The sequence below is a fragment of the Lates calcarifer genome, linkage group LG14 (genome assembly GCF_001640805.2).
Source record: "Lates calcarifer isolate ASB-BC8 linkage group LG14, TLL_Latcal_v3, whole genome shotgun sequence".
In the NCBI taxonomy this organism is placed as follows: Eukaryota; Metazoa; Chordata; class Actinopteri; family Centropomidae; genus Lates; species Lates calcarifer.
Genome location: NC_066846.1, coordinates 10,524,651 through 10,666,694, shown reverse-complemented (window position 1 = coordinate 10,666,694; position 142,044 = coordinate 10,524,651). Strand labels below are relative to the sequence as shown.

General features: G+C 39.4%; 11 protein-coding genes and 2 long non-coding RNA genes across 27 annotated transcripts; 5 read left to right on the top strand and 8 right to left on the bottom strand.

Moving 5' to 3' along the window:
- Positions 1 to 97: 97 nt before the first annotated feature.
- LOC108890845 (GTPase IMAP family member 7-like) lies at positions 98 to 2,736 on the bottom strand. Its single transcript, XM_018687865.1, has 2 exons — positions 2,650 to 2,736; positions 98 to 2,100 (listed from the first exon to the last, which is right to left on the bottom strand). Exons 1-2 carry the CDS (start codon positions 2,675 to 2,677, stop codon positions 866 to 868), a joined length of 1,263 nt encoding a protein of 420 aa, XP_018543381.1. The 5' UTR covers positions 2,678 to 2,736; the 3' UTR covers positions 98 to 865.
- A 1,034-nt stretch (positions 2,737 to 3,770) lies between these two features.
- LOC127143249 (GTPase IMAP family member 7-like) lies at positions 3,771 to 5,947 on the bottom strand. Its single transcript, XM_051075541.1, has 3 exons — positions 5,789 to 5,947; positions 5,373 to 5,459; positions 3,771 to 4,913 (listed from the first exon to the last, which is right to left on the bottom strand). Exons 1-3 carry the CDS (start codon positions 5,793 to 5,795, stop codon positions 3,823 to 3,825), a joined length of 1,185 nt encoding a protein of 394 aa, XP_050931498.1. The 5' UTR covers positions 5,796 to 5,947; the 3' UTR covers positions 3,771 to 3,822.
- Positions 5,948 to 6,826: 879 nt separating this feature from the next.
- Positions 6,827 to 10,750, bottom strand: myadma (myeloid associated differentiation marker a). 4 transcript variants are annotated; one of them, XM_018687869.2, is made up of 2 exons: positions 10,613 to 10,750; positions 6,827 to 8,489 (listed from the first exon to the last, which is right to left on the bottom strand). In XM_018687869.2, exon 2 carries the CDS (start codon positions 8,349 to 8,351, stop codon positions 7,500 to 7,502), a length of 852 nt encoding a protein of 283 aa, XP_018543385.1. In that variant the 5' UTR covers positions 8,352 to 8,489; positions 10,613 to 10,750; the 3' UTR covers positions 6,827 to 7,499. The 4 variants fall into 4 exon arrangements, with proteins under 4 accessions (XP_018543385.1, XP_018543384.1, XP_018543386.1 ...); XM_018687868.2 differs by having other exon boundaries at positions 10,583 to 10,744; XM_018687870.2 differs by lacking the exon at positions 10,613 to 10,750 and adding an exon at positions 10,388 to 10,528.
- Positions 10,751 to 11,022: 272 nt separating this feature from the next.
- arhgef11 (Rho guanine nucleotide exchange factor (GEF) 11) lies at positions 11,023 to 30,886 on the top strand. 7 transcript variants are annotated; one of them, XM_018687858.2, is made up of 42 exons: positions 11,025 to 13,012; positions 14,676 to 14,690; positions 14,944 to 15,035; positions 15,134 to 15,238; positions 15,399 to 15,448; positions 15,548 to 15,605; positions 15,731 to 15,930; positions 16,129 to 16,200; positions 16,355 to 16,462; positions 16,818 to 16,866; positions 17,038 to 17,075; positions 17,200 to 17,292; positions 17,935 to 18,003; positions 18,159 to 18,263; positions 18,470 to 18,568; positions 18,783 to 18,825; positions 18,972 to 19,068; positions 19,221 to 19,343; positions 19,979 to 20,002; positions 20,195 to 20,321; positions 20,641 to 20,734; positions 21,099 to 21,128; positions 21,302 to 21,434; positions 21,548 to 21,754; positions 21,975 to 22,022; positions 22,385 to 22,533; positions 22,688 to 22,828; positions 23,358 to 23,434; positions 23,577 to 23,702; positions 24,040 to 24,157; positions 24,236 to 24,384; positions 24,492 to 24,567; positions 24,655 to 24,837; positions 24,928 to 25,009; positions 25,101 to 25,181; positions 25,298 to 25,347; positions 25,446 to 25,598; positions 25,723 to 25,956; positions 26,339 to 26,416; positions 26,576 to 26,883; positions 27,543 to 27,675; positions 27,762 to 30,886. In XM_018687858.2, the coding sequence occupies exons 1-42, from the start codon at positions 12,978 to 12,980 to the stop codon at positions 27,809 to 27,811; spliced, it is 4,302 nt and encodes a 1,433-aa protein (XP_018543374.1). In that variant the 5' UTR covers positions 11,025 to 12,977; the 3' UTR covers positions 27,812 to 30,886. The 7 variants fall into 7 exon arrangements, with proteins under 7 accessions (XP_018543380.1, XP_018543377.1, XP_018543376.1 ...); XM_018687864.2 differs by lacking the exon at positions 17,200 to 17,292 and having other exon boundaries at positions 11,023 to 13,012; XM_018687861.2 differs by lacking the exon at positions 21,975 to 22,022 and having other exon boundaries at positions 11,023 to 13,012.
- Positions 30,887 to 31,869: 983 nt separating this feature from the next.
- Positions 31,870 to 42,378, top strand: LOC108890847 (vang-like protein 2). The gene is given in 9 exon segments (XM_018687867.2): positions 31,870 to 32,464; positions 35,780 to 36,030; positions 37,101 to 37,224; positions 37,325 to 37,462; positions 37,464 to 37,933; positions 38,620 to 38,756; positions 39,032 to 39,167; positions 39,418 to 39,664; positions 40,087 to 42,378. Coding segments are annotated over 8 exon segments (1,581 nt in total). The 5' UTR covers positions 31,870 to 32,464; positions 35,780 to 35,959; the 3' UTR covers positions 40,345 to 42,378.
- A 516-nt stretch (positions 42,379 to 42,894) lies between these two features.
- si:cabz01074946.1 (CD48 antigen) lies at positions 42,895 to 46,691 on the top strand. Of its 6 annotated transcripts, none has more exons than XM_018687875.2 (8): positions 42,895 to 43,045; positions 43,989 to 44,198; positions 44,287 to 44,397; positions 44,728 to 45,000; positions 45,859 to 45,966; positions 46,198 to 46,230; positions 46,314 to 46,352; positions 46,472 to 46,691. In XM_018687875.2, exons 1-7 carry the CDS (start codon positions 43,009 to 43,011, stop codon positions 46,343 to 46,345), a joined length of 804 nt encoding a protein of 267 aa, XP_018543391.1. In that variant the 5' UTR covers positions 42,895 to 43,008; the 3' UTR covers positions 46,346 to 46,352; positions 46,472 to 46,691. The 6 variants fall into 6 exon arrangements, with proteins under 6 accessions (XP_018543391.1, XP_050931457.1, XP_018543389.1 ...); XM_018687873.2 differs by having other exon boundaries at positions 42,896 to 43,045; positions 45,856 to 45,966; XM_018687874.2 differs by having other exon boundaries at positions 42,896 to 43,045; positions 45,856 to 45,966; positions 46,440 to 46,691.
- A 9,466-nt stretch (positions 46,692 to 56,157) lies between these two features.
- LOC108890826 (signaling lymphocytic activation molecule) lies at positions 56,158 to 59,162 on the bottom strand (the record flags this gene model as incomplete). The annotated part of the gene is made up of 7 exons (XM_018687840.2): positions 56,158 to 57,557; positions 57,755 to 57,816; positions 57,914 to 57,929; positions 58,054 to 58,158; positions 58,362 to 58,420; positions 58,536 to 58,749; positions 58,979 to 59,162. Coding segments are annotated over 7 exons (738 nt in total), but the record flags the coding sequence as incomplete, so codon positions are not given.
- Positions 59,163 to 59,168: 6 nt separating this feature from the next.
- On the bottom strand, positions 59,169 to 60,433 carry LOC127143238 (uncharacterized). The gene is made up of 3 exons (XR_007814523.1): positions 60,242 to 60,433; positions 59,653 to 59,771; positions 59,169 to 59,287 (listed from the first exon to the last, which is right to left on the bottom strand). It is a non-coding gene; the product is annotated as an uncharacterized LOC127143238 (long non-coding RNA).
- Positions 60,434 to 65,771: 5,338 nt separating this feature from the next.
- On the bottom strand, positions 65,772 to 71,421 carry LOC108890824 (obscurin). The gene is made up of 13 exons (XM_051075751.1): positions 71,335 to 71,421; positions 70,522 to 70,554; positions 70,073 to 70,354; positions 69,661 to 69,939; positions 69,163 to 69,465; positions 68,591 to 68,857; positions 67,496 to 67,744; positions 67,127 to 67,240; positions 67,014 to 67,029; positions 66,777 to 66,874; positions 66,640 to 66,690; positions 66,354 to 66,416; positions 65,772 to 66,012 (listed from the first exon to the last, which is right to left on the bottom strand). Exons 1-13 carry the CDS (start codon positions 71,369 to 71,371, stop codon positions 66,005 to 66,007), a joined length of 1,800 nt encoding a protein of 599 aa, XP_050931708.1. The 5' UTR covers positions 71,372 to 71,421; the 3' UTR covers positions 65,772 to 66,004.
- Positions 71,422 to 74,825: 3,404 nt separating this feature from the next.
- LOC108890823 (obscurin) lies at positions 74,826 to 94,411 on the top strand. Its single transcript, XM_051075750.1, has 16 exons — positions 74,826 to 74,851; positions 74,950 to 75,071; positions 75,831 to 76,094; positions 76,765 to 76,966; positions 78,963 to 79,027; positions 79,412 to 79,687; positions 79,839 to 80,117; positions 80,313 to 80,615; positions 80,921 to 81,187; positions 81,942 to 82,190; positions 82,391 to 82,504; positions 82,602 to 82,617; positions 82,759 to 82,856; positions 82,943 to 82,993; positions 93,123 to 93,185; positions 93,774 to 94,411. The coding sequence occupies exons 1-16, from the start codon at positions 74,826 to 74,828 to the stop codon at positions 93,779 to 93,781; spliced, it is 2,403 nt and encodes an 800-aa protein (XP_050931707.1). The 3' UTR covers positions 93,782 to 94,411.
- A 1,917-nt stretch (positions 94,412 to 96,328) lies between these two features.
- On the top strand, positions 96,329 to 118,302 carry LOC108890821 (obscurin). The gene is made up of 21 exons (XM_051075749.1): positions 96,329 to 96,530; positions 96,794 to 96,826; positions 97,739 to 98,005; positions 98,373 to 98,636; positions 98,894 to 99,142; positions 99,568 to 99,834; positions 100,340 to 100,682; positions 101,434 to 101,723; positions 101,895 to 102,170; positions 102,322 to 102,600; positions 102,796 to 103,098; positions 113,634 to 113,900; positions 114,203 to 114,505; positions 114,768 to 115,034; positions 115,448 to 115,699; positions 116,004 to 116,117; positions 116,215 to 116,230; positions 116,371 to 116,462; positions 116,650 to 116,700; positions 116,900 to 116,965; positions 117,659 to 118,302. Exons 1-21 carry the CDS (start codon positions 96,494 to 96,496, stop codon positions 117,664 to 117,666), a joined length of 4,044 nt encoding a protein of 1,347 aa, XP_050931706.1. The 5' UTR covers positions 96,329 to 96,493; the 3' UTR covers positions 117,667 to 118,302.
- A 592-nt stretch (positions 118,303 to 118,894) lies between these two features.
- On the bottom strand, positions 118,895 to 119,383 carry LOC108890852 (uncharacterized). Its single transcript, XR_007814521.1, has 3 exons — positions 119,221 to 119,383; positions 119,001 to 119,051; positions 118,895 to 118,907 (listed from the first exon to the last, which is right to left on the bottom strand). It is a non-coding gene; the product is annotated as an uncharacterized LOC108890852 (long non-coding RNA).
- A 1,904-nt stretch (positions 119,384 to 121,287) lies between these two features.
- On the bottom strand, positions 121,288 to 133,177 carry LOC108890818 (uncharacterized). The gene is made up of 26 exons (XM_051075748.1): positions 133,040 to 133,177; positions 132,646 to 132,681; positions 131,950 to 132,226; positions 131,571 to 131,846; positions 130,825 to 131,109; positions 130,448 to 130,723; positions 130,067 to 130,387; positions 129,656 to 129,919; positions 129,324 to 129,566; positions 128,984 to 129,085; positions 128,843 to 128,858; positions 128,658 to 128,749; positions 128,462 to 128,521; positions 128,313 to 128,363; positions 128,148 to 128,210; positions 127,017 to 127,112; positions 125,255 to 125,347; positions 124,509 to 124,544; positions 124,083 to 124,349; positions 123,504 to 123,773; positions 123,147 to 123,416; positions 122,784 to 123,056; positions 122,425 to 122,697; positions 121,954 to 122,235; positions 121,550 to 121,828; positions 121,288 to 121,427 (listed from the first exon to the last, which is right to left on the bottom strand). Exons 3-26 carry the CDS (start codon positions 131,969 to 131,971, stop codon positions 121,339 to 121,341), a joined length of 4,299 nt encoding a protein of 1,432 aa, XP_050931705.1. The 5' UTR covers positions 131,972 to 132,226; positions 132,646 to 132,681; positions 133,040 to 133,177; the 3' UTR covers positions 121,288 to 121,338.
- Between the last annotated feature and the right edge of the window lie 8,867 nt (positions 133,178 to 142,044).

Below are 142,044 nucleotides of genomic sequence, written 5' to 3'. Positions count from 1 at the left end.
AGTGTCCATGGTTACTCCTCCTGTTATGAAAGTGGCTACAGCAGACATACCAAAGTGTTCATGATACTGATGAATGATTTTATCGCTGACCGGCAGTTGAGCTTTTTTTATTAGCTTCCATGTTCTGTACAATAGTTAATTCAATAAGCAAACGTACCAGAGGTCATGTTAGTGCTATAGGATGATTATTATATATGTCTTATACAGTTCGAACATGGCACATGACCTATATATATAAAACAATGACTTCTTGTAGTATATATACTATATTTTAATTCTTGTTTTTTTACACATACATATTTATGAATAAACATGATCACTCCAATGACTTCAGATATTTACAGCAAGTTTTCCAGTTTACTGTGAGATAATGTTTTCATGATAAATTCGCTCCTCATTCCTCAAGACTCTCAGTTCACTGTAGCTTGTGATTTTGTTTTAACTGTGGATGGAACAGTCCACCTGCAGCATAATATACTTCATCAGTGACAAACATGGCATCATCTGCTTCCCCTGGTTCCCCACGCTCCTTCAGCTGTATCCTCTATAGCCTCCATACGCTGCTCCTGATGCACCAACTCCCACTATAAGGCCACCTAATCATTTTCCTGCTCCTGTACCTGCTGCTTGTCCTCAAAAGGCTCCTGCTTATGTTATTTCTTTTATCTGTTTTTTTTTATCTCTTCTTTTGACATACTGAATGATGTTTTTCTAATAGAGAATAGGGAAACAATATTATGGTAATGAAGATGATTGTAGTAGAAAAGCCTATTATTGTATTTTTATATATTCAGTACAAATACAATACACAGATCTTTGCATGCAGTCTACTGTGAGATAGTTCATCATAGTTTGTGATTCTGTTTTACCGTGACAGTCTGTTCACAGCACCATTGATGTTATCAAAGACAGATATGGTTTCTTCTTTGACAGCCCCTGCTGCCCTCTTTGCTGCTTCCCATGCTGTGTCTGCTCCCTCAGCTGCATTGTATCCTTTACAGCCACCTATCACCGCTCCTCCTGCAGCAGCAACCACTGTAACTTTGCCTAATAATGTTACAGTTATCCCCGCTGCTCCAACTGTTCCACCTGTTGTTGTATTTTCTTCTCCTCCTGTTGATGTTCCTGTTGTTGTATTTTCTCCTCCTGTTGATGTTCCTGTTGTTGTATTTTCTGCTCCTGTTGATGTTCCTACTCGTATTCCTGCTGCTCGTGCTGCTGCCACTCCAACTGTTTTCAGTGCATCTCGTGCAAGTTGAAAGTCTGAAGATACCTTTAGAATTAAATAAACCACTCTAACTATAACTCCTACACCACACAAAGCTCCTAACAATGCACCTGTTGCAATACCTGCAGCTTTAATCAAAAGTTTCTCAAATACATTGACTCTAGCCTGCTGTGTGATCTCTTCCTCTGACATGTTCCCTGATGACGTTCTAATGCACCTCTCCTCTACAGTTATTTCTTCCTGCACTCTTTGGAGCATTTCATTGGTGTAGCAACTTCTTTTGTTTGGCAGCACTGGCTTATCTATTGTTTTAAGTAGCTCCTCCACCTGGAACTGGTTGTTCCTGTATTCATCCTTTGGGCTTTCATTCCAATATTTATTATCAATGACGTGGCATCGGCCACCGCACTTCTTCACAAGATCCCTCATAAATTTATTCTGGTCAACAGACTCTTTGATTGTCTGTCCTTGGTGGAGCTGGTCACCGTGAGTGAAGACGACTGTTGCATACTCAAAAGCTTCTTCAGAGAAGTATTGGCGTATTTTCTCGATGACGTCCTTCTCCTGCTGTGTGAATTTCTCCAGTTTAAATACGATGAGAAAAGCATGAGGCCCGGGAGCGCACTCTATGATACACTTCACTATCTCAGCTTTCAGCTCCTCCTCTGGTCTGTCTGTGTCAAAGAAACCTGGAGTGTCGATCAAAGTGATGTTTCTTCCATTGACACATTTAGTTTGTGCTTGACATTCTCTCGTTTCAGAGTTGAGAGAATGGTTGATCGTGAACAGCTCCTCTCCAAATATAGTGTTGGCCAGGCTGCTTTTCCCAGCTCCAGTTTTCCCCAAGATGACAATTCTCTTTGTGTTTGACACTAAAAGAAAATAATGGCTATCAATAATACTGTACATGTGTGTTTTGGTTTTTTACCATATATAAGAAGTTACACATAAGTCTTTCTCATTCTAGCAAAGCCAGATAAAAGTATCAAAGCATCTGTTTGAAAGGCACCAGAATACAGGAAATGATCTATTCTGTTAGAAATGCTCTTTTTTTTACGCCCATGCCCATGCACATATTAAAAGTCCACACCAAAGGCAGAGAGAGGAAAGAGGATCAGATGAGAAGAGAAAACAACGTTAGCCACGGCAGCCTCACTCTAATGCACAGCTGCAGGGAAAGGGAAAGAAGACTGGAGAGGAAATGTGACTAAAACTGCACCGAAAAAAGTTGTGGAGAAGTTGGTGAACGTGACAGAGCGAGAAAACGCCCCTGTGGTCTGAGAGAGCAGGAGGGAGAGAGAGCTCTATGTAAAGTGAAGTTAACTCCAAACCTCTACATGGAACAAACACAAACTACATTTTGTATTGTTTAAAATAGGACTGCAAGAAGAATATAACTGGAAGAAGTAACTTAAACTTACCCTCCATGTCGTCAAGAGTAAAGCTCATTTGGTTCTACCAGAGGTCGTCCTGTCTGTTTATTCCTCTCTTTATGACTCACACTTTTTCTGCTTTCACTTTTACAATTTGAACTGTGGGGTTTTGTGGCCAAACCAGAAATAACACAAGACTGCCATCAGCTGTTGGAGCATTACACTGCATTGTGCTCAAAAGCCGACTCAGATAGCATGTAACATTTTTCATGTTTTAATTTCTATATTGTTCATATTTGCTTTGGTGAGATGTTAATCTGCAGTATATATATATATATATATATATATATATATATATATATATATATATATATATATATATATATATTGGCTTGAGAGGAATGAGACAGTAAGTAGTACTGTAAGATTCTTAAATAACAAGACCCTTTATTGTTGAAGAATTCACACTCAATACAAAAAAAAAAACATAACCTGAGGTGCAATAAGAATTATGCAATAAGAACAGAATGGATAATATGGATAATGTGTTTGTGTGTTTGTATTTGTGTTTGTTTTTGTTTTTATTTATTTTATTTACTGTTTCTATTTGATTTATTTAGATTCTACTTTAGGAATGATGCATTGACTGGATGGCACTTTTAATTTCATTGTACATGTGACAATGACAATAAAGATATTATTCTTATTATAATTTTACAATAAAAAGATTACCATTGTTTTGTTAGAAAAAATAAATGACAGATTGTTTAGATAAGAATAAGAGCCTAATGCTTTACTAGAACATAAACCTTGTATTATTAGCAAAAAGCTGAAGAATAGTTACATTCAAAAATCTTTTTACATAAAAATCTCTAGGGAATAATGCTTTATATTTAAAAAGGAACATTCTGGAAACAGGAAAGCTAAGGGAATCTTTTCTGTGGTTATCAGTACCACATATACAGAAAAATCAGTGACCCTTGATGGAATGCTAATGGAAATCAAATGTGTGCTAGAGCTGCTTTTGTGCAGGAACACTGCAGTAGGACACGCAGCAACTAATGTCTGCACCCCCCCCCCCCCCGGAAAAACCTGTATATTTCCTGTAAAGTTGGCAGCCTCTGCTGTAATCTTTTTTGCAGTGTGATTTAAACTGATTTTGCCTTAAATGAGAGATGTGTGTTTCTTTGATGTACCAATAGCACAAATCCCAAATGCTGTCTATTTGTTTTTCAGACAAAGCTGTTCCTCCACACTTAGCTGTTGCTTTTTGTTATTAACCAAGCTTTTAGCAGTGTCCCAGACAGCCTTAACTGTGTTCTCTGCTGCCTCTCTTGCTGAGCCTGCTTGATCAGCTTCATCACCTCCTATACAGCCTCCTACTACTGCTCCTCCTACTGCAGTAAATACTGCACCTATACCTAACCCAATTCCAGCTGTTACAGCTCCTCCTGCTGTCACTGCTGTCTCCACTGCTGCTGCTGCTGCCACTCCTGTCACGGCTGCGACAACACATGAAATCATCACTGGCACACCAAGCAAAGCTCCCAACAGTGCTCCTGTGGTAATACCAGCTGCTTTCTTAAGACGATCTGAGACATTTCTCTTCGCCTTCTGTCTGATCTCTTCCCCCGACATGTTCGCTGATGATAGTCTGATGTTCTTCTCCTCTTGTTGTATTTTTCTCTCCACTGCTTGCAGCATCTCATTAGTGTAGCAGCCTCCTTTGTTTTGCTCAGTTATCTTGTCTATGGTGTTGAGCAGCTCTGCCACCTGGAACTTGTTGCTCCTGTATTCATCCTGCTGGTTCTTCCAGTATTTATTGTCAATGACATGATACCGGTTCCCACACTTCTCCAAGAGATCACAGAGACCTTTATTCTCTCGGAAAAATTCCTCAATCTTCATTCCTTCAGGGAGCTGGTCACCATGAGTGAAGACAACTGCAGCGTATTTCAAAGCTTCCTCAGAAAAATCCTGCTTTATTCTGGCAATAACTTGGTTCTCATGCTCCGTGAATTTTTCCAGTTTGAGCACAATTAGAAAAGCATGAGGCCCAGGAGCACACTCTGTGATACACCTCACTATCTCAGACCTCATCTCCTCCCTAGGCCTTCCTGTGTCAAAAAAACCAGGCGTGTCGATCAAAGTGATGCTTCTTCCATTAACAGATCTGCTTATCCTCTGACATTGTGTTGTTTCAGAGTTTGCAGTATGGTTTATCTTGAACACATCTCTTCCAGACATGGTGTTGCACAGACTGCTTTTCCCAGCTCCAGTTTTTCCCAGTACAGCAATCCTCATGTCTGACACTAAAAGAAAAGCAAATTTACCTTTTCAATCAGTGATATTGGACATGCTTGCTTTTGTGTATTGCTGCTTAGATTACACTGCTATACTTGACTTTTTATTTAGTGCCCTGTGAGGCAAAGCACCCAGTTCACTTGAAACTCTGACACTAAGAGGAGCCAAGGATATAAAATCAAATATTTCCTGTAAATGTAGATTTTGAAAATTTTGATCTATTATGGGTGGAGAATTTTGTCGATAGCTGTCTATAGTCTTGACAATAACACATGTATGTTAATGTATGTCAACAGAAAAAATAATGTGAGTGACTGTCTGGGTAACAGGTTATATATTTTTGTAATGCTTTTTGTCATGTATATAATATATATTTCCTTTCATGTAGCCTAACCTATATATATATATATATATATATAGAGAGAGGGATTTAATTATGCTTAATGTGTGGGGGTCCACTAACTCACTGCTGCTCTGTGGTTTGTCATCTCTTCCAGGTTGTAGGACCACTTCACCTGCCTTATCCTTTAGTTGTGAGAATCGTACTGTTAATCCTGTGAGGTGCAGAGAGAGAAACACACACACTTTGAATTCAAAACACCACCAGAGGGCGACATAGAATCAATCTTGGATGCCTCTGCAGCTGTTGTCAGCTCAGGCAACTGTATATTGATATATTCCTACTATTTTCACATTACCTAAAATTGTTCACTCTATGGATTGCATACGTTTTACTGATAGTAGATTGTAATATTTAATTTGACTGTTTCAATTTTGTATTTACAAGTATATTTTGTTGTTTTTAGTAATTAATCTTTTAAGTATAGCTCATAACATCAACATGGATCGGCACCGAATAACTTAATAATTTATCTTAACTCACCTTCCATGATGTTACAGAAGAGATCAGATGGTTGAAACTGCTGTTGAAATTGCTCTGCCTCTGATTTTGTCTTTGTGTCTTTCAAATCATTGCAGCACTGTACTACAATGCATAACTAGTGACAATTTTTTACTCCAGAGAAACATTTTCATATCTTGTTTGTCTTGATCTTCAAGCTTCTGTGAGGGCTGCACCCTGATAGTGTCAAACTGCTGTCGGAAGTAAAGTTTAAACACTGTATAACACATTCAAGTCTTGCCACAGATTCAATAATTTAATTTTTTTATTATGTATTTCTATTTGACCTAAAAATATAAAAGTAAGCTTGCAATTAGTTTTGTCTTTCCCTCTGAATAGTGCATGTCATCTTGACTTAAAACTTAAAATAGATGGATGTGTAGAGTTTTGTTATCAGCATGTATGACACTGTAGCTCTTTGCATGTTATATTTTCATCACTGATATTTTTCGTTGTCCTCCTGCTCCATTTCTTCCATAACAAATAAATTAATAAAAGTTAACAGTTTGCCATAGAGCGTTATAAAAGTGCTATTTTAAACTAGACTCTGAATAAGTTTGAGTCATTGGAATGTCAAACAGGTTTTCTGTGTTGTCATTTCCAGCAAATGTGTGTGTGTTTTTACTTTTGGTATTTGTTGTCTGTTCAAATGACAGTTACTCTTCATTCATTCAACAGTTTAGTGCCTATCTGCAAACCTTCACAATTAAAAGCTGAGGACTGCATCAGGTCTGCGTACCCCGTGAAATCTGAATCAGTGCAGCCTGCAGTGACCAGAGACAGTAATCAGCTGGTGGTCACACAAAAACAATCCTTTTTCCAAGGAACAAAATCTTAGTATTGCTTTATCTAAGTGACAAACTGCGTGGCAGTTTCAGTGTCCACGATACCAAATATGTAAATCACAAATGAAATGCCGTGCTCTCACAATGTTAGATATCCTACAATAAGGCAAATGTAATTTCATTTGATGATGATTTAGATTTAGATGATGAATTAGTGAACAAAGCAGAATGACAGTTGTTTTTAGGCCATTTAACACAACATATTTATTGGTTTAACTAAAAGCATAATTTGCTTAAAATACATTCTTTCAAATATTTCAATACTGATATTATTGTAGTATTTTTTCCCCAAAACTTTATTAACAAAAGATAAGATGGATGTTGAAAAAAATCTTTGTTAGGTTGTGTGTTGCTCACACGTCTTCCCCATCATAAACCAATGAATGCCTGTGTCTCAGATAAATATATTTATGTCCAATAAAAAATAGATAAAACATGTAATCATTGGGGTTTTCTTCCAGTGTGTTTGACATCATTGGACTTTTTTTATGGTGTCACACCATCATGTAACATCCAACATTTAGATCTTTCACCTTACACCTGTGTTACACACTTAACAGAAAGGTCACATTAGAGGTTAAATACTGTCATTGCAGGTGTCTGGAAATATACAAACGTGCTCTGCATACATACATACACACATACTGCAGGTGAGCTTTTTATTTATTGGGCTTTCCTTGTATCAACGAGACATTTCATTACAGCATTTTACTAAGCAGCAAAAGGTCAGAGTCATGTCTTTTTTTGTCAGGAATCCAACATCAGCTACATTTTTATGCAAAGCCACTGAAGACCCATTTTTTCTGCTCTTCATCAGTCATCGTCCCTGCTTCCTTCCTTTCTTCTTCTCAGACAGTGACAAACACTAGTCTGGCAGTGTAGGCCAGGTCAGCGAGGTAAAGCAGGAAGTTGAGGCCAGTGAGCACGGCTGCAGCAATGACTTTTGATGAGTTCTTGCCTATACCCCCGTACCGTTTGTCAAACTGGAACACGGGCCAGATGATGGTAGCGGTCAAGTACATAATAACCGCCAGGAGCCCATATGCTGACAGGAACTTTGAGAACGGGATGGGGAGACAGCCGGTGCACTCTCCCACACACAGCACCACCACAGCCATGGAGAGGATGAAGCAGATGCAGTACACGGCCATGCACCACCGGAGTGCAGGTTCGCTGTCATACGACACAGGGTTGCTGACCAGGATGAAGATTACACAGGCCACGAAGGTTTGGCACACCTTCAACAAGCCCGGAGCCGTAGCCATGTAACCCGTCACCTCTCCTGGCCTCGCTTTACTCAGGCTCACCTCCCCCATGTAGGCCACCGCTGCCAGGCAGGAGAAGACGGTGGAGACGATATAATGGTCACGAGTCTCACGGTGCCAGTTTTTGTCCTTAAGGAAAAAGAGCGGGAAGATGACGGAGGCAGAGAGGCATAGGAGGGCGGCATAGCAGGCGACAGTGATGGGGAAATTGTTCCAGGACACTGGCACTCGGGCCTGGAGGCCGAACTGCTCCACCAGCAGGACGAGCAGGGTGCAGGCGAAGCTGAACGCCCAGCAGAAGATACACCAGTCACCCATGCCTCCATTGGAGTCCACACCTACATGTGCTGCAACACTGAAAGCCACGCAGGTGAACAGCAGGGCAGCTAGACGCACCCACAGCAGCTGGGAAGTGTGAAACACGATCAGTGGCATGATGGGATATCAAAGTCAGTCAGGAGTTGAAAGTGGCCTCTGTAGTCCGGCAAGGGTCGAGAAGGAGTCTTTACTAACTGAATGTGAGATTGTGTGTTGGCTGCTTGTCACATACTCTGTTGATGTTTGTCATGAATTCTGCAAAAAGATGAAACAAGAGAGTAATCAGGAGAAACAGACGTAAAGATTGGTGAAATGAGAATGTGATTTTAGAATATTTCTATGCAAAATGCAAGTAAATTAGTACTGTACAGCATATCACTCTATCTTATGGAAGCTTATTGCTTACGCAGTAAGTCAGCCTATTCTCTTTCTTAGAAACAGTTGAAGCTCTAACTTAATCCTGCATCCTTTAAATATCTAGTTGTCCAGTGACCAGTCTGTCAAAAATTCCATATTTGTGTCAAATAATTTCCAAATCAGCAAGCTTTTTATAGGCTTTTTATGATGTCAAATGGTGGGGAACTTATAATTTTTAGTTTTCTATCCCTGTCTGACATGTCTAGGCTCAAACTAAAGTTGTGTAAAAACCAAAGAATGTGTGATGAATCTTGTTTGGCTGTTCAAGCTGTGACCTGTGCAGGGAAGGTGTACAGGAAGTTCCTGAAGTTTGCCTGTTAAAGCTTGAGAGAGCTGGAAAGTCCCTCGGTCTAAAAGGGAAGTAAGAGTACATTTATAACTTCAGACTGGACCAAAAAGTTTGCTTTTGGTGCCCTCTAGTGTCCAAACTGTAATGGTTTTTAGGTTCAAGTCAATACAACTCAATTTACAAAATAACAAATTGCTAATTTACCTCAGAGAGCGGTACAAAGTAGTGGAGGGTGGTCTTTCCAAGTACAGCATTTACCCAAAGGTAATAAAGGTAACTAGTGTAGAGTTAAACAGGCCTGAGGTCTGGTTTAAGCAGTGATTTTAAATTTGATAATAATCATGAGTCAGGTTTTATTGGAGACATTTATAAATAAAAAATAAGAGAGTGCAGCTCTATTCTTTTTCCTTATGAAGACCAGCCTATTTTCATAGAGCAATGAGTACATTATGTATTTCCTGTGCACCATGGTAGCATCAGGTTGTTTTAGGGTAGAGTGAGCAGCGTGTGCATAAAGGATATCTCCACCGTCAAACAGAAGTCAAGTCAAGTGAAGTGAGGAAATGCAGATTTTTGTCGCTGTGACCGCAAAGGCCCCTACCTGCAGAATTTATGCTTTTTAAAATGCATTTCAAGTGTTTGACAAATTAAACTGCAGCAAAGTGACTGCTACTCCACAGGTCCAGGGATGGTGGATCTTTCATGCAAGCACCACTCCCAGAGAAAAACACGTTCCCTCCCTCTACCAGTGCAAAATGAATTTGCTAATGTCATTAGCCACTAACTCCAACGCTACACTTCCTGTTCTATGTAATGAAACTCACACAGGAAGCAGCACTGAGAGGCTAATAGCACGTCTGCAGGAACCCATGCTGTCAACACTAAATAAATGAGCACTAAATCACTTTGTCATAGCCACATAATGGAAATCAAGCCTGAAGTTACAGCTCTGTCCAGCTGAGATCTCAGCTGATACGACAAAAAAAAAAAAACCTTCCAATATCTCTTATAGTTTCTGATGAAATCTATTAGATTTAACAGCTTGGTTCACACCTAGTCACACAGTTTAAATACTGCTGAGCAGCTGAATTTGAAACATAAACCTGCTGTTGCATATTGAGAAAGATGTGGTTGTGTGGTGTGTGTGGCCTCATACCCTCGTCGCTGACAGGAAACCAAGCTTTTTTTGGTTTGATAGTATGCATACCATGAATAGCTAAGTGTTGGTTTTTAAAACAAACAAACCTGAGAGCTACTGCACACCACTGCAAATAACTTGTTATGTTATAGATGGTCCTTTACATGGAGTGGTATGGAGTGAGGGTATAACAACAGAGAGAGCCTCTGAAAACCAACTACAGCCTTGAAATCTTTATATATTCTGTAGTTTCCTCTTACAACAGTATCAAAGCACACAACAGCATTACAATGAAACCAGAGGAGATACCTTTAAGACATTTTAAAACTGGCGTAATAAATGACTGATAAGGAGGTTTTCCGTCCCAAATAGCGGACATACCGCACCCAGCGCTGTGCCATTGTAATCAGCTCCTATTCCAAAAATAGACCATGATTAACATTAGCTGGTACCTTCTACATAAACTCTCTGAGAGAAAACCACTACTTTGAAGAATGGTCTTACCGATTTCTTGGCTCGAAGTTTTAGTAATACCTTTTAAAGTTCCTCTGCGACCGTGCGTACTTGGAGGCGCATCCCCTGTCGCATCCACCAATACCTCATAGCAGAATGTATCCCACGCCCCGCACAGGCCATATTTGGTAAAGTGTTGAAACCTCGGCAAGCCTCTGTAAGGTCATCGCGATTCCTCCTCTTGGTGTGATTCTTTTTGCGTCAATGCCCATGAGTCTGTGTCACATTCAAAATACTCTGGGGTATTGAACGCAAAATTGGAATGTAGTTTTTTGGATGCACCCACTTTCTCCACATCTGTTTGTACTTGGGTTTCAGTTACAAATGCAGTTTACAGGAGCTGAAAAAGCCAGCCTTTCCTTAAATACGCAAGGAGTTCACAGCAAATATCATCTGTGTAAAACTTATTAGTACTAGTATTAAGAAATAAGAATTATCTAACCAGCACTGATAATTCATTGTTACATCTTCATAATTGTTACAACAAAACCTGTAAAATTGATTTGATCAGGAAAAAAAACTGCAGTCTTTCTCCTTTAGAAACAATTTACAATGTTATCTTTTAATCGTGTTGTTACATTTGGTATATTATGTGTAGTATTCGGATAAAACCTTTTCCCATGCCTGTTTTCTGGAGCCTCCATGTGTTCATTGACTCGACGCTGCCTGCAGTACCACAGTCCTGCCAGACGAGGGCGCAGTTGCTCTATGTTGGTACGTATGATCTTTGAGGACATGGTGGTGGATCAGCAGCCAGTCAAGACAGCAGGAATAACAACATAGCAAAGATGACTATTAAGAGAACAGAGACTATAAAGACAATAAATATATGCAACGAAGATTTTGATTAAATTTGGAGTCTTCTGGCAGACCGCGAGGGTGAGAAGCAAAGCGGAATTGTATCTCTGTGACCTGTTTTGAAGAGAAGACCTGAGGTGGAGCTCAACTGGAATCGTTTTGCCTAGAAGCTAGCTGGCTAACATGCAACGTTAGTGTCTGAGTTTGCACGAAAACCGGGATACATCAAGCTGGAATTTGCATGGACTGCCATTATCTCAACCACTTTAACATTCATCTATTCGCACGCAGTTGGAGTCATACCGACCGTTCATCTTGCAGACCTAGCTGGGTAGCTGGCTAGCTCGGAAGGACCGACTCGTTGGCGCAGCTGGAAGCCGAATACACAGCGCGCTCGGTCGGCGTGAGCACCAACGCCATGCCGCGGGCTGAAATCGGCCTGTCCGTAGAGCTAACTTCAACAAGCTAACGCTGGCTGGACATAACAGGCCGCTTCAGATGGTCATTATCATTCCCTAGACAGCTAATTAGATAAGTCACCACTCAACACAGAGAAGCAGCCACATATTTCATTCTGTGCGGTGCTTTCATTTTTAAAAGCCCAACGGCAGAGCTAGCTAATGCCGGGTAACCTGCTAATTAGCTAGCTAATTCGTTGGGGAGCAATGCAAAGCCAACGATAGCTAGTCTGGGTTAATTGTTGTTTACAGTGTGCTAGCATGTAAATTTTTTGTTAGGTACAGTTAGCCTGGAAGCGTGTTGGAGTGGTGTGGAAATTCACTTTATTACTTATCAAAACGGAGGTACATTTATTTGTGTGTGAAGCAATTTGCAGTAGCTAGCTACATCAGTACAGTTAATATCACTATCAAAAACACGTTCAACATTCATGTTAGATTGTAACATAACCTATGCAAGCGTATGACTGAGAAACGAGCGACACTAAGGAAGCTTGTATGGGATTATGTAGGTTGGCAGAGCTGTTAAAGCCACACATGTAAACAACTGTGTCTAAGGTGTTACTTAGTATTGCATTGCAAATTGTCAGTATATCATTCAGTTGCTTGGTGTGCATCTTCATTGATTTAGCTTTACACAGACACTACAAGGCATGGCTGTTGTTGTCTTCCTGGAGCACAGCGAGACATATCAGCCATTCATTCATGATTGATGACCTCTGAGGAAGCAGGACTGTCCTTTATCCATTTTCCACTACAGCTCAACCACTAACAGTCCTTGTTATAGTATTTATTTTTGAACCACTAATGCAACCTGGCGAGGAAAGATATTGAAGAGATAGTTTTGAATGTTAGTTTTAGCAGCACTTTCTTTTATAATCCTACTGACACCTAACTGGAACCACCCGGGTGGATGGGAACATGAGGAGGGCTCTGTCTGATCTGAAGCAGCTTCCAAGTAGCTAGAAGGTCTGATCGAAGCACAACAGAGAGCCCCCCCCCCCATTGTGTGGACTGAGAACTGGAGAGGAAGGAGATGACCACGGTGATGGGGATGATGATTAAAGAGGCCCAGTGACAGTGTTGATCCCGCACCAGGAAGCAGAGGAGTGTGACACGAGGCTGCAGACATGAGTCTCCGCCAACCCACCTCTACACTGGACAGGTACGAGCTCACATCCACTACACCCACACAGTTTCTGTTTCTGTTTCTGTGGTACGCATCAACGCATTGCTCAAACATGTAGGACTCCCGGATCAGCCAATCGGTATGGCTTTATCTCACTTCCCAGTCTGGCTAGTGAAAAACTAGTCAGACAGGCTGTTTACTGGAAGGTGATAAAAGAGAGAGCAAAATGCTGTATATGCATGACTAAAACAGCAGCCTGAGATTTTTTACTCAAAGTTAACTTTAAGCAAAAGATCATGATAATGTTTTAGATAATTTATTGTGAATTTTAGTGTCTGTATGTTTGCTTCAGCGTCATGTTGTGACTCTTCACCTGCCGTGTCTAGCTTTGCCTCTGCTAAAACACTAGATGTACTGTAGTTCATCCTGTTTGTTCCAGCTGTCCATCACCACATTGACCACGTAGCCCTACACTGCGTCTCTGTGATCGTTTGTCTGATGCCTCTTTGTCTTCATATGTCTTTCCTGTTTCTCCTGCTGTCAATTTTTTTTTCTGTGTGTGTTCTTGTGCACGTGCCCCACTACTTCCCACTACTGTGTCTGTGTGTGTCATGTGACAGCAGGGCAGCCAATAAGAAAAACGCACACCTGTTCAGGTAGGACAGCTGTCCAGTAAGCGCTTATGTCAGGGTTTTGGGGTTAATGACGCCTACAGATTGTACAGCTGTGGCAGGAAATTTCTCAGTGGCTGCTCTTGAGATTTCTGTGCACTTTGACTTGATGTGCAAGCAGAGTTAGCAACAGGCACCCAATACTTGCATGAGGAAATAAATGAATTTATATGTATATAAAGCATTTCATATTTGCAAAATGTGTTGTAAATTACTGAGGTGCACAAATTAAAATCCATCCATACAAGTCATATCAGAGCACTGCATTTTATCATTCACATTATTTTTGATACCTGATCCACTTGATCAGGTTAGTATTGGCAGTGATACTAATGGGTTGGATTGGTGCGTTCCAATTGTGTCATATTATGTAAAGTGTCGAATCCGCCTACCTACACTAGCTCAGGTGTATTCTGGTGAGCACTCCTCAGCAAACGACACAGTTAAACTACATTTCTGACTCACTCAGAGTATATCTGTCCATTCAGATAGTTTCTATTTATGTTAGTTTCCCAGAATCTAAGATGAAGTCTTTAAATTGCTTGTTTTTCTGATCAATAAACTCTTAAGTGCTGAATATGAGAAGCAAATCCTCCACTCACTCATCACTCAATTATCACTAGTTTTCTTTTAATATACATTTCCATTATTTGACTAATCATTTTAGCACAAAATTGGCTGTACAATATCAATGTCTTGGGATCTTTGTAAATCCCAATAAATCAGTCTGAATGGGTTAATTACTCTGAGTCATTTAAAAGAAGTTTCCCTGTGTTTTTTTTTTCACTGAAATAATACTGAATCACTTCAGTGTTCAAACTGTGCCTTTCACCCTTAAATAAATATACTCTTAGAAGTCAGGCGGCTCTCAGTGTTTACAATCTGTAAGAGTATAAAGGGCTTGGGGATCATTTGAACTTCAATCTGTTTCCTTTGATTGAGCTTCAGTCTGAATTTCTACTCTCTCTTTTCTCTGTCCCTTCCTCTTTATCTGTTTTTCCTCCTTTTCTGTCATGCTTCGCTGTCAGCCCCTTTGCTGCTTGGTGAGTTTTCCTGTCGACTGCTTTCTTGTTGCTTCATGTTTATGATCTTCTCACTCTTTCTAACCCACCTCTGACCCTGTGACTCCATTGAATCTTCTCATCCTGAGCTCTTCTCTCCTCTGTCATTGCTCTGTGACTGTTCCATCAACTTTTATTCATCTCTCCTTCCAGTGAACCTTCCTCTCTTAATTTACTACCTTCAGATGTTTGGTATTGTTTCATACTAAGTGTTTCTCTCATCCCTCAAACCCAGGCTCAGCAGTTTGACCATTGGGGACTCGGAGCGCAAATCCTCTGCCACCCAGCAGAGGGAGCCAACGGCCGACGTCCCTGCTGAGAGCACTGGTAATTGCAACAGATCATTATATAGGATTGCATTACAATTTGTATCCTTTGATATCTCCCAGACGTCCTTTATGTTCTTCTGTCATCCTCTCCACCAGGTCCTGGTCTTGTGCAGAGATGTGTGGTCGTGCAGAAGGACCAGCTCGGTTTTGGCTTCACAGTGTGTGGAGAGAGAGTCAAGCTTGTGCAGAATGTCCGACCAGGTGAGGCACATGCACAGCTAATGTGTTGTGTCGTTATAAATTATTACCCCGTCGTTTTACACACAGACGCTCCAATACACTTCCATGGAAAATTGTTTTTCCTACTTTTTCATCTCTGAAGACTTTCTCTCTACACATGCTTCTGTTTTCTTTCTTACAGGTGGTGCAGCAGTCAAGGCCGGGGTCCAAGAAGGGGACCGAATCATAAAGGTTTTTACCACTTTGGTTGGAAAGACTGAATCTGAGAGTTGTTGGTTTCCTCCTGTTTGTTGCTTATCATCACCTTTTCCATCTGTCTCCCTCTCTCAGGTGAACGGCTCGCTGGTGTCCTCCATGTCCCATCAGGAGGTGGTAAAGCTCATCAAATGTGAGTTTTAAAGAAGTGTGACTGGTGTGTGTGTGTAACTGTCACTGAAATACCTCTTTATCTAACGTGCTGGGTATGTCTCTGTTCCCTCTTATCTGATTGTGTGCCTTTTTGTTTACTCATAGCTGGAACGTACGTAGCTCTGACGCTACAGGGACCTCCCCCATCAGCTGCCTCTTTGCCCTTAGAGCCCCTCCCCACTGACCTTGCACCCAATCAAAGAACGTCTCTGGGCGGGGAGGCTCCACCCCCTCCACCACCACCCCTGCCCTCTGGACTGAGCAGCAACCCTTCCCAAAGAATCACTGGACCCAAACCACTACAGGTGAATGAAATTATATTACAGCTGAAGATTATCCATTTCCTAGTCGCCAAGGGCGTGTGTCAGTAGTGAGCAAAGCAAATGGTAAGCTTTAAAACTGGAGATATTTAGGTGCTTATTTTAAATAACTAAAAAATATTGTCGATGATGATGGTGTACATCACCAAGATGATTTACAGTTCCTGTTGTTTATGTTTTTAGGACCCAGAGGTGCAAAAACATGCCACTCAGATACTCAGGAAAATGCTGGAACAGGAAGAAGCTGAACTGCAGGTAACACACTCAGACATAAACAAATGAGCTGTCGCAGTATTCTAATCATCTCTTTGGAAATGAAAACCTACTCGCTTGTTGTATCCTGCTTTATCCATAAGTACTTACAATGATGTTTTGTAGCTAAAATCTGCTGTTGATAACAAATTTACAGGACTTGATGGAGCAGCGGTTGAGGAACCCGTCGCCGTCACTGGAGGAGCGGATTGAAAGTGCCAAGAGGAGAGCTCACCAAGTCAGGGTCAAGATTCAGCAAGATCTGGTGAGGAGAGCTGGCTGTTTCATGCATTTACAGGTTCTCTGTACTCACTGAAAACCTCACTACGTGTATAGCCTTTTGTTTAATGGGCAGGGAAAATATTCAAATCACTGGTCAACTCATCAGACATGAGGGTCTGCTTGCATTAGACAAAACAACATAATGCTTTTTAATATATTTGCCTGTCATAACTGCAGCCACAGTTTTAGTTGTTGCTTTAGTTGAGTTTTGTCAAAGGGTTTTTAATTCAGAAATTTGTTCTGCTTCCCACAGTTGGCCCCAAAAAATAATGAACCTGTTTTAAATGAATCCATGCACATTACTGAAAATTAACTGATGCTTTATTCTGTTTCTCCAGGAGGGAACACGATCAGAATCTATCACGAGCTATGTCATAGCAGGAGAAGGTTTGTATCTTATTTTTTCCTATTTAATTCTCAGTACCTCAAAGGCATGGCTGGTTTAATTAGTCTACAGATTAGATTCTGTCATTTGAAAGCAACACTACAACATCACGCTTTTATAGTTTTTTTTTTACAGTTTTATAAGTGGTTTAAAACCTCCTTGTGCTCCGGCAGGTCGACTATCAGTGGACTCAGGCGAAGGAGACGTGGAGGTAGGCTGTAACTCTTGCCTTTTCATAAACCGGTGAGATTGTATGTGTGTGTTTGTGTATGTGACGGTCCCACTCATCCCGTCCCCCTCGTCCTCCCTCCCTCCTCCCTCGTCCTCCTTCCCAGGCCTTTGAGAGTCCCCACTCCTCCCCCTCACCCTCCTTCAGGACCCCCCTACACCGACGGCAGGGCTCCGACACACACACCCTCTCTGATTTGGTGAGATGGACACACGCACTTGCATTCACTTCAAGAGCAAATGTTTATGCTGACAGGAAGCAGACATACCGTGTAGAAATGCATACTGTTACTGCCCCCCTCTGTTAAAGCTGTTAAAGGACATAAAGAAAGCCTTAGTCAGACGGGTCATTCAGAGTTTGACAGTGACTTTTTGTTTCCCCAGTCAGGGCAGATTATCAGCCGAAACAACTTCCTGAAATAAAACAAGTCATGAATCATTGCATCCATTCACACTGGTATAAATGAATATTTGTACAGCACAAGCTTTAGAGGGAGGAAGAGAGAGCGAGACACACACACACACACACACACACACACACACACAGAATGAGATTATTGTATCTTGTGGATGTTACCAAATCAAACTTCCATCTGCTCCTCTCCATTTCTGTCATGCACCAGTGTGACCTGCATAGCTGTTAAAAGTGTATGAGACAAGCAGCGAGGGTGAAAAGATCATTTATCACCACAGCCTTGAGTGCACGTTTGGCATCGTGTAATATGCATGTACAGCATGCGAATGAAAATGGCTGATGTGCTTGGACCTGCTGTCAGCGTCCACCTGCGTGTGACCAAGTACTTTCTGTTTCTTAAAATCTGTGTGTGCGTCTGTGTTGAAAGGGCGGAAAGGCCCAGATCATCGGCCCTGAGGAAGAGGATGAAGAAGATGACGGCTATGCATTTAATGAGGTGAGAAGGACATTTGAGGCCTGTCCAGCAGACTCCAATCAAACTGCACTGATGTGATTTTCAGCTTGTTGTATCATGTTGTATGTCTTTTCTATATTTTGCTGTTTCCTCCATCTATACAATGTTTCCTCTTTTTTTCTCTGTTGTACTCTCAGATGGATGGTCCGTTCCAGGACATTGAGTTGTTGAAATCACGACCAGCACACATGACAGTGTTCATGAGATACGTCTTCACCCAGCTGCTGGACCCCAACCCTCTGGTTCAGTCTAGCTTATATTCCATGCTAGGTTAAACTGTTGTCTTGTCTATCCTCCACTATGTTATTCTCTTCTTTAGAACTGGTTCATGTTTATCATGCATTGTAAATACAGATGCTCAAAAATCTTAGTTATCTTTATTTTGTTGCAGTATCATTAAGGCTTTGGTTCGCTTGCTTGCATTAATAGTTATGTGTGTCTACTATAGCTGTTTTACCTGTCAGTGGAGGCCTACCTTGGTTCCAGTACTAAAGATGCCCGTGCACTTGCACCTCAGATCTGCTCCCATTTCCTGGACCCAGATGCTGTATGTACCAACATGACTTAATCATCTTATTTTACAGTTCTCTATCTCATCATTATCTTTGTTTTTTGATGCTGCAATTACTTTAATCCCTAAAAATTTGGTATCACAGAACATTTAAACTTGTCCTTAATGATGTTTTTTAGATACAGAAAATAATAACCTATCACCATATATCATAAATGGAAAAAAATTAAATGTGTTCTTTCTCTAACAGCCCCTGAAAATCAAAGTACGAGAGGAGTATCTCGCAGATATCGGTAAGAAGACTAATTGCTGGAATTTCGAGTTGTGACTTTGTTGTATGATGATTTATACTAAAATGTGGCTCAGTGATGTTACTGTTCATGTTGTGTTGGTTTGATGTATCCACTGACTTCATGTCCTCTGTCCATCGTCCCTTCAGAGAGTCGATTACACGCCCAGGAGGACATCAGAGGACCTCTCTCCGAGCTGCAGCAGCAGGTGCTGCCAGACATTCAGGACCAGATACAAGATTACAGGTACAGAACTTCAGATCCTTTTTCTTTGTAGCCGTGATAACACTGATCTGTAATCATTAACACTGGGAGTTATTCAGTCAAAATGTTATTGTAAAAATACAGTTTTCAGGGGCTGATGTTAACCTGCAAGCTTGTTTTTCTGTGTTTCATAGGAACAAGCAGATGATGGGTCTTGGCTCTCTGTTTGGGGAAGGAGACCTGCAGCACCTTGATGGAGACCCTGTGAAAGAGAGACAGGTGGTGGACAGACAAGTCACCGCCCTCTGGGAGATACTGTGAGTCTGATACTGCTGCTGAGTCATGTTTTTCCTGGTGCCAAAAACTGTAAAATTACAAGAAGTTAAGTTCATGGTGAAGGCAAGGGTTCATTTTCTGTTTATGTTGGATGTCAAAATACACAGAACTATTAACTGACATATTTTAGTCTGATGCCCAAAGACTGAACAAAACTGTGAATCCAAAGAATCCAATTCTGCCTGTCAACGTAATTATACATTGATTTACTTCAGCATGTAGCTCCAGTCATGCAGTGAATATTAACACAGAGGCACTGAGACTGTTGAACCAGGTTCGCCTAGCAACAGTTTCTCAGTCTCAGTTGTTAGGGGCCCAATAAAACTGTTACAAAGTGACAGACGGAGCTCATCCAAGCTATCATAACAAAGGTCATTACCAAAGCTGCAAACCCTGGAAACCACATGACATTTGCTCCTTTGACTTTAAACACACACAGACTGATTCCTGTCACATGATTGTAGCACCACACTTCAGTCTCTTACACCAGGATTTGCACCTGAGTGAACTGGCTTTAACTTAAAGGAGTCTCTTGGATATTTCTCTGAAAGCCTCATATTTGTTGTGGAAGGAGTTTAACAGCCTTTTTATGTCTCTCTTTCTGTCCCCGCTGCAGATCAAAGCACGAAGAGGACAGAAGGTAAAAGAGTAAAAGATCTGTCTTTTCTTTTGGAGTGAAATCTAACTTAACAGCAGCTTCGCAATTTGCTCACTTAATCTTCACATCTTCTCTTTGTTTGTTTCCTGCCTTTCCACCTCTGATTCTCACCCCACCACCATGTTTGTTCTGTCTCTTTTCCCCTGTCTCCACCCCTTTGTTCATCTCCTGCAGTTCTCCTCTGGCATCGGCGGTCCTGCTATACCTGCGCCATTCTGGTATCAAGCTAAGAGATTCCAAGGTCTTCCCTGGTCTGAGCACAGAGAAGGAGAAGTGGCTCGCCTTCTTGAAGACGAAAAAGGTAAGAGTGGCAACTTCCCACCGAGGGTCCAAAGAAACAAACTCTTAAGAAGCTGTGTTTTCCCATGGGAGCAAAGATCTGACAAGTGATTGTCTGAATAATGTTGCCAGCTGTTGTCAGTAAATGTTTGTGGCACTTTATGAATGTGTTTTCATCTGTAGATGCTCAAATCAAATTTTTCTTGATGCTGTGTAAATGTATGTCATGAGCGGCAGGTTTGCGTAAACAGAAATGCACAGGTATAGCCAATAAAAAGGAAATAAGTCAATGTCAGTGCTATTGAATATGTGATGTGACTTTATGGTTTGTCTCTCTGCAGCTGAGTGGTACCAAGAAAGAGAAAGATGGAGAGGATAAAAAGAGAAATCCCATCCTGAAGTACATCGGCAAACCCCGGACCACATCCCAGTCCAGTAAATATACACACACACACACACACTTGTGCATAAAACTGGAGAAAGAAATGAAAAAAGTATTGATTCTTCAAGTCATTGGTCTTGTGAGCACATTATTAGCATTTAAAATGCAAATGTGAGTCTATCTCTCAAAGGTCATTTTCAGCTGACAGTATTGGTCCACTGGCACAGCCTATTAGAGGCACGCTAACACATACGCACACAGCGCTCTCACTCGTTGTATTTGTCCAACAAGATTGATTTCTGTTTGTCCTTTGTTTGCCCTTTTATTGTTATGGCAGGTTTATTTATTGATTTATGGATTTCATTGTGTTGTTATTCTGATTTCATTGTTTCTTTTTGATTCATTTTGGTTTTGTAGCATTCCATGTCCCGTTGTCACCCAACGAAGGTACATGTCACTTTTGTTTTTTATTCTTTAAGTTGAATTTAGCTTTTCATTTAAGTTCATTCTTCATTGAATGTAGAAGTTTGAAGATTGCTTGTGTTTCACCTCATTTTTTATACCTGAGGCCTTTCTGCTGGAAGTGTGTGAGTGCGATTAAGTAATGTCTGTGTGTGCAGTCCGTCCTGGAAGTGTGAGGAACATCATTCAGCAGTTTGAGAATCACACAGAGACGACAGGAGAGGAGGGCGGGGACGGCGCTGACCCCCAGAGGCTCTCCTCCAGCAGCCTGGGAGAAGACAGCATGGACAGGTATGGAGCTCTGAAGTGCTCTTAAACTACATTATCACCTAGAGTATATACTGAAAATCAGCGTGTTTGATACATATTGATTCAGTGCGTTGTCTTTTTCCTCTCTTACACAGCCCCACAGTCTCAGTGCGTCTGGCACGCAGCGAGTCGTTGAAGGCTCAGGGAGAAGGGCGCCGGCGGGGTGTTGCGTCGGGAACAGAGTCTGTCCCCCGCTCTCGTAGCGATGTGGACATGGAGGACTGTGGGGAGGAGAGGGAGGGGCCGGGCCTCAGGCCGCTGCAGCACAGCGCATCGTCATCTGCGTCCAGCAGCTCTGCACGGTAAAGATTGACTGAAGCTGAAGTCACAAGTTTTTATTCACAGATGACAGTGAGATAGAGGCATTTTAACATCCTTAAGGTCAGTTAAGTGAACTTCTAGGAATCCTAACTACCCCCTTAGTGATAGACTTACACCCTAGACAACATAATCACCGTTTACCCCTGGAAGTGTAGCTTTTCACCTCATGCCATCTCTCTCTCCACTCTTTCTCGAACTCAGGTCTCTAGAGAACCCTACACCCCCATACACCCCTCGGTCTAGACGAAGGTGAGTTTTCATGTTGCCCCATAGATGATTGATGATCAGTGATTAAGCATTTGTCTGACAAGAAATAGATGGTTGACCTCTTTCTCACATGCAGCAGTTGAAATGCATCTTTCAGTTTCACATAGAAACAGAAAATAGGTATTTTGTTTTTTAATAGCTGTGTTAGTACAAAAAAACCACCACATTTAAAATCTGATCTGATTCAGGTAGCTGTATAATCGTGATTCATAATTGTTTGTTTTTCTGTTTGTCACTCCATCCATATGTGTGCATCTCTTTCCTTCCACTGTCCGTTCATCCCTTCATCTGCCCGTGTGCATTTGGGTGGACATTTGTGTTTATGCACGTGTGTGATTGTGTAGGAGCGTGGACTCGCCGCTGGCCCTGCTACCGGACGCGGCGGCGCTGGAAGAGGAGGTGTGTGACAGTCAGAACTGGCAGGACACGGTTCCGCCTCAGCTCCTCGCCACACTCAGCCCGAGGGAGGTGGACAGACAGGCCGTCATATACGGTACAAATCAAATTCAACACACCTATATAAGGAAGCATTTTAATATGATTGTTATTGTCATTTAAACTCACAGAAATAAAGTTTTGAGACCTTCTTGATACCGATCACCGATGTCTAGTGATGTTGAACACATTCTTCATATCGTCCTCTTCAGAGTTGTTCACCACGGAGGCGTCCCACCTACGGACCTTGCGGGTCCTGGATCAGGTCTTTTTCCAAAAGATGAGGTCTGTGCTGAACTCTGATGAGCTGGCCTGCATCTTCCCCAACCTGCCCCAGGTCTATGAACTCCATGGTCAGTCTGTGTATCTGTGAGGATGGATGTGTGTGTTTGGGGTTTTATACACAGGTCTCGAAAGTCCTAAAGTTACAGAAATACTCAGTAGTATAGTTGAGATCATTTCCAGGATATTTTCATAATGCTAGTTAAGACTCTCATGAGAATATAGCATTTTAATATGGAAAATGTTAAAACTTCTGTAAGAGTGTCACTGCTTTTTCTTCTTCCCAGGTTTCTGTTTGTACTGTAGAGTGAGGTGTACTTGCAGTCAGTGTGTATTCAGGGCTGTGTGTTGCTAAGTAAATAATAATAAGTGAAGCAAATACTAAGCAAAGGTCGTAACTGTTAAGTGTAATCTCAGCCTGCAGTCCCACTGTGTCAATATGTATTCTGGGCCTTAATTTTGAGTCCAAGGAGTCATATGGCGTCACATTATGATCCTACTGTGATCTTGTGTTTTGAGTTTGTACATAGTACATATTTACTGGGCATTGAGATGAAGGTTCTGCCACCTTAATGTTGCCTCTGCATCATGTCTTTGCAGCAAGTCTGTGTGAGGCGATGAAGAAGCGAAGAGAGACGCCCATCGTTCAGGACATCGGGGACGTTATGCTCGCCAGGGTGAGATTAAAAGTCAATGCCTATCAGTTCCATATGCCATCATTTTATCTAAATTTCTTCTTCTCTTGTTTTGTTGTAATGTGAAAAGTGGTTAAATGCAGTATACTATGCAGTGTGTTAACAGTGGTTTGTGTGTTTGTAGTTTGAAGGTGGAGCAGGGGACGAGTTTCAGGAGCAGGCGTCACAGCTGTGCAGTCAGCAGTCTCAGGCTTTGGAGCTCATCAAGAACAAACAACGTAAAGACCCTCGCTTCGCTCACATCATACAGGTACACACACACATACACAAACACCTACTGGCAAACACATTTAACTTTCATATAAGTCACGCTTGCATGCTCCTTTTATGTGGCTTTTATGGCATCGCGCAGTGAATTCATCACCTGGGAAATGACAGTCTCCTTGTTTTAAGCAGTAATTTCTGTGTTAAGTCATACTTGATTAGGAATATGGTTTTACCAAGATGAGAATTATAATGGTATTTATGGTAATTTATAGTATGGTTTGAATTTTATCTGCCTTTTTTGCCAACTGAGTTGCTATATATTTGTCTTTGCCCTGATGGTTGCACAGCCCTGTTCTTAAAATGTCATCCTTTTTATTCAGGAGTGTGAGGCGAGTCCTCACTGTCGGAGGCTGCAGCTTAAAGACCTGCTGGTGTCAGAAATGCAGAGACTCACCAAGTACCCTCTGCTGCTGGACAACATCATTAAACACACAGAGGGTGAGGATTATTCACGCAGTGCTGGATGGGGTTGGGTTTCGTGCAGTTTTTAAGACATATTCTTGTTTTTTCTCTTAGCTGGTTCGTCTGACCTCCCCTCACTCCAGCGCGCCCAGGCTTGTTGCCGAGGGATACTGCAGACTGTTAACGAGGTTGTCAGGGAAACGGAACACCGGCAACGTCTCAGCCAATACCAGCGCAGGCTGGATGCTGCCCCTCAATTCAAGGTGACAGAATAGTTTAGCTGGTTGACCTGTTCTTGTCTTTAGCTCTCCTTCTTGTTCACATTGTTCATATTTCTTTTTAAATCTTGATTTACTCTTCTGTCTTACAGAGTCTGGACCTCACTACAAAGAGGATGATTCATGAAGGTCCTCTCACCTGGAAAGTGAGCAAAGATAAGCAGATAGGTTGGTATCTTTGTCCGCCCGACACATTCAGTCTCCTCAGTTTGGTTTCACACCCTTTAAGCACACGTCTCTGTGTCCCTCCATCAGAGATCCAGGCACTGCTCCTGTCAGACTGCCTGGTCCTTCTTCAGAGGGGCCCAGACGACCGGCTGCAGCTACGATATCCATCCCGCTGGCTGGGTGGAGGCGGAGGAAGCGGCGGGGACAGCAAGACCTCCTTCAGCCCTCTGGTGAAGCTGGACTCACTGCTGGTCCGCTCAGTAGCTACAGGTACATCGCCAGCGTCTCTCATCATTTAAAACTGGTGGTTGTTTTGAATCAACCAAAATTTAATGGGATTTTTGTGTGGTTTCTCTCCAGACAACAAAGCCCTCTATGTCATCAGCACCACAGAGAGGCAGATCTACGAACTGGTGGCTGGGACATCATCAGAGAAAAACACGTAAGCTCTCTTCTAAAGCCAGTATTTACCTTAGAAATATACTTTTTGCTGGACACTTGCAAGATGTGTTGACCGGATTTTTGTTTCACAGCTGGAAGGATTTACTTGAAAAGACGGTCTCATCGGCTGATGGCTCATCACCCCTGATCAATCATGGATCCATTCCTATACCGTGAGTAGCTTTGATGGCCATGAATAAATGTGTGAAGGAATGAGTTAGGTGTCCTTGTTGAAATACTTAAATGAAATATTGTGCGAGCTGGATGAGACCGTTCTTATTTTCTTTAGTTCCTCCAGCATACGCAGTGCGTCCCCAGGCTCAACGGGCAGCAATGCAGGTAATAACAGCATTAGAATCATTTACCTCAAATATGTCTGTTAATGTTTGTGGAAAAAAGAGCTTAGTCACCCAATAATTTGTTTCATCTTCCTCCAGACAACTCAATGACAGAGCCGTCAGATTCCATGGAGACTCATTCCTCCAACAATGACATTGAGCTCTTGGACAACACTTCTATGGACCAATCAGGAGATTTCAAGTGTGGTGAAAGACAAGCAGCTGGTGTGGCAGAGGCTGCTTTACAAGACGGTGAGAAAAGAGCAGAAACCGCAGCAGAAACTGAAAGCAATTCAGTTTAAGTTAGAATATATTTCTTCATTTAGTGTGAGTTTGTAGTATTTTTATGATTTGTGTTGTTTTCATGTCTCCACAGTTGAAACACTGCGGCGGCTCATATCGCGAGACCTGGAAGAGGACAGATGGAGCCACGACTCTGACGACACGCCCACCAATGAGACGGCCAACGAGGAGAGCTCGTTAAGTGAAAGGCAGCGGCCGGAGTCTTTGGAGACTGTCCTCAACTTCAGCACCAACGACTGGGAGGCTGAGCCTGTGGAGGTTCTGCCCTCAGACACCGAACAGCCCAGCGTTCAGGTCATAAGGAAAGGTAGCGGATCAGAACAACTTAGAAAATATTTCATTCTTTCACAGGGTTTGTTGATTTCATTCAATTTTCTGATAATGTTTAAGATAAGTTGCATGTATTTGGTGTTGATTGAACTGAAGGTGAGTTCAGCTGCTTTCTGTCTGTTTGGATAAAACCTGGGTGTCTTTGACGTCTGCCTTCCTTTGCATGTTTCTCTCTACACTCGGTGATTCTTTTATTTTATTTCTTACACACTTTATCTTCTCTTTTTGTTTTGTCTGCTTGCCCTTCACAACAAACCGACTCTACACTGTATCACCTTCCTCCCTCACTCTGTCACACTCTTCTTTCATTTCACTTCCACACACTCTTTCTTGGTCACACGTCTATCCTCTCTGCATAGCTGTGGTTGCGGGTCCTTCTTCTTCTTCTGTCCCTGATGACATCACTGATGATGTCCACCAATCGTCCAAGCCGAGAGGTGAGGCCACTACGCAGGGTAATGGCGATCAATTTAGTCAAGATCTGTACATGTGTAACTTGTGTGTTTAGAAATGTCAAGATAATAGATACAGACTGTAATCTGTAATCGTAGACTTGGTGTTAATTTTACCCATTTATTATCACGTCTCTGTTTTAGGGAACACTTTCTACCTGGTGATGCCAACAGAGCAGGGAGAGAGCGTCACTGATGACTTCAACGACCCTCCTACTCCCACCGCCACCCACTTCCCTCAGCCTGTGGAGGAAGCGACGTCGCTGCAGACGCAGCCAAAGGAGGAAACACCAGCCTGCGGTCCAGAGCCAAACCAATCAGAGGCTATGCAACTGGAGCAGGAAGAAGAAACGGAGCGATCACAGGCTGGGCACCAGAGTCACATGATCAAAAACGTGGATGAGATTTTCCACACAATTGAGGGGTTGATGAGCAAGTTGCGCCAGCTGAAGGTAGGCTATTGGTGTCTGGAAACTCTTGACCCATTTTAAGAAACAGCTCAAACCGGTTGGAACTTTTTCTGCACAGTGACCACAAATTGTTTAGTCAGTTAAACTGGGCTTCGACCAGCTAATTCAGTTGTACCTGCTGTAATAACTCCGCTACCTCATGAGCGAATCCCCCTCAGATCAAACATGTTTTGTTATTCTTGAGATATTTCAGATTCTGTCACTGTGATCTAAGAGTTTAATCTGTTATGAAATGAAATATGCCCCTCTTTCCTTTGCTCTCTTCCTCCCTCTCTCTCTTTTTTTAAATTTCTGATAGGTGAGTGACTAATGTGGCTTATTTGTGTCTTTGGAGGATAGAGAGAGCTAGAAATAGAGGTATTTAATTTTTAAATGTTGCCAAAAGCAGAGATCAGCTTTCAGGGAAGAGGAGTTCACACTGCAGACTTGGAAATGACTGGTGATGAATGCAGCATACATGTACAGTGTTAGGACTATAATGCTTAGACACAGTGCCTATACTATGCTATGAGATTTCTCTGATGCTCTGGAAAGATGGCAAAACCCTGATGTGCATTGTCTGGTTGAAAAAAAATTGAGAAAGTGTGGAATAACACTTATACTCTAACATCAAACTTGTCTGCATTTTTACCTCTTTACAGGAAATAGAGAAGGCCCACCACAAGCTTTTGAAAACCCTCACAGAGCCCTCTGTCAATCAGGAGTCAGGGGACCAACAGTGTCGCTCGGCAACTGTCTCCAGGACACCGTCACTGGATCGCGGCTCAGGAGACGGTGAGTGGGCACCGAATTTGCATTTGCAATAAAGGCTGACGATGGCGTTTCACTGCTTTTGCATAATAAATAATGTCCTTTTTAAGGTAAGGAAGGAAGTCCAGCAGAACCCAAGATTCAGTCAACTGGATTCTGATGTGGCTCTAGAGTGGATGTCCTCACAGTCATTCACTCTTAATTGATGGCATACAGACACACCTGTTAAATGTACCCACTATCAGACTCGGGCACCCCAGCCCCTCCTCCCCTTGCCCCTCATCCCTGCATGCACCGACCAGTGGAACAGAACCTTAAGAAGGACCATAGCCGTTTTTGTTTTTCTGGAGAAGCTGGTCGGACTCACCAGGATTTCTGAGATCCACGCAAATGTCTGACTTCTTCCAGAGCATGAGGGAGTCCAGGGCAAGTGAGGAAAAAGAATGAAGGAACAAAAAGGCAGAAGACAAGTTGACGACTGAGGAGCGAAGGAAAAGTTTGAATAAGTGAAAGTGGAGAAATGACCAAGTTGGATATTTGTGAAAGAAAATGAGTTTTTAAGAGCTGGTTGAAGGAACGGAGCAGAAAAGTGTTGAAATGTTAATTTAAGGAAAAATCCGAGGGACCCGTCACCCCAGCACTTTACCCACAATGCATCCCTCTGTCATGTACACCCCCCCCCTACAGTGGACAGATCAGGGACTGGACACGCCTTGGGCTTCATTTAGGGGCCAACGCTTGAACCAAGATGGCCTCCAGGGGTCCCCCTCCCCACCTCCACTGGTTGCTTTACACTGAGCTCACCTGCCACTGTGGCCGAAGGACTGTGTCTATATAATTCAGGTTATTTGCACTGGGTAAGGAAACCAATATCACATACACACAAACACTGTTTACCCATTTTATTCATCTCAGACGTTCATATCCACTGTGGGAAAAACAATAAGCGTTATTCTCTTTGCAGCCATGTTGTCATATCCTTAAGCCTTCATTTAAGCTGCAAGATGGCTGTCCATCAGTGCAACATATTGATTCTTTACATGGTTTGTATTCGTTGTTCTTTTTTTTTTTAAGTTCTGAAAACACTACTGCGCTGTTTACTACTGAAATGCTGGCGGGTTTTATTTTCAGCGCTGCTTCAGACGCGTGCAGGGATCTCAGCGATTCAAACAACGAGCTCAGCGGATTCACACAGCTGTTCTGATCACGTAAAGTTGTTTAGGATTAAACGTTTGGGAGATTTAGAACGTTTTGGGGCTAGATCTAAGACAGGCAATGTTGACGACGAGTGTGAGGAAACGGGGCGAGTACAGATTCAAACTTAGAAACTTGAATTATCAGTGAAAAACCGTTACTCAATCAAATTGCTGCCAAATATTGCCGCTGACATTGCCTGTCTGCACTTTAAGATTTGACTGTGCATCCTTAAGCCCTCTCCAGTGTATTGTGTGTGTAAATATACCGCAGTTAATACTGTGAACCAGCATCTTCCCCCCTTCTCCCATCCCATGGTCATGCCATACAGTGTTTATATTCCTCCAGCCCATGTCCAAAGCCATGAAAGGACTCTTTACCAAGTAGTTTTCTAATGAGAGACCTCCCTCTGAAAAGAACAGCTTATATTTATTTGGTTATTAAAAAAATCTATTCAATGACATGCACAATTAAAGTTATTTGAAGAAATTGCCCAACATTTTGAGAAGTTTATTTGCTTTCCTGTCGGTATATGATGCCACTGTCAGCAGGTGGTTAGCGTAGCTTAGCATAAACACTGGGAGAAGGGAGAAACAGCTAGCCTGCCTCTAGAGCTCGCTAAGTTTCCCCCCTGCTTCTGATTTTTACGCTAAGCTAAGCTAAGCTAACCTGCTGCAGATACTAGCCTTTACGGCACAGACACGAGAGTGGTGTTGATCTTCTCATCTATCACTTGGCATGAAAGCAAATAAGTGTATTTCCCAAAATGTCAGAACTATTCCTTCATTCGTCTGAGTAGTTAATTGTCCTTGACGTTCAGAAACGTTGTTGGGGCAACCAGCAAAGACTGACGCTTCAGCCAAGTGCTTATCTCTTTTTTTTTTTTTTTTTTAAAGGCCATCTGTATGGATGGTTTGTTTTTAGCCTCTTTGTTTCTCTAATCGAGCTGGGAAGAACCACACGGGGCTGATTTTATTTGAGCTGGTTTCAAATACTAACCGAGGAGCGCTTTAGTGACTTAACCCAGCTTCTTTACCAGCTTCAGAGCTGACCGTACACTACCAAACTAAACCAAAACTAGAGCCACACTAACACATTTTACACACTACCAGCCACTGAGTCTACGGTTAAAATGATGTTTCACTGCCTGGTGGAAGGTTTTCACTCTTTAGCCAGCACAGCACACCCTGAAGGAAGAAGAGGTGTGAATTGTTTTTCACACATGTACAGATGTAGAAAAAGAAAGAAAAAAAAAGAATTGCAATTACTGATCGCCAGGACGGCTCATTTTCACGGCTGACCCTGTGCGAATTACGGAAGAATTTGTGCTAAAATGTAAAAATGTTCTACCAAAGTGAAATATCTCTTCAGAGGTGTTGAAGGGAAGTGTTTTTTTTCTTCTTCACATTTTGGCTGCTGTTTTTTTTTCTTTCTTTTTTTTTTTCAAGCATCTCAGACCAAGATTCTTTTTTGATATTAACGTTTTTCCATGTGAAGCTATGGACACACAGTCATCACATGCGATGCAAGTTTTTGACCATTGTTTCACACAAAAAATGAAGGGTGTCAGATCAGCACTTGGTCTGAGCTGGTTGAACCAAAATTAAAATCTCTTCTTTCCTTGCATCTCCTCTCCTCCCCAGCATTTTTCATCTCCAATTTCTACCTCTACACTTCAGTTTCTTTGTACCTTCAAATTAGTTTATTTTATACATTTATCTTGTACATTGACATCAGCGTTGTGGCCCTAACCGGCTGTAAAGAAGCTATAACCGATTCATTTTTTGAAAAAAAAAAAAAAAGTTGCACAAATGAAACTTCCCTGCACGGTGCAAACTACTGTATGCATACACACATCTTTAACTATCATCTCATTGTCTTTTTATTTTTTGTGTCTTTTTTAAAAAATCTTGCTCACTCATGTAATATAGAGAAATCAGACCCACTTGTTTTATATATGTTAATTTTTTTCTGTAAAGCCTTAGTCCTTGTATTTGATTTTATTTTTGTAGATATGATTAAAAAAAGGATGTATAAATTATTTTCTTCGCCCTTGTTTTTAAAATTGGTGAGATTGTTAGCTGCACAGAAGGAAAAAAGAGCTCATGTTTCAGATTCATGTGTTTTGTGAGATTAAAAAGAAACTGGATAAAGAAAAAGAAGTGTGGATTATGATTCCTTGATTTTTTGATTTTGATTTATTTATTTTGGGGGGGCTGCTTGTTCGTTTTTTTCAAACCGTATCATCTAAATTTCATACTACCACATTCTACCTCATCTTTTAATACTTTTGTATTTAGACTTTGAGACCAGAATATGAGGGAGGTCCACTGTAGAAGAGTCAACTACTCATTCATATAGTATAGTTGTCATTTGTGGTTGAAAGTGGGGGATAAAGCGATCAAGTAACATTCTCCATTTGCACCATTCAAGAGTGAGTATCAACTGCTTCTAACGGGCAAAGGAAATGGAAAATTAGGGATTAATCTAGTTTTATGCTCCATGAAGCCTAAATGTGTCAATTAGTCTTTAAGCACTTCAGGAAATGAGGCATTCTTGGTCTAAAAATAAAAGCAGAAAGTCCAAACCAATATTTTTGGATTAGAGATATGAGACTGATATTGAGTATTTATGTATTTTTTAATATACTAACTATATAAAATGCAGCTTTCTGATTTTGTAAGTGCATATGCAGATGCATAACATTTACTTGTCTAAAGCTACAGTAATAAAGGTTTGAACATAATGTGTTAATATTGTGCATTTCCATTGTATTTGTGTGTAAAATAGATTCCACCAGATTTTTCAAGTTTGTACCAAATATTGAAATTCACACTTTACAGATCTGCTTTAATATGGAAAATCAAACATGTGACATATACATGTCTTTATTTATCTCCACAGGTTTTTTGTACACCTGATTATTTGAAGCAAATCTTCACACAACGGAATTAATTCATTTGTAAAGCAAAGATGTTGTTTATGCTCCTTCTGTACATGAATTATTAACAGGTTTAACCACTTCATTTAATATTTAAAAGCAGTTCTTTAGCTGGTAAAAGGAAGCAATACAAAACTGAAGTGATACGTTTATTAAGGGGGAGCTGGTCTCAAAGTGCTGTATATGTTCACTTCACTGCAGATAATGACGTTTACGGAGGCAAGTTTATTCACTTGTAAAACACTGGTTTTATTTTGAAAATCATCACCGGAAGCACTGAGTATACTGCATCTAACTTGACCTCCCGCTGTTGCTGGACGTGTCCGCACAGCTCCCCCCTCCTCCTCCTCAGCTCAGCGGGGCTTCGCCGCCGCCACACAGCAGATGCGGAGCCGGGGATGAGGTGCGTGTCGCTGCCTTTTGTGCGGCTCCGGTTCTTCGATCCGAGCTGCTGAAAAGACCAACACAACAAAACAAAAACAAACCACGCTCACGAAGAAGACTCGAGTTACGCGTCGGTTGTAGAGGAGCGTCGCAAACTGCGGACGGACGAGAGTCGGGAGAAAGTGAATTTGAAGCATTTGGAGACACTTTTGTTGAAGACGCTCGGCTGTGAACCGCCGCCGCCGCTGAGCTCTTTGTGCTGCCGGTTGCAGCTTTTTCTCTTCGGGTAAAAAGGTAAGACATTCCTGCAGGCATGACGGCTAAAAGATGTTGTTAGTTCATCAGCATTTATATTAGAATACCAAGTAGCAGTGACTTAAATGTAGCCTGCAATATTAGCATTTGCTTCCAGTTTTTTTCCGAATACATTTTATGTCTTTTTTCGTCCACAGCCACTCGTGTGTGTGTGTGTGTGTGTGTGATGAGCTGGCAGATAACAGTACTGATCTCACGTCCACTCAAGCTGAATTTAACTACCAGTGTAAACGCGCACACCGATTTCACACACTAGTTTTACTTGGAGCTCGTTCGCCCATTCTTTGTCTTTATCCGTGCACTTTGCGCTTTTACGCACGCTGTGCCAAACTGGAACACTTTACAGACAGAGAGTGTTGGGTAGATTTTTTAAAAATCTTTTTTGTCCTTTCACTGTGGTCTCTCTCTCTCTCTCTCTCTCTCTCTCTTACACACACATGTGAGTCTGCAGTGTAGTCACCGGTCTGTTGCTCACAGCGGCAGCACTTCATCCCTGGGTGTGTTCTGCTTTGTCTCTCTCACACACACACTGACTGTGTGTGTCCACTCTGCTGTGGAACCAAAGCGTGCTCAGCCCACATCGCTTTTGTCACTGGCTGTCGCGACCTTTTAACTCGCACCTACTGTTTGTTTGTAACGTTAAAGGCCCAGAAGCCTGGGTCGTGGGTCGCTCGCGGGAGTCAGGCAGCAGCAGCAGCAGCCACGCCTCGCTGGTCCCACTGCCACCCTGAGGCCTGGAGCCACACAGGCAGCACCCACCTGAGGCTGCACGAGGGAGAACGGAGAAGTAAAGACAACACATTTCACTCAGAGACACAGTCTTTTAAAAATGAATGAGAGTGAATACTGGCTTCTCCCAGACACATCATGTGTAAAACACTATATTTTTTGCAGCGTGCTATCAGTTTTTGTCCTCTCCTGCTTCCACACTGCACATGGAAGTCTCACATCCCACATGAAGCTGAGCGTGGACTCCAGTGTAAATCAATCAGCTGTGGATTGATTACAGTGGGAGAGGCTCATGAGTGCGATCGATGACATTGACCGTCTCAGACAGTGTGACAGAGACACAGAGCTGGTCTGTCATATACTTTTAAACCAGCTGAAGCTCTGGCATTGTGCTCTCTGACACGTTTAGAGGCGTTATAAGTTAACATTCAACCACAGCTATACCATCTCCTATTAACTACAAACCAGTCACATGACTCCCAGTCTTTGGGAGAGTGTCCTCATGTGTCTGCAGGGAGAAAAGCCTCCTGTTCACTTTTGTTCTCTTCTTTTCCAAATGAGCATGAGTCAGAGGTTTCTCACTGGGAGCAGCAGCAGTTCATACTGAAGTCTGTTTTTTTGTTTTGATATGTACGATTATGGGATTCACATGCTAACGATCACAGGCTGTAATGGGCGGCCTTGCCCTTATGTCAAAAAAAAATAAAAAGAACACAAGATACTTTGTTTGACGTCTCAACAGCTTTAGTTTCAAAGTCTATAACAAAAGAGCATTTGACTGATCTAGAGTCAGTTTCCTGAGGTTGAAGGTAGTATGTTAATTCTTCTCAAGCTGCAGCAGAGACCTAAAGATAATGTTTCATGCCATTAGAGAATATGAGGTCTTAGGTCAGTGTGGTTTCCATTTTTAAACACAAAGAGAGTACTTTGCCGCACATGAAGCAGTAGCAGGGGCCCAGTGTAAAGTATATTCTCCTCTTTTAAGAAGGAATTTTTAAAAAGTGTTTTCTTGTCTTTTTGTGATCGAGCTTCCTTTTTCAGTCTGACTGAGATGTGGATTCTGCCTCGGCCTCTCTCCGGGACTTTGTTGTTCCTGTGTAGCTTTGTCTTTACGCTTGGGCTCAGTTTCTTCCCGGAAAACGAATCCTCTCCCAAGTGACAGGTTTCTCGTAGACCGCATCAGGTTTTCCTCCTGGATCTCTCTGCATATCGCTGCATTCATTCGAGTGTGTTTAGGATGATGTGCAGTGTTTGACTTCAGGCTGTCCCATGTGTCTCTGTTGCAAACTATAGTCAAGCCTCTGTGTGAAGTATCATAGGTATCTGGAACTGACATCCATCTTCAGATCTTTACATGTGCAGCCTCGTTGTCCTACTAATGTATACGCTTGAAAATGTCCCACTGGAAGAGTCCACGTGTGAATCACATGAAAGCCATTACTGAAATCTGAAGTTGTCTCATGTAGAAGACGGACACAGAGGGCCATGATACAAATAGAGAGCACGAGGGGTTTTGTTATTAGATTAGGAGTCCTACTGTCCTACAGCCAATTCGGAAAGTACCCACTCAGAAAAAAAGCACTGTGCTCTGTCTGGATGACAATTCAAACTTAAACTGTAGAACAAGAACACATCATGAGCCTGTAGACCAAAGCAGAAATAGTAGTTAAAATAATTCAGACTGTCAGTGATTTGTGTCTGTTTCTGTCCTCTGAGGTGTTTGGTTGAGGGATAAGGAGAAGGGGATAAGGGGAGGGGGGGGTGCCTGAGTTGATGTCCTGGTTGCCACGGAAACTACCCCCCCCTTCCTGTCTTTTCTCACCCGTAGCCTCCCATTCATCCCTATTGTAGTAGCTGAGCTCTGTTGCCCTTGGAGACCACAGGGGACAGTTGGGGAATGTGGCGTCTGGATGAGTATGTATCACACAAGGCCCGGAACAAAACACAGCTGAAACAGAGGTAAAGCAGCTAAAATCAAGCTGGAATAAAGAAAACAGAATGTGTTCTCTTTTTTTCTGTTTGGTTCTGTGTGTGTTCTCAAAGGTAAAAATAAAAGGAACGCAATTTTAGCTTCGCTTGAGTCATTCGTGGTTCTAAAAGTGGAGTGTTTTGGAGCTGCTCTGATGTTCTGCCTCCACTCCTGCGTGTCCTTCCACACTGGAGACTTGTAGCCCAGAATAGAAGGTAGCGTAATTGCCCTTTATTGGCTGAGAACGCGCTCAGGGCCAAATCACTTGAGTTTGCGCATAAAAACTCCCTCAAAGCGGAAGAATGGGCTCAGCTATGTCCTACGCGAATGGAGGCGCACACACAGACGCTTTCACACACCTCGCAGTGCCAGCTTTTTAACAATGCTGTCTCTCTTCTTGTTGCTGTTACTTGGTGCGGCTCCCTCTGAGACGCCTTTACTCCTGTCTGATATGACAAATTATCCTCGCTTCATTCCTCTATCTGGCTCCCTCCTGTTCACTCTCCTCCACCCTCTCCCTCCCACCCTGTCTTCGCCTCCTCCGAACTCACCATTCCTAACATTCGTCTCTTCCTCCCCCCTCCGCCTTTCCCCAGGCCTCCAAGATAGATTCCCTCAGGAGTAAAGTGGACCTGCTGCGCCTCCCCCTGGCCCTGTCTTCCAAGTCCATCAGCAACCGCAAGAGCCAGCTGGGCGTGGTCTGGGAGAAGGGCGGCTGCGGCGGCGGCTCAGGGGCAGGAGGGGTTCAGAAACCCCGCCCACCGCCAGCCTGCGACATGGACAACGACTCGATATACTCGGGCTACTCCTTCAAGTCGTCCCACTCACGAAGCTCCCGCAAACACAGGTACAGGACCACAGATCAAACTGACAAGTAGAGCGGCAACTCAAGGTTGTTGTCTTTATCAACTAATACCTATTAGAAATTGCCCAAGATGACGACATCATGTTGCTTGTTTTGTCCGAGCAACTGTCTAAAAACCAGAGATATTCCAGTTACCATCATAGGGGCCTAAGAAAACCAGCAAATGTTGATATTTGACAGGTTGGAACCAGGAAACTTTAGCACTTATGCCAAAAGAAATTAATTGTGAATTGTGAATCTAATTGTGACAGTGCATAAGTCTATTTCCAGTTTGTTGTAATTAATACTACCAGTATCAAGATGTAGATGATTTCTGAGGAAGAAAATGCACTCGACACCTTGGTTAGACCTCAAGGATAGATGCAGTCATTTTGGTAAGTAACACTGACTTTAAAACTGCAGCTGGTCTGATGATTGACTGATTGATTCAGTAATTTTAGCCACAAATTCTCCATTCTAGTTTCCTCGAAGGAGATGTTTTGCCAGATTTCTTTGTTTATACGTGACAGTTAAACTGAACATCTTGGTTGTTGAACAAGAACACGTTAAGATGACACCTTTGTCTGACAAATTATAATGGGAACATTTCACTATTATATATACATATATATATATATGTGTGCGTGTGTGTAGATTGAACATGCATACACCGTTCAGCCATATTATCATACTGGTTTTAATGCTGTGGTCGATCAGTGTGTGCTCAAAGACTCTTGTGAGCAGAATGTGGAGTTTATGACTGTTGCACCTCCCAGTGGTCGCATCAGAAAAAGCAATGATTTGAAAGATACCATGATCACATATAAAGTGACACATAGTTATACATAATAAATACTCATCAAAAACAATAAAGAAAAATTACATATAATAAAACAGACAATAAAGTAAGATTAAATCCTGTATTTTTTGTTCAGAATTCACCACAATAGCTGTCAAATAATTCATATCAGTGACTACAGTAACAGTACAGTAACCTGCCGGGACCTTAAGTATGACGTAATATTTGGATAATGCTGACTTGCACTCTTTTCCTTTTTCTGTTTTCTCTGTAGAGAGAGGAGGGACAGGCATCGCACAAAGAATCGTGACGGCAGCATCCGCGGAGACAAATCAGTGACCATCCAGGCTCCTGGAGAGCCGCTGCTGGATGCTGAGTCCACCAGAGGAGACGACAGGGTCAGAGTCTAATTTGAATCATTCTTCTGCGAGTGTGTTGAGTGTGGAGCTGCTGTCACCAACACTCGCGTCTCTGCTCTTCCCCCCCCCCTCTCCTCAGGATGACAACTGGGGCGAGACCACCACGGTGGTCACCGGCACCTCCGTGGACAGCATCTCCAACGAGGACCTGACGCGGATCACCAAGGACCTAGAGGACTCCTCGCCGCTGGAGTGTCGCCGTTACCTCGGCCTGGTGCTTGGCTGCCGTCCTGGGGCTCTTCGCTCTGGTCACTCCTCTGGCCTTCCTGGCCCTCCCACAGCTGCTGTGGCGGGACACACTGGACCCTTGCGGCACTCCATGCGAGGGCCTTTACATCTCTCTGGCTTTTAAGCTCCTGATCCTCCTCATCTCCACCTGGGCGCTGTTCCTCCGTCCGCCCAGAGCCACTCTGCCGCGCTTCTTCATCTTCCGCTGTCTGCTGCTGGCGCTGGTCTTCCTGTTCGTGGCGTCCTACTGGCTCTTCTATGGGGTGCGGGTGCTGGAGCCCAGAGAGACGGACTACAGGGGGATTGTGGGATACGCGGCGTCTCTGGTGGATGCGCTGCTGTTCATCCAGTACCTGGCCCTGGTGCTGCTGGAGGTCAGACACCTGCAGCCTGCTTTCTGTCTCAAGGTTGTGAGGACCACAGATGGAGCCAGCCACTTCTACAATGTGGGACATCTCAGGTTAGTATTTGTCTTTTTTTTTACTTTTTTTTTTTTTACATTTACTGATGCACTACCAGCTACGAAGTCATTTTGAAGCTGGTCGAAAGGTGTTCAAAGAGAAAGTGTAAAGGTTGTTTTCAAAACATAAATCAAAGCAAAAGTATGTGGCTAGAAAGTATAGATGCTGACTGAAAGTAGTCCAATGCAGCAACCACAGCTTTTCACCCTGCTGTGCAGCTGCAACCATATTTATGTGACACATGACCACGTAGCCATAGACAGCGTTTCATAGCATTAAAACAACAAATACAACTGAAACCTTTGGAAAGGTTTCTATCAGTTGGAGAGATATCAATACAAAGTAAGCACAAGTTGCCTGAAAAATGTTTCCTGTCAGAAGCAGGTCACCCTCTGCGTGGCTTTTGGAGATGGTGCCATATAGGTGCACGGCTGGCCTACTTCATCTCTGTGGCTTGTTTGCTCGGTGTTGAGCGTTGTATTCCCACAGTATGACAGACGTTTCCTCTCATGCGTGCAGCCCAGAGTGAGGGCCATTTTCTGTCTCTGATGGTTTACCACTTCCGTTGGACTGCCCATGAAGCTGTGAGATTGTCATGGGTGAGATTAACAATGTTGTGTTTTGCAGTATATACAAAATTAAGGCAAGAGCTTTGTCTTTCTTCCTCTGTCTCTGTGCAACACAGTATTCAGCGGGCGGCTGTGTGGGTGCTGGAGCAGTACTACAGCGACTTTCCGGTCTATAACCCCGCCCTGCTCAACCTGCCAAAGTCCATCCTCACCAAGAAGATGTCTGCCTTTAAGGTCTACAATCTAGGAGAAGGTAAAATGACTCATCTCACACCTTTTCTCTGCAGTCCCATCTGCATCAGAACACTTCCTGCCATGTGTTTATTTAAATACCAAATATACCAAGTGTGGGTGGGTCAACTTGGAAATGACACAAATGTAGCTATGGTAACTTGCAAGATGACTATCTTGAGGACATCACTGTGGTATCAGTGTAAAAGCCACCCTAAGAATGAGAGTGGACGTAATGAGAACAGTCCAGGTTGTCAATTTTATGGTTGTTTTTAACTTTAGTGTTTCTGTCCACAGAGAACAGCACCAATAACTCCACGGGGCAGTCCAGAGCCATGATCGCAGCCACGGCTCGGAGAAGAGACAACTCCCACAACGAGTACTACTATGAGGAGGCAGAGATGGAGCGGAGGGTCCGCAAACGCAAAGCCAGGTGAAGACATACCAATGCAAATACATACATGAATATATATTAAGATGGCAGACATAGAAACGCAACTAAAAGAATTCTTTAAAGCTGCAGTAATTAGGTTTTTGAGTAGGCAAAAAAAACTCTGCAGACCGTAGAGTCAGATGATAACTTTACGTGTGGTCATCTGACCCACTGTTAACATTAAAATATCGATTAGAGCAGCTTTAAATCTAATTTAGTGTCTCACTCACGCTGTAATTCCTCCTCCCAGGCTGCTGGTGTCAGTAGAAGAGGCTTTCACCCACATCAAACGTCAACAGGAAGAAGAGGCGGCCGCGTCCTCGCCCAAACACCCACGGGAGGTGATGGACCCCAGGGAGGCAGCTCAGGCCATCTTCGCTCCCATGGCGCGAGCCATGCAGAAGTACCTCCGTGCCACCAGGCAGCAGTCCTACCACAGCATGGAGAGCATCATCAACCACCTGCAGTTCTGCATCACGCACAACATGACCCCCAAGGTAAGGAGGATAGTTTCAGGCTATGTATTTTATTAGTAGATATGTTTTATTTTAGTTTTCAAACTTCTTGTGTGTTTTATTTCATTTATTCCTTTAAAGCAACAAAATGTAACTCTGCTGAGCAACAGCGCCCTCTGCAGCCACGAGTGGTCGTTAATTCTGTTGGGCTCTGAGTTGGAGTTATTCAGCATTTTCATGTACAGAAATCAAAGCCTATCATTGTTGATCAGAACTTAGACTGCATAGTCACACTCTCCAAACAGTGTGGGTTCTTCATGGCTTCCACAACCAGAAGTGCTCTTGCTGAGAGCACCAGCAGTTAATGACTTTTAAGTCTTTCAACCACATTAAACCTTTTCCAACAGTGTGTCCGTGTCATTCCGTACAAACTGCATATATTATGTGTGTTTCTGTCTTGAAAGGCTTTCCTCGAGCGCTACCTCAGCCCAGGTCCCACCCTCCAGTACCTGGACAACGGTAGGGGGCGCCAATGGACACTGGTGAGCGAGGAGCCAGTCACAGCCTCTCTGCGTGAAGGCCAGGTCTTCACTCTGAAACGCCTGGACTTCTCCCTGGTCGCCACAGTGACGCCCCTTCCCTTTCTACGTCTGGGCGAGGAGTTCATTGACCCCAAAAGCCACAAGTTTGTCATGAAGTTGCAGTCAGAAACGTCTGTGTAGGAGGCGGGAGATGAATAATGGATGAAACAAAGGAGGGGGATGATGATTCAAAGATACTAAACTTATTGCCTACAGGGTACCTTACCTAATACCTTTTGGTATTACATTTTGCATGATTTTTATTTGTGTTATGCCAAAATATACCAAGCAGATATGACTAAAACATAAGCTTACAGAAAAGAAGAGGCAAAGCAACAGAAATACCCCATCTGTTACCTGGTTCCTCTTTTGTTTCTAGTGAAGAACTAAAATTACAACCTCATCTCAAAGTGCTGACTGTTAACTTCTGATAATGCACTGCAGACTCCTTCCTCTTCCCATTACACTAGAGGGCTGTTTTTTTTGGAGTATTATACTATAAATGTAATAAAATACGTTCTTTTTATAAAAGTCCTTTGGCTAAAAAAGGAAAAAATGTAATTCTTGCAACACTTATTCAAGTGAGTATACCCATGTAGGATATCATCCAGCTGTGGTGAATATTCAAGTCTTCAGAATATAGAGGAACAGCGTACAGCTGCTGACCTTTTTCATGCAGACTCAAGAGGCTTGGTCATCTTGGTCAGACTATGTCAGAGCTGATCTTGCTTCTCATTTTTTGTCATACTTGAACTTCTCACTTGCTGTCGATTTGGCCTTTAAAGGCTATAAACAGGAGTCAGAAAAGTCAACTAAAAGGTTCCCCTGTCTTTCCTCAACTCGTTGGACGTTTACAGGATTTATTGAATCAAAGGGAGATGAAACCGCTTTTGAACTGCTTCCTCTATTTTTGGTTCTGTTGAAAATTTTACTGAACTTTCCGGTAAAGGTAGCAGATAGTGTCAAGTAGGAAACACTGGATGAACTTGTTGCACTGAGCATTTCTTTTATTTCCTGTTCCACCTACATAAATGTTTTTTTTATGTTTTATACTCATGCACTGGTGATAAATATAAGCACAATTTAGTATATACATAGTGAAGCAACAGCTTATGAGGTGTTCTTGATAAGCTCAGGCACAATATAGCCAAGTACCACCAGTGTGCATTTTTTGGCAGCTTGATCTTTATTACTGTCTGATATTTTGCAACGTTGGCTGTGTGTGTGTGTGTGTGTGTGTGTTTGGGGGGGTTGGGGGGATCATGAACTGGGATGAAGTGGGCAGCTGCCCCAGTAACTGAGAGTAATTGTACATTTGTTCACTACAACACTGCCAGACACAACTTTTTGGCCAGCTTTAGAAACGTGAATGTCCATGATTGAGTGACTCATTGAGTGACACCATTGGTCGGCTGGCTGTTGGACTTCCACGTGAACTGTTTCTATTATGTTACCAGGGAGTGTGACTCATTTTTGTTTGCCAGCTCTGAGCTCTGACCCGGAATCAGGTCTTCTGACCCAACTAACACTTACTCAGGTGACATCACTTGAGGCAATTTTCAGACTAACCCCAGGAGGTTAATTACATCTTTTTTCACATGCAGTAGTATTCCCTGGGACCTGATTTTTAAAATGTTAATTAGCTTGATTTATATGACATATGTAACTGACAAAACGCATAGATATTCAGTTATGAAGCCAGAACCAGTGACTTTTTCTGTAATGTTTTTTTTTTTTTCGTAAAAAATACTTCATCAGTTATCAAAATAGCTGCAGATTGATTTTCTGTTGATGAACTAACTGATTGATGAACTGATGTTTCCATCGGTACTTGTTGTTTCTGGGTGTCTGTAGAAGTAGTGAAAGCTGCTGTGTGTGGTCTGTGGTTGTCAACGGGGGCCCCCCCGCAGGTTAAGCTGGACATGGATTTGTGTGCACATTCACTGAAAAATATACTTCTTACACTACAAAGAGAGATTGTCGTTCCAACCACAAACTGTTTTCTAAGCTTGTGTTTTCCATGTTTTTAATCAATTCATTTGCTGTCACTTTATTGTTCTGAAACTAAGCTCCTAACACTTGTCTTTGAAGATTATTGTCTTTAAAAGCAAAATTATTTCCTGTTACACCGTGTTTTTTAAGACTCAGTTGTTATAAAAGGTTTTTGATAAATGATCCCATCCAAAGTTATGTGTGAGTCACAAGTTGTCACAAGTTTTTGTTTCTCATTTTTTGTTGTAAAGACGGGAAGTAAGAATTTAAGTGTGGGAGTAAGTCAAACTTATCGGCATGAAGTGCAAAACTTTCCTTTGTTTCATAAATATGTTGAATACAACACCCTGTGCCCACAGTGATTGGAATTCACCAAATCTGAGACAAAAATTCCCTAATACAAAGTGCGAATACCATAGAATGAAAAAGAACCTATGTGGTCTGTTTAGTCACATCTGAGAATTCACACTGACCCTCAGGGAATACATTTTAAAAAGTACCATTCAGATGTTTTCTCCGTTGGCCAGTAAATGTGCTAACCAACTTCATTTAGAATAGAAGTGTGTTCAAGAGTGATAGATATATAAATATACATATGTAATATGTACTGTTATTATAATGTATATTGAGTATAATAATTAAGATTATTAAAATTCATTCAGTAGCAGTCATATTTCCTGGAACTTTGATGTAATATATACTTGTTTGTGGCACAAACCTAGCCTCTCTGTAGCCACACTGGGCAAATGATTTACGTCATTGAAAAGGAAGTCTCTAAGTCCTTGTGCTCTTCCTCCGTGTGCCTTAGTTACGATGAGCCGTCTACTGGTCCTCATTTCTTGCTTCCAAGGTAGGTCCCTTTTTTAATTACTGAAAATATAATCCAGCAGCAACTGATGTTCCAAAACTTTCAAAAACTTACAATTCAGAACACAATAAGTAACTTCCTGAGACTAGGAACAGCCCATTCTATCTATCTTGATCTAACAAAAAGCTGGATGAACTTGTAAATATGATATTTCTATTCAGTCTTTGTCATTAGTCAGGTCTAGTCAGTTCTATCTTTGATGTTTGCTAAGTGTTTAATGTTGAAAGGAGAGAACTGTAGAATTTCTGTCATATAATTACAACATTGAAAACCAGGAAGTATGATCAATGTGATTAGACTTATGCCTTTCATTTTTCAACGCACGTTACATAATACAACTGTGATCTTGAAAATGAACTTGCAACATAGGCGTTTTGAGAGTTAACCCTGGTCTGCCATTCCACCTCTTCAGTTTATCTCACACTATTAGATTGGTACAGAATTTTCTAAAATATTCAATGTTGATTATCTCAACACCTACTTGATGTATTGACATGCTAAACATCCAAGGGATGACTAGCCTACTGCTGCTTTTTGTGATCCTCTGAGTTTTTCACATGAAGTTAACATTTTTGGTTTTACTGAATTATCTAAATAACAACCGTGTGGTTTGTGTGAAATTTGAATGGGCATTGATGGTCACTTGTACAAAGTTTGATCCCCTGACTTTTCATCTAGCACCATCTTTAGGGCATAATTTCTGTTAATCCAATACTGTTTATCCCGTAATTTGTACTTTGTGTTTAGTGCTTATCAGCAGATATTAGCATGCCAACATGCTAAACCTAAAAGGTGAGCATGGTAAACACACCTGCTAAACATCAACATGCTAGCATTGTCATTGTGAGCATTTTAGCATGCTGATGCTTAGCAAGTCTTGTTTGCTCCATCACATCATTTTCTTACTGATAAATTCTTTTCACAGTTGTACTAGCTGAACCCTATGCGGTCATCAGTGGATACCTTGGGGACAACGTTACCTTGCCCTCCAGAGCAGACCGATCGTGGCATCTTTCCAAAATTGAGTGGTCGGTATTCACCAACAACACTTGGATTGCCACCTATCGCAATGGGAAGACAAACATTGAGCGTATCAGTCAGTTTAAAGGGAGACTCAGTCTCAATATCACTTCAGGTAATCTATCATCTGACTGTCAGTCTAAAGGAGTCTTTATTTTATTTCTCTCTTGACAGCATCTGTTCAATGATTTCTTTATCATTAGGAGACTTGATGATCCATGGACTAACCAAAGAAGATTGCATGGAATACACTGTGGACCTCATCAATACAGAGAAAACCAGCACCGTAAACAAGCTCAGGCTCCAAGTCAAAGGTAAGTGTGTCATTCTTTGAAATTATCAAAAGAAAAGTCCTTTATGGTCCTCACTGAAATTTCTCAACAACACTTTGATTGACTGCAATTAATTTTGTACACAAATTCATTGTTCCAAGAGGATAAATCCTACTGACTTTGGTAACCCCTAATTTTTCTCCAGCACCACCATGGCATTCATATATGTGGTTTTGAGTAAAAAGGCTCAGCAACAGTTAAAAATACCTGCTGTGGAATTTGTTACAGATATTTCATGAGCGGTGTCTGGATTCAGAGGGTGGCCTGCACATATCCATGTCTAATTCATAATTACAATTTATTCCCGTACAGAACACCTTCAGAAACCGACCATAACAACACTCTTCAGCACGCCTGAAAAAGGAGGCTGTTGGATGGGGCTGCACTGCTCTTCTCCAGATAGAGGTGTTAACTTCTCCTGGCAGGTTATACCTGACACCAGGGCTGCCTTCAGTATGTGGGATCCTAGTGGAAACCATGGAGTTTTTCTAGCATTCCTCAACACCACCTCAAAGCTCAACTTCACCTGCACCTCCAGCAGAACTATGGAGAGCACCTCAAGTACTGTCACTCCACAGTGTAATGGTAGGGTCACAATTGACTTAAATGAGAAAACATATGTGACCATGATATATGATACAGTGATGATGTTTTGGGGGTAGGTCTAAAAGTTTCCAGAGATGCTATACTAAATTATAGGGTACAAAATATCTAAAAGACTTAAATCTGATGTGATGCAGCAGCAAACATGGTAACCTAGATCTGAATAGCATGTTACAAAAGGGTAGCAGTGTATGGTTTGGCTGAATTTAAAGCAGAGGAGAAGTTGGACCTTGTGTGAGTGCGGACGAACCATAATACAGAGTGCAAAACAGCAAGTAACCTAAAGACATTCAAAGAGGGTCAAACTGCACACGATGCAATGCAGCACAGTACTGTGTACTAATAAAGAATAAGGAAGAATGTCAAAGCAGCTTTCCATAAATGTATATAGAAATACATGCTGTTTATGCATGCAAAATTGGCCTGTACTAAACACTGCAAAACAACACAGTACGACCCTTTGCAGTACAGTATGACCAGATTAACCTGCCGGGTGATCATAGGGCAACAAAGAGCTGCGGAGCCTCTTTCTCATTTGGTTAATCATGCATGCAAGTGCAATATCAGCTGAACTGATGACGGTCTTAAAATATAATTGTGACAAAGACACTTCAAAGACGACTTTAAAATCAGATTATAAAGCTGCACCCAGCCTTTACTGAGCCTTTATTGTGTCAAAAAACAAAATGTTGGGACAGGGATTTGTGTTTCCCTCATCCTCTTCCTTCTCTCTGTCAGTTTTAGAGGAGATATAATTCAACAGGTGAATTTGTGTGGTTCTGAGAAACTAACTTCATATTTTTTACTCTCATCCATATTCTCTCTTTTGTTTATTAGCAGGTGACAAGCCAGAACCGCAGCTTGATTGCAGGGACAGATGTGGTCTCTGTTTTTTACTTGGAGGTGTCATAATGGGAACTTGCATAATAATAGTTTACATTTTCAGAGGTGAGAGGAAAACATCATTCAAAGAAACTCTGCTTTCATATAGACAGCAATAGCATTGTGTGTATTGCTTGAATATTGCGCAGTGCCTGTGCATACTGTGTAAACTGTCTGTATATTGTCTGCAGTGCTTCAGAGTCACTAACAGTTAACATACTTGGCTAATAAGTCTGATTCTGATCACATGCTTATCATAAATGTGTGTTGACAAAGTCTGGTTTGTTTAAATTACAGAAGAAATCAAAGCTGCATGGAAATACCTTAGTGGTATGTGATTCATAAAGCCATTTTCAGCCCGAAACGATCTGTTTAACTGTTAAACAAACTTATATGTTTTCTCTGTTTTTCAGACAAATTTTGTCCGTCCACAATTCCATCATAATCTAAAGGTAAGTTGCTGTCTTTCTCTGTTCAAGGATGCTTTATAGACATGACTATTTCTAGCAATGAGTGACAATACAATGCCATTATTTTAGGAAATGACCAAGTTTCTCCATCCTTCCTGCAGTTGGCTTCTATAAAAGACAAGTGAAAAGACGATAGAGTGATGACAACTATATCTGTGATGAGAAAATTGGAGGTGTATTTATTTATGAACCCAATAATGTATGTATCGTGTACATTTTTGACGTTTGTTTGTTTGTCCATTCTTCTGTTGCGCTCTTGTTTTTCCATTTCTCTAGTTGTGATATTTAGTGGAACTGTCTTTTCTTCCTTACATTTTCTGTTTATGTAACAAATGAATTTTGTATAAAAAAAAATTTTTAAATGAATAATTCATCTTTGCTTTCTGGTCTCTCTCTTCTTTTTAATCTAATATCTAAACAAGCAAACAAACAAAACTCGATGTAAACAAACCGATGGATTGTCATGGCTTCAGAACAGACCCAAAAGCTCAGAGGGATTCCATCACATTAAAGGAATATTTGAAAGTTAATTTAAAATCATTACAGGACAATTCAGTTTTTAAGAAAATCAAAGTCCATAAAATATTTTCTATATAGATGAACTTGCACCTCTTGTGCACACAGACAGTAGCCGCTGAGGTTATAGTAGTTAAAGAAACATTAATAAAATATGTATTTGGAAATCCATGTTTTTTTTTCACTAAAGTAGCACAACGTTACAGATATTGTATGAGATACTTGGTACTATTATACCCTCCAACATGCGCAATCAGACTTTCTTTTATTTACCATCATACTCTCATACACATAGCACAGAGAGCTGTACTTATACACACCTTATATGCTTGCATGAGTGTATTTAACAAAGGATAATAGCATATGTATGTGAGTATGAATGGTCACTGAAAATTGTTAGCTACGCTAATCATGTCAATATTTTGCATGCATCTAATTCTCTCACCCCACTAAGACTGAGTACAGTAAAGGATTCATTATGCAGGCTCTGACATTTAAGATACATGAAGATGAAAATCTTTATGAAGCTGAAATGTAGAGAAATCATTTGGATGCTGGTTAATGAAAATGATTACACAGTACACGGCTACAGTAATGAAAGCAAATGTAATTTAATGTGGATGGAAAGATAAAAAACACACATAAAATACAATATAATCTCTGTATTTACAGAATTTACAACTCTGCCAATGCATTTCTAACATGATAAACAGAAGGTGCGGTATGATGTTTTTTATTCTGTTTTCGGGCCTTGGAAAGTGTTGCACCTTTCCTTTAGCATGTTAGCCTTACATTTCTTTTGGCACTTCACCTTTTCCAAGTATAATTAAGTCTATTTTACATTTTTGCTCAAGCTTTTCAGCACAGGGAATTCAAACCCTTTACGTGATTTCGTCCTGATCCCCTAAATCTCCTGGTAGGGTGACACCGAGGCCTTCCTCACCCGATTAAGCTGGATCTTGTCGTACACAGTCTGTGCCTGGATGTGCTACAAAGATAAGAGTCACAGTCAGGGTTACAATCATTTTAAGAGTCATTTTTATAAGCATGTCCGAAACGCTATGTGCAAAATGAGGAAGAAGTGTTGCAAGTGTAAATTCATTAGTCATCAGCAGTGTATGTGTTCCTCTGCTCCAGTATTTGCAGAAATGTATAGACTCAGAATATAGGAACTAATTGGTTCTCAACTTCAAAGACAAAAGTTTTGCTCTTACCCCTGTAGTGACTGTGTTGCCTCTGTTATCAATGGTTTCATAGACCGAGCATGGCTTCATGGATGTTGACGTCCTCTGGAGGTTTGAATGTGCATGCACCACAGAGAGAGGCAGAGACAAAATGGATAAAACGTGCATCAAACTGAGGCAGATCATTTATGCAAAGCAATGTGCATGCAGTAAATGCGCAGTACTCACATTGTCAAGTGCAATATCAGAGACATCGGCGTACACGGTGAGGTCATTGGAGTCACTGCCTGGTGTCGATTTTAATGAGGAAATAAGGCAAAATGAAATATCAAGAAGTGTAATCAATGCTGAAGTAATATGTAAAAAAACAGCAAATAACATTTCTCAGATATTATGAAGTGAAAAAGCACATATTGATGATTGTCTTACCAACTTCTCTTTGTTTGTGGTGACACACACCGATAACTATACCAACTATAATGACAATCAGCAAACAGCCTCCTCCTGCCACACTCACGAAACAAGATGAAGTTTGATGAAGTCTCTGAAAATGACAGTATCATCAGCATGTTATAACTGCGAGGAATAGCCAGTGGTTAAATAAAAGACACAAATGCACTTAATAAAGAAGGAAAATAATACATAGTGAGAGCTAAAATAAATCTGTAATATGAGTTTTTGTCTAGTAATCTGGACATAACATTCAAATTCTATTCAAAATTAAATCATGTGTTTGTTATTAATTGCAGAAACCCTGATTTTTTAAAATCACACAACACACACACACACAATCATCAATGCTACATTCACTTCTCTCCACATACCTGTATTTCGGGGTTCATATGTTTCGTTGCTACATTTCACTCCTTTAGAAACAGATTTCTCCTTCAAAAAACTGAAGACAGTGCAGGTGAATGTGGTTTCTCCATCCTGTGGCCTGAGGATGTACTGCAGCCTGGAGCCGCTCCAGGCTCTGGTTCCTCACGGCCCACTTGTAGGTGACACCGCTGTCAGAGGTTACAGTGCACTCCAACAAAACTGTACAGGATTCGTTCAAGGCATGCCAGGTGGAATTGACGGTCAGGACAGGGTCAGATCAGACGCTCTGATGAAGCGACAGAGAGAGAGAAAGAGAGTGCGAGGTCATTTAGCGTTACAGCTTTCAATATGTGTGCACAGAACATTATACACGTCCACCAAAGGCACGCGCCGCAGAGATAGGAACTACGCAGAGCAGAACCAAGAGTTGTTAACCATTATTGTGACCATAAGAGCTGAGACACAAATCTGCATAAATCAAATGATCATGTAAAGAAAGAGGCAAAGGCAGTTCCTGATTATGAACAAGCCTGTGCATATGTAAAGTTGTGTTAATCCAATCCTAATCCTATCCTAAATACAATACTGTATGCCAAAAAGGAAAAGCGTAAAAGAATATAGCCACCAACCAACTGTATATGGACAATGTCAGACAGTTGAAGTTGTGCCTATAGTACATGAGGTATGGTGTTAAGTAATTACAAATCCTGTTCATTAGTGTTGCTAGTATTCTTCAGGCTTCTTTTCACAGTCTTTGGTTTAATCTTCCTGCTTTGTGAGCGATGATTTTCTTCTTAGACATCACCTTTAGATGTTGACTTCCTATACCTCCTACTAACTTCTGCAGCTGTTTCAGCATATGTTCAGTGGCCTGCCGATGTTCTTATACCCTCTCACATATTTATGAAGTGTCACAGTCAGACAGCTCCGTACCATGTGGAGCCATGTTGCATCAGATCGCAACCCAGGCCAAAATTTAGGAAGCTGTGGTGTTGACTGGTTCTTTACAACTATGTTTATACAATTAGTTGAAAATCACAGATGTGCCCACTTTTGTGCATTAAGGTTGCACTTTAGAACCTGTATTGTCTGTATAATCTATCCTGATGTTTTCTTCAATTATGTGCATGTCACTTAATTGCGTGTTTGTTAACAATATTTGCTACTTAGTGTTAAATGTGTAAATATTGGGATTAGGATTGCACTTGTGTTCCAGTCAGGACTAGGTTTGGATTCATGCATGCTGGTAATCAAAAGATATTTATAACAATGAAAACATAGACACCTCAGATTCTTGACTCTGGAACAGGTCTCAGAACTCTGCCTAACTAAAATGTGATAATGTCCAATTAAATCAGAAAATACCTGCAGGATTTCATTTTCAGGCACCACTAATGTTTTTCTACAAGGCACAAATAGCCTTTTGTGCCACCTGCAAATCATAGGCCAGCAACTAACAGTGAATAAATTAATTAATATAGTATTAATTATATTAATTAACATGTATCATGTATTGTGGTGAACAAAAATGAAAGCGTCTTACCATGAACCTGCAGAGTGACAGTGACTGTAGGTCTTTGTTCTTCATTCACCTCTGAGACAAAACTGAATTCACCAGAATCTTGAAGAGTCAGTCCTCTCACTGTTAAACTGTAGTTTGTGGGGTTTAGGAATAGTCTGTCCTTAAACTGAGGACGTTCAATTACACTTTGATCCTTGTCTGCAACTATGTTATTCTCCATATTTCCAAGCTGCTAAGCTGACCCCTTCAGTCGGATGAGCATGATGAAAACTCCACAGTGTCTCCGACTTCTTTATGGATGGTTGGTTGGACAGCTGAGAGCCTCCACATCTGAAACACATGAGCAAACAACATGAGTGAGTAAAGTCTTTTTGAAAGGTCTTTGTCAGATTTGTTTCTGAACACATGATGCATAATCTTCAGTGTTCAAGGAGAGAACAAATAAATGACTAAATTATGTGAAACCATATCCTCTAAGTCTAGTATGTAAAGTTCAGTAGTACATGTTAATGTTCAATATAAAGTTTAGCAGGAAAGCAGATTACAGAATGATATATAACATGTAACATATGTGACATGACAAAGGCATGGAAAATAATACGTGGCATGGAAGCATCATCAAATGACAAATGGTAACATGATGTTTCATAAAAAGACATAACACATCATGACATCATGGAGTGACAAGATACAAGCATACTGAATGTTTTCCTTCAGCATCTGTTTGTGTCCTGTTTCCTGTAAACAGACGACACTTGTTTCCTTTAATAATGACACTGATATTTGCCTGACCATAGCAACTTGTTTTAGGTCAATAGGGACTTTACTGACTATTTTGTTTCTATTAACAGAAAAAAATTACAGATTAAAATAAACAAGGTTTTATTTTCAGATTTCCAACTGAACGTTAAATCCGCAGACACTGACCTCAGTGACGAGCATGGACACTGAAGTTGCTGTTCAGTTCTCGTCATTTATGGTCAGTGTTGCTGGTACTCAGGAAATGTATGGTTTACCTGTTTCTGCTGTCATGTTAAATGTGTGAATTTAAATCTTCAGCTGAATGGTTGTAAGGCCTCACAGGTCTTTCTGATCACAATGTGTATTTAGTCATGTACACACTGTACTGACACTGTATTGACACAATGATTACTTTTATCTGTGATCTATAAACAGAGCAGTGGCAAGTTAGATGCACTACTTCTGCAAATACTGAATGCTAAGAATGTCCACGCTCCTCTTGTTCCTGTCTAAGCAAACACTAAATTCTGGAAACTGTAAACCAACTATGACTTATCAGAACAGGCTATATATTAGTATAGTTTTATTTTATACAGTTATAATAATGTAACCAATCCCCCTAAGAAAAATGTGGGTTCAACAGAAACAGAAAGGATGACCCTTGTCTAGTTTGTTTCCAAGCAGATGCAGCAGCAAAGTTGCTGACACATAGTGTCCCAAATAAAGCAAAGCAAATACAGAACCACAAAACAGAAAAGTTTGCTTATTCATGAAGTTACTCAAACTTTCAATAAATGCACCATGAGCATATTATGACTTTTATAGGGACAGAAAAACAAATGATTTTTTAACATTGCAGAACTGGTGCCTTGAATTCATATTTGCCTTCAATTTGGATGTAACAGTTCTATTATATTTGTAAAGCCACAGCTTTCATTGCTGCTATGGGATGTAGTCATCTTGCATTTGCAAACGTAGACAAAAAGACTGTAGCTGTCTTCCTAGGAAGACATGTCATTTCCCAAGATGTCAAATCCAGTAAATTTTGCAATATTGACCTACATGACAGAATGCATTGGGCAAAAAAAAAAAAAAAAAAAAAACTGTATCTACTTATATATATACACACATATATATTACTCATAACAGTAAAAAACATACACCTGTAAGCATGGGTGTACATACCATGGAGGCAGACCCCAAGAAGTAGCACAGCACAATATGTGAAGAAGCAGCTCAGGCAACGAGGGCGACCACCAACCATCTCTGTGGAGAGAGGAACAACGTCTGTTTCCTCTTCTGGTCTATCAAACTGTGCTGTGACAACTCAGCACTCAAAAAAAAAAAAAAAAAAAAAAAGAGAGAGAGAGAGAGAGAGAGAGAGGGGGTGGAGAGTGGGGGAGGTTTCTTTCAGCGAAGAAGCAGAAGAGGTGGCATGGCCTCGTTAACTGTGAAATAAAAAAAGCAGGCACATCAGGAAGAACATGAAAGGAAAATATTAAAAATGAAAGTTGACTAAAAGATCAGCTCAGATTTCTTGCTAAATTAAATTATTCAATAAAATTATGCCCTATTATCATCACATTATTCTTTGCTAATTAGGTGACAACAGTTGATTATAAGGTGAAAAAAGTAAATGTTCAAGATTGCTTCATTTGCCCATACATTCTGATAATCCAGACTAGGTATTACATCAGCTCAGTCCCTGAATAAACTCACACTCACAAACAATATATTTATAATTTAATCAAGCAATTGTATCTGAAATAGATGTGTGAAGAGTCAGGGTATGGATCAATATCTGATAACCTTTGAACAGGAAGAAGTAAACCACATCCTGTCATCAGATATTCCTAGATAAAGAGATGCTTATGTGATTATTTCTTTCACATTGGCTAAGTTATGCAAAAGTGTGAGTTACATTATGTTATTAAGAGCTACATGTTACTACATGACAGGATCACACCCTGTGCAACTGTCATCACAATACTGATGTGGTGTGTGTGTATTGATAGAGCAGGGGTGCTGTCAAAGTAGTATTCAATATAATGGGGACATAATCAGGTTGAATGTGCAGATATTTGTATGGGCAACGCTTCCCTCTGAAGGAACACAAGCTCAGTATTGTCCTGGTTGATCAGCAGTGATACATGCCCCTGTCTGAGCAAGAGTAAAGCGAATGACGGGGACACTGCCCTACAAGGCAATGAAGTCGGTATAGAGCGCTTGGTATTAGGATATTAGAGATAACAGGGAATTTTGCTCTATGTGGCTCTCTGCAGTATGATTCTATCTGCTTTTGTATGATGATATATGACACAATACAGTGCATGCATGAAGCAAAACTTATACTTCTCCTGCAGCCTTGTGCACAAAGAAGCAAGTGAACATCCCAGCATCAAAATAATGGCTATCTCTATGGCTCATCGCAGTCAAGTGACAATGTTCCGTGAAAGAGGATGTGAAGCTGCGCTGACCTAGGAAGTGAATTTGACTTGTGCGGAGTGTCTAATTAAATGTGTATAAAAAGTGAGCCTTTAGTTATACGTAGTTTATAAAATATTTCAATTCAATTCAAATGTAATTAATTCTATAATCCGAAAGACAATGATGATATCACAATGGGGCTCTTCAGCAAGCAGCAAGATCCTTAACTGTTGCCTTGACTGCAGAGAGTCTAGTAGAACAGGAGTTCTGTGGTTACACTGGTCTCATGCTCATGTGTGAAAGTGACGTTGAAGAGAGAGAGAGAGAGAGAGAGAGAGAGAGAGAGAGAGAGAGACAGTGTCTGAGCAATGTCCGCAATTAAGTGCACTTTCGAGTGTGATGCAAAGGTGGTCTGTGCGCTGCCTGCAACACAGCTCTATTTCCTATGAACTTTAGTACTCTTTCATAGACAAACCCTGACATGAAACCCACAAGTTGAAACAGAAACAGAGGCGGTGATACTGCCCACCCAGAGCAGCCAACGAAACTGCGTTTGGGCGCCTCACTATGTTACAATCTCACGCTTGTGTTCCCCATAAAGTCACGCCATTTTATGACTAGTGAACAGTGTTTTCATAGGAAATTCAGAAATTAAGGAACACTGAAATATACTTAATATTTTTAGCCATATGACTTTGGGGGTGGCAATGTGTTGTTGTCTCGTCCAGTCTTGTCCAGTACATCTGCTTATTCATGCAACTATCCAATCAGCCAATCACTGTGACTGCATTGCAGTGAGTGAAATTCGAGCAGATACAGGTCAGGAGGTTTAGCTAATGTTCACATTGAATTTCAGAATAGGGACGAAATGCTATCATAGTGACTTTGACCATGGCGTGATTGTTGGTGTCAGATGGGTGGGGGTGAGTACTTCTGAACTGCTGATCCCCCGGGATTTTCATGCACATGCAGTCTCCACATTTGAGATTTTCGGAATGATGTGAAAAATACAAAACATCCAGTGACGGAAACACCTTGTTGATGAGAGAGGTCAGAGGGGAATGGCCAGACTGGTTGGAGCTGACTGAAAGACGTTGGTAACTCAGATAACCACTCTTTACAGCTGTGGTGAGCAGAAAAGCATCTCAGTATAAACAACACGTCGAACCTTGAGACAGATGGGCTACAATAGTGTAAGAACCTTTTCAGTTGCACTCCTTTCAGCCAAGAATAGGAATCTTAGGCTGCAGTGGGCACAGACTCACCAAATTGGGCAACAGAAACCTAGAGAAACATAGTCTAAATCTGGATGAATCCAGATTTCTGCTGAGACATGCTGATGGTCAGAGGGCCAGATCTGGCATCAACAGCACAATGACCCAATTAGCTTTGCGTCAACAGTTCAGGCTGCTGCTGGTGGTGTAATGGTGTTGGGAATACTTTCTTGGCACACTTTGGGACCCTTAATACCTATCAATCATTGTTTCATTGCCACAGCCAATCTGAGCATTGTTGCTGACCATGTACATATCTCTTTATGGCCGCAATTGACCATCTTCTAAAGGCTATTTGCAGCATGATAAAAGCAGAAGTCGTCACAAACTGGTTACATGGACATGGCAATGAGTTCACTGTATTTTAGTGGCCTCCCCAGTCACCACATCTGAATTCAACAGAACACCTTTGGGATGTGGTAGAACAGGAGATTCGATAGCCTGAAAATGCATTTGGTAAATTTGCAGAAATCATGTGGTACAATAATGTAAACAGAACCAGAATCTAAAAGGAAGTTTCCAACACAGGCTATGTCCTTGCCATGAGGAATCGAGAGTCAATCAGTAAGAAACTACACAATTTTGTTTACGACCAAAGATTAAATGCATTGCAGTAACTGCACGATTACATACCTCGGTATTGTAATAATGTTAGTGAAGCGGAACCTTGAATCCTATTTCTGACCAGTCTGACCTGTACTTTGTGTGTAGAAAGTAAGCTAGGTAAGATAGTGAGCATGGTAAACATTACAGCATGTTAGCATCACCACTGTGAGCTTGTTGCTGTGCTAATGTTAGCATTTAGCCCAAAACACTGTTTTGCCTATATGTGCAGCCTCACAGAGTTGCTAGCGTGGCAGTAGACTCTTAGTTATTACTTTTTTTAAAAGCATCAAGCTTTTGCTGTTAAAGAGACTCCCAAAATAGATATGGAAGATATTAAGTCATTTCCTTATTTTTGAGTAAGATACAGTTTGATCATCAAGAAGATCATTGAATCTACTTATTTTGTAAGTGCTGTTCATGCACTGGGCAGTCCCATTCTCCTCTCCATCACATTATTTCCTATTGGACATGCAGCAGGATCAACAGACCAACTGATCATTTAGGAAAACACTTGGTGAAACCCTAAAGTGTAACGTTTGCCTGTTTGCTGACATTTATTTTGAAAGAAGAAGTGGTATAATGGCGGTAAAAAGATGCTGGCCAGTGAGTCATTAAAGAAACAGAACCAAGATAGAAATGACAAGTTTAAAGACACACCCAACCTTTGTACAAAAACTCTGAAGCATTGACCACACGAGTTCAAGAGTGTGTATTTATTTATTTCAAAATAATATTTCTACCAAGGTAGGACTACTGTGACATAAAACTGATGCCACACAATATTCACACATATTTACCTTATTTAAATAGATAGGTTAAAAAAAAGATAATACACAGTTATTACATCAGATTAAATTTAATTTCGATTAAATTTAAATTTAGATTAATTAAATTATCCATCATACAGTACATGAAGTCACAGATGCAACTACTAGACATTTGGCCACAGGAACCATCATGGCAGACTGATCTGCCTGGTCACTGAAAGAGAAACCACAGGGTACCATCAAGTGGCTAAAAGTATACACATGATGTATGCATGATAAAATTATATCAGTGTGAAATCGATACTGACCGCTAGTTTAGAAATCATGAGGTTATAGCACGAGAAGCAGTGCTAGCTGTCTATACAGCTGAGTTGAAAAGACAGATGAATGCACATTCATGCATCAAAATCTGTTCTCTTTAACAACAGCTAATCACATTTTAAAAACAATTCTTGACATTTGTTCTCACTGAACTCTGACTTGGATGCTGACTTTGAACTAATTTGTACCCATATAGAACCATACCTCATAGAATAAACTCTTAACTATCCCATGTTTTATAAATGCTGCAAGAACTACCTAAACTTGAACGTTGTTTTTCAAGTTTCCATCCGTGCTTCTCTTGTTTTGTTGATGATGCAATTCTCTGTATGGACATGGAACCAAATCAGAGCAGACTACTAAAAAAAGACATATATAGAGATAAAGAGAGACATGGTTTGAGCTGTTGTCGCAGGAAAAAAGATGTCTGTGATACTGTTTTAAACATTTAAAGCAACATTAACGCTAAGATGTTATCAAGGGCTGTTCTCAATTGGACTTTAAAATGAACACTTATCCTCACGTTTCTCTGATTGTTTTTAAATATGCTTGAAATTTGAGACAACGTGTTTTGCTTAAGCTGCCACAGAAACAACTGAATCCAAAAGAGGGAAGATCCAGTATTTCAACACCTCTAGTTATTGGCAACCAAGGCGAAACAAGGCAAGGCACTGTCAGTCAGTGTGAGTGGGTACAGCTCATCCTGAAAGTTCCTCTTACTGAGATGTGTTTCCACAATTGTAACATTTAGACACTATACTTAGTGTGTTCTCATGTTACAGTGAAAGTTTACAGTATATCGATTTATCTGGTTGTAAAAGCACATAATAAAGAAATAGAGATAATAAGGAGAGGAAGAAGGGGCTTAACTGAGAGAACAATCTATTTCACAATCTGTGCCAACATAAAACACTAAGCCTGTGTGCTCTTTCTGCTAACCAGGATCATTGAGATGAACTGACTCCAGGCATCTTCAGAGGCTTTCGCTGTTTCATAGACAGAGCCATCACCTAAAGGTCAGAGATAATGACAGCAAAGTCATATTGATGAGTGTTTGTGAGTGGACTGAAATATTTGCAACAATACGCTGACTTGACTTTTACGCTTTTTTGTGCAATTTTCTTGCAAATAACTGGCTCATTAGAAACCTTGTGTGCAAAATAGTTGTGAAACAATAGGATAGGACTGTGCAAGGATGAGGACTGACCGTGTAGAAGAGAGGAGTACACATGCTGTGGAGTTTCATCCTGGTTGCCTGTTTGAGTGGGTCTGAAAACATGAAAAAAAGTCTGATTGTAGAAAATTATTACCTTTAGTAAAAATGTATTTCAGAGTTGGAGATGAATGCAGTGAGTTTCACACCAACCTGTTACACCATCCATCTGTGAAAAAGACAAACATTACTTTTTCTTTTTCTTTTTTTTTTGGCAAATTAAAGCACTGCTCAATTTTGTGAATTCAGAATCATCATGTTACACAGCCAGTATCAGGGGGAACAGGACTGACCTTTTATCTTTGTGTTGTGAAGCAGGCAGAGCAGCAGCAGAATAATCAGCAAAATTCCAATAATCGGACGAACAATCAACGCCACAAGAGATGAAGAGCTGGACTCTTCAATAAGAAATAACAAATATATCAATAAACCTGTAAAAACCTCACTATCACTGTATCTGAAAAGTAAGTCAAGTCAGTTTCTTGTGAGCCACTTAGATTCCCTTTAAATATGTATAATGTAAAATGTCCTAAATTTGTGTTTGTTAGTAGAAGATAATTCACAGCAATCACTTCAAGATACACATAAAAGTAAAGCATACCAGCTTCATGTGTGTCAGATATATTGTTGCTACATTCACTGTTTTGAAGACAGATTTCTCTGACATAATGAAATGCAGTTCAATCACTGTATCAGCAAAAATAACATTGAGACTCATCATATACATTATTTCTATGTATTTTTCATATTTTTTGTAATTTCACTGTTCAAGAACAGATTCTCCTTGAAGAATGAGACAGTGCAGGTGAATGTGGTTTCTCCATCCTGTGGCCTGAGGATGTACTGCAACCTGGAGCCGCTCAGGCTCTGGTTCCTCACGGCCCACTTGTAGGTGACACCGCTGTCAGAGGTTACAGTGCACTCCAACAAAACTGTACAGGATTCGTTCGAGGCATGCCAGGTGGAATTGACGGTCAGGACAGGGTCAGATCAGACGCTCTGATGAGAGAGAACAAAGATACTGATAGTGGTGGAAACAAAGCAGCAAAAATGCCTTGATGCTAAAACTGTGTGCAATGATAATATACTAATGAAGTACGTAGCTTTGCAGTTGGCTAAAATCTTGTTTGGAATAAATCACTGAATTAACATTAATGCTTTTAAATGAGCAAATTGCTTCACAGCATTTAGTTTTTAACAAAATGAGGGAGTTCTTACCATGAACCTGCAGAGTGACAGTGACTGTAGGCCTTTGTTTTTCATTCACCTCTGAGACAAAACTGAATTCACCAGAATCTTGAAGAGTCAGTCCTCTCACTGTTAAACTGTAGTTTGTGGGGTTTAGGGACACTCTGTCCTTAAACTGAGGATGTTCAGTTACACTTTGGTCCTTGATCTGCAACTACTGTATATTCTCATGTCTCCAAGTTGCTGAGCTGACCCCTTCAGTCGATGAGCATGATGAAAACTCCACAGTGTCTCCAACTTCTTTATGGATGGTTGTTGGACAGCTGAGAGCCTCCACATCTGAAACACATGAGCAAACAACAGAGTGAGTAAAATCACTTTGTCACTGGCAGACTGTTTCCTGATATTATGGCTGATTGTGAAGCTCTTCATCAGTGCTATTTACAAAAACTACAGTTAGGTGTGACGAGGCAAAGTAAGCACAGAGGCAACGCTTTACAAAAAGCATAAGAACAACATTATAAAAGTGAAGTTGAATTAAATTAACTTGTATGTAAATGTGATCACACAAAATCCAAATGTTATGTATAGATCCTAGGAAGGACGTACACATCCACATTTCATAAGCTAATGTAAGAGTGCATCAGCCTCTCGTAATAATTAAAACTGCAAATTCTCACTGAGCAGAGGTATACAGTACATACCATGGTGAGAAACCACAAGCAGCAGCAGAGTACCATATGTTAAGATGCAGCTTAACCGCTGATGGCGAGCAGCAGTCATTTCTATTAGGACGTCGTCTGTTTCCTCTTCTGGTATCACACTGAAAATGTGTGAAAAACACACAAGGTGGGGTGTGGCAGATAACAGAGCACGAAAGCTGAAGAGATCACTAGTTAGATCTTTTGGAAAAAGACAGCCAATTGTTGTGCATTAAATTGTACCATTTTATATATCACACAACTGACTTGATGACAAATGACAAAAATTAAATGTTCAAAATTTCACTAAAAACATTGGTAATAGTACCCCTGTCTCCATTACAGAGCCAAATAAAATATACATTAGCTGCTGCAACAGAATCTAAAATGATATTAGATCATTTAAAAAAGCATTACATTATGCATAATGCATGCACTTTGCAAAGGGTTTTGACCACAGGAACTTATAAAATAAATGAAGGCAAATGCAGAGCACTACCCAGTGGCTGATAATGTAAACTGCAGGCATGAGGTAATTACATTGGTTCAGGAAGAACAGTCACAGCTTAGTTAAAAGTTTAGATATTCTTACTGCATATTAATCCGTGAATGCCCGAGCTCCAACTGTAAAAAAGAAAACAGCACAGTTTCCTTTTATCCAGTTAAGAAAGAAGGGATTCATTTACATTCATGAATTATGTTCTTTTTTAACAACCATTCATCAAATACAACATCCTTGTTTTCTTCACCAAATTCTGATAAATGAAGCTGCACTTGAGATGTTAGACAGAAATCATGTCATCAGCATAATCACAAAGTCATAGAAATAACTTGACCTTTCAGTTTAGACACTGTAGTTTTCCAACTTTTGGGGTAAAATTCCAGTTGGCGAAGAATTGGTGATGAACTGAACCTTTATAGCAAAACACCATCTTCTCTCCTAAAGAGCAGTGATGTGTGTCTTGAACAGTTGGACCAATATTAGGTATTATCCTTTTGGAAAGTAGCATAACAAATCATACAGCAATCACCTTGTTATTCTGTTACATCTTGCTGCCATTTGGAGAAGCAAAGCTGTACACAGGCTAATAAAACTTCATTGGTTGAGTCACAAAAAAGAAGAAGAAAATATATACACAGTATACAAAAGCAAAACGCCACAGCAGGCCTGCAGTTCTGTACAGAGGCCAGCAGGGGGTTAAATTAATATTATCTAACTAAATCATACAATCTCTTATTGAACATAATGTTGTTTTTCATGTGGTCTTCTGTGCTTCTCTTGTTTTGTTGATGATGCACTTCTCTTTATGACTCTGGAACAAAATCACAAAAAGTAAAAATCATGTGTGTTGTGAGTTTTGTATGTGTGTGTAAGTGATTCTAATCATTAGTAACTTGAACCAGAGATGAAAAAAGCTGAGCCACTGATCAACTGATCAACTTTACAGTTCCTCTTATAGAGGTGTGTTGGTTTGATAGCCAAATTTAGTGGAAGTGGAAACCACAGCTAAACACTACAATACACTGCACTATAAATTGCAGCCTACAGCTACCTTTAGTGTGATTATCAAAGACAGCATGACAGATTTTAGTCAAAAATGTAATATTAGACCGAGCAGATGAACAACCAGAGTTAATGCTTGTACCTGTGGTGGAAAGTGGATTCACATTACAGTCCAATCTCTCTTCTGGATCATCACGCTCACTCCTCTTGTTAAGTCTTTTCAGCTGAATCGAATGAGATATGACGTCACTGTATTCTTTATCTCTTCCATCTAAGAAGAAGGAAAAAGTAGCAGTCTGTTACTAAAAAGCCTGCATTATTTCCAGCTGCTCCACATAACATTGTTATCGTACCATTCCCAGTGTCTTCAGAACCCCCGAGTGATTCGTAGACACAAACACCACCTATAGGTCAATGAAAATCAAGACAAAGTCAAATTAGTCACTTAAAACATTAATAGAATGACTATGGTAACCTATTAGTTTGGTTAAGTTCAACAGTGTTAAACCAGCAACACAGGGAATGCAGTGCAGTCTTATGGATTACAGGATCATTAGAAACTGTTGTTAAAGCATTGAGGAATTCTGACCTGTGAGAAGAGATGAATATTGTTGCTCCTGGTTGACCGGTTGGTCCTGGTCTGAGCTCTGAGGCTGGGGCTGGGAGGCTCTAAAACTTGGGAATCGCAGTAAATCTAACAGGAAACATCAAAGTTACTGCTGTTATGTTCGAAATAAGAGAGGAGAGCGTCACACCAACCTCTCACTACATCAACATATGAAAAAGATATTTATTGTTATTGCTTTGTCTACTACAATAAGTTCATCTTCTCTAATCGTGTCATGTCAAGAATTCCTCTGTAAATATGTATTTTTCATCTGATATTCTCACCCGACTTTATGAAGCAATAGAGCAGGAGCAGGAGAATGACCAGTAAAATTCCAGTAAGGACTCCAGTGAACAGCAGCATGATAACTGGAGAGCTTTCAGGTTTTGACACTGCAGAAAGAAACTGTATGATTAAAATAGTGTGTGACACTAACACAACAATTGGGTTTATCATTGTCTGCACCCATGTAGAGTAATGTTAATATGTAATCTGATTTTAAATACTGTACTTCAATGAGCTTAGTCATGATTTTCATAAAGTTTCATTTTTTATAGAGTTACTGCTTTTCAATTAGTCATTTTGATTAAAAAACTGTAATGTTGTTTCCTGGTTTTGAGTCATCACCAAATGGTGCCAGTTTCTTAAGTCATTTCATGTGTTATCACAACTCATTTTTTGATGGTGCAGAGGCCCTAACTTCTAACCCCAACTCCCTAACCATACCCCAACCCTTAATATTATTATAATCAACCTAATATCTCAACCTAATGTTTCATTTCAACAGGCTGTGGTGTCAGTAAAATCTCGGTCATCTGCCATCTCTTCACAGTGAAAGTCTATGGGGACTAAACAGTATTAAATAACACATGAAAAGCTTGAAATGCATTGACATGACATGTGCAGAGTCCTCAAAAGTGGCGTGCATTACATACACCACTCCATGATATCACATAGATAGAAAAAACTCCCACAAGTTATTTTTTACCAATTTGGTTTTTAAAATTTTTTTAACATGGACCCGCCCATTCTCACCTGAATTCACTCTCAACTGATTACCTGCTGGTCTATATCTCCACCTCCTTCCCATTGTTCTGTTTGGCAGCAAGACTGAGCACATGCTGAGGAGGGATCTCTGCACCTTTGTCAAACTACCACTGATGTGAGTCATTCTGTTTTAATATTGCTAAAGTTAAAAGCTTTGAGGATTCAACAATGTACACTTCATGTATACTTATTGGTACATATTATTTTCTTTACTTTGTTTGCCTTGAATAGTGCATATTGATTGTTGTGTGTAAGCTAGCTGTAGCTCTGAAGAAGCTGCAATTATGTGGATCCTTAGTCCAGATTGTGCTTTAAAAACAAGCCATACTTCTGATGTCCTCCTCTGCTTAAGCTCATTAATGCACCCATGAACCACTATCCTACAAACATGGTTAATTTTGCCATTAAATCAAACCTTAAAAGAGATAAAAGTATTACTAAACGCACACTGTATAGTAATGTTGACAGCGTTGCTGTAATCTCCAGATCCAGACTCACACCAGTACACTGCACCACTGTACTGTAAACTGTGGATGGTGCATGTAGATCCAGTCATTATTCCCCAGCCATGACAGAATGACCGTTGGCCTGTCTGAGTAAACCTCATCACTCTCCACTCAGCAGAGTTTCCCTCACAGCTCAGTGAGACAGGACTCAGAGGTGAAGTGCTGTTCTCTGTCAGGATTCACTGTGAGAGACGCTGCTGAGTTAAGTTCTGAAAAACAAAACGTGATAATGGGTCCAACCAAGAAAAAAGAATTACATGATTAAGAACACTGCAGTGGAAATGAGCCAGTAACTTGGGTGGAATCCTAGACATGAAGGTTTATAATTACATACATTTTTTCATGTAACATGTTCAATGTTTTGTCAGTTTTTACACTGTTAAAGTTTTTCTTGGTGGATATTCTTAATGTAACTTAAAACTACAGAAAATACATCTGATTTTTAACATTTTTTTTAATAAAGCATTTTATTATTTAACTTATCTTGAATCAGCATGGTTGATTGTCAGCAAATATCATCTTGAATAGATACGTTTTGTATGAGAAACAAAGCAAAAAACATAACGAAAAACTGACCTTTAGACCAGACGAACTCTGATTCACTATAATGAGAGTAGAACACAGAGTGTCCTCTTCTAACTCTGCACTGGTATCGTGCTGTGTGTGTTGGCCCATTAATGATGTAGGAATCCTCTTCAGTCCCATTGGTGCTACCAGGTAGCCGTAGTACTCTGTAGTTCCTTTCTGCTGGTTGGGGAACAGCCTTATACCAGTAGAACCTCCATCCTGCCGATGGATGTTCAATCTTACAGGTTAGAGTTACTGAGGTGTTGGGGCTCAGCCATGATGGAGACACAGTGAGGACGGGTCGAGGTTTATCTATAGGGAAGAGATTTTTTTCAGAAAGATAACATGCTGGTATGTACTTGCAAGGCATTTTTCGTTTCTTGAAATTTTATTTTAAGGATATAAATACTCTCAAAGATAAACTACATAAGTGAATATTTATAGTAAAAAAAAAAAAACCCTTTAATCATTCACATTTTGAGAATAAATAAAATAGAATGTAACTTACTGGCATACACTGTCAATTTGAAAGCGCCACTCCACTTTGTTTTAAATTGTCCAGATATGTCTCTACCTCTACATTTGTAGTATCCATTGTGGAATACATAAGCAGTGATCATAAATTGATCATTATTTGAAAGTTTCATTGAGGTGGTTGTTTTCCATTCATACTCCCACTTTGAGTTTCCTCCGTTCTTAATCTCACATCTGAGGGTGATCCTCTCCTCTCTGTATATCTTTGGCCAGTTGGGGTGCAGGGTCACAACAGCTTTCTTTGCCGCTGCTGACAAAAGGTTTAATTTGCATAAAACCGTTAAGTATATGGTTTTATAAGGGCATGATTAAATTTCAGTAGTAATTAAGAGTAATTTGGTAGGTTCATCCTAAATAAATAAACAGAAAAAAGATATTTGTTCAGTCACCTGGAGTGTGTCCGCAGAGGAGTCTATTCAGCACTATAACAGAGATTTATTTTTTATTAGAAGACTGACTGAAATACAGTAAAGAGATAAGAGATAAACACATACCCCTGAAATCAGTGTAATATATCAAATATCACACTGCCATGTAATAATTTAATAAAGGTTTTAAGTCACAATCAATATCTTGACTACAAAAAGACAGTTGATAAAAACCACAAGCTTCTCAAGGCCAAAGAAAAACTTTGGTGATGAGACTTTATCTGTTAGTTTTTTTCTTTTTCTTTCTTTTTTTTTAACAACAGTTGTTTTCCTTAATCTAAAACATTACAAAACAGATTAATATACTCACAGAGTGACCCCAGCATGCAGAGCAAAGTGTTCCTCATCCTCACATCCACCACTGAAACACTCAATCTAGGAAAAACAGAACTGTGTGGGGGAGACGTTACACTTCATATCAGTGAGGTTAATCTTCATCTCCGGAGCTCACATCCTCTTCCTCTCCTGTCACGCGCAGCTCATGAAAATACACTGAAAGTCTGTGTCAATCATAAATAACTTGTGTTTTTATTATAAAAAGCAACAGTTTTGAGGCCACAGAGCTGTGATATGATGACCACAGTTCAGCCAGTTCAGACCTGGATTCTCCAGGTAAAACCCTCTTACTTGTGAATATCACAGGTTTATATTTCTTCATCAGGTTCTGGGTAAATGTAGAGTTGAAGTAACACTGCATGCATTTGTTGAGTTTAGAGTGTAGTATGGAATATGATGTGTGATATGTAAAAAGGCCCTGTGTTATTTCTGTAGATGCAAACTCATCCTAATTTCCTTCCTGTAGATATGATCATCCTCTCAGCTACTGCTGCCTTCGAAACGGTCAGTATTTCTGAATGGTGCAAGGCTGCTTTGTTACATTAAGTTATGAAGGTTTGTGTTTTAACATGCATAAAACAAAGACGCAAAAATGACATTTTAAAGATTTATTATTAATTCCACCAAAATATCAGATGGAATCTACATTAAAACTATAAAAAGTGAAAACAGTGAGGGACAGCTTCTGTTAAGTAACAAATCAGTCATATATCTCACACACACACACACACCCATATATGTCTTTCACTGCCACGTCAAAACATGAATGTAGTTTTTTCATGTAGTCTTCCACACCTCTCTTGTTTTGCTGATGACATTTATCTTTTTATGGACCTGGAACAAAAGATAAAAAATTAAATTAAAGCAAATATGGTACATGCACTAAAGAGGAAGCAACTTTTACTACTGAGTTCACTAAAATATTACAATTTCTATGTGTAATCAGTCAAATGACTAAAAAAAGCATAATCAGAAATGAAAACTGGATCTTAAATAAGGAAGCAAACTTAAAATGTCCTCCTTTACACAGAGTGATAACATGTTTACATCAAGTAAGTAAAATGTCAATGAAGAGACTGAAGGTCACTATCATAACAGATGCTTGTTTAAAGAAAGAGAAAATGTCAGCTTGAGGAGAAAAAGACAAGTTAAAAAGGTACTGTTAATGTGTGTACCTGTGGCTGAATGTGGATTTATGTTAATATAGATGGAGCTTTCCTCTGGTTCATCACATTGCCCTGTTGATGATCATATGACAGTATTTAGAAACCTTTATCATTGATTACAATTACAAGGTAACCTCAATATTTGTATTAATTTCAATAGGAGGTGTAACGTGGGTGGTATTAGTGTCCAGGTGACCTGAGAAATAATGTTTTACTAACTTTTAATATTAATCATTTACTTACTGTATAATTATAAATTGTAGTTCTCAACAGCTTGACAGAGTTTATACTGTACCTTCTCCAGTGTTTCCAAAGACTCTCATTGTTTCATAGACACAAACATCACCTGCAGGTCAAAGTCTAATTAGTCACCTCGTGTCTGTGATAGGGATTTAAACTTTAAATAACACAGAAACTGAATGTTGAACTGACTGTGGAGAAGAGAGGAATATACTTGTTGTTGATTAGCATCATGGTTGACTGGTTGGTTTGTAGCAGAGCCCTGATTCTCTCTTTGAGACTGAGTGAGCCTGAAACATGTAGTTAAAAATAAATCAGTAGTAGCAGTAATTGGCAAAAAATGTTAAATGTACACCTTTAGAAAAGAAGGTGTAAAGTGTGATGCTGTTTCTAAGCTGGAGATGAGAGAAGAGAGAGTGTTGTACGAACCTGTTCCAACATGGATCTGTGAAAAGCACAGTAGGATTTGTGTTAAACTGAACCACTGCTCCATCACATGACATCAGAACTGATCAGTGATTGTTTAATAATCAGTGTCTCACCTGTTGACTTTCTGCAGCAACACAGCAGCAGGAGAATAATCAATACTATTCCACAAAGCAGCAGAACGATCAGCAGCACAGGAGATGAAGAGCTTTTAGGTTCCATCACTGCAACTTAATAAATAAGTTTAATAACCTTTCTTTATGGATTTTAAACTTCAGCAAAGTGATTTTACAAAAATGAGTGTCAGGTCACAACAAATAAACCATGCACCTGCAGCATCTATACATTAACACACTACATTATATAAATCCCTGTTCACATAATCAATTCAGCTGTTATTCAACATCAGTTGAGTATCTGATCATTCTTCTTTCTTACACAATTTGCAAAAAACTTAAAACAGAGATAGTTTTACTTGTCCTCACCTTTAACTGACATCCAGCTCTGTGCTGACTTTCTTCCTGACCACTGACACTTGTAGAAACCTTCATCTGACTTTGACACTGCAGAGATATTCAGCTCCTGTCTGGTATCACTTTGGATGAGTTTGTCATTGTGATAGAAAAACACACTGGAAAGATTTTTTTCAGTCCTGAATCTGCAGCCAAGACTAACAGACTCTCCCTCAGTCACAGGATGGACGGGGCTCACCAGGATAATACCATGATAATCACCTGTAAAACAGTCAGAGAATATTAACTATCAGTCAGAGATCAGACCTTTAGAGTGAGGTGACATACAATGATGAGATTACACATCTGCTTTTATTCTTCTGCAGTTCTTGTTTCTTTTACAGGATCATCATCAGACCTGACATTTGACCTTGTTTACTTACAACCTACTGTCTGTGTCTTACAAGTAACCTCTGAGCAAAGAAACAACAGCTTCCTACAATGTCCTATAAATGATACAGGACTTGTTTTGATCACTGACATAAAAACTTTAGTTCATATCACCTGTAAACTCACAAGAACTAAACCAAACCCTCATCATGATAAGGGACAATATGTGACTGTGCTCTCTCTGGAAACACAATAAGAGAAAAGCTGCGACTGTGATGATGATGAGCTGATGTTTAGTTAGATATTTACTGTACCCAAAGTTTGGATGTAAATTGTTTTGTGAAGGTCTCTCTGAGTACTTCAGCTTCTGCCCACCATCCACTAACATGCAGATTAATTGGTGGCTCTGAATTGCCCATAGGTGTGAATGTGAGTGTGAATGGTTGTTTGTCTGTATGTGTTGGCCCTGCGATGGACTGGTGATCCGTACAGGGTGTACTCCGACCATCGCCCAATGACAGCTGGGTTAGGCTCCAGCCCCCCCATGACCCTTAATGGATAATCAGTATAAATAATGGATGGATGGATGTTTTGTGAAAGGATGTAAGTGAAGTAAGAGTTGCCATCCAGACTATTATGCTGCTAAATTGTGATAAAGACTGACATTTATCTCTTCATCAGATAAGAACTAAACTAAAATTCTAGAAAAAAATGAACTGAAAATCCAATAAAACATACCCCATACAGTGATGTTGACTGCATTGCTGAATTCTCCTGATCCAGACTCACACCAGTACACTGCATTACCATACCAGTAAAGCCTCATGTTACATGTGGATCCAGTCATTCTCCTCCAGTCAGAGCAGTCTGACTGGTAGCCATGTTCATTAAACCTCTTCACTCTCCACTCAGTAGAGTTTCCCTCACAGCTCAGTGAGACAGAGTCAAAGGTGAAGTGCTGCACTCTGTCAGGATTCACTGTGAGAGACGCTGCTGGATGAAGATCTGAAAAACAACAATGAGGAGTCAAATCAACCACAGAGATATTACAATTAGAGCACAATGAATATTCATTTGTTAATTGTTTTTTGAGTATTAAAAACATCAGTAGAACAAACACTGCCACAAAATTCAGTGTTTGGATCATACAGAGCACATGGATCAACAGCAGAGAATGACTCTGTGTTTTCAGATGAACTGAAGAGAAATGAGGGAAGAACAGAGGGAAACAAAAAGAGAGTGATATTCAACCCAGTCCTGAATTTAAAAGCCTCCAATATTAACATTTTGTTTGGTGACAACAAACTGACCTCCAGACCAGACAAACTTTGGTTCACTATTCTCAGTGTAAAACACTGGATCTCCTCTTCCAGCTCTACACACATATCCTGCTGTGTGTGTCTGACCATGAACGATGTAGGAATCCTGTTCAGTCCCTCTGCTGTTACCAGGTAACAGTTCATAGATGTAGGAGTTGTGTGACAGATCAGGAACAGTCTTATACCAGTAGAACCTCCATCCTGCAGATGGATGTTCAACCTCACAGTTCAGAGTTACTGAGGCTCCAGGACTCAGCCATGATGGAGACACAGTGAGGACAGGCCGAGGTTTATCTGTTGGAGAGTGATTTCCTCAGAATGAAGAGATGTTATGATGTCTAGTCTCTGGACATGGAATCATTTTTCTCTCAATACATTATCTCCAAACACATAACACATACAAACAGATACAATCTCAGGATAAACTAACACAAACATTTGAATGAATTGTTTAGATTTTCAGTGTAAATGAAATATGATCTGACTTACTGTCATACACTGTCAGTCTGACTGAAGAACTCCACTCTGTTGTTCTATGTTGTGAACTTTTCACTCTGCCCTTACACCTGTAGTCTCCACTGTGGGATGATGAAGCAGGACTGATCCTGTGTTCATGTTGATTTGAAGGTTTGAATGAGCTGGTTGTTTCCCATTCATACTCCCACTCAGTGTCTCCACCTCCCTGGATCTCACATCTGACAGTGATCGTCTCTCCTCTGTATATCTCAGACCAGTTGGGTTGCTGTGTTACAACAGCCTTGTTGAAAACTGTTGCCACCAAATATTCACATTGTGAATAAAAACAGATAAAAAAAATCAACAGGGAGAACTTCATAGTTTTCAGGTGTTACTGTAATGGTAATTATGGTGATGAATTCTTGTTTTATTTCAAAGAAAATACTGCACTCGCCTATTTTTTCAATTGTGACTGCATTACTGTCCTCTGTGTAGTAAACCTGTTTTACTCCTCTTCCTCTGCAGTGATAGATGCCTCCCTCTGAGACACTGATTGTGTGGTGTAAGGAACTGCGTTTGATGAGCTTGGCTGCAGAAGACTGTGAGGTGCGTCTGAACCAGTCATATCTCCAGCCAATGGAGTCCTCCACAGAGCAGGTCAGTGTCACACTGCCCCCTGCTGGTATGCTTGTTTTATCTGCTGTCAGTGTGGGCTTGCGTGTACTGGCTGTTCATATTAAACCAAAAATTAAAAAGGGGGAGGGAAAGAGAGAGAGCTAATCTTGTCATTTAACAATAATAAAAAGGGTGTGTTTAAGAGTGATACTGTCAGTAATAAGAAGGAGAATAGATGTGATATGTAATATGTAAATTATATATAAAAAAATGTGTTACCTTGACCGTCTCCATAGAGGAGTGTGTTCAGCACTAAAATAAAGATCGAAACCTCATCAGACACGGTCAATCTCACAAAATCATAATAAACTAAGACATTTAAAAAGCAGTTTGATCAGAGGCAGCTGTTGGTTATCAACACATTTCTGAGATGATATTCTGTAAACTGCTAAACAGGCAGGAAAAATAAACCAAATGAAATCAAGGAATTCAAAAGCTATATACATTATACTTCAGATATACTTTATACTTCAGGCTCCACAGCTGAGGTCCTCTGCTCTCCCTGGATGACATATCCAGATCCTGCTGCCTCAGGAAAACTAGAGCCATCACAGGAGATCCTGCCCACCACCTGTTTGACCTGCTGCCCTCTGAACGGCACTTCAGGTCAGTCAAGTCTCACACCACCCCCCACCTGCTCCCCTCACCTCACCACCACAACTCACACACACTCACACACACACACACACACAGAGCCAAGGACACTATTCAACCCACCTTGCACACCTTAAACTGTCCTGGTTTCATTCTTTGGACAAACCACGTGTGTTGTTTTTTCTGTCTATTGTGTACATTTTGTATTTTATTGTATATACATTCTTTTCTATAGTGCACCATTTGTTACGTGGAGCACCCACAATTTCATTGTATTTTACTGTACAGTGACAATAAAAGCCTATTCTATTCTATATCACAGTCTACCAATCTGAACCAAGACAAATCAGCAACCACGTTCACATCTACATACATGTTGATAAAAACATGATTCTGCCTCTGAAAGTCACAGAATTGGAAAATGACTGATGTACTCACAGAATAATGAGAGCACACAGAGCAAAGTGTGCCCCATCTTCACATCCAGCACTGACACTGTCACTCTGCTGCTCTGCTACTGAAAAGATGTTGCTATGTTGCAATAGTAATGATGCAGCAAAAAGACGAAGAGAGACGATCTTTACAGAAGAAGAAGTTACATTTCATATAAACGTGAATGCTTCTCAACTTCTCCTTATGTGAAGGTTCTTTCTTCCATTTCACACAAAACTGACTTTGACCACAGTGTACTTTGACATGTTCACACTTTCTGCCCATTGAAAAAATATATCAGCTGAAAAGGTCGTAGTCAAACATTTAAATATGTCAGAGATAACTCACTGAAATCAACTTCTTCATTCTCAGGGTGATTGAGATTCTACTTTTATCTGAAAAAAAGGTCTTTATCTGAAATCACACAATCAAGCTGCTGTACTGAAAAACAGCTCGTAACCTCTGCATGATCTTCTCAGATTGTGGTGGTTTCTGGTTTCACAGTTCCACACTTTTCTGAGAGACCTCAGACACAGACACAGAAAAGATTGATAGAACTCAAACAAAATGTAAATTGTTTAATCATATCTTTGCCTTACTTGGTGCCTTAGCATATACAGAGATCTAAAGTCCTACCCCATTTCCCAGCTTGCCTGTTTTACCATTATTAGCTGTAATTCAGTGGTTTTTCTTAGAATAAAACAACTGTTTAGACACTGACCACAGTTATTAGCTGTTTAGCTATTTAGCTACTGGCTCATTTGCATTTAAACTGCATCACATCATCATTATTGAACACATGAGAAGTTCATATAACTACAGATCAATATGTAACTCAAATTACAGTCAATATTAGTGTCTCAAATTCTCTCATTTCAAATGCATTCATTAGAAATAGCTTTAATAATGTTATGCGGTTAATGTATCAAGTCCATACATTTCATTTACAGTCATCATTGTGCTCCAGGATCCATAGAGAGAGAAAACAAGAGACGCATGACAACAATGTGAAAAACAACATTCACATTCAAAGAGATGTTAGGATGGAAGTATTTGTGTTAAGACATTAGACACTGGGTTTAGTGCAGTTAGCAGAACATATGGAAAAATAACATGATCTGGGTTTAATTTCAGCATAAATGACAACATTACTGAGATGATTTGCTTTTGTATTCATTCTTATCTGTTGCTGACATGGTGTAGGATCACTCTACTTTTTAAAGCAAGCAGTGATATTTTATATTTGCATATCCTTAATTATTCACAAATGACCTAATGGATGGTGTCAAATTATGTGCACAGGGTAACACGCTCAGCTGATGGAAACAAGAAGTCCTCCAACAAGAAGGTCCATATAGGATATTTGACCGTACCCTCTGATAAGACCCATCAGAGTGTATCTGGAAACTGTACCCTAGTGGTGATGGACCAGATCTATCTGTTATGCTGCTTTTGCTGCTTCCTCGTTGTCCTCTCTACCTCCTGCATGTTGTCTTGTTATACACAGCACTGCCACCAGGTGTCACTATACACACTCTGTAGTTACAACCAACAGCAACAAGCTCAGATCCTTCATGAGTCATTTCTGGTCTCTGTAGCTCTTCCTCTGTCACCATGCTGCAGTTTTAACAGCTTAAAGACATTTGAAGACTTTTTGTAAGAACAGGTGATGTGTCTTTACTATTGACAGAGTAAAAAACATTAGAAGGGCTTTTTAAAAATGCAGCTAAAGTCCAGACAGACCTGCACAGTCATATTACTTTTTCTTCAAGAAGAACGAGTCCTTAAAATAGGAAACATGACAATAGAGGAATAAAGTGGGATTTTAATGTAAGCAGCCAGTACTGTCTACATGTTTATGAACAAATGTAGTTGCTAACTGAGCATCCTATAGGTTTATTTATGTCTTTACTGAAAACAAACTGACTCATCATTTCTAGCTAAACCACTGTGGATGCCAATTGTTCAGCTACAGATGTGTCAATGTGTGCTATCAGTCAGATGGCATGTTTCACACCTAGTTGACCACATGTCCGAGACAGAGCAGAGGTGATAGTGGGTGATAGTGTTGAAGATGCAGAACAGAGCAGGAACTTCTATGTTAATTTTTTTTACCTTTCTGGCTTTGTTTGTTTTCTTCCCTTATATTTCAGACTGAGAAATAAATATTGATCTTCTACATCCTGAACGTCACCACCAGTCACTGTTGTATTCAAACACAATATTCTGTTTAACTTGTTATATTGTCTGTTTATATACATTGCACATCCTGTACAGTATGAGACAATTCTGCTTTTCTGCTCACAAACACATTAGCTCTGGTGTGAACATGGTGATGACTCTGTCTAATCTCTGCTATCACAGCAACACATCTATATGTGTAAAGAGGAACTTTTTTTTTCGCCCATCCTCGGCACACACAATGGTTATTTTATTGTTTTGTTTCTGTTGGTAATATTTGAGAATACATTGTCTTACTTTTACAATACAATACTGTAAAGTAAACGTATGATGTACATATTGTAGTGTAGTGTAAGATAACACACAGCATGAAGGCACTTTACTGATTCTGGAAGGAACATTATCTCTTTATTTGACATATTTAAATACTCGAGTGTGCAGAAAGTGTAAACATGCACACTGTGGTCCAAACCACTGTGGAGGTCAGGGTTTGGTGTAAAACGGAAGGAAGAACGGTTTGGTGTTATTTAGAGGGAGAAGTTGATCTCATATGAAATGTAAGTTTTTCTTCCTCTGTAAAGATCTTCTCTCTTTCTCATTCTGCTGTGTTATTACATACAAACATTTCTCTTGCAGAGCAGAGTGACAGTGACAGTGTCGGTGCTGGATGTGAAGATGGGGCACACTTTGCTCTGTGTGCTCTCATTATTCTGTGAGTACATCAGTCATTTTCCAGTTCTGTGACTTTCAGAGGCAGAATCATGTTTTTATCAACACTGTAGCTTTGTAGACGTGAACATGATTTCTGATCTGGTCTGGTCTGGTCTTGGTTCAGATTAGTGGACTGTGTTAAATACATGACTGGACGAGTTGTTTTGCACAATGCATGCACAGAATACGATCTGAAGTATAATGTTTACAGCTTTGTAATTTTTACATTTTGTATGTTTTATTTGAGTTATGTTTAAGTTTCCTGCCTGTTTAGCAGTTTACAGAATATCATCTCAGAAATGTGTTGATAACCAACAGCTGCCTCTGATCAAACTCCACCTGCTTTTTAAATGTCTTAGTTTATTATGATTTTGACTCTGTCAGATTGACCATGTCTGATGAGGTTTCAATCTTTATTTCAGTGCTGAACACACTCCTCTATGGAAACACTCAAGGTGACCGATTGCTTTATTTCCTCATTTATATATTATATATCATCTAATACTTATAACTGAATATATCACTGTTAATCACATCCTCTTTCTGTTTATATTTGATCATATATGTAATTTGATATAGATTACTCATTTAATAATGAGTGTGAAATGACATATTCTTCAGTTCAGTTTATGTTGGTGTTGATCTTACCTGGGCAGTGCTGTATACATGTTTATGTATGGAGACTAGATGTTACATTGACCCTGGAGGCAAACTGTATATTTACTGAAGAGTCTGTGACCTTCATACTGATGAGTTTTCTTCTCATGGATTCATCATCATCTTAACAGGACAGAGTAGAGACCCAGCAGAGGACGCTGATGAGTCTGATGTGGAAAAAGGAGCATCCACAGGTACAGTCAGTTACATTAGTCCTGCCTGAAGATTTTAAGAAGAAAGATTCAATTATTACAAAGAAAGTAATTATACTCTAACTTTGAGTTTTGGTATGGTGTGTTAGCTGCCACACTGTTCTGTCCTGCCACCTCAGCTGTAAGAACTGCTGAAGATAGAAATTGAAAAGTTAAAAATATGAAATACTTCGCACACAAATGGGCAACAATGAAAGAACAAACCAACATAAACGTGTCTTAGTAACAGCTTCACTCCTTACTGGCATAGATATCACAAGTCTTTGGACTCTGCTGTAAAGATGAACACCAATCCTCTACAGTATTAAACAGTATTCCCTCATTTGGAGTTGATAATGATGGTTTCTAACATTGTCTAACATGTAACTCCAGAATCTCTGTAGTTGTTGAGCTGAGTTGGGATCAGGTGACTGTGAAGGCCATAGCATGAGATTCACTTTATTTTCATTCAGATGAAACCATTCAGTGTTTGTTAACTTAATATAGACAACATTTCAATTCATCAAAATGTTGTCTGTCTAAATAAATGAGTGGTTTGGAGTCAGTGTGTTAAACTTTTGTGTGATTTCATAAACATGTGGAAACAAAGAGGTTAAATTGGGTGAAATCAGAAAACTTCAACAAAACATTCTGCATGATTGAGACAAATGTTGGTGTCCACTGTGTTATGAAAAAAATGTAATTACATTTTTGATGGCACATTCATCATAATCATTCTCTTGTTTATTGTTTTTCTAACAGGACCCAAACCCACTCTAACAGCATCCAGCTCAGTTATACCAGAAGGGGGCAGCATCACACTGACCTGCTCTGTGAAGGACTCTGCTGGTTTAAGATATGAGTTGTACAGACGTTCCTCAAACACCAATGAATATCAGCCCGTTGAAGATGAAGAATCAAGAAGTGTTTTCAGTGTTTCACAGGGAGGCATTTACATCTGCAGAGCTCAGAAACCAGGAACAAATGACACATATGACAGTGAACCAGTCACCATTCAGGAAACTGGTGAGTTAATACATTTTCTCTGGAATAAAACAACATGGATACTTTAAATAATAAAACAGTGTCTGAAGTGTGGAGGAGATTAATTAGCAAAGAAAAAGAATAAATGAATAAATGACTTAGGCCCAGTACCTCTTACCTCTTTGTAAAAGAAAGTTATAAAACAATCAGTCAATACTTCATCACAGCATGAATATAATATTTGTTGGACCATTTAATTTATTTACAGACACAACAGAGGAGCTGAGGATACATTAAATATCACTGAGTTGCATGTTAAAACTAAAATGTCTTTTAATCTATATTCAGTTGATTAGTGGAATTGACTTTTTTATATTATTGAATATATTACACCAAACAACTTCAGGTTCTCTCCTCAGGTTATGATTATCTGATGAAAAGGGAAAATTACTAAGTTCATTTATTCCTTGAACAATGGCTACTGTTACTGCTTTTCACTTCCCTCAGTTTTTTGTATGTTCTTCATACACTGTTTTATTTTAATCACTAATTTTACTGTTTTTCTTTTTGTTGCTTTTTGCCACTTTGTGGCAAATTATCTGAACTGAACATTGATGATTATTATTTGAATTTCTGTTGAAAACCAAAAAGTTTTGTTTCTGGATTTTATTCTTTTATTTGTACTTATACTGAGTATTTTTGATGTCAACAGTTTCAAACAGGATCACTGTGACTCTACAACCCAACTGGTCTCAGATATTCAGTGGTGAGAGGATCACTGTCAGATGTGAGATCCAGGGAGGTGGAGACACTGGGTGGACGTATGAATGGAGACCAGCCAAGTTAAACAAACCTCCATCACGCAATGAATACAGGATCAACAGAGCTACTGAGTCTGACAGTGGAGACTACAGGTGCAGGGGTAAAAGTGACTATTCCATAACAGAGTGGAGTGATAAAGTGACACTGACAGTATCACGTAAGTTGAAGCATCTTTCATTCAAAGTGAAAATGTCATGTTTCTTAATGTTTTCATTTGTCTAAATGAAACAGGAAACATTTCTCCTCTAACAATAATGAAGTCTGTTACGAGCAGCTCAGAAACAAACTGTGGTTGTTTCCAGTGTGAGAACAGAGTAAGTGAAGAGGAGCTATGATACAGTGAAGTGTTGAAACTGAATCACTGACAGAGAAATGCTCAGTGAACATTAACCACACATGAACAGTACCTAGTTAGTTAGTTAGTGGTAACTCCTGTGTTTCCTAAATCACTGATCAACCAATGAGAGTCACGTGTCACATGCTGTTTGTAACTTTCATGTGATGGTTGTAGCTAAATGACTCAGTTCATGTTCAAACAGTGTGATTATAAGTGTTTTACAGTGTTAGACGTCTGTTACAGTCAGTGTTTCAAGTTTAAAGATATTTTATTCCAGTCTTTTTCTTTTGTTTGTTTGGTTTTGTTTTTGTTCCAATCTGAACAGCCAATAAACCCAGACCTACACTGAGAGCAGACACATCAATCATACCAGCAGGGGGCAGTGTGACACTGACCTGCTCTGTGATCAGATCTGCTGGTTGGACAGTTTTTAAGTGGTACAGACGATCCTCTGACTCTTCTGAAGCTCAGGTCATAAATGGTATTAGATCAGACCACATTATCAGGATTTCAGAAGGAGGCATCTACACATGCAGAGGAGGGAGAGGAAAACCAGAGTTCTTCACAGAAGAAAGCAAGAAAGTCACCATTCAGAAAACTGGTGAGTTCAGTCATTTGTTCTGCAATAAAACAACACACACTCTTTCAACATTACCTGTTTATCAGTATGGCAGAAAAGAGACATAAATCCATCTTCATGTTGTGCACAGATTCAAGACAAGAGTGGAAGATGCTACTTACTGCTCTGTGTTATTTAAAACATCTAGAAGAGCTTGTCTGCTTGTTACAGTAATTCTAAACCTTTTGTCATCCCTCAGTCCAACACGTTTTAACCAAGCAGCTTTGTCCTGTGTCAGTCTAGATTTGAAAATGTTGGATGTGTTTTAGATTTTTTTCTTGAATAGATCTCAGAGGGTGAGAGTCTCTGTTGTCAGGTGAGTGTATTTGTAGATGTGAGTGTTAGGAAACAACAGCTGACTCATGTTTAAAATACATTAATCTATGCAGTAGAATAAAAATAAAAACACACGACATTAAATACTGGGACATCCTACTACAAAACTTAATTAAACAGTCATTTAAAAGCTTCAGAGAAATTGAAGTTGTGTACATGATATTTAGGCCTGGGCCAAACAGCCTGTTGTGTCTGCTCTGTGTAAGTGTATGTTCAAAGACTACCAGTATGTTGGAGAACTGCTGTCACTCTCTGTATGCTGAGTTTCAGCTGCTCCTCTCAGGCTGTATGTATCTGACAGTCAGATTAAAAACATGCTGCTAATGAACTGTTGTTACTTTTCTTCCTGATTATTTAGTTGCTTTAAGTTGTTTTCTTTGAAGAAACTGTTTGATATGTTTTCATCTGTTTTTAACTTTAACTGATGTTGTTGCTCATGGCTGTTGAGTTGTGTTTGTATTGTTTATTTAACCTAAAGTTAACTTTTATTTAACTTTAACTACAGATGATTATCATGAGTGATAGCAGTAAAAATCAAGACATTTTTCTATTAATGTTATTAGAATCTTAACTGGGTGTTTTTTATGTCAACAGTTTCTAATACAGTCACTGTGACTCTACAACCCAACTGGCCTCAGATATACAGAGGAGAGACGATCACTGTCAGATGTGAGATCCAGGGAGGTGGAGACACTGAGTGGACATATGAATGGAGACCAGCCAAGTTAAACACACCTCCATCACGCAATGAATACAGGATCAACAGAGCTACTGTGTCTGACAGTGGAGACTACAGGTGCAGGGGTAGAAAGGATTATTCCTTAACACAGTGGAGTAATGTCATCAGATTGACTGTATCATGTAAGTTGGACGTCTTTTATCAACTATCAGAAAATGTTAGATTTTACATGTACAGGGACAATATTGTAGCTCTCTCCTGCTCCTCAGTATGTAATGAAACCTGAGGCGACACATTCTAAACAATGTGTCACAGGCTCATTTTATAATTAGTTTTTGATGGTTGAAACCAAATGAATCAGTGAATGTGAAAAGACTTCAGTGTGGACAAAGGTCCAGATGTAAGTTGGGTTAAATCAGTCTCACAGAAAACATCTGTAATAACTGTCAGTGTTACCAGTCTGCTCAGAGTTTATGAGCAGTCGTTTATGGAACAAGGTCATGAAGTAAAAACATTTTTCTATTTTAACCATTGACTTGTTTTGTTTTTCTCTGTGAACTGAGCAGCATATAAACCTCAGGCCTCACTGAGAGCAGACAGGACAGTCATACCAGCAGGGGGCAGTGTGACACTGACCTGCTCTGTGAACCCATCACCTGGTTGGAAATACTTCCTGTACAGAGACAATAAACTCTCTGAACCCCTGACCACACATGATGCTGCTTTTCAAACAACTGGAAGAACCAGTGTCTCACAGGAAGGACTCTACAGCTGCAGAGGAGGAAGAGGAGACCCAGTTTACTACACAGAGTACAGTCACTCAGTTAGCATTGACATCACTGGTGAGTTTGACAACAAACACACAATGTAGAAGAAATCTACTGTGTATTCATGATGTAGCAGAAAAACAAAGAACAGCAAACTTTATGTCTGATGTTCATTTAACCTTCTGGCATTTTTCTGTTCTCATTGTAAATTGTTGAACATGAACAGTGTCAAACAGAGCTGTTGTGATTCTGCAACCCAACGTCTCTGAGATATACAGAGGAGAGACGATCACTGTCAGATGTGAGATCCAGGGAGGAGGAGACACTGAGTGGGAGTATGAATGGAAAACAACCACCTCATTCAAACCTTCAAATCAACATGAACACAGGATCAGTTCTGCTTCATCATCCCACAGTGGAGACTACAGGTGTAAGGGCAGAGTGAAAAGTTCACAACATAGACAGACAGAGTGGAGTTCTTCAGTCAGACTGACAGTGTATGACAGTAAGTCAGATCATATTTCATTTACACTGAAAATCTAAACAATTCATTCAAATGTTTGTGTTAGTTTATCCGGAGATTGTATCTGTTTGTATGTATTATGTGTTTGGAGATAATGTATTGAGAGAAAAATGATTCCATGTCCAGAGACTAGACATCATAACATCTCTTCATTCTGAGGAAATCACTCTCCAACAGATAAACCTCGGCCTGTCCTCACTGTGTCTCCATCATGGCTGAGTCCTGGAGCCTCAGTAACTCTGAACTGTGAGGTTGAACATCCATCTGCAGGATGGAGGTTCTACTGGTATAAGACTGTTCCTGATCTGTCACACAACTACTACAGCTATAAGCTGTTACCTGGTAACAGCAGAGGGACTGAACAGGATTCCTACATCGTTCATGGTCAGACACACACAGCAGGATATGTGTGTAGAGCTGGAAGAGGAGATCCAGTGTTTTACACTGACAATAGTGAACCAAAGTTTGTCTGGTCTGGAGGTCAGTTTGTTGTCACCAAACAAAATGTTAATATTGGAGGCTTTTAAATTCAGGACTGGGTTGAATATCACTCTCTTTTTGTTTCCCTCTGTTCTTCCCTCATTTCTCTTCAGTTCATCTGAAAACACAGAGTCATTCTCTGCTGTTGATCCATGTGCTCTGTATGATCCAAACACTGAATTTTGTGGCAGTGTTTGTTCTACTGATGTTTTTAATACTCAAAAAACAATTAACAAATGAATATTCATTGTGCTCTAATTGTAATATCTCTGTGGTTGATTTGACTCCTCATTGTTGTTTTTCAGATCTTCATCCAGCAGCGTCTCTCACAGTGAATCCTGACAGAGTGCAGCACTTCACCTTTGACTCTGTCTCACTGAGCTGTGAGAGAAACTCTACTGAGTGGAGAGTGAAGAGGTTTAATGAACATGGCTACCAGTCACACTGCTCTGACTGGGGGAGAATGACTGGATCCACATGTAAAGTCTATCTGTCCTCGCCCATTAATGCAGTGTACTGGTGTGAGTCTGGATCAGGAGAATTCAGCAACGCAGTCAACATCACTGTACAGAGTATGTTTTATTGGATTTTATTTTCATTTTGCTTTTTCTAGAATCTGAAGTATTTTCAACATCTCATGTGATTTAATATGTTATATATCAGAGCTGAGTTTTATAGACAAACAGTGGAGGTTTTGAGGGTTTGGTCCATTACTCTGCTACATGGTATCTTCAGTAAGTGTATGTGATGAAACTGTATGTGCATTGTATGTGGTCTGTAGATCTAAATAGGTTCTTATCTAATGAAAGTTAAATGTCAATGTTCAGTCTTTATCTCAGTTTAGCAGCATAACAGTCTCTGTGGCAGTTCTTACTTCACTTACTTCAACTCTTCAAAAAACTATTTATGTGTTTCTGATCACTACAAACTCACCACAGTAAATATCTTCTTCCTTCAGTATTTTGTAAAATTTTGTTTTTGTAACAGACCACCAAAAACTCAAGGTTTGAGTTTCTTTTTGGTTTAGTTCTTGTGAGTTTACAGGTGATATGAACTAAAGTTTTTATGTCAGTGATCAAAACAAGTCCTGTATCATTTATAGGACATTGTAGGAAGCTGTTGTTTCTTTGCTCAGAGGTTGCTTGTAAGACACAGACAGTAGGTTGTAAGTAAACAAGGTCAAATGTCAGGTCTGATGATGATCCTGTAAAATGAACAAGAACTGCAGAAGAATAAAAGCAGATGTGTAATCTCATCATTGTATGTCACCTCACTCTAAAGGTCTGATCTCTGACTGATAGTTAGTATTCTCTGACTGTTTTACAGGTGATTATCATGGTATTATCCTGGTGAGCCCCGTCCATCCTGTGACTGAGGGAGAGTCTGTTAGTCTTGGCTGCAGATTCAGGACTGAAGAAAAACTTTCCAGTGTGTTTTTCTATCACAATGACAAACTCATCCAAAATGACACCAGACAGGAGCTGAATATCTCTGCAGTGTCAAAGTCAGATGAAGGTTTCTACAAGTGTCAGTGGTCAGAAAGAAAGTCAGCACAGAGCTGGATGTCAGTTAAAGGTGAGGACAAGTAAAACTATCTCTGCATTTTTGTGTAAACTGTGTAATAAAGAAAAATGATCAGATACTTAACTGAGTAAGAGTTCAGAGTGTGTTTATGTGTAGATGCTGCAGGGTAATGGTTTATTTGTTGTGACCTGACACTTATTTTTGGGAAAGAACATATATACAAATAAAGGTTATTAAACTTATTTATTAAGTTGCAGTGATGGAACCTAAAAGCTCTTCATCTCCTGTGCTGCTGATCGTTCTGCTGCTTTGTGGAATAGTATTGATTATTCTCCTGCTACTGTGTTGCTGCAGAAAGTCAACAGGTGAGACACTGATTATTAAACAATCACTGATCAGTTCTGATGTCATGTGATGGAGCAGTGGTTCAGTTTAACACAAATCCTACTGTGCTTTTCACAGATCCATGTTGGAACAGGTTCGTACAGCACTCTCTCTTCTCTCATCTCCAGCTTAGAAACAGCATCACACTTTACACCTTCTTTTCTAAAGGTGTACATTTAACATTTTTTGCTAATTACTACTAATACTAATTTATTTTTTAAACTACATGTTTCAGGCTCACTCAGTCTCAAAGAGAGAATCAGGGCTCTGCTACACACCAACCAGTCAACCATGATGCTAATCAACAACAAGTATATTCCTCTCTTCTCCACAGTCAGTTCAACATTCAGTTTCTGTGTTATTTAAAGTTTAAATCCCTATCACAGACATGAGGTGACTAATTAGACTTTGACCTGCAGGTGATGTTTGTGTCTATGAAACAATCAGAGTCTATGAAAACACTGGAGAAGGTACAGTAACTACTGTCACTAATATCCTGTTGAAACTGATCCAGAAACAGTTACATTGTAATTTTAATCAAAGATCTGTAACTGTAGAAAAGGAGGGTGTGTGTGTTTTTAACTGCTGTCATGTGATCATCAACAGGTCAATGTGATGAACCAGAGGAAGGCCCTATCTAGATGAGTGTGAATCCATGTTGAATCACAGGTACACACATTAACAATATCTACACAGGTAACAAATCAAAGAAAACACCAACAAAAACTTTCTCAATAAGGTGTCACCAGAGCAGCTTCAGTGTGTCTTGACGTTTATTCTACAAGTCTCTGAACTCTACTGGAGGGATGGATCACCATTCTTCCAAAAGATATTCCCTCATTTGGTTTGATGATGGTGGTGGAGACTGATGTCTGACACATTGATCTAAAATCTCCTATAGGTGTTCAGTTGGGTTGTGATCTGGTGACTGTGAGGACCATATCAAATGATTCACATCATTTTCATACTCATCAAACCATTCAGTGACCCCTCATGTTCTGTTGATGGGAGTATTGTCATCCTGGAAGAGACCACTTCCATCAGGAGTGAGAGATGGAGAGATCCTTTAGAAGAATGGTGATCCATCACTTCAGTAGAGTTCAAGAGAAAACTGAAGATCACCTTTAATTTTGAATAAGATTCTCAATAATATTTTAAGATTAATTCTACTTTATCAGGCAAATGTTTGAAAAATATGTAAAGATTGAGCTCACAGTTGCATTTAATGTCGTTTTGTTCCAGGTCGATAAAGAGAAGCTCATGATGAACAAAGAATGGACAACAACATGAAAAACAAAATGTTTCAGCTGATATTTGACAGCAAGTACACAACTGCCATCCAAACATTAGACACAGTGTTTTGTGTAGTTGTGTAGCTGAACATATGAAGAAATCACATGACCTGGATTTAATTTCAGCATAAACAGTATATATGTATATTTTTGTTGCAATCATGCAGCTGTTTTGTACATTTAACAGCATAGAGTTATACTTGTGTTTTTTCGTGTCAGTATTAAGGTTAGACAGGCTAAAGTTACACTTCCAAACCAGCATAAATGTACCTATATGTCAGTTTGAGATGAACATTATTGTTTCACTTGTTATGTTAGAAAAAACGTCTGAGATGTGATGGCTCTGTTGAAGTTTATTTTTGCAAATTGTGTGATTGGTGTATAATGATAGATATGTATTATTTTTATATTAATGGAATCTATTTTACATTACACTGAATCCTTTTTATTTTATCATACCTTTTTTCTACTAAGAGCAATGGTTTTGTAAATAAATAGAATAAAGTGAACTGAACAGTCGTGGTTGGATTTTCTAGAACCTGACTAGTGCATCTTTTCTAGTCCACATCTTAATCTAGGTGAGAAAGGTCAGAGATGGACCTCAGAAATGAATAACTAATGGAGCAGGTCATGATACCTGCTAACAAGCTAACATTAGCATGCTTGCTGAGCTTCCTGTTGTTTATTTATTCTCATAAAGATGTAGATCAACAGTGAGTTCTTCTTCTGGAGCAGCAGATTTTATTGCAGGTGCAGCACACTGTATTTGAGTGATAGTGATTGTTGTAGCTTCCATCAATCTGTGTCTGTTATGCTGCTTTTGCTGCTTCCTCGTTGTCCTCTCTCCCTCCTGCATGTTGTCTTGTTATACACAGCACTGCCACCAGGTGTCACTATACACACTCTGTAGTCACAACCAACAGCAACAACCTCAGATCCCTCGTGAGTCATTTCTGGTCTGTAGCTCTTCCTCTGTCATCAGTTTTTAGTTTTAATCGTTTTTATTATTTGATTTAATTTTCCCTTCATGCATTTTTATTCCTGAGACTACTGTAGCAGTGGACAGGTGTAACTGCAAATATCTTTCATCCATTTGATAGGTTTGCAAACCACAGGCCACGTTAAACACTGGAAGGTGAAAATAATTTAGTAGTGAAGGCAGTCATTGTTTGGTTCTAAGTCAAGGATCTTTTTCTTATTTAACTGCATAGCATCAGATCGTCTGCGAACAGCTACCTCCTCTTTAAAAATAACAATCTGTGCTGAATGCTGAACATCGAGCAGTCGACATTGCTAAAATCACAAAAACAAGTTGTAAGTCATTAAATGCATTCACTGTGAACAATTTATCCACATTCCAGTAACTAATACAGATGGAGCAGCAGATAAATCCAGTCATCTAACATATTAAGCTTCATCTATTCAGCTCACAGAACCTGACAAAGTCTGTAAAATAAGAAACATGGCATTAATAAAAGATCATTCTGTGGATGTTTTTGTTTAAAATAACCCTAATTGTTCATTCAGGTACAAACAGCGATCAGTTTTACTTGGAGCTGCAGTGCTAAAAATAAAGAAAAAGTCCGTAGTTCAGTGTGTCCTGTCAGCCAGGTGACGTGTTTCACACCTAGTTGACCACATGTCCAAGACAGAGCAGAGGTGATGGGGGTGTTGAAGATGCAGAACAGAGCAGGAACTTTTATGCCAAATGTTTTCCCTTATATTTCAGACTGAGAAATAAATATTGACCTTTTACATCCTGAACGTCACCACCAGTCATTATTGCATTCAAAAATATTCAGTTACAAATACTGTGCTTTTATTGTTTTAACATCATCTGTATATGTATTGCACTTGACCACATTGCACATCCTGTACGGTATATGACCTTTTTTCTACTTATGAACACATTAGTGTGAACATGGTGATGACACTGACTAATTCCTGTCACTTTGTTTGTTTCTTCATAGGCCCCAGTTGCCAAATAATCTTTATAGCAACAGGAGCAAAACATAGTTATCTAGTAAATATATGTGAAGATATGCAGCAACAAATGCAGATGACATTACAAACATCTCAAGGTTGCAGCTCCCAGGCCACATAAAGTACCCGATTTTCATAGTCTGTATGCAACTGTACTGGTCCAACAGAAAAATAATTGACCTCAGGATCCAAGTGACTGTTTTATTCTTCAGGATTCAGATTTGAAGGCATGGATCCCTTCTTTAGTCTGTTATTATACATGGAGTGGTGAGTCTGAGTCTGTATTACCCTGCCTTGCTGAAAGTGAAACAATGCTGTGTTTCTCTGGTTCTCACACATTAGGTGAGACAGACTAGGATGCTTCTGAACCACAAAACCACCAAGCACCCCTAGCCTAGCCTGGTGTTAATGTCAAATTCGAGTCATTAATGCTTGCCTGCAGAGCAGCTTCTGAGTTTACTTGAACCTAATCATACAGGCTTATGCTCATTCTCGGCCACTTCGTCCCTCAAAAGATCATTGTCCAACACTGCCATCCCTGCACACAAGGAAATCACAGTGCAGGCTGTTCTCATTTGTACTTCCCTCATGGTGGAACTAGCTCCAAAATGCTATGAGAGCAGGGGCGTCCTTCTTTATTCAGTACGTAGCTTTTTCTTCTCCGTGCACTGAGGCTTTACTGTTGTCTCTTACTTCTGAGTCATTTTGGATAAAAGTGTCAAATGGCTAAATGTAAATCTACCAACTGCAGCTCAAAATCTTTCTCTGGCTGTTCCCAGGCAACATTTGAAAGTTGTGTTTCATAATTAAAAACTCAGTTGGACTTGAGAGCAAATCTCCAGATGTGCATGTCTTTTCAGATTTGCGTGTTTTTCTGAACATGTGGTCTTTTGCACAGAATCACCTGCAGGTTCAGAAACACCCACTAATAGTTCTGTTGACTTCAGTTTGCTCCACTTCTATACCACACTGTATCTACTATAGATTGATCACTATAATCATACATCGCAACTATAGATACACACAACACACACCTCATGACAATACAGGCACTGTGGATAAAAGAGCAGAGGGCCACACATAAACCTTTGCACACGAGTCAAGTTAATATATTTTTTCAGTGGGCAGGAAGTGTAAGCACGTCAAAGTGCACTGTGGTCAAAGCCACTGCAGTGGTAAGAGTTTGGTTTAACAGAACAGGTGGGTTATACTTAGAGGGAGGGTGATCTCAGAAATTCTGATGTCATATTCTATAAAATGTAATTTCTTCATCTGTAAAGATCGTCTCTCTTTCTGCTTTTGCTGCGTTATTATTGACACAAAGCTGAAACATTTCTCTTGCAGAGCAGAGTGACAGTGACAGTGTCAGTGCTGGATGTGAAGATGGGGCACACTTTGCTCTGTGTGCTCTCATTATTCTGTGAGTACATCAGTCATTTTCCAATTCTGTGACTTTCAGAGGCAGAATCATGTTTTTATCAACACTGTAGCTTTGTAGACGTGAACATGGCTGATTTGTCTTGGTTCACAGTGGGCGACTGTGTTAAATACAGACTGGACGAGTTGTTTTGCACATGTATTATTCATTTCTATTATAATATATATGGTATATTTGATTTTAAATAGTTTTGTTTATTTTTCCTGCCTGTTTAGCAGTTTACAGAATATCATCTCAGAAATGTGTTGATAACCAACAGCTGCCTCTGATCAAACTCTGTGTTAGTTTATTATGATTTTGACTCTGTCAGATTGACCATGTCTGATGAGGTTTCAATCTTTATCATCATTTATCATCAATCTTTTTTCAGTGCTGAATACACTCCTCTATGGAAATGCTCAAGGTGAGCAATTTTTGAAATTGTTTATACATTAGGCCTTGATATCATATTTATAACCTTAGTATTATTATATATATTATTTCCTTATTAAATAAATAGATTACTCATTTAATAATGAGTGTGAAATGACATATTCTTCAGTTCAGTTTATGTTGGTGTTGATCTTACCTGGGCAGTGCTGTATACATGTTTATGTATGGAGACTAGATGTTACATTGACCCTGGAGGCAAACTGTATATTTACTGAAGAGTCTGTGACCTTCATAAAGACAATTATTTTTTTCTAACTTTAACAGTACCTCAGGCCACTCTGACAGCAGACAGGACAGTTATACCAGCTGGGGGAAGCGTCACACTGACCTGCTCTGTGAAGGACTCTGCTGGTTTAAAATATGATTGGTTCAGACGTACCTCAAACACTTCTGAACCTCAGCTTGTTAAAGTTAATGGATCAGACACAGTTTTCAATATTTCACAAGGAGGCATTTATACATGCTATGGATGGAGACTTGGGACAGATTTCGTCACACTTGTAAGTGAATCAGTCACCATTCAGGAAACTGGTGAGTTAATACATTTTCTCTGGAATAAAACAACATGGATACTTTAAATAATAAAACAGTGTCTGAAGTGTGGAGGAGATGAAATGAATAAATGACTCAGGCCCAGTACCTCTTACCTCCTTGTAAAATAAAGTTAGAAAACAATCAGTCACTTCATCACAACATGAATGTAATATCTGTTGGACTCTAGATTGAATATCACTCATTTGCATATTTAAATGAAAATGGCTTTGTCTTCTTTAAATCTACATTTTAAATTTGAGGAATAGATTTTCTTACTGTTGAATTTCAGATTCTCTCTTTATGATTGTCTGACAAAAAGACAAAATGATTAAGCTCCTTTATTCCTTGAACAATAGCTACCGTTAAAGCTGCTTGTCACTTTTCCCACTTTTAAGAAGTTTTTAAAGAATTTACACAATATGTTTTTATTTTAATCACTAATTTTGCTAATCTTTTCATTGTCTCTGGATTTTATTGTTATAGTTGTTTTCTTACTGGGTATTTTTGATGTCAACAGTTTCAAACAGCATCACTGTGACTCTACAACCCAACTGGTCTCAGATATACAGCAGTGAGACGATCACTGTCAGATGTGAGATCCAGGGAGGTGGAGACACTGAGTGGACGTATGAATGGAGACCAGCCAAGTTAAACAATCCTCCATCACACAATGAATACAGGATCAACAGAGCCACTGAGTCTGACAGTGGAGACTACAGGTGCAGGGGTAAAAGTGACTATTCCATAACAGAGTGGGGTGATAAAGTGACACTGACAGTATCACGTAAGTTGAAGCATCTTTCATTCAAACTGAAAATGTCATCTTTCTTAATGTTTTCACTTGTCTAAATTAGGAATAGGCCGGTATTCAGTTTGATTATTTAATATATTTTCTGTTAAAAGTTATGTACAATATTGCAAATTTTTTGTTTTCAACAATGTGATAAAATAAAATCATTTTCCTGAGGGAATTCACATTCAGTAAATGTCATAATGCAGATCTTGGTGATCAAATGAGAATTTTGTGTGGCCATTGTACAATTACAGTTAATTAATATTTTATTTATTATTACCTGTTCTCAGTTACTTAAACTGACCTAACTCTGAGGCAGAAATTAACTTTTTGTCTTGTCTCTTGTTATAAACTGAACAGCACGTAAACCAGAGGCTCAGCTGACTGCTGACAAAACAGCTTTTCCAGCAGGGGGCAGTGTGACACTGACCTGCTCTGTGAACCCATCACCTGGTTGGAAATACTTCCTGTACAGAGACAATAAACTCTCTGAACCCCTGACCACACATGATGCTGCTTTTCAAACAACTGGAAGAACCAGTGTCTCACAGGAAGGACTCTACAGCTGCAGAGGAGGAAGAGGAGACCCAGTTTACTACACAGAGTACAGTCACTCAGTTAGCATTGACATCACTGGTGAGTTTGACAACAAACACACACCGTAGAAGAAATCTACTACTACTACTATTATTATTATTATTATTGCTACTATTTACATTTTGACTTAGTCTATGTATTTGCAATGTTGTCTTTCTCTTACCCCATCTCCTCACCCCCCTCTCTGTTTCTAAACCCAATGGTCGAGGCAGATGGCCGCCCACCTTGAGTCCAGTTCGCCTAGTGCTGCTCATGGTGGGAACTGTTGGGTCTCTCTCTGTAAATTTTATAAGATAAAGAGTGTGGTCTAGACCTGCTCTATATGTATAGTGCCTCGAGATAACTTCTGTTGTGAATTGGCGCTATATAAATAAAATTTGACTTGACTGTGTATTCATGATGCAACATTAAGATGAAAGACATCAAACTTTATATCTGATGTTAATTTAACACTCTGGCATTTTTCTGTTGATTTTTCTTTTCTGTGTAAATTGTTGAACATGAACAGTGTCAAACAGAGCTGTTGTGATTCTGCAACCCAACTGGTCTGAGATATACAGAGGAGAGACGATCACTGTCAGATGTGAGATCCAGGGAGGTGGAGACACTGAGTGGGAGTATGAATGGAAAACAACCAGCTCATTCAAACCTTCAAATCAACATGAACACAGGATCAGTTCTGCTTCATCATCCCACAGTGGAGACTACAGGTGTAAGGGCAGAGTGAAAAGTTCACAACATGAAACAACAAAGTGGAGTGCTTCAGTCAGACTGACAGTGTATGACAGTAAGTCAGATCATATTTCATTTACACTGAAAATCTAAACAATTCATTCAAATGTTTGTGTTAGTTTATCCTGAGATTGTATCTGTTTGTATGTGTTATGTGTTTGGAGATAATGTATTGAGAGAAAAATGATTCCATGTCCAGAGACTAGACATCATAACATCTCTTCATTCTGAGGAAATCACTCTCCAACAGATAAACCTCGGCCTGTCCTCACTGTGTCTCCATCATGGCTGAGTCCTGGAGCCTCAGTAACTCTGAACTGTGAGGTTGAACATCCATCTGCAGGATGGAGGTTCTACTGGTATAAGACTGTTCCTGATCTGTCACACAACTCCTACATCTATGAGCTGTTACCTGGTAACAGCAGAGGGACTGAACAGGATTCCTACATCGTTCATGGTCAGACACACACAGCAGGATATGTGTGTAGAGCTGGAAGAGGAGATCCAGTGTTTTACACTGAGAATAGTGAACCAAAGTTTGTCTGGTCTGGAGGTCAGTTTGTTTTTCTTTCTATCAAAGAGACATGTTAAGTCATTACCTGAATTCATCCATGTTTTTATCTGTGACCAACATATCCTGAAAACAAATGTCTATGTTGTACATCCATGGTCCACAGTAAAATGTATTGTGTCAATATGGATGTCGATCCATATGTTCTGTATGTTCCAGACACTGAATGTTGTTTATTTATATTGTGCTCTTCTTAATTCTAATATCTCTGTGGTTGATTTGACTCCTCATTGTTGTTTTCCAGATGTTCATCCAGCAGCGTCTCTCACAGTGAATCCTGACAGAGTGCAGCACTTCACCTCTGACTCTGTCTCACTGAGCTGTGAGGGAAACTCTACTGAGTGGAGAGTGAAGAGGTTTCCTGAACATGGCTACATGTCAGACTGCTCTGACTGGAGGAGAATGACTGGATCCACATGTAACATGAGGCTTTACTGGTATGGTAATGCAGTGTACTGGTGTGAGTCTGGATCAGGAGAATTCAGCAATGCAGTCAACATCACTGTACAGAGTATGTTTTATTGTATTTTTTCTTCATTTTTTCAAGTATTTTCAACATCTCATGTGATTTAATATATTATATCTTAAGTAACATGTGTATACAGTGGAGATTTTGAGAGTTTGGTCCATCACTCTGCTACACAGCATCGTCAGAAACTATATGACAAAACAGACAATTTCCTCTATGGTTTGTAGATTTCAAATAAATAGATTTGTATTTAATGAATGAAATTAAATGTTGATGTTCAGTCTTCATCACACTTTGGCAACATAATAATCTTAGTGACAGGTCTAACATCACCCTGACACCTCACAAAAAAAAGGGTCTAACTTTGAACATTGCAAAATAATAAAAGCATAAGTGTAATCTCATCAGTGTATCTCACTTTATTCTTAGGGTCTGATCTCTGACTGTTTTACAGATGATTATTCTGGTATTATCCTGGTGAGCCCCGTCCATCCTGTGACTGAGGGAGAGTCTGTTAGTCTTGGCTGCAGATCCTGGACAGGAACAAAACTTTCCAGTGTGTTTTTCTATCACAATGACAAACTCATCCAAAATGACACCAGACAGGAGCTGACTATCTCTGCAGTGTCAAAGTCAGATGAAGGTTTCTACAAGTGTCAGTGGTCAGAAAGAAAGTCAGCACAGAGCTGGATGTCAGTTAAAGGTGAGGACAAGTAAAACTATCTCTGCATTTTCTTCTTTGTAAACTGTGTTGCTGTCTAAGAAAACTGATCAAATACTTGAACTTATTTTGAGTATCAGTGGACACATTTACACATTTTATGTACTCTTTACATGTCTATCATATCTATTGTATGTGAACAGGGATTTATATAATGTACAGTGTGTTAATGTATAGATGCTGCAGGTGCATGGTTTAGTTGTTGTGACCTGACATTCATTTTTGTAAAATCACTTTGCTGAAGTTTAAAATCCATAAAGAAAGGTTATTACACTTATTTATTAAGTTGCAGTGATGGAACCTAAAAGCTCTTCATCTCCTGTGCTGCTGATCGTTCTGCTGCTTTGTGGAATAGTATTGATTATTCTCCTGCTGCTGTGTTGCTGCAGAAAGTCAACAGGTGAGACACTGATTATTAAACAATCACTGATCAGTTCTGATGTCATGTGATGGAGCAGTGGTTCAGTTTAACACAAATCCTACTGTGCTTTTCACAGATCCATGTTGGAACAGGTTCGTACAACACTCTCTCTTCTCTCATCTCCAGCTTAGAAACAGCATCACACTTTACACCTTCTTTTCTAAAGTTGTACATTTAACATTAAATTTAAATTTAAATAGCTAATTACTAATTATACACATTTATTTTTAAACTACATGTTTCAGGCTCACTCAGTCTCAAAGAGAGAATCAGGGCTCTGCTACAAACCAACCAGTCAACCATGATGCTAATCAACAACAAGTATATTCCTCTCTTCTCCACAGTCAGTTCAACATTCAGTTTCTGTGTTATTTAAAGTTTAAATCCCTATCACAGACATGAGGTGACTAATTAGACTTTGACCTGCAGGTGATGTTTGTGTCTATGAAACAATCAGAGTCTATGAAAACACTGGAGAAGGTACAGTAACTACTGTCACTAATATCCTGTTGGAACTGATCCAGAAACAGTTACATTGTAATTTTAATCAAAGATCTGTAACTGTAGAAAAGGAGGGTGTGTGTGTTTTTAACTGCTGTCATGTGATCATCAACAGGGCAATGTGATAAACCAGAGGGACGCTCTGTCTATACGAACGTGAATCCACGTTCAACCACAGGTACACACATTAACAATATCTACACAGGTAACAAATTAAAGAAAACACCAACAAGAACTTTCTCAATAAGGTGTTGGGCCACCGTTTGCCACCAGAGCAGCTTCAGTGTGTCTTGACGTTTATTCTACAAGTCTCTGAACTCTACTGGAGGGATGGATCACCATTCTTCCAAAAGATATTCCCTCATTTGGTTTGATGATGGTGGTGGAGACTGATGTCTGACACATTGATCTAAAATCTCCTATAGGTGTTCAGTTGGGTTGTGATCTGGTGACTGTGAGGACCATATCAAATGATTCACATCATTTTCATACTCATCAAACCATTCAGTGACCCCTCATGTTCTGTTGATGGGAGTATTGTCATCCTGGAAGAGACCACTTCCATCAGGAGTGAGAGATAGAGAGATCCTTTAGAAGAATGGTGATCCATCACTTCAGTAGAGTTCAAGAGAAAACTGAAGATCACCTTTAATTTTGAATAAGATTCTCAATAATATTTTAAGATTAATTCTACTTTATCAGGCAAATGTTTGAAAAATATGTAAAGATTGAGCTCACAGTTGCATTTAATGTCCTTTTGTTCCAGGTCGATAAAGAGAAGCTCATGATGAACAAAGAATGGACAACAACATGAAAAACAAAATGTTTCAGCTGATATTTGACAGCAAGTACACAACTGCCATCCAAACATTAGACACAGTGTTTTGTGTAGTTGTGTAGCTGAACATATGAAGAAATCACATGACCAGGATTTAATTTCAGCATAAACAGTATATATGTATATTTTTGTTGCAATCATGCAGCTGTTTTGTACATTTAACAGCATAGAGCTATACTTGTGTTTTTTCGTTTCAGTATTAAGGTTAGACAGGCTAAAGTTACACTTCCAAACCAGCATAAATGTACCTATATGTCAGTTTGAGATGAACATTATTGGTAGATTCACTTGTTATGTTGGAAAAACGTCTGAGATGTGATGGCTCTGTTGAGGTTTATTTTTGCAAATTGTGTGATTGGTGTATAATGATAGATATGTATTATTTTATATTAATGGAATCTATTTTACATTACACTGAATCCTTTTTATTTTATCATACCTTTTTTCTACTAAGAGCAATGGTTTTGTAAATAAATAGAATAAAGTGAACTGAACAGTCGTGGTTGGATTTTCTAGAACCTGACTAGTGCATCTTTTCTAGTCCACATCTTAATCTAGGTGAGAAAGGTCAGAGATGGACCTCAGAAATGAATAACTAATGGAGCAGGTCATGATACCTGCTAACAAGCTAACATTAGCATGCTTGCTGAGCTTCCTGTTGTTTATTTATTCTCATAAAGATGTAGATCAACAGTGAGTTCTTCTTTTGGAGCAGCAGATTTTATTGCAGGTGCAGCACACTGTATTTGAGTGATAGTGATTGTTGTAGTTTCCATCAATCTGTGTCTGTTATGCTGCTTTTGCTGCTTCCTCGTTGTCCTCTCTACTCCTGCATGTTGTCTTGTTATACACAGCACTGCCACCAGGTGTCACTATACACACTCTGTAGTCACAACCAACAGCAACAAGCTCAGATCCTTCATGAGTCATTTCTGGTCTCTGTAGCTCTTCCTCTGTCACCATGCTGCAGTTTTAACAGCTTAAAGACATTTGAAGACTTTTTGTAAGAACAGGTGATGTTTGTGTTTTTGAATTAGTTACTCTGAAGACAGTGCAGGTGGAATGTACTGTTTATACATTTTGCTGAATGGTGGAAAATACAGATGGTTTTTCAGTGGTAGTTTATTTAAATTTTCTTTCATGTATGAAACCACAGGCCATGTTAAACAATGGAAGCTGAAAATAATTTAGTGATGAAGGTATTTATCGTTTGGGTCAATTACTGTTGTTACTGATACTATTGTTTTCGCTAATCCAAAAATCCAACCATGTAACATATTATTCTTGATCTGTTCAGCTCAAGGACCTTGACAAAGGTGGTAAAATGAGAAACATGACATTAATACCAGATCATTGGTGAATGTTTCTGTTTAGAAAAACCCTAATTGTTCTTAAAAAACAAAAAAACAAAAAACAAATAAGCATCATTTTTACTTGGAACTGCAGTACTAAATATAAGGAAATAGGCCAATGTGTGCTGTCAGCCAGATGACGTATTTAATGCCTGGTTGACCACATGTACCAATAAGAGCAGAGGCGATAGTGGCGGTGTTCAAGCTGCAGAACAGGAACTTTTATGTCAAATGTTGTCTTATATATTGCCCTTCTACCTCCTTTAACATCACCACCAGTTGTTGTATTCAAAAACAACCTTAACTTGTTATATTGTCTGTTTATATACACTGCAGGTGAAATGTACTGTTTATACAGATGTTTTTTTTTTTTTTTTTCAGTTTTAATTATTTAAGTTTCCCTTCATGCATTTTTATCTCTGAGGTTTGCAAACCACAGGCCATGTTAAACAGTGGAATTTTAAAAACGTGACGAAGGTATTTATTGTTTTGGTCTCAGTCAATGATGATGCAGAAAATTTCAGTTCTAAAATGACTAATGTTATTGATACTGTTGTTCTCACTAATCCGTGAATCCAACCATGTAACATAATATTCCTCATGAATTCAGCCCAAAGAACTTGACAAAGTCTGTAAAATAGAAACATGACATTAATACCAGATCATTCTGTGGATCTGCTATCACAGCAACACATCTATATGTGTAAAGAGGAACTTTTTTTTTCACCCATGCTGATGAGCTGTCACTCTGCTTGTTTTCTGAATTTAACTAATCTGGGCAGGACTCTGGCTCTGTAGCAGAACTAACTGGTTAGAAGCATGAACGTCAACATTTCAAACTACATTCATGCTTCTGCAGAGTGAATGGGAGCTTTTATCCAGCACCTGTGTACATATCTGCTGTCCATATATAATTTCAACTGATGATATTGCAAATTTTCTGATTAACTAATTACATATTTTTAATTTAAATGTTTGACCACGACCATTTCAGCCGATGTATTTTTGCTGTGGGCAAAAATACTTGTACTTGTCACAGTACACTGTGGTTCAAACCACTCGAGTAGTCTGAGTTCAGTGTAAAACAGAAGGAAGAACAAATAGGCTATACTCAGAGGGAGAAGTTGATCTCATGTGAAATGTGACTTCTTCTCTAGCAGTCTTCTCTCTTTCTCTTTTTGATGAATTATCATTGGAAAGAAGAGGCCTGCAGGCAGACCGTAGTTTACTATTTAGGGCAAAGTCGAAACATTTCTCTTGCAGAGCAGAGTGACAGTGTCGGTGCTGGATGTGAAGATGGGGCACACTTTGCTCTGTGTGCTCTCATTATTCTGTGAGTACATCAGTCATTTTCCAATTCTGTGACTTTCAGAGGCAGAATCATGTTTTTATCAACACTGTAGCTTTGTAGATGTGAACATGGCTGATTTGTGTTGGACTGGACTAGTTACTTTGCACTTGCACAGTGCGTATGGTGAGATGTATATAACTGTTTTGTTTTATATATTTCATTTTAAAGAAGTTTGTTTGTGTTTCCTGCCTGTTAAGTAATTTTCAGGATATCATCTCAGAAAATTCTCTGTATCTTTATTTTAGCACTGAATACACTCCTCTACGGAAAAGCTCAAGGTGACCAATAATTTTTAAAATATACTTTCTACACTATATTTCATATTCATCTCCTATTTATTTGTCTTTCTATCTTATCATATAGGTAATATTTCAGGGTGGTATGGTGGTGCAGTGGGTTCAAACCCTGGTTCATCCAGGGCCCTTCTCTGTGGAGTTTGCATGTTTGCATGTTCTTCTCGTTGTTGTGTGGGTTCTCTGTGGGTACGTCTCTGGGTATGTGTGTTGAGACCCGGTGACTCTTAAGGATAAGCGATATAGATAACAGATGGATGGAATATTTTACTTCATGTGTCAGTGCAAATTATATATTGACTAGATGAGCCATTTAATAATGAGTGTGAAATGACATATTCTTCAGTTCAGTTTATGTTGGTGTTGATCTTACCTGGGCAGTGCTGTATACATGTTTATGTATGGAGACTAGATGTTACATTGACCCTGGAGGCAAACTGTATATTTACTGAAGAGTCTGTGACCTTCATACTGATGAGTTTTCTTCTCATGGATTCATCATCATCTTAACAGGACAGAGTAGAGACCCAGCAGAGGGCGCTGATGAGTCTGATGTGTTGATGATGATGGTTTCTAACGTTATATAACGTTTTACTCCTCAGTCCCTGTATGAAAGTATCTGTGTTTGTTAACTTAATATAGACAACATTTCAATCCATCAAAATGTTGTCTGTCTAAATAAATGAGTGGTTTAGAGTCAGTGTGTTAAACTTTTGTGTGATTTCATAAACATGTGGAAACAAAGAGGTTAAATTGGGTGAAATCAGAAAACTTCAACAAAACATTCTGCATGATTGAGACAAATGTTGGTGTCCACTGTGTTATGAAAAAAATGTAATTACATTTTTGATGGCACATCCATCATAATCATTCTCTTGTTTATTGTTTTTCTAACAGGACCCAAACCCACTCTAACAGCATCCAGCACAGTTATACCAGAAGGGGGCAGCATCATACTGACCTGCTTTGCAGAGAACTCTGTTGGTTTCAGATATGAGTTGTACAGACGTTCCTCAAACACCAATGAATATCAGCCCATTAAAGTTGATGAATCAGGACTAGTTTTCAGGATTTCACAGGGAGGCATTTACAGCTGCAGGGGAGGGAGACCAGGGACAGATTCTGTCACACGTTACAGTGAACCAGTCACCATTCAGGAAACTGGTGAGTTAATACATTTTCTGTGGAATAAAACAACATGGATTCCTTAGATTAGAACAGTGTCTGTAGTGTGGAGGAGATTAATTAGTGATGAAAAATGGAATAAATGACTTAAGCCCAGTACATCTTAATACTTCATCACAGCATGAATATAATATTTGTTGGACCCTTTAATTTATTTACAGACACAACAGAGGAGCTGAGGATCCTTTCTTAATGCTGCTCAGATTTATTCATTAACATCTGTGGCAAATTATCTGAACTGAACATTGATGATTATTATTTGAATTTCTGTTGAAAAGGAAAAGGTTTTGTCTCTTGATTTTATTCTTTTAGTTGCATTTATACTGAGTATTTTTGATGTCAACAGTTTCAAACAGGATCACTGTGACTCTACAACCCAACTGGTCTCAGATATTCAGTGGTGAGATGATCATTGTCACATGTGAGATCCAGGGAGGTGGAGACACTGGGTGGACGTATGAATGGGAAACAACCAGCTCAAACAATCCTCCATCACATGAATACAGGATCAACAGAGCTACTGTGTCTGACAGTGGAGACTACAGGTGCAGGGGTAAAAGTGACTATTCCATAACAGAGTGGAGTGATAAAGTGAGACTGACAGTATCACGTAAGTTGAAGCATCTTTCATTCAAACTGAAAATGTCATGTTTCTTAATGTTTTCATTTGTCTAAATCACTCATAAACAGTACCTAGTTAGTTAGTTATGTGGTAACTCCTGTGTTTCCTAAATTACTTATCAACCAGTGAGAGGTCTGTTGCAGTCAGTGTTTCAAGTCTGTTCATTGCTATGAGAAATTTATTTCTAACCATTTATTTATTTGTTTTATTTATTCATTTATTTGTTTTTGGTCCAATCTGAACAGCCAATAAACCCAGACCCACATTGACAACAGACAGGACAATTATACCAGCAGGGGGCAGAGTGACACTGACCTGCTCTGTGGACGGCTCTGCTGACTGGAAATACTCCTGGTTCAGACATATTTCACACCTTTCTCCAGCTGATCCAGTGATCACAGTCTCAGAGGAAGGTCTCTACCACTGCAGAGGTAGGAGAGAGGATTCATCGTTTTTCACAGAGGACAGCAATACAGTCCGCATTCAGAGAACTGGTGAGTTCAGTCATTTGTTTTGGAATAATATGATATGCATCATTCAAATCTATTGTCAGTAGAGTAAGTGTCATTTGGTGCCAACAGCCAAAAAGGAGAATTTTGATAGACAAATGGATATAAAGAAATGGTTCTTAATTCTTTGAGGACGACATAAAAAGACTCAAATTGATAGTCTCTCCTCAGGTTTTGTATAATAGCAAAGAGTTTCTCCTCAGGTTATGATGTTCTGACAAAAAGATGAAATCACAAAGCTCATTTATTCTTTGAATGATGGCGAATGGTAAAGCTGCTTTTCACTTTCCTCAGTTTTTAGTATGTCCTTAATACACCTTCATAATATTCAATTTTACTCACTGAAAAGTGTTTGAGTTTTGTTTTTATTCTTTTAGTTGTTTTATTTTGTGTATTTTTGATGTCAACAGTTTCAAACAGCATCACTGTGACTCTACAACCCAACTGGCCTCTGATATACAGAGGAGAGACGATCACTGTCAGATGTGAGATCCAGGGAGGTGGAGACACTGAGTGGATGTATGAATGGACACTAGCCAAGTTAAACACACCTCCATCACACAATGAATACAGGATCAACAGAGCTACTGAGTCTGACAGTGGAGACTACAGGTGTAAGGCTAGAAGTGAATATCTCCTAACAGAGTGGAGTGATAAAGTGAGACTGACAGTATCACGTAAGTTGAAGCATCTTTCATTCAAAGTGAAAATGTCATGTTTCTTAATGTTTTCATTTGTCTAAATGAAACAGGAAACATTTCTCCTCTAACAATAATGAAGTCTGTTACGAGCAGCTCAGAAACAAACTGTGGTTGTTTCCAGTGTGAGAACAGAGTAAGTGAAGAGGAGCTATGATACAGTGAAGTGTTGAAACTGAATCACTGACAGAGAAATGCTCAGTGAACATTAACCACACATGAACAGTACCTAGTTAGTTAGTTAGTGGTAACTCCTGTGTTTCCTAAATCACTGATCAACCAATGAGAGTCACGTGTCACATGCTGTTTGTAACTTTCATGTGATGGTTGTAGCTAAATGACTCAGTTCATGTTCAAACAGTGTGATTATAAGTGTTTTACAGTGGCAGACGTCTGTTAGAGTCAGTGTTTCAAGTTTAAAGATATTTTATTCCAGTCTTTTTCTTTTGTTTGTTTGGTTTTGTTTTTGTTCCAATCTGAACAGCCAACAAACCCAGCTCCACACTTAGAGCAGACACATCAATCATACCAGCAGGGGGCAGTGTGACACTGACCTGCTCTGTGATCAGATCTGCTGGTTGGACAGTTTTTAAGTGGTACAGACGATCCTCTGACTCTTCTGAAGCTCAGGTCATAAATGGTATTAGATCAGACCACATTATCAGGATTTCAGAAGGAGGCATCTACACATGCAGAGGAGGGAGAGGAAAACCAGAGTTCTTCACAGAAGAAAGCAAGAAAGTCACCATTCAGAAAACTGGTGAGTTCAGTCATTTGTTCTGCAATAAAACAACACACACTCTTTCAACATGTTTATCTGTTTATCAGTATGGCAGAAAAGAGACATTTTGATACCAACAGCAAAAAAGAACCAGAACCTGACTTTATGCCAGAACGTTAATCCATCTTCATGTTGTGCACAGATTCAAGACAAGAGTGGAAGATGCTACTTACTGCTCTGTGTTATTTAAAACATCTAGAAGAGCTTGTCTGCTTGTTACAGTAATTCTAAACCTTTTGTCATCCCTCAGTCCAACATGTTTTAACCAAGCAGCTTTGTCCTGTGTCAGTCTAGATTTGAAAATGTTTGAAGGGTTTTAGATTTTTTTATTGAATAGATCTCAGAGGGTGAGAGTCTCTGTTGTCAGGTGAGTGTATTTTCTCCTTTTAGCTCCCTTTGTCTCTATCGTATTATTTGTTCATGTCAGACTCGTTTTATTCTGTAAACATGGACAGAGGACAGAGGCCGGTTTAACATTGTCAAGCTTTCAGTTTTACATCCATCCATCATCAGGAGCAGATGTGGGTGTTAGGTAAGAACTCAGGCAGCTCATGAAAAAAATGCATTAATTTATACAGTAGAATAAAAACACAGACATTACTGCCCAAATTACATACTGGGACATCCTACTACAAAACCTACTTAAACAGCTCGTGACACATCAGACTAACTGATGTAACTGAGTCAGTCAGCTGGTATTTATTAGCTGTCATTTCCTAACACCTCTACCTGCTCCTGGTGATGGTTTTAAAGTCAAAGATCCTGTCATTTTTCTGTCGGTTATATCTTTCTATTAGAATTATAACTGGGTATTTTCTCACAGTTTCCAAAGAGGTCACTGTGACTCTACAACCCAACTGGCCTCTGATATACATCGATGAGACGATCACTGTCAGTTGTGAGATCCAGGGAGGTGGAGACACTGAGTGGACGTATGAATGGAGACCAGCCAAGTTAAACACACCTCCATCACATGAATACAGGATCAACAGAGCTACTGTGTCTGACAGTGGAGACTACAGGTGCAGGGGTAGAAAGGATTATTCCTTAACACAGTGGAGTAATGTCATCACATTGACTGTATCATGTAAGTTGGACGTCTTTTATCATCTATTAGAAATGAAATCTGTAATAACTGTCAGTGTTACCAGTCTGCTCAGAGTTTATGAGCAGTCATTTATGGAACAAGGTCATGAAGTAAAAACATTTTTCTATTTTAACCATTGACTTGTTTTGTTTTTCTCTGTGAACTGAGCAGCAGATAAACCTCAGGCCTCACTGAGAGCAGACAGGACAGTCAGACCAGCAGGGGGCAGTGTGACACTGACCTGCTCTGTGAACCCATCACCTGGTTGGAAATACTTCCTGTACAGAGACAATAAACTCTCTGAACCCCTGACCACACATGATGCTGCTTTTCAAACAACTGGAAGAACCAGTGTCTCACAGGAAGGACTCTACAGCTGCAGAGGAGGAAGAGGAGACCCAGTTTACTACACAGAATACAGTCACTCAGTTAGCATTGACATCACTGGTGAGTTTGACAACAAACACACAATGTAGAAGAAATCTACTGTGTATTCATGATGTAGCAGAAAAACAAAGAACAGCAAACTTTATGTCTGATGTTCATTTAACCTTCTGGCATGTTTCTGTTCTTATTGTAAATTGTTGAACATGAACAGTGTCAAACAGAGCTGTTGTGATTCTGCAACCCAACGTCTCTGAGATATACAGAGGAGAGACGATCACTGTCAGATGTGAGATCCAGGGAGGTGGAGACACTGAGTGGGAGTATAAATGGAAAACAACCACCTCATTCAAACCTTCAAATCAACATGAACACAGGATCAGTTCTGCTTCATCATCCCACAGTGGAGACTACAGGTGTAAGGGCAGAGTGAAAAGTTCACAACATAGAACAACAGAGTGGAGTTCTTCAGTCAGACTGACAGTGTATGACAGTAAGTCAGATCATATTTCATTTACACTGAAAATCTAAACAATTCATTCAAATGTTTGTGTTAGTTTATCCTGAGATTGTATCTGTTTGTATGTGTTATGTGTTTGGAGATAATGTATTGAGAGAAAAATGATTCCATGTCCAGAGACTAGACATCATAACATCTCTTCATTCTGAGGAAATCACTCTCCAACAGATAAACCTCGGCCTGTCCTCACTGTGTCTCCATCATGGCTGAGTCCTGGAGCCTCAGTAACTCTGAACTGTGAGGTTGAACATCCATCTGCAGGATGGAGGTTCTACTGGTATAAGACTGTTCCTGATCTGTCACACAACTACTACAGCTATAAGCTGTTACCTGGTAACAGCAGAGGGACTGAACAGGATTCCTACATCGTTCATGGTCAGACACACACAGCAGGATATGTGTGTAGAGCTGGAAGAGGAGATCCAGTGTTTTACACTGACAATAGTGAACCAAAGTTTGTCTGGTCTGGAGGTCAGTTTGTTGTTTCTGTCTTTTCTGTCAAGAAGCAAATATTAACTCATTATTTGAATTCAGCCATGTTTTTTTTATCTGTGACCAACATATCCTGAAAACAAATGTTCAAGTTGGTAAATATATTTTTACATTCATGGTCCCCAACTTTGTCTTGCTTTTGGATACTTGAGCTCATCTTTATACTCACTTGCCTTTACTCACCCAGCAGACAGGACAAGTGTAGTTGGAGACTTTATTCAGTGATGAGGCAGCTGCAGATTAAACAGTCTAAACCTGACAGAAAACAACAGGCTACATATCAGGTACAGACAAGGTAAACAAAGAGCTATAAAGCTCAGACAACTCAATTCAGGCAAATAAGAAGTAAAGAATGTTTTAGTAAGGCAGGTAAAAGTAGACAGTAGAAAAACTTCCATTAAAAACACCTCAGACCACTCAGCAGCATCATTTATTTCTCTGCTGTTGATCCATGTGCTCTGTATGATCCAAACCATTAAGGAATATTTATATTGTGCTGGTTTTAATTGTAATATCTCTGTGGTTGATTTGACTCCTCATTGTTGTTTTTCAGATCTTCATCCAGCAGCGTCTCTCACAGTGAATCCTGACAGAGTGCAGCACTTCACCTTTGACTCTGTCTCACTGAGCTGTGAGGGAAACTCTACTGAGTGGAGAGTGAAGAGGTTTCCTGAACATGGCTACCAGTCACACTGCTCTGACTGGAGGAGAATGACTGGATCCACATGTAACATCAATTCTACCTCACCCATTAATGCAGTGTACTGGTGTGAGTCTGGATCAGGAGAATTCAGCAATGCAGTCAACATCACTGTACAGAGTATGTTTTATTGGATTTTATTTTCATTTTGCTTTTTCTAGAACTTGAAGTATTTTCAACATCTCATGTGATTTAATATGTTATATATCAGAGCTGAGGTTTATAGACAAACAGTGGAGGTTTTGAGGGTTTGGTCCATTACTCTGCTACATGGTATCTTCAGTAAGTGTATGTGATGAAACTGTATGTGCATTATATGTGGTCTGTAGATTTAAAAAGGTTTAAATAGGTTCTACATTTTTTGTGTGTTTTGTAAAACTAAAACTAAACACTAGTATATTGATGGGTACATATTAAACATGGTCCCATTCTGTGTAGAGATAATGAACCACAGCTCAGCTTCTCATCTGTGGCTGTAACTAAACATCAGCTCATCATCATCACAGTCGCAGCTTTTCTCTTATTGTGTTTCCAGAGAGAGCACAGTCACATATTGTCCCTTATCATGATGAGGGTTTGGTTTAGTTCTTGTGAGTTTACAGGTGATATGAACTAAAGTTTTTATGTCAGTGATCAAAACAAGTCCTGTATCATTTATAGGACATTGTAGGAAGCTGTTGTTTCTTTGCTCAGAGGTTACTTGTAAGACACAGACAGTAGGTTGTAAGTAAACAAGGTCAAATGTCAGGTCTGATGATGATCCTGTAAAAAGAACAAGAACTGCAGAAGAATAAAAGCAGATGTGTAATCTCATCATTGTATGTCACCTCACTCTAAAGGTCTGATCTCTGACTGATAGTTAATATTCTCTGACTGTTTTACAGGTGATTATTATTATGGTATTATCCTGGTGAGCCCCGTCCATCCTGTGACTGAGGGAGAGTCTGTTAGTCTTGGCTGCAGATTCAGGACAGAAGAAAAACTTTCCAGTGTGTTTTTCTATCATGATGACAAACTCATCCAAAATGACACCAGACAGGAGCTGAATATCTCTGCAGTGTCAAAGTCAGATGAAGGTTTCTACAAGTGTCAGTGGTCAGGAAGAAAGTCAGCACAGAGCTGGATGTCAGTTAAAGGTGAGGACAAGTAAAACTATCTCTGCATTTTTGTGTAAACTGTGTAATAAAGAAAAATGATCAGATACTTAACTGAGTAAGAGTTCAACTGAGTATGTGAACAGAAATTTATATAGTGCACAGTGTGTTTATGTGTAGATGCTGCAGGGTAATGGTTTATTTGTTGTGACCTGACACTTATTTTTGGGAAAGAACATATATACAAATAAAGGTTATTAAACTTATTTATTAAGTTGCAGTGATGGAACCTAAAAGCTCTTCATCTCCTGTGCTGCTGATCGTTCTGCTGCTTTGTGGAATAGTATTGATTATTCTCCTGCTGCTGTGTTGCTGCAGAAAGTCAACAGGTGAGACACTGATTATTAAACAATCACTGATCAGTTCTGATGTCATGTGATGGAGCAGTGGTTCAGTTTAACACAAATCCTACTGTGCTTTTCACAGATCCATGTTGGAACAGGTTCGTACAGCACTCTCTCTTCTCTCATCTCCAGCTTAGAAACAGCATCACACTTTACACCTTCTTTTCTAAAGGTGTACATTTAACATTTTTTGCCAATTACTGCTACTACTGATTTATTTTTTAACTACATGTTTCAGGCTCACTCAGTCTCAAAGAGAGAATCAGGGCTCTGCTACAAACCAACCAGTCAACCATGATGCTAATCAACAACAAGTATATTCCTCTCTTCTCCACAGTCAGTTCAACATTCAGTTTCTGTGTTATTTAAAGTTTAAATCCCTATCACAGACACGAGGTGACTAATTAGACTTTGACCTGCAGGTGATGTTTGTGTCTATGAAACAATGAGAGTCTATGAAAACACTGGAGAAGGTACAGTAACTACTGTCACTAATATCCTGTTGAAACTGATCCAGAAACAGTTACATTGTAATTTTAATCAAAGATCTGTAACTGTAGAAAAGGAGGGTGTGTGTGTTTTTAACTGCTGTCATGTGATCATCAACAGGGCAATGTGATAAACCAGAGGGACGCTCTGTCTATACGAACGTGAATCCACGTTCAACCACAGGTACACACATTAACAATATCTACACAGGTAACAAATCAAAGAAAACACCAACAAAAACTTTCTCAATAAGGTGTCACCAGAGCAGCTTCAGTGTGTCTTGACGTTTATTCTACAAGTCTCTGAACTCTACTGGAGGGATGGATCACCATTCTTCCAAAAGATATTCCCTCATTTGGTTTGATGATGGTGGTGGAGACTGATGTCTGACACATTGGTCTAAAATCTCCTATAGGTGTTCAGTTGGGTTGTGATCTGGTGACTGTGAGGACCATATCAAATGATTCACATCATTTTCATACTCATCAAACCATTCAGTGACCCCTCATGTTCTGTTGATGGGAGTATTGTCATCCTGGAAGAGACCACTTCCATCAGGAGTGAGAGATAGAGAGATCCTTTAGAAGAATGGTGATCCATCACTTCAGTAGAGTTCAAGAGAAAACTGAAGATCACCTTTAATTTTGAATAAGATTCTCAATAATATTTTAAGATTAATTCTACTTTATCAGGCAAATGTTTGAAAAATATGTAAAGATTGAGCTCACAGTTGCATTTAATGTCCTTTTGTTCCAGGTCGATAAAGAGAAGCTCATGATGAACAAAGAATGGACAACAACATGAAAAACAAAATGTTTCAGCTGATATTTGACAGCAAGTACACAACTGCCATCCAAACATTAGACACAGTGTTTTGTGTAGTTGTGTAGCTGAACATATGAAGAAATCACATGACCTGGATTTAATTTCAGCATAAACAGAATGATGAGATTAATTGCTTTTGTATTCATGCTTATTATATATGTTTGTTGTAATTATGCAGCTGTAGGTTGAATGCCATAGGACAACATATATGTCTTCAGGGTTAAGTAGGCTACAGTTCTATTCACATGTTAACCAGAATAAATGCAGCTAGATGTCAGTAATTTTTGTAAACTTGTATTTGCTATTTTACCAAGGTTGAATAAGCATTATTGATAGATTCACTTCACTTCACCTCATACTATGTAAATATGAACAAGATAAACATCAGAGATGTGAAAACTGTTGAAGTTTATTTTTACAAATTAATATGATTGGTTTAGAATGGTAATGGATCTTTTTTACATTATACTGTATCTTTTTTTTTTATCTCATCTGTTTTTTTCTGCTAATAGTAATCAGTGTGTAAATAAATCTAAAATATGAACTGAACAAACATATTTTGAGATTTTTTTTTAGAACAAATGTTGACTAGTGCAGCTTTTCTAGTCCACATCTTAATCTAGGTGAGAAAGGTCAGAGATGGACCTCAGAAATGAATAACTAATGGAGCAGGTCATGATACCTGCTAACAAGCTAACATTAGCATGCTTGCTGAGCTTCCTGTTGTTTATTTATTCTCATAAAGATGTAGATCAACAGTGAGTTCTTCTGGAGCAGCAGATTTTATTGCAGGTGCAGCACACTGTATTTGAGTGATAGTGATTGTTGTAGCTTCCATCAATCTGTGTCTGTTATGCTGCTTTTGCTGCTTCCTCGTTGTCCTCTCTACCTCCTGCATGTTGTCTTGTTATACACAGCACTGCCACCAGGTGTCACTATACACACTCTGTAGTCACAACCAACAGCAACAAGCTCAGATCCCTCGTGAGTCATTTCTGGTCTGTAGCTCTTCCTCTGTCATCAGTTTTTAGTTTTAATCGTTTTTATTATTTGATTTAATTTTCCCTTCATGCATTTTTATTCCTGAGACTACTGTAGCAGTGGACAGGTGTAACTGCAAATATCTTTCATCCATTTGATAGGTTTGCAAACCACAGGCCATGTTAAACACTGGAAGGTGAAAATAATTTAGTAGTGAAGGCAGTCATTGTTTGGTTCTAAGTCAAGGATCTTTTTCTTATTTAACTGCATAGCATCAGATTGTCTCAATGAGCATCAGTTTTACTTGGAGCTGCAGCACTAGAAAAAGTCCTTAGTTCAGTGTGTCCTGTCAGCCAGGTGACGTGTTTCACACCTAGTTGACCACATGTCCCACACAGAGCAGAGGCGATGGGGGTGTTGAAGATGCAGAACAGAGCAGGAACTTTTATGCCAAATGTTTTCCCTTATATTTCAGACTGAGAAATAAATATTGACCTTTTACATCCTGAACGTCACCACCAGTCATTATTGCATTCAAAAATATTCAGTTACAAATACTGTGCTTTTATTGTTTTAACATCATCTGTATATGTATTGCACTTGACCACATTGCACATCCTGTACGGTATATGACCTTTTTTCTACTTATGAACACATTAGTGTGAACATGGTGATGACACTGACTAATTCCTGTCACTTTGTTTGTTTCTTCATAGGCCCCAGTTGCCAAATAATCTTTATAGCAACAGGAGCAAAACATAGTTATCTAGTAAATATATGTGAAGATATGCAGCAACAAATGCAGATGACATTACAAACATCTCAAGGTTGCAGCTCCCAGGCCACATAAAGTACCCGATTTTCATAGTCTGTATGCAACTGTACTGGTCCAACAGAAAAATAATTGACCTCAGGATCCAAGTGACTGTTTTATTCTTCAGGATTCAGATTTGAAGGCATGGATCCCTTCTTTAGTCTGTTATTATACATGGAGTGGTGAGTCTGAGTCTGTATTACCCTGCCTTGCTGAAAGTGAAACAATGCTGTGTTTCTCTGGTTCTCACACATTAGGTGAGACAGACTAGGATGCTTCTGAACCACAAAACCACCAAGCACCCCTAGCCTAGCCTGGTGTTAATGTCAAATTCGAGTCATTAATGCTTGCCTGCAGAGCAGCTTCTGAGTTTACTTGAACCTAATCATACAGGCTTATGCTCATTCTCGGCCACTTCGTCCCTCAAAAGATCATTGTCCAACACTGCCATCCCTGCACACAAGGAAATCACAGTGCAGGCTGTTCTCATTTGTACTTCCCTCATGGTGGAACTAGCTCCAAAATGCTATGAGAGCAGGGGCGTCCTTCTTTATTCAGTACGTAGCTTTTTCTTCTCCGTGCACTGAGGCTTTACTGTTGTCTCTTACTTCTGAGTCATTTTGGATAAAAGTGTCAAATGGCTAAATGTAAATCTACCAACTGCAGCTCAAAATCTTTCTCTGGCTGTTCCCAGGCAACATTTGAAAGTTGTGTTTCATAATTAAAAACTCAGTTGGACTTGAGAGCAAATCTCCAGATGTGCATGTCTTTTCAGATTTGCGTGTTTTTCTGAACATGTGGTCTTTTGCACAGAATCACCTGCAGGTTCAGAAACACCCACTAATAGTTCTGTTGACTTCAGTTTGCTCCACTTCTATACCACACTGTATCTACTATAGATTGATCATTCCACCACCAAGTAAGACACAAAGTGACCACATTTTATATGAAATCCACGATGAAGAGTATTAAGCACACGGGTACATAATGTACTGTACATGCCTACACTATAATGATACATACATAACAACTGTAGATACACACAACACACACCTCATGACAATACAGGCACTGTGGATAAAAGAGCAGAGGGCCACACATAAACCTTTGCACACGAGTCAAGTTAATATATTTTTTCAGTGGGCAGGAAGTGTAAGCACGTCAAAGTGTGCTGTGGTCAAAGCCACTGCAGTGGTATGAGTTTGGTGTAAAACGGAAGAAAGAACAGGTGGGTTATACTTAGAGGGAGGGTGATCTCAGAAATTCTGATTTATATAAAATGTAACTTCTTCTTCTGTAAAGATCGTCTCTCTTTCTGTTTTTGCTCTGTTATTATTGGTGTGAAGTCGAAACATTTCTCAGCAGCGGAGCAGCAGAGTGACAGTGACAGTGTCAGTGCTGGATGTGAAGATGGGGCACACTTTGCTCTGTGTGCTCTCATTATTCTGTGAGTACATCAGTCATTTTCCAATTCTGTGACTTTCAGAGGCAGTTAGCAATTAGCAGTTTACAGAATACCACCTCAGAAATGTGTTGATAACCAACAGCTGCCTCTGATCAAACTGCTTTTTAAATGTCTTAGTTTATTATGATTTTGACTCTGTCAGATTGACCATGTCTGATGAGGTTTCAATCTTTATTTCAGTGCTGAACACACTCCTCTACGGAAACGCTCAAGGTGACCGATCGCTTTATTTCCTCATTTATATATTATATATCATCTAATATTTATAACTGAATATATCACTGCTAATCACATCCTCTTTGTGTTTATATTTGATCATATATGTAATTTGATATAGATTACTCATTTAATAATGAGTGTGAAATGACATATTCTTCAGTTCAGTTTATGTTGGTGTTGATCTTACCTGGGTAGTGCTGTATACATGTTTATGTATGGAGACTAGATGTTACATTGACCCTGGAGGCAAACTGTATATTTACTGAAGAGTCTGTGACCTTCATAAAGACAATTATTTTTTTCTAACTTTAACAGTACCTCAGGCCACTCTGACAGCAGACAGGACAGTTATACCAGCTGGGGGAAGCGTCACACTGACCTGCTCTGTGAAGGACTCTGCTGGTTTAAAATATGACTGGTTCAGACGTACCTCAAACACTTCTGAACCTCAGCTTGTTAAAGTTAATGGATCAGACACAGTTTTCAATATTTCACAAGGAGGCATTTATACATGCTATGGATGGAGACTTGGGACAGATTTCGTCACACTTGTAAGTGAATCAGTCACCATTCAGGAAACTGGTGAGTTAATACATTTTCTCTGGAATAAAACAACATGGATACTTTAAATAATAAAACAGTGTCTGAAGTGTGGAGGAGATGAAATGAATAAATGACTCAGGCCCAGTACCTCTTACCTCCTTGTAAAATAAAGTTAGAAAACAATCAGTCACTTCATCACAACATGAATGTAATATCTGTTGGACTCTAGATTGAATATCACTCATTTGCATATTTAAATGAAAATGGCTTTGTCTTCTTTAAATCTACATTTTAAATTTGAGGAATAGATTTTCTTACTGTTGAATTTCAGATTCTCTCTTTATGATTGTCTGACAAAAAGACAAAATGATTAAGCTCCTTTATTCCTTGAACAATAGCTACCGTTAAAGCTGCTTGTCACTTTTCCCACTTTTAAGAAGTTTTTAAAGAATTTACACAATATGTTTTTATTTTAATCACTAATTTTGCTAATCTTTTCATTGTCTCTGGATTTTATTGTTATAGTTGTTTTCTTACTGGGTATTTTTGATGTCAACAGTTTCAAACAGGATCACTGTGATTCTACAACCCAACTGGCCTCTGATATACAGTGGAGAGACGATCACTGTCAGATGTGAGATCCAGGGAGGTGGAGACACTGGGTGGACATATGAATGGAGACCAGCCAAGTTAAACAATCCTCCATCACACAATGAATACAGGATCAACAGAGCTACTGAGTCTGACAGTGGAGACTACAGGTGTAAGGCTAGAAGTGAATATTTCCTAACAGAGTGGAGTGATAAAGTGAGACTGACAGTATCACGTAAGTTGAAGCATCTTTCATTCAAAGTGAAAATGTCATGTTTCTTAATGTTTTCATTTGTCTAAATGAAACAGGAAACATTTCTCCTCTAACAATAATGAAGTCTGTTACGAGCAACTCAGAAACAAACTGTGGTTGTTTCCAGTGTGAGAACAGAGTAAGTGAAGAGGAGCTATGATACAGTGAAGTGTTGAAACTGAATCACTGACAGAGAAATGCTCAGTGAACACTAACCACACATGAACAGTACCTAGTTAGTTAGTTAGTGGTAACTCCTGTGTTTCCTAAATCACTGATCAACCAATGAGAGTCATGTGTCACATGCTGTTTGTAACTTTCATGTGATGGTTGTAGCTAAATGACTCAGTTCATGTTCAAACAGTGTGATTATAAGTGTTTTACAGTGGCAGACGTCTGTTACAGTGTTTTTGTTTGTTAAGAGGTAAAAATATTTCTCTATGGGAATTTTTATTCCAGTCTTTATTCCAATCTGATTGTTTTGTTTTCATTCCAATCTGACCAACCAATAAACTCAAGTTCAAACTGATTGCAGACATAAATGAGAATTTTGTGTGGCCATTATACAATTACAGTTAATTAATATTTTATTTATTATTACCTGTTTTCAGTTACTTAAATTGACCTAACTCTGAGGCAGAAATTAACTTTTTGTCTTGTCTCTTGTTATAAACTGAACAGCACGTAAACCAGAGGCTCAGTTGACTGCTGACAAAACAGCTTTTCCAGCAGGGGGCAGTGTGACACTGACCTGCTCTGTGAACCCATCACCTGGTTGGAAATACTTCCTGTACAGAGACAATAAACTCTCTGAACCCCTGACCACACATGATGCTGCTTTTCAAACAACTGGAAGAACCAGTGTCTCACAGGAAGGACTCTACAGATGCAGAGGAGGAAGAGGAGACCCAGTTTACTACACAGAGTACAGTCACTCAGTTAGCATTGACATCACTGGTGAGTTTGACAACAAACACACAATGTAGAAGAAATCTACTGTGTATTCATGATGTAGCAGAAAAACAAAGAACAGCAAACTTTATGTCTGATGTTCATTTAACCTTCTGGCATGTTTCTGTTCTCATTGTAAATTGTTGAACATGAACAGTGTCAAACAGAGCTGTTGTGATTCTGCAACCCAACTGGTCTGAGATATACAGAGGAGAGACGATCACTGTCAGATGTGAGATCCAGGGAGGTGGAGACACTGAGTGGGAGTATAAATGGAAAACAACCACCTCATTCAAACCTTCAAATCAACATGAACACAGGATCAGTCCTGCTTCATCATCCCACAGTGGAGACTACAGGTGTAAGGGCAGAGTGAAAAGTTCACAACATAGAACAACAGAGTGGAGTTCTTCAGTCAGACTGACAGTGTATGACAGTAAGTCAGATCATATTTCATTTACACTGAAAATCTAAACAATTCATTCAAATGTTTTTGTTAGTTTATCCTGAGATTGTATCTGTTTGTATGTGTTATGTGTTTGGAGATAATGTATTGAGAGAAAAATGATTCCATGTCCAGAGACTAGACATCATAACATCTCTTCATTCTGAGGAAATCACTCTCCAACAGATAAACCTCGGCCTGTCCTCACTGTGTCTCCATCATGGCTGAGTCCTGGAGCCTCAGTAACTCTGAACTGTGAGGTTGAACATCCATCTGCAGGATGGAGGTTCTACTGGTATAAGACTGTTCCTGATCTGTCACACAACTCCTACAGCTATAAGCTGTTACCTGGTAACAGCAGAGGGACTGAACAGGATTCCTACATCGTTCATGGTCAGACACACACAGCAGGATATGTGTGTAAGTCTAGAAGAGGAGATCCAGTGTTTTACACTGACAATAGTGAACCAAAGTTTGTCTGGTCTGGAGGTCAGTTTGTTTTTCTTTCTATCAAAGAGACATGTTAAGTCATTACCTGAATTCATCCAACTGACCAACATATCCTGAAAACAATGTCTATGTTGTACATCCATGGTCCACAGTAAAATGTATTGTGTCAATATGGATGTCGATCCATATGTTCTGTATGTTCCAGACACTGAATGTTGTTTATTTATATTGTGCTCTTTTTAATTGTAATACCTCTGTGGTTGATTTGACTCCTCATTGTTGTTTTTCAGATCTTCATCCAGCAGCGTCTCTCACAGTGAATCCTGACAGAGTGCAGCACTTCACCTCTGACTCTGTCTCACTGAGCTGTGAGGGAAACTCTACTGAGTGGAGAGTGAAGAGGTTTAATGAACATGGCTACCAGTCACACTGCTCTTACTGGGGGAGAATGACTGGATCCACATGTAACATCCACCTTCACTGGCATAATGATGCAGTGTACTGGTGTGAGTCTGGATCAGGAGAATTCAGCAATGCAGTCAACATCACTGTACAGAGTATGTTTTGTTGGATTTATTGTGATTCATATTGATTGAATTGAGTTATATTCATACACAGTGGAGTTTTTGAGAAGTGCTCAGTTAGTCTTCATCACAGTTTAAGCAGTATAATAGTCTGTGTCGCAGGTATTTCACTGCATCTTGTCACAAAATGCATTCATTCACAGTTTTTCCTTTCATTCATTCATTAGTGACAATGTTGTTTTTAAACTTATCTCTATGTCTATACAGTATACACTTCAATAAAAGCATTCATTATTATTTAATAAGCAGTCAGCTCTTCAATCACTCTCCAACAGATAAACCTCGGCCTGTCCTCACTGTGTCTCCATCATGGCTGAGTCCTGGAGCCTCAGTAACTCTGAACTGTGAGGTTGAACATCCATCTGCAGGATGGAGGTTCTACTGGTATAAGACTGTTCCTGATCTGTCACACAACTCCTACAGCTATAAGCTGTTACCTGGTAACAGCAGAGGGACTGAACAGGATTCCTACATCGTTCATGGTCAGACACACACAGCAGGATATGTGTGTAGAGCTGGAAGAGGAGATCCAGTGTTTTACACTGAGAATAGTGAACCAAAGTTTGTCTGGTCTGGAGGTGAGTTTGTTTTTCTTTCTATCAAAGAGACATGTTAAGTCATTACCTGAATTCATCCATGTTTTTATCTGTGACCAACATATCCTGAAAACAAATGTCTGTGTTGTACATCCATGGTCCACAGTAAAATGTATTGTGTCAATATGGATGTCGATCCATATGTTCTGTATGTTCCAGACACTGAATGTTGTTTATTTATATTGTGCTCTTTTTAATTGTAATATCTCTGTGGTTGATTTGACTCCTCATTGTTGTTTTTCAGATCTTCATCCAGCAGCGTCTCTCACAGTGAATCCTGACAGAGTGCAGCACTTCACCTCTGACTCTGTCTCACTGAGCTGTGAGGGAAACTCTGCTGAGTGGAGAGTGAAGAGGTTTCCTGAACATGGCTACCAGTCAGACTGCTCTTACTGGAGGACAATGACTGGATCCACATGTAATGTGGGGCTTTACTGGTATGATACTGCAGTGTACTGGTGTGAGTCTGGATCAGGAGAATTCAGCAACGCAGTCAACATCACTGTACAGAGTATGTTTTATTGGTATTTTTTCTTCATTTTTTCAAGTATTTTCAACATCTCATGTGATTTAATATATTATATCTTAAGTAACATGTGTATACAGTGGAGATTTTGAGAGTTTGGTCCATCACTCTGCTACACAGCATCGTCAGAAACTATATGACAAAACAGACAATTTCCTCTATGGTTTGTAGATTTCAAATAAATAGATTTGTATTTAATGAATGAAATTAAATGTTGATGTTCAGTCTTCATCACACTTTGGCAACATAATAATCTTAGTGACAGGTCTAACATCACCCTGACACCTCACAAAAAAAAGGGTCTAACTTTGAACATTGCAAAATAATAAAAGCATAAGTGTAATCTCATCAGTGTATCTCACTTTATTCTTAGGGTCTGATCTCTGACTGTTTTACAGATGATTATCATTATGGTATTATCCTGGTGAGCCCCGTCCATCCTGTGACTGAGGGAGAGTCTGTTAGTCTTGGCTGCAGATTCAGGACTGAAGAAAAACTTTCCAGTGTGTTTTTCTATCACAATGACAAACTCATCCAAAATGACACCAGACAGGAGCTGAATATCTCTGCAGTGTCAAAGTCAGATGAAGGTTTCTACAAGTGTCAGTGCTCAGAAAGAAAGTCAGCACAGAGCTGGATGTCAGTTAAAGGTGAGGACAAGTAAAACTATCTCTGCATTTTCTTCTTTGTAAACTGTGTTGCTGTCTAAGAAAACTGATCAAATACTTGAACTTATTTTGAGTATCAGTGGACACATTTACACATTTTATGTACTCTTTACATGTCTATCATATCTATTGTATGTGAACAGGGATTTATATAATGTACAGTGTGTTAATGTATAGATGCTGCAGGTGCATGGTTTATTTGTTGTGACCTGACACTCATTTTTGTAAAATCACTTTGCTGAAGTTTAAAATCCATAAAGAAAGGTTATTAAACTTATTTATTAAGTTGCAGTGATGGAACCTAAAAGCTCTTCATCTCCTGTGCTGCTGATCGTTCTGCTGCTTTGTGGAATAGTATTGATTATTCTCCTGCTGCTGTGTTGCTGCAGAAAGTCAACAGGTGAGACACTGATTATTAAACAATCACTGATCAGTTCTGATGTCATGTGATGGAGCAGTGGTTCAGTTTAACACAAATCCTACTGTGCTTTTCACAGATCCATGTTGGAACAGGTTCGTACAGCACTCTCTCTTCTCTCATCTCCAGCTTAGAAACAGCATCACACTTTACACCTTCTTTTCTAAAGGTGTACATTAACTTTTTTTGTTAATTACTACTAATACTAATTTATTTTTTAAACTACATGTTTCAGGCTCACCCAGTCTCAAAGAGAGAATAAAGCTACAGATAAAACTGTCAGCCAGGATGATAATCAACAGCAAACATATTCCTCTCTTCTGCAGGGTCAGTTTTTCATCTACCTTTCAATGTTTTCATAACTTTTTCTGATACTTTCTACTCAAGAGAGATCAGGAAATACTTTCATCCATTCACATCCAGTTCTCCAAGACTCTACTCTTTCCCTCTGCTGCTGGAATTAAACCACACCATCAGTAATTTGACTTTGTTTTGATTTTTCACTGACCTGTAGGTGACGTTCATGTCTATGAGTCAATCAGAGACTCTGAAAACACTGGAGAAGGTACAGTATAAACTTTGCTTTTTCTAACCTTCTTATATATTCATATCCATTTGTTACATTTTACAATAGTAACATTATACCCTGTGTTGTGGGTTTAACACCAGTGAATCAAGATTTAACATGGTGCAGGAATATTAGAACGCTGTCACAGACATATAGGGACCAATTTGACTTTGTTTTGATTTTCACTGACCTGTAGGTGACTATCGAGTCTATGAAACAATCAGAGGCTCTGAAAACACTGGAGAAGGTATTTATGAAGAAGGTATGTATTTAAATTGGAAGTTTTTTTTTTGAATGAAGAAGTAGATATATTAAGGACTGCAGAGGCAGAAGGAGGTGGTTGGGTGGACGAAGGGTGTACAGAACACACAACTGTCGCAACAAAGATTATGGTTCACCTCTGTGGTGAGGTTTAGGCAATAACAGCGCTTTGGTTAAAGTCTGGGGAAAGATTGTGTTTTTATGTGGTGTCTGAAGTCAATGTGAACTTTTACTGCATTAATCCAGACCATATTCTTTCACTAACCTTAACCAAGTGCCATGTGTGCCTAAACATAAGTTTAGATTTTACTGTCACAAAAAAGGACACCTCCCGTCATGTACTTGAATCAATAAGAGTATCACACAAAAAACCACCTCCATGTATGAAATCAATAGTATACATTTCATGTTTCTCTCACTAACTGCTTTTTACTCAGGATAACGTTATTGGCACATCCTGATAAATTATTTTGAATGAATGTGTTGTTTGCTGGAGGCTATACTGCATGTAATCTGTATTTATCACTTGCTGTGATATTTAAGATCTAGTTTTAATTTTTGATTGTATTCTTTGTCATTATTTGCCTGATTACACTCTGTATCATGTTTGTTTAAAATAATATAAATGATGTGCTGTAGAATGTCAGATGGGATGTCTCAGTTTTCCAACTGTTAATTTCTGATTTTGTTCCAGGTCCATAAAGAGATGAACATCATGGACGACATGAGAAAACCATATTCATGTATTGGCACTGACATGGCAGTGACGGCTTTAGAGAGATTGAACAGCAAATATAATGTGTGTGTGTGTGTGTATTTACTTCAAATGGTTATGAATACTTTTATTTTTTTAGGTTTGTCTTCACATACAGTATCACTGTACACATGTATGTTTTAAGCCCATTTAAATGGTATTCCTGCACACTCTTGCAGTTATGGGTGGGGGGTTAGGGTAGGGCTGTTGATTGTGACTACAGAGTGTATATAGTGACACATGGTGGCAGTGCTGTGTATAACAAGACAAAATTTGAAAATACACCTGTGATTATTCAGCTGACTTTATTACAACCCATCTGCTGTTAGTTACAAAATGAAGAGCTAAAAACAGAAATACATAATAATATAAAATAGAATAGAAATATATAATATAAATTACCATCATACAACAATGTGAAGTCTCTCAGCTTATAAAAGTCAACTTCTACAAAGTTGCCACAATGCTGATGTTTATCTTATTCATATTATTGTAAAATAACAAGTACATCTTTCATATGTTCTTCTACAAAACTGCAAAAAATATTGTGTGTGGCAGTAGTTGTATAAATGATGCCAAACGTGTTTTAAGTCAAATGTTGTTTTTCATGTTGTTGTCATGCCTCTCTTGCTTTGTCGACGATGCACCTCTCTTTATGGACCTGAAACAAAATGACAATAACCACAAATGAAAAATATGTAAATGATACACTAACTCTATAACATTATCAAAGCTGTTTACAGTTTTACTGAATGCATTTATAATTTGAGAATCTGAAACACCAAAAATTATTGGTTCATTGGTTTTAGTTATATCACCTTCTCTGTAAATGAGTAGGTAGATAAATAGCCAACAGCTAATATTTGTACCTGTAGCAGAATCTGGATTCACATTACAGTAGTCAGACCTCTCCTTTGGATCATCTCTGTTTCCTGTAAAGATCATACAGGCTGTTATAGCAGCATATTAAAGCTGATGGTTTTGAAATTAGATGTTCAAAAATTAGATACATGTATCAATGTAATATTTGTGTCCACATACCTTTAACCACATGATATATGTACCTTTTGAGACTGCTGGTTGAATCAACAATCAGTTCATTTATTTTTGAGATTTCATATGTACTCACTTTTCTTTCCAACACCTTTCAGCTCAATCTGAACATTTCTAGTGGTATCTGCCTGTCCACCTGAAATGAGAAAGTTTTACTTGGATTTTACTCACTCAGTTAAAATCACATCATTCTCAGACTTCTCTGCATGAATCAAAGTTTATACTGTACCATTCCCACCATTCCCAGAGCCTCTGATTGATTCATAGACACAAATGTCACCTGCACATCAATAGAAATGAAAATAACATCAGGTTAGTCGCTTCATGTGTGTGAAACTTGCAGCACAGGGTATAATGTTATTATTGTGAAATATAACAACTGGATATGAATATAGAAGAGGGTTAGAAAAAGCTGTGAGAGCAATCAATATTAGATAGGACAGGCTGACCGTGGAGAAGAGACGAGTATACTGGCTGTTGATTTTCATCTTGGTCTGTAGCAGAGCTCTGATTGTTTCTCTGAGACTGGAGGAGGCTGACACATGTGGACAAAATAAATAGCACAAGGTCAAAGTAGTTAAAGTAAAAAACATGTTAAGTAGTTGTTGTGTTGAAGATGAGATACGAAAGTGTTGTACCAACCTGTTACAATATGTATCTGTGAAAAAGACGATAATTATTAATAATTATGTTTAATTATTTTGTATTGAAAATTGAACTACTGCTCAGTGTCATGACAATGATTTTGTCTGAGATAAACAGGAAAAGGTCTCACTCGTTGATTTTCTGTACCAGCACAACAGTAGCAGTGGGAGTAGAGTGATCAGTATGATACCACTGACCAGTCCAATGATTAGCGGCACAGGAAATGAAGAGCGAGACACTGCAACAATAAACAATAAGGGTCTCATGAGTAGGATGACCAAAAGCAGAATGGTCATTTTGATTTAACTATGTGACTTTTATGCTCTTTTCTGATTAATTATAGCAAGCCTATAGTAAGGAGTGTAATCAAGTGATTGATAGGCTTTGTTTCATGTACAAAAAACCACTTAACAGCTTGGACTGCAGAGGGCGCTGTTGCTCAGCAAAAGGATCATAGTGGAACTACTGCGTAACTGGAAAAGTTTCTCTTACTTATACAAACCAGTGGATGAAATCTGCTGAAATTAAAGCTACTAATTGACAAATATGGCTGCTTTTCTAGCTCATATTGTAGCACACATAAATGAAGACTGTATTAATCATACTCACATTTTACTGACATCCAGCTCTCTGATGACTCACTTCCTGAATATTCACACTTGTAGAAACCTTCATCTGACTTTGACACTGCAGAGATATTCAGCTCCCCCCTGTCATCATTTTGGACGAGTTTGCCATTTTTGTAAAAAGTGACATTGGAAAGTGAGTCGTCTGTTCTCAATACGCAGCCAAGAGTAACAGAATCCCCCTCAGCCACAGGATGGACAGGGCTCACCAGGACAATATTGGTATAATCTGTAAAACCATTTAAAAATATTAGCAATATGAATGACTTGACATTTCAGCTTGTATGCTTACAAATTAATTGTGTCACCGGCCACATTTAGTTTGGTTAATACTAGTCAGCTACATTTGTCTTGTATCTAACCATGACAACTGTACTCTTCAGTACGTTGAATGCATATGTAAACAATATAATACTAAAATATTAGATGTTAAATCACATTGTAGAATCATAGAAACATGCACAGTAAGAATAAATGTAATGAAAACCTACAACTTGCAGTGATGTTGACTGCGTTGCTGAATTCTCCTGATCCAGACTCACACCAGTACACTGCAGTATCATACCAGGAAAGCATCATGTTACATGTGAATCCAGTCATTCTCCACCAGTCAGAGCAGTGTGACATGTAGCCATGTTCAGGAAACCTCTTCACTCTCCACTCAGCAGAGTTTCCCTCACAGCTCAGTGAGACAGAGTCAGAGGTGAAGTGCTGCACTCTGTCAGGATTCACCGTGAGAGACGCTGCTGGATGAACATCTGAAAAATGTGTAATGAGGAGTCAATTATTGTTTTAATTCCTTTAAATTTGTTGAGCATCAAACATTGCAACAAGAGGCACTGCTTTCCTGAAACTGTTGACTGTTTAACACACTGTGTGTTTAATAGTCACAGTTTTGTTCTATTTAGTTTTTATCCTTTGTTCTTCTATTGGGAGTGCACACATTCAAGTACAAAGCATTAGTTTTCATGACAGAACATTTGCTTTTTGAGAGAACAAAGAAAAACAAACTCACCTCCAGACCAGACAAACTTTGGTTCACTATTGTCAGTATAAAACACTGGATCTCCTCTTCCAGCTCTACACACATATCCTGCTGTGTGTGTCTGACCATGAACGATGTAATAATCCTGTTCAGTCCCACTGCTGCTACCAGGTAACAACTCATAGCTGTAGGAGTCATCAGCTCTATGAAAATCAGTCCAATGCAGATGGTGATAGAAGTCATATATGTCTGACAATTTTGGCACAGTCTTATACCAGTAGAACCTCCATCCTGCAGATGGATGTTCAACCTCACAGTTCAGAGTTACTGAGGCTCCTGGACTCAGCCATGATGGAGACACAGTGAGGACAGCGAGGTTTATCTGTTGGAGAGTGATTTACTCAAGATAGAAAAAAAACACATTTTAAGTTATAGCATAGGCATGTTGTTAGATTAATTATTTAGCACAAACTCAGAGACATGTATGTTTTATCTGTGTGAATAAAACATGACTTGACTCACCAAAAAACACTTTTAATGTGAGGCAATTACTCCATCCTGTTGAATTCTGTTGTGAACTTTTCACTCTGCCCTTACACCAGTAGTCTCCACTGTGGGATGATGAAGCAGGACTGATCCTGTGTTCATGTTGATTTGAAGGTTTGAATGAGGTGGTTGTTTCCCATTCATACTCCCACTCAGTGTCTCCTCCTCCCTGGATCTCACATCTGACAGTGATCGTCTCTCCTGAGTATATCTTAGGCCAGGCGGGTTGCAGAGTCACAACAGCTCTGTTGGTGACTATCCATGTTTAGAATTCACCAGTAGAGATAGAATATGGCAAATGGTATTTTGGCATCAACCATTTTATGATCTCATGAATGCAGAATAGATTTTGTAAAACAAAAAGTCTTTGCGACACTCACCAATTTTGTGAATATTGACTGAGTGACTGTACTCTGTGTAGTAAACTGGGTCTCCTCTTCCTCCTCTGCAGATGTAGAGTCCTTCCTGTGAGACACTGACAGCTTGTCCACTTGAGTAGAAAACAGCGTCTTGTCTCATCTGGGGTTCAGAGCTTTTCTTGGCTCTGTACCAATAGTAACTCCAGTCCGATGATGATGGGTTGACAGAACAAGCCAGGGGCACACTGCCCCCTGCTGGAAAGGCTCTCTGGTCAGCACTCAGGTTGGCATTTGGTCTTTCTGCTGATGTAAAACAAAAATATTGCTAATGTCCCTGGTATTAGAGATGGTGATTGCTTAATGTCTCTCTCCCTCTGGCCCTGCTGATGTGGTCCAAATGTCTGAGGTGTTTTTTTAATCAGATCACCAGCTATGTTGTTATATGTTAACATACATTCAAGGAGACTATTCTTGAAACACAGTCATTCTTACCAGAAACCGTCAATGTGAGGATATCGCTCCATTCTGTTGAGGAATACACATCCAATTTATCTTTACCCCTACACCTGTAGTTCCCACTGTTGGACACAGATGCACTGATAATGTATTCATTGTGCATTGGAACTGTGTTTGAGTTTGGTTTGCTCCATTCATACTCCCACTCGGTGTTTCCACCTCCATAAATCAGGCATGTAACAGTGACCGTCTCACCGCTGAATATCAGAGACCAGTTGGGTTGCAAGGACACGACAGCCTTGTTGGAAACTGTTCACAAATAGAAACAGAAGAAACTAATCATAAGCACTTACTCTCCAAGTTGAATTACTCCAAACTAAAGCACCATCACTTACCTCTTTTCTCAATTGTGACTGCATTGCTGTCCTCTGTGAAGAAAACTGTGTCTTTTCTCCTTCCTCTGCAGTGGTAGATCCCTCCTTGTGAGATAGTGATATCTCTATGTGGTTCAGCATCCCTTATGGTCCGAGCTTCAGAAGAGTGAGAGGAACGCCTGAACCAGTAGTACTGCCACTCAGTGGAGTCCTCCACAGAGCAGGTCAGTGTTATGTTGCCCTCCACTGGTATGGTTCTCTTATCTGCCATAACTGTGGGCCTGGGTTTATATGCTGTTGATTTTTTTGTGACAAAAGGTTAAGTGTCTGTTGATTGACAGATGAATTCACACAAAAAAAAACTTGAAAGACAATCTGACTTACATGATACTGTGAGCGTGAAGGCATCACTCCACACTGTTGAGGAATACAAGTCCCTTCTACCCTTACACCAGTAGTCTCCGCTGCAGAAAACAGAAGCACTGCTAAGCCTATATTCACTGTGCATGGGAGGTGTATATGAGCTGGTAGTTCTCCATTCATACTCCCACTCAGTGTCTCCACCTCCCTGGATCTCACATCTGACAGTGATCGCCTCGCCACTGTATACCTGAGTCCAGTTGTGTAGCCGGGTCACAGAGATCCTATTGGACACTATTCACACCACAAATACAAACATTTAGATTCAAACTGAAAAGTAAAATCAACAGAGAAACCTTTAACAAAAGTTACTAAACTTACAAGTTTTCTCAATGCGAATCTCATCACTGTCCTCTGTGAAGAAACCTGGGTTGCCTCTTCGTCCTCTGCACCGGTAGATGCCTTCATGTGAGACGCTGATAGAGTTTTGCACACCATCTGCTACAATCATAGTTTCATAAGAGTCTGAGGTGCGTCTGAACCAGTCATACTTCCAGCCCCCAGAGACCAGAACAGAACAGGTCAGTGTCAAAGTGCCAGCCACCGGTATGGATGTCCCATCTGCTCTCAGAGTGGCCGTGGGTCTGTGTGCTGTTTGGTTAAGAATAATGTCATTATTAATTATGTCTTGTATTCAGAGCAGCAAGATATACTGATGTCCTGCTATAGTCACATTATATGTACACATATGTGCAGGCTGTTGTGTCTCCAGCTGCCTAGCTGGCTCTAGCTACTGGATTTAGTGGTAGTTATTTGTCCATCACAGGCAAAAAGAATGAGAAGTGCAACCAGACGTAAACAGAACAGTCTGCAGATTCTCTGCTCTTTCCTTCCTGTTGATAGTTCACTGATTCTCTCACAGCAGCTTTGCTACAGGTAATGGTAAATCTGATATCTTACCTGACACAGATAGAGTGACCTTATTACTCTGTTTTGTCACATTTGTCAAGTCCTTGTGGTGACCGATGCACTGATAGTCACCACTCAAGTCTGCCGTTAGGTTAAGTGAGTAGGAGTTATTTGCATCGAAGGAGACAATATGTTGACCATTCCAGTTGAATGTGTAATGCCAGTCAGTGTCATATCCATCTCTCATGTCACATGTGAAGGTAATGCATTCTCCAGTGAATAAATAGGGTGATTTTGGTTCAAGGGTCAGCTCAGCATCTACAACAAAACACAAACATACACACGACAGTCCTTTGTTGTCAGATGAAATTAAACAATGCATACATTAATAACATTATAAACAAAGAAAAAGATGTGATTAGGAGTGATACAATGTATAAAGAGAAAAACAGGTAATAAAGAAAATTATTCAGTCACCTTCAATGTGTCCACAGTCGAGGAATGTACTCAGCACTAAAATAAAGATTGGTGCCTTGTCAGACATTATCAAACTGGGTAAATCACCAAATACAGTGAAGAGAGGTGGTTAGATTTGCCAAAAACTGGGCTCAAGTAAAAGTGCAAAAGTACACACAGAAAAATGACTTGAGCAGCAAGAAACCCCCAAAAACTAAAGAAAAAAGTGACAATACTGTCTTTATCCCATTTCTTTTTTGACCATGTTAACCACAGATGAATTACATGAATACATTTTTAAAATTGCCTTCTCTGCTTGCTGCCTCTTGTATTATTATACATACTATAATTTAGCAAATAAATCAACAAATCAGATAAGAATGGACCATGTCTGTTATGACAAAAAGTAAATATAAAGAGTGTTAATGTGTGCATAGATGCCCCAAGTCCTATCACTGATACACCCAGTCTCTCCAGTCACATAGACAATAAGATCACAGAAGTGGCCAGATTAGCCTTGAATGTTACTGAAAATCTCTCTAATATAAGATGACTCATTAAGATCATTAGGAGATAACGATGTGATGTTTCACCATGAATTGTCTCTGAAATACAATTATTTAAAAAATAATAATAAAAGTAGCACTATAAATGCAAATGAACTGAGCAAACCATTTACTCTAAAAGTTACTTAAGTAAGTTCTGTACCTCCTGTTACATTTTCCCTAATGTCCCATTCAAACAATGAAAGTTACAGACATACTCACAGAATAATGACAGTACACAAAGCAAAGTCTGCCCCATCCTGGCATCCAGCACCAACACTCTATCACTGTTTCTAAAACACAGAGAGGCTAAAACTGCAGCAGGAAGGGGAACAGAGAACTGCGTTATCATATCACTATGAGAGAAGAGGTTGTGTGCTACTTTTTCTGAGTTTAGCCCACCTCAGGTTCCTTTTTTCACACAGAACTTATACCACTTCACTGGGTTTTAAACACTTATTTTAACATGTAACGCTTCCTGTCGAGCCACCAGACATAGCCTGCACCACATGGTCCTGCATGTTAGACAGAAGCAGGACGGCACTACTCAGTTACTGAAAATAATTATTGAACATTTTGCATGATATGATATGTCGTATAGTTGTGTGTTTTGTGTGAACACAGATCACAAGACAGCAACGATGAAAATTATGAGATGAAAAATGTAAAACCTATCATCCAAATTTACAGTATATGAGAGTTATTATATAGAATTACTTTTGTAGATTAACATGATTTACTATTCTAATAGTTTTAGATTAAATGACTATAAACCACATCTCTGTATGGAGAGATATCATCAAAGGCCTCTGACCAACACTCATTGGAGAATGTCTGAATGCCTGACTTGCAGGTCAGCCAATAATCTGACATTTGTGTGTTGACTTAACTTGTGTCAGAAAATACACCTGTGCCATCAGCATAGATAGTTCAGCCCAGTTTAAAGGAGGACATAAAAAGGAGAACCAGGTGCTGCAGTAGTTGTAGACCTCAAATATGTATTTTTACCCAAAAGAAAAAACTGCATTAAATTTAAAAACAGAATTTAGAATTTACATCAGTGGTGTATGCGAGCAAAGAACAGAGGAAAGCGTCCTGTCACTGCATCATTTGTAGAAGTTCACACATTGAGGTGAAATCCTGACTTCTGCTTTGGTCACAAGCACAAGAAGACAAAGTCATTTCTGAGCTAAATATAAACTGTATCTTAAACAGAGGTAAACTCCGTCCACTAGTGTTGTAGTGGAGTCACTAAACCTGAAGTTCAGATATCAAAATGTTGCCTGAGGAGAAACAACTGCTAGTCAGTACCAAATATAGTCAACTTCACTTCCTCTTGACACATTTATAAAAAGGTTTTGTCAAATAGATGCTTAGACGGTGTCATTGTCATATTGGCACCAGATCTTCCCTTTCCTCACACAGCAGCAAATGACATACTATGCTTGGGACAGCTGTGCAGTTAAAATATTATATAGTTGTAAGTTACAATGCACGTCAGTAGATGATATAACAATAAAAACAGCTGCCATTCCTGTGATTTTGAAACGTTTCACTGGTGGTGTGTTTTAGAAGAAAAAAATGAGCAGGATGGTGGCTAAAAAATGTTTTATTTTTTTGTCTGCAAATTAATATAGCAAGATTATTTCTGGCTTCACACTGAAAGATTACAACTTAACATGCTGTATATGCTCAAATACATGTAAAACTTTAAAGTTCAGTTTATAATTTAAAAGTATCAGAAAGCTCAGAATGGGCAGCACAGTGGTGCAGTGGTTAGCACTGTCGCATCACAGCAAGAAGGTTCCAGGTTCTAGCCTCGGTTTGAGCCCAGGGCTTTTCTGTGTGGAGTTTGCGTGTTCTCCCTGTGCCTGTGTGGGTTCTCTCTGACTTCTTCCCACAGTCCAAAGACATGCACGTTAGGTTAACTGGTGAATCTAAATTGCCCACAGGTGTGAATGTGAGTGTGAATGGTTGTTTGTCTAGAGGTGTTGGCTCTGCGATGGATTGGCAGTCCGTACAGGGTGTACCCCATCTCTTGCCCAATGACAGGTGGGATAGGCTCCACCCCCCCGTGACCCTTAACAGATAAGCGGTATTAATAATGAATGAATGAATAAACTCAGACTTATGCAGCATTCATGTTTTGTTGCTTCCAAGGTTGCTTGTTGTGATCTGTGAATCTCTTGTTTTGCTGATGATACACTTCTCTTCATGGACCTGGAAAGCAGTCAAAATAAATAACTGAAAAGCTGAAAAGAAAAGACATAGACTGAACATATGAGAGGTTTGTTTGACATTTTACTGCGTTTACTTTCTTTCAAAAACATGCAACATTTACCCTGCGATATCATCAAAAATGATCTCAGTTATCCCCCTGAATGCACAGTCATCTTCAGCTTCCTCTATGTATTTTCAGTACTAAAGTTAAGACGCCCTTATTTTATGGTAGCAACAGAAGATGAGATGAAACTCATTTCAGCTTGTTAATCAAATAAAACCCTGAAACAAACTTTAACGCGGGTTCTGAAGCTCCGGTGCTTACGTTTTCTGTTGTTTTTTTTTTTCTTTTTATTGGCAACTAGAGTCAGAGAAGCAACAAGCCTAGACACTGCTGGTCAGCACGAGTGGACACATTTCAACTTTTTAGTTCCTCTTTACACATGTAGAGATGTGTCACTGTGATAGTCAAATTTAGACAGCAGTGACACCACAGCTAATATGTTCACACACAACCATTTGATAAAATAAAAAAATTGAAAAATGCTGTTCTAGAGGTGGCAAAAAAATTCACAAAAATAAGATACTATACATCTCTATTTCACAATCTGTAAAATAGACAGTATATATAAAGGACCTGCTTTAAATGAATGGTGTGAAAATATTTGAATCTGCATGATACCCAGGTCCATATGTACATGAGGAGAGACATAATAAAAGGTACATAAGTTTTATTATTGTTGGTTTTGAGTGTTAAGAGTGTGAGCAAGGCCACTTTAAATCAACATCCTCTATGTAATTCTCAAAGATGACAATATACTCTTTTATAAAGGTGTATTTTTTATATATAAAAAACAGTAACTGAATATCTGTAGTTATACATGAACATTCATACCGTTGGCCAGTTCTTCCCTCATGTTATAATAGTCAGAGCTCTCCTCTGGATCATCATGTCCCCCTGTTAAGATGATCATATGAAAGCATTTTGCAAAACATGCACAAAATATCTTTAAAATATAATCAAAGATTTATTACATTGTTTTTATGTCATCTGTCATACCCAGTTCATCACTTTTGTCGAGACCAGTCAGATGATGCGAAGGGAATGCACCTAAAATAAGAATGTTTTTACTGCATTAAAATTTTAACTTGATTAATTACAATCACATAAACTTAGGTGATTATGTTAAATCTGATGGTTACACATACCAGTTGTACCATCTGTGGTATTTTTGGATCCTCTGATGGATTCATAGACAGAAACGTCACCTACAGGTCAGTGAAAAATCATGACAAAGTTAGGTCACTGGTCACATGTTCAAGGCACAAACTGTTGAATTTCCCATTAAAAGCCAGCTGTCCTGAAATAGTCATAAAAATAGTAAGTATTAAATGGAAGGCTGACCGTGGAGAAGAGAGGAGTACACAGGCTGTTGAGTTTCACTGGCTGTTTGGTCCATAGCAAAGTCCTGATTGGTGCTCAGAGACTGGATCGGCCTTGAATGCGTAGTACATATAGTAAATATAACCAAGAAACACAGAATGAACTGCTGTTACACTGAAGATGAGAGAAGATAGAGTTGCACCAACCTGTCACAGTATGAACCTGTGAAAAAGACAGTTGTTATTAGATGGTTTTGTAAAGCAAAATGTTCATTTTCACATGTCATGACATCAGAGTTCCTCTGTCATTTTAAAAAGAAAAAATGAATGAGTTTAATGTTGTCTCACCTTTGGCTTTTTTGTAGTGACACAGCAGGAATAGGAGGATAATCATTACAATTCCAGAAAGCAGACCACCAAGAACTGGTACAGGAAAAGAAGACTCCAATGCTGCAGAAAAAGGTACAGAAATCTGAAGTAAATTGTTATCCACACACAAATGCAACCTGATCCAGTTTGTCAGTGGCAATCCATGCACACACATTTAACAATCTATGGAAAGCAAAAGAACTTCTCCAACATTTTTAGAGATTTATATGCATGTGTCTGCCACAGTGACAGCACATGGACTTTTAATCTGAAATAATGAGTGGATTAGCCAGAAAAATGCAGTAATAATCATACTCACATTTTACTGCCACCCAGCTCTGTCGCGACTCCTTTCCTGAGCATTCACACTTATAGAAACCTTCATCTGACTTTGACACTGCAGAGATATTCAGCTCCTGTCTGGTGTCATTTTGGATGAGTTTGTCATTGTGATAGAAAAACACATTGGAATCTAATTCTGTGGTTGTCAGCTTGCAGCCAAGTGTTACAGGGTCTCCCTTAGTCACAGGATGGACAGGGCTCACCAGGATAATGTCTTTTGCTGTAAAACAATGAAGAAATTCAAATTAAATCAACAGTTGTAAATAAATAACTAATTCATTCAAGATAGACAATATTGTCAAAACATACTCTGTCCAGTGATGTTGACTGCATTGCTGAACTCTCCTGACTGGGACTCGCACCAGTACACTGCATCACCCTCCTGTAATCTGTGGATGTTACATGTGGATCCAGTTATCGTCCCCCACTCAGAACAGTCTAACAAGTCTTTATCAGTAAACCTCTTCACTCTCCACTCAGCAGAGTTTCCCTCACAGCTCAGTGAGACGGAGTCAGAGGTGAAGTGCTGCACTCTGTCAGGATTCACTGTGAGAGACGCTGCTGGATGAAGATCTGAAAAACATGGAATGATTAAGCTTAGTACAAAGATCTTATGAGATAAAGGACACAAAGGTGGACTGAACCAAATGGATGGAAATCACAACCATACATAAAGAAAATACATTAGAAATCGAGAAGAAGTCAAAGATACAAACTCACCTCCAGACCAGACAAACTTTGGTTCACTGTACTGAGTGTAATACACTCGGTCTCCTCTTCCAGCTCTACACACATATCCTGCTGTGTGTGTCTGACCATGAACGATGTAGGAATCCTGTTCAGTCCCACTGCTGCTACCAGGTAACAGCTCATAGCTGTAGGAGTTGTGTGACAGATCAGGAACAGTCTTATACCAGTAGAACCTCCATCCTGCAGATGGATGTTCAACCTCACAGTTCAGAGTTACTGAGGCTCCAGGACTCAGCCATGATGGAGACACAGTGAGGACAGGCCGAGGTTTATCTGTTGGAGAGTGATTTTCTTAGAATGAATGTTATAGTGCATACTCCAGAACTTTTTTTACATTGCAGGTGCACTTACTGTCATATACTATCAAGGTGAAGGCATCACTCCACTCCGTCATAGACATTTGAGCATTTTTCTTCCTGCCCATACACCTGTAGTCTCCACTGTAGGACCTATAAGCAATAATCAAGGTTTCATGTTGTGCTGGGGGTTTGATGGAGCTGCTTGTTTTCCATTCATACTCCCACTCAGTATCTTCCTCATCCTTGATATCACACTTGAGGGTGATGGTCTCTTCTTTATATATCTTAGGCCAGTTGGGTTGCACAGTCACGACAGCCCTGTTTGCAACTGTTCACATTAAAGAATAAACCCACAAAAAAGCGATTATAATTTACAAAACAGATTTCATTTTCTGCACTGTGTATTCAACATCATATTGCCATACTCACCAAGTTTGTAAAGAGTTATGACTTCGCTGTACTCTGTGTAGTAAACTGGGTCTCCCCTTCCCCCTCTGCACCAGTAGAGTCCTTCCTGTGAAACTCTGATTTGTCCCTTTGCTTGTAAAACAGCATTTGGTGCGTTCAGTTGTTTGCGTTCAGGGTTTCTCTTGTCTCCTCTGTACCAGTAGTATTTCCAAGCAGGTGATAGTCTCTCAGTGCAGGTCAGGGTCACACTGCCACCTATTGGAATGACTCGTCTCTCAGCATTTATGTTGGCCTTTGGTTTCTTTTCTGTTTAGAGTAAGAACATAAAAAAAATGTCCCAATCATTCTGTGTTAATGCTATTTGCTGGTTTCATAAGTCAGAGCATCAAACTACACATGTTGCGGGTATGTAATTTTCTGTCAGAAAACATGCTGTCAACATATCAATGACCTATGACAGCGATTTTTGTGAGATACTGTATATAATGGGAGAGTTATTGGTTGTTATCTCAAAATACCCACTAACCCCTGCCAACATCTGGCTTTTGCTTCAATCATCATCACACTGAGGGACACAACAACACTATGAATGTTCATACAGTTTTTCATTATTATCACTGGCATTTTTGTTTGATGGAATTGTGGAGCCGCACATGTGTTGCCTGCTCAACCTGGAGATGTTGTGGTTACAAAGTTGTGGTATCTTTCTTGTACAGATAAATGAAAACATGACATTTTCACTCAGGATGAAAGACGGTAAAACTTACGAGATACTGTCAACGTGATAGCATCACTCCATTCAGTTGAAGAATACAAGTTTCCACTGTGTCTACCCTTACACCAGTAGTTCCCGCTGTCAGACTTAAGAGCCTTCCTAATCTTATATTCATTATGGCTCACTGATGTGTTTGAGGCAGATTTCATCCATTCATACGTCCACTTAGTACCTCCACCTCCCTGGATCTCACAGCTGAGAGTGATCGTCTCACCACTGAATATCTGGGTGCAGTTTGGCTTCAGAGTCACAACAGCCCTGCTGGAAACTGATAACATACCCAGTTACAACAGAAATAAAAGCATAAATGTCAGTGTTTTTTGCAGCACTGGCAATCATAAATGCACTGTGAAACAAATTGCTACACTCACCAATTTTGTGAATAGTCAGCATATTGCTATTCCTCTGTGAGGATCTTCAGGTCACTTTTCTCTCCTCTGCACCAGTAGATGCCTCCTTCTGTGACGCTGATATTTCTGTTTCTCATGAATATTTCTACCACAGGTCCTGTAGTTCGTCTGAACCACCGATATCTCCAGCGGGAGGAGTCATCAGTATCCACAGAGCAGGTCAGCATCACACTTCCTCTCATTGGTACGGTTCTTTTATCACCTCTCAGGGTGGCGGTAACATTTTGTGCTGTTGATTCTGATATAGAAATATGTTTTACACATAGATATTATTTGCTGTTTTAGGGCAATTACCATCCCCTTTCTGGTGTTTAATACATTACATCTATAAGCACATCTAACAGTGATGTCAATGTGTTCTCCAAATAAATCTAATTGAGCCATTTGCACTAAACAGTCAGTTCATTGCTGTAAGTGTCTTGCACAAACTAATGAATGAGCTAACTACTGCTCTGATTAATCCTCTATTTGGTTTTTATTAATGCCAATAATTCTAAATATTTAAGTGTCTGACATTAAAACAGGATAGGATTAAGCACATTCAGTTTTTTTATTTGCCACTCCTTCACAGAAAGAGGAAATGAGTTAAGAGTGACAGTAGCTAGAAACATCTTTGATGAATATATGGAAAAACAGAAGTATAAATTGTGTGATCACCTTGAGCGACTCCATACTTGCGGAACGTGTTCATCACTAAAATAAACATTGATATTTCATTATATCATTCATTACATCAGAGAGTTTCAAAATAACAAGGGATTTTTTTTTTCCAAAAGCTGGACTTTCATGTGTTTCGATATAGAAATATGAAATCATAATTAATGATCAAATAACATTACTATAACTTTTTTTAACAAATTACTGAGACTGTAAACAAGCCAAAGGATTTGTTAAAGTTTCGCCTGCAGTATAAACTATAAACAATACAGGTTATACCAATCCATCACACAAACAACTAAGTAAAAACTTGGCAAACTACTGATGCTCTGTCCTCACTATAAAATGTTCCTTTATCTGTGCCATTAAAACAGAAAGTGTCTGAAGTACTCACATAACACCAGCACACAGAGCAAGGTGTGTCCCATCCTCACATCCAGGACAGACGCTCTGCATCTGAGGAATGTGTCCAACTCAGTGTGTGAAACTTGAATAATAAGAGAGAAAATGAAACAGAATTCATGCCAATTTCTGCTCTGGTTTTCGCAATATTTGATCATCCCCGCCTTCTTCCTCTTTGAAAGAAGAAGATTCAGTTGACTTTTGGACAGTTTTGGTGTATGAAAAAATATGTAAATATAATCATTCAAAAATATGAGAATATTGCATTAGGTTTTGTGTTACAGTGTATCATTTATTTAAAGACATATTTAATAATGTAATAAAATGAAAATGAAATATTTAATGATTGTTATGTTTATGTTCGTATTACTCAAGACTAGAAATAGACATGATGATATAATGTTTAGTAGATCACCAAAGAGGAACTGGAAACAAAAATGTGAAGTGAACTAATCTCCATGGTGAAATCATTTTGCTGTATCATTGAAAGTGCAGCTGATGCTTCAGAGGGCTTTCCAATATGTACACAAAATCCTCTCTCCTTAGACTCAAACTAAATTAGGAAAACGTCCTTCATCAGAAAAAAATGAAGAAACCTCAGGAAACAAACATAAAGTAACAACTATAACAACTAAATATCTAAAGAGAAAAACATTTTGCTTTCTTCATTAAGTGTAATTTGGCACTGTCATTTAAAAGTATCAGTTCACATAATGAACATCTGACAGTTCAGGTTATTGCATAATTTCCTGTTTGTGTAAGACAGTTGATTTTTCTGCAAAAAACGGTATACTATAAAGATTACTAGGAGAGAAGGCATTCAACTTTGTTAGAGTAAAATGCAAATGACAGCTCCCTGCTGGGAAAAAAAAAGTTTGTTGTTGCCTAAAAAGGTGAAAGACCAAACTTTAAAAAATACAAACTAAGAGCTGAAAAAAATATTTATATAGCACCAGGATGGCCAGTAAGAAAAGGCCTGCAGCTTTAAGTTCTCTGTGATTTATGGGTGCAACACAACCTTATTTCTTATGGTTTTATTGTTATCTTTAGGCTGCCCCAGTGATTTAAATAATGTTGTATCCTACAGTTAACACCTGAGTTAAGAGAGATGATGCTTGAGGAAAGAATGAAGTCCAGAGACTATCAACAAAGACACACAGATGGTGCAGAGGGCTTGCTGAGAACCCAGGGCCAGAGGACATCACTGAGATGTTGCAAGGAAGATGGTTACAAGGTAAAGATGAGTTCACTCAGAGAAACATGAATTTCTGGGCTTCTGAAAAATAAAGATTACAACTCCTTGGCTTAAAAATATAAAATACAAAGAGTAATAATTGACTTTGTTTATTGCTGGATGTGTCCTGTCAACAGTTGTACAGGCGTCTCTTCCCCTTATGGTGAAAATAATTTTTGGGCCATTTCGTTGCAGTGCTTCGAGTGGCCACTGAAAAAAAATGGCTGCAAGGATGAGCGGCGGAACCGTATCTTGTGCTTTTAATACATCCACGATCCAGACCTTATCGGTATCCTACCGTCCCTGCGGATGTATTATAAGACCAATCAGAGGCGGTTCCTGGGCGGAACAGAATCTGATAGCCAATTGGCGTTTACGCTGACGTTGTTGGCTTGCCTGTGTTGCCATTGGCTATGACATTCTGAGCGGAAAGAGGCGGAGCAACGACGACGGGGAAAACAGATTAAAATCAGCGTTTGAACCATCTCCTCGGTTTGTCAGTACCGCGAAAAAGCCTAATTTCCTAAGAGACCTGGATGCTAAAAGAAGCTTTGGAGCTGTTTTTTTTGTCGAACACGAGTGAGGCTGTGGGCTGAATTCACCTGCGGCCCGAAGGTAAGGACAAGGAGCGGACCAGCTAGCGGCTAGCGTTAGCGGACGAGCGTTAGCATTAGCCTTCTCTTTTAATGACATGTCTTCCATTTTCACTCGTTTTTATCGCATGGGTAAGAATGTGGTTGTTTTTCTGTGACTGAGGCGTCCCTGACATTATATTGTCCACATTGTGGAACCCCAACGTGGACGGGCGGAAATACAACAAGCTCTTGATAGTCTTGATTAAATCCCTAGTGTGTTTGTTTACCGTCACTTAAGCGACATTTTGCATCTACTTGTAAATTTGTGTTCCGTTCGTGTCATTTAACTCAACTCATTGCGGTCTGTCAGGTTGTTGTCATCGTTTTGTGTCTCTGTGGTCATTTTGTATTATACTGCGTCTGTACCTGGCTGCCTTTACATGTGGACGTCAGCCTTAGCATTAGCTGCGAGCGTTAGTATTATCCTTATCTGTTAGTGATGCTTTTGGACAGACACCCCAACATCACCTTACAGACCAACAGGTATGTGTAATTGCTCAGAGCTCAAGGTGACTTTTCAATCAACAGTATTTTCTATTTATCATATTACAAAGAAAACTATTAAATTCTTACCTCTCAAGCCTCTGTCTTCAAGCAAATATTTGTAAATGTGTCAAAATAGTTGCCAATCTTGTGTCTGTGTATAAAACAACAAATGCAACATTTTCTGTCTTGGATTGTTATTGATAAGGATCAGTCAAAATGGGATTGAAAAATATCTTAACTTCACTTTCATTGTACATGACCAGAAATTCTTAATTAGATGCATATGCAAAACATACTACACTACACAGTACAAAACAATATCAGTTCTACAATCAAGGTATTGGGGTGAGTTAATTTTAACTGTTGGTCAGAGGGTAATTTTTTAAATATCTTTACAGTGTATAATGACTGATTCTACACTTACTTGAAATGTTTCACATAAGCTGCTGTAAATGTGGTCGTTATTCATTAAATGAAAACAACACAAAAAAATACACTTTAAATATGTGTTAATAAGAAAGTTGAAATGTAAAATAATGGTTCTGTATGAGACTGTCTGTGGTTGAAGAAATACTCAGACTGAGGTATAATAAACAACACAAGTTAAAATCCTGCAATTTACTTAACTGATAGTGTTTACTCTATTTTACTCTGTGATTGCTTAATCATTTTACTTTACTAGTGTTTTGATCATTTTCCTTTGTATGTTTCTCTTTGATTGCCTCCAGGTGTCACCACTTCATCCACACTATTGTCCACAATTGCTGAGACGTCGTCCGTGATCGCAGAGACATGGTTCTTGATTGGAGAGACATTGTTGAGGATGAGGGAGACATCGTCCACGATCTTAGATGTTGTCCATGGTTGCAGAGACCTTGTCAAAGATGAGAGAGACGTTGTCCATGATCAGAGACATTGTCCATGCTTCGTAGAGACCTTGCGATAGAATCGGCGGAGACGGGGGTCACCGATTTGACGGCATTGCCCGCGATCAGGGACATTGTTGATGATCACAGAGACAGCGTCTATGATCTCAGAGACATCGTCCACGATCACAAGGACATTGTTCATGATCGCAGAGACATTGTCCATAATCTCAGAGACATTGTCCACGATCACAGAGACATAGTCCACGATCACAGAGACATCGCCCACGATCACAGAGAGACTTTGTATGATAAAGAAGTTCTTTGACACCAGGACAATTCACAGGTAATTCACAAACAGCTTTACATCAACTGTCCAACATAGAGCACTGACATTCATTTGTCTTTGGTTAGTATTCAGTATATCACTATTTCATTTTCTGAAATGTATGTCAAATGTTGCAATTCAGTTGTGAAGTTGAATATTTATCTGTGTTTTCATGGTTAAACTGTTGATGAGGAATAGGTGGTAGTGTATTGATCATTTTCCTTTGTATGTTTCTCTTTGATTTCCTCCAGGTGTCACCACTTCATCCATACCATTGTCCACGATCGCTGAGACGTCGTCCGTGATCGCAGAGACATGGTCCATGATCGGAGAGACATTGTTGAGGATGAGGGAGACATTGTCCACGATCTGAGACATTGTCCATGGTCACAGAGACCTTGTCAAAGATGAGAGAGACGTTGTCCATGATCAGAGACATTGTCCATGCTTCGTAGAGACCTTGCGATAGAATCGGCGGAGACGGGGGTCACCGATTTGACGGCATTGCCCGCGATCAGGGACATTGTTGATGATCACAGAGACAGCGTCTATGATCTCAGAGACATCGTCCAAGATCACAGACATAGTCCATGTTTGCAGAGACATTGTCCATAATCTCAGAGACATTGTCCGCGATCACAGAGATGTAGTCCATGATCACAGAGAGTCTTCGTACAATGAAGAAGGTCTTTGAGACCAGGACTGAAGCCTCCGGGTAATTCACAAACAGCTTTACATCAACCGTCTAACACAGACCACTGACATTGTTTATGTTCAGTGTTCAGTGTATCAGAAAAGTGTAATAATAGAAGTAATCTGCAATATAAAAATAATGTATAAATAATCTGTATTAATAGAAGTAATGTAAAAGTAATTAGCAATATCAGAAGTAAGATGTAATAGTCAAAGTAATCTGTTACTAAATGTAGTTTGCAACAGAAAACTCTATCTGTAAATTTACAAGTAATATGCAATGGGAAAAGTAATCTAATATTAGAGGTAACAGTAGAAGTCATCTGTAATATAAAAGCAATGCAGAAGTAATAGTAATCCAAAATAGAAGTAAAAATGTCACAGTATAGTAAGGCATCAAAAATGTAAAAAATGTAATATTATAGTAAGACATCAAATGTCAGATGTTATTGTTGTTGTTAAGGATCAGTAAAAATAGGACTGAAAAATATCTTCAGTTTGATTGTATATGATCAGAAATTCTTTATCTTGTGTATGTGCTAGACATACTACATTACAAGACAATATCAGTTCTACAAATTATAAAATATTGGATTGAGTTGTTCGTAAGTGTGTTAATTTTAATTGCAACCAGTTGTACACTTATTTACTTAAAATCTTCACATAAGATTCTGTTAAGACTAGGGATGCAACGATACCACTTTTTTCAAACCGATACGATACCAGTACTTGGATCTGAGTACTTGCCAATACAGAGTACCAATACTAGTACTTATTAACGCGATTACACTTCGTACATTTACTTGAAAACGTGTTTTATTTTCATCAGATATTGTTTCATTCTCTGACTGTAAGAAATTGCTGACTGATATTTGAACATTCCATTATATATGGCATCACCACACATTTTACTCAAATAGAAGTACTGTTAAAATACTGTTATTGACATTTTAGCATTCAACTGCATCTTTTTTTAACAAACAGAATATCTTCAAGGCAGGAGTAGGCTAAGGCGGAATGTTTAAAATGTCCAACTATTTTCTGTCCGATTGCCACAGCATCAGCCATGCTCCTCTGTGCTAAAAGCCCCTCATTAACAGCCAGCTGGAGGGTGTGTGCGACACACGGCAGGCTTGGGAGTCCAGCGTCACTCATAGCTTTGGTCATGTTTTTCACATTATCACGTAGCACAACATGAACAGAACTTTTAGGGACCCCCCCATGTCTGAAGCATGTCATCAAACACACTTGCAATGGCTTGGCTGGTGAGTGAACCCCTAAATTGTTTTGCATGCAGGACAACTCTTTGCTGAGTAAAATCCTTGTTAATCCACTGTGCAGTTAAACTGATGAGGGACACCGGGCTAACGCTGCTTGTCCAAATATCAGTGGTGAAGCTGAGGGCCGAAATGTCTTGCAACAGGTTGCAGATGTGCCTCTTCACAAAGTCGTGTAGCTTTGGCAACACTGTGTCAGTGATGTGGTGTCGGCTAGGGATCTCATACCTCGGCTCCAGTACGCTGAGAAGACGTCAAAATCTCATCAACAACCGACAATGGCTGGTCAGAGCAATGTACTGGGTAAGAGCCTCTGTTATTTTCACTGTGTGTGGGTTGTCTCTTAACATCTTCTCCCTCTTCTCCAGAGTTTGCTGCAAAGTTGGTTGTTGCTGTTTGCCATTATTAGCAAACGCTTTGAACTTGGCGTCATGTTGGTTTTTTAGATGTTTATTGGATTGCTTGTGTTGAAAGTACTCGCTTTCGTCCCTCCTCTTGACAACTTTGCAGAGCATAATTTGCAGTCCGCTTTACTTTAGTCACCATCATCCACTTTGAAATACCTCCACACCGCCAACATTGCTCCTCCTTGCTCTCAGTTAGCAGCTGAACGCCCAACTGAATGTCACGCTGCTGTAAAGTGTTATCGGAACATTTTTACAAGTACGAGTACAGGAACAGCGTATCGGACCCGATATCCGATACTGGTATCGGTATCAGTGCATCCCTAGTTAAGACCTTTGTAAATTTGGTTGTTATTTATTAAAGGAAAACAAAACAAAACAAAGACATTTTAAATATGTGTTAGTAAGAAGAAGGTTGAACTTTGAAATATTGATTCTCTATGTGACCATCTGTGGTGGAGGAAATACTCAGACTTTTTACTGAAGTATAAGAAACAACACAAGTTAAAATCCTGCATTCAAAAATATACTGAAATGGTTATGGTTATTATTGTTGTGCAGTTCACAGTAACATACACGACTGCTTCAGTGATTAGTTGATGGACACAAAATTAATAATCATTTCACTTTTTCCCAAATATTTGTTGTTGTTGGTTCTTCAGGAGATACTGACAGTCAACTGTTGATTTTCTGAAACAGCCCTCTAATGTTTGTTAAATCTTCTGGTTCGGCTGAAATGTTGAATATTTTTTAGTGTTTTCATGGTTAAACTGTTGATGAAGAATAGGTAGTAGTGTATTGATCATTTTCCTTTGTATGTTTCTCTTTGATTACCTCCAGGTGTCACCATTTCGTCCACTATGTAGTCCATGATCGCCAAGACGTCGTCCATGATTGCAGAGACATCGTTCACGATTGGAGAGACATTGTTGAGGATGAGGGAGACATTGTCCATGATCAGAGACATTGTCCACAATTGCAGAGACCTTGTCAAAGATGAGAGAGACGTTGTCCATGATCAGAGACATTGTCCATGCTTCGTAGAGACCTTGCGATAGAATCGGCGGAGACGGGGGTCACCGATTTGACGGCACTGCCCGCGATCATGGAGACATTGTCAATGATCACAGAGACAGCGTCTATGATCTCAGAGACATCGTCCACGATCACAAAGACATTGTCCATGATCGCAAGAGACATTGTCCATAATCTCAGAGACATTGTCCGCAATCACAGAGACGTAGTCCACGATCACAGAGAGTCTTCATACAATAAAGGTCTTTGAGACCAGGACAGACGCCTCCAGGTAATTCACAAACAGCTTTACATCAACTGTCCAAGACAGAGCACTGACATTCAGTTATCTATGTTCAGTATTCAGTATATCAGTATTTCATTTTCTGAAAAAGCTCTCTAATGTTTGTTAAATGTTGCGGTTCAACTGTAATGTTGAATATTTATCTGTGTTTTCATGGTTAAATTGTTGATGAGGAATAGGCAGTAGTGCATTAATCATTTTCCTTTGTATGTTTCTCTTGGATTTCCTCCAGGTGTCACCACTTAAACCACAACATCATCCGCGAACGGAGAGACATGGTCCATGATTGGAGAGACATTGTTGAGGATGAGGGAGACATTGTCCACGATCAGAGACGTTGTCCACGATCGCAGAGACCTTGTCAAAGACGAGAGAGACGTTGTCCATGACCAGAGACATTGTCCCATGCTTCGTAGAGACCTTGCGATAGAATCGGCGGAGACGGGGGTCACCGATTTGACGGCACTGCCCGCGATCATGGAGACATTGTCAATGATCACAGAGACAGCGTCTATGATCTCAGAGACATCGTCCACCGATCACAAAGACATTGTCCATGATCACAGAGACTTTGTCCATAATCTCAGAGACATTGTCCGCAATCACAGATAGTCTTCTTACAATGAAGAACTTCTTTGAGACCAGGACTGAGGCCTCCGGGTAATTCACAAACAGCTTTACATCATCTGTTCAACACAAACCACTGACATTGTTTATGTTCAGTGTTCAGTATATCAGAAAAGTGTAATAATAGAAATAATCTGCAATATAAAAACAATGTATAAGTAATCTGTATTAATAGAAGTACTGTAAATGTAATTAGCAATATCAGAAGTAAGATGTAATAGTCAAAGTAATCTGTTACTAAATGTAGTTTGCAGCAGAAAACTTTCTGTAAATTTACAAGTAATATGTTATTAGAAAAGTAATATGTAATGGGAAAAGAAATCTAATATTAGAGGTAACAGTAAGTCATCTGTAATATAAAAGCAATGCAGAAGCAATGGTAATCCAAAATAGAAGTACAAATGGTAAGGCATCAAAAATGTCATAGTACAGTAAGACATAAAATGTCTGATGTTGTTGTTGTTAAGGATCAGTAAAAATAGGACTGAAAAATATCTTCAGTTTGATTGTATATGATCAGAAATTCTTTATCTTGTGTATGTGCTAGACATACTACATTACATCGTACAAAACAATATCAGTTCTACAAATAAAATATTGGATTGAGTTGTTTGCAAGTCTGTTAATTTTAACTGTTGGTCAGAGAGTAATTTTAATAATATCTTCACATTGTGTAACAACCAGTCTTACACTTTTTTACTTAAAATTTTTACATAAAATGCTGCTAAGACTTTTGTAAATTTGGTTGTTATTCATTAAAGGAAAACAACACAAAACAAAGACATTTTAAATATATGTTAATAAGAAGGTAGTTGAAATTTGAAACAATGATTCTGTATGCGACCATCTGTGGTGGAAGAAATACTCAGACTTTTTATTCAAGAATAGTAAACAACACAAGTTAAAATCCTGCATTCAAAAATGTACTTAACAGTGTAGTATGGCATCAAAAATGGTCAAAAAATGTCATGGTATAGTAGCGCATCAAAAACCATGAACAAATTTTAAGTTTATAGTATGGTGCCAAAAATGGTCAGAAAACATCACAGTTTAATAAGGAATCAAAAACTGCCAAAAATTTAATGGTATAGTAAGGAATCAAAAAATATCATAGTACACTAAGGTGTGA

Excerpts from the sequence above, each read along its gene's own strand:
- LOC108890845 (XM_018687865.1), bottom strand. The coding sequence starts at position 2,677 with ATGAGCTTTACTCTTGACGACATGGAGG. Across the intron at positions 2,101-2,649 it reads TACTCTTGACGACATGGAGG|TGTCAAACACAAAGAGAATT; the intron begins GTAAGTTTAAGT and ends ATTTTCTTTTAG.
- LOC127143249 (XM_051075541.1), bottom strand. Across the intron at positions 4,914-5,372 it reads TGACAAACCACAGAGCAGCA|TGTCAGACATGAGGATTGCT; the intron begins GTGAGTTAGTGG and ends CTTTTCTTTTAG.
- myadma (XM_018687869.2), bottom strand. The coding sequence starts at position 8,351 with ATGCCACTGATCGTGTTTCACACTTCCCAGCTGCTGTGGGTGCGTCTA.
- arhgef11 (XM_018687858.2), top strand. The coding sequence starts at position 12,978 with ATGAGTCTCCGCCAACCCACCTCTACACTGGACAG. Across the intron at positions 15,931-16,128 it reads CTGGACCCAAACCACTACAG|GACCCAGAGGTGCAAAAACA; the intron begins GTGAATGAAATT and ends TTATGTTTTTAG. Across the intron at positions 27,676-27,761 it reads GGATCGCGGCTCAGGAGACG|GTAAGGAAGGAAGTCCAGCA; the intron begins GTGAGTGGGCAC and ends GTCCTTTTTAAG.
- si:cabz01074946.1 (XM_018687873.2), top strand. The coding sequence starts at position 43,009 with ATGAGCCGTCTACTGGTCCTCATTTCTTGCTTCCAAG. Across the intron at positions 45,001-45,855 it reads TGTCACTCCACAGTGTAATG|CAGGTGACAAGCCAGAACCG; the intron begins GTAGGGTCACAA and ends TTTGTTTATTAG. Across the intron at positions 45,967-46,197 it reads AATAGTTTACATTTTCAGAG|AAGAAATCAAAGCTGCATGG; the intron begins GTGAGAGGAAAA and ends TTTAAATTACAG.
- LOC108890824 (XM_051075751.1), bottom strand. The coding sequence starts at position 71,371 with ATGGGGCACACTTTGCTCTGTGTGCTCTCATTATTCT. Across the intron at positions 69,940-70,072 it reads TGAAAAAATAGGCGAGTGCA|TTTTCAACAAGGCTGTTGTA; the intron begins GTATTTTCTTTG and ends TGGTGGCAACAG. Across the intron at positions 66,417-66,639 it reads CTTTGGAAACACTGGAGAAG|GGCAATGTGATGAACCAGAG; the intron begins GTACAGTATAAA and ends GATCATCAACAG.
- LOC108890823 (XM_051075750.1), top strand. The coding sequence starts at position 74,826 with ATGACATATTCTTCAGTTCAGTTTAT. Across the intron at positions 74,852-74,949 it reads TATTCTTCAGTTCAGTTTAT|AGTCTGTGACCTTCATACTG; the intron begins GTTGGTGTTGAT and ends TATTTACTGAAG. Across the intron at positions 82,191-82,390 it reads GAGCTGGATGTCAGTTAAAG|TTGCAGTGATGGAACCTAAA; the intron begins GTGAGGACAAGT and ends TTATTTATTAAG.
- LOC108890821 (XM_051075749.1), top strand. The coding sequence starts at position 96,494 with ATGGGGCACACTTTGCTCTGTGTGCTCTCATTATTCT. Across the intron at positions 101,724-101,894 it reads CATCACATTGACTGTATCAT|CAGATAAACCTCAGGCCTCA; the intron begins GTAAGTTGGACG and ends TGAACTGAGCAG. Across the intron at positions 115,035-115,447 it reads AGTCAACATCACTGTACAGA|ATGATTATCATTATGGTATT; the intron begins GTATGTTTTATT and ends ACTGTTTTACAG.
- LOC108890818 (XM_051075748.1), bottom strand. The coding sequence starts at position 131,971 with ATGCTGACTATTCACAAAATTG. Across the intron at positions 129,567-129,655 it reads AGTCAACATCACTGGACAGA|CAAAAGACATTATCCTGGTG; the intron begins GTATGTTTTGAC and ends ATTGTTTTACAG. Across the intron at positions 123,774-124,082 it reads GGTCACTCTATCTGTGTCAG|CACACAGACCCACGGCCACT; the intron begins GTAAGATATCAG and ends TTAACCAAACAG.